General features: G+C 35.7%; 2 protein-coding genes across 4 annotated transcripts in view; one reads left to right on the top strand and one right to left on the bottom strand.

Moving 5' to 3' along the window:
* Positions 1–71,614: 71,614 nt before the first annotated feature.
* On the bottom strand, positions 71,615–120,279 carry LOC121315762 (myomesin-2-like). 2 transcript variants are annotated; one of them, XM_041250143.1, is made up of 37 exons: positions 120,180–120,279; positions 110,451–110,587; positions 109,114–109,257; positions 107,602–107,737; positions 106,716–106,873; positions 106,322–106,414; positions 104,813–104,901; positions 104,652–104,702; positions 104,215–104,379; positions 98,681–98,842; positions 98,162–98,303; positions 97,594–97,793; positions 97,104–97,157; positions 96,606–96,733; positions 95,680–95,863; positions 92,172–92,346; positions 91,745–91,866; positions 88,549–88,736; positions 87,886–88,012; positions 87,181–87,359; positions 86,750–86,864; positions 83,516–83,672; positions 83,069–83,175; positions 82,546–82,590; positions 82,124–82,260; positions 81,345–81,489; positions 81,182–81,241; positions 78,966–79,033; positions 78,559–78,672; positions 78,354–78,441; positions 77,922–77,960; positions 76,854–76,959; positions 75,435–75,598; positions 75,066–75,102; positions 74,773–74,795; positions 74,596–74,651; positions 71,615–72,378 (listed from the first exon to the last, which is right to left on the bottom strand). In XM_041250143.1, exons 2-37 carry the CDS (start codon positions 110,561–110,563, stop codon positions 72,073–72,075), a joined length of 4,377 nt encoding a protein of 1,458 aa, XP_041106077.1. In that variant the 5' UTR covers positions 110,564–110,587; positions 120,180–120,279; the 3' UTR covers positions 71,615–72,072. The 2 variants fall into 2 exon arrangements, with proteins under 2 accessions (XP_041106077.1, XP_041106078.1); XM_041250144.1 differs by having other exon boundaries at positions 110,451–110,584; positions 120,180–120,278.
* An 8,964-nt stretch (positions 120,280–129,243) lies between these two features.
* LOC121315763 (ribonuclease T2-like) overlaps positions 129,244–136,366 on the top strand; it is an 8,079-nt gene continuing 956 nt past the window's right edge. The window contains exons 1-9 of one of the 2 annotated variants that reach the window (XM_041250145.1): positions 129,244–129,605; positions 131,523–131,623; positions 131,909–131,969; positions 132,559–132,620; positions 133,655–133,712; positions 134,140–134,204; positions 134,469–134,582; positions 134,922–134,967; positions 135,057–135,131. In XM_041250145.1, the coding sequence (XP_041106079.1) occupies positions 131,547–131,623; positions 131,909–131,969; positions 132,559–132,620; positions 133,655–133,712; positions 134,140–134,204; positions 134,469–134,582; positions 134,922–134,967; positions 135,057–135,131 (558 nt within the window). In that variant the 5' untranslated portion in view covers positions 129,244–129,605; positions 131,523–131,546. Of the gene's footprint in view, positions 129,606–131,126; positions 131,299–131,522; positions 131,624–131,908; positions 131,970–132,558; positions 132,621–133,654; positions 133,713–134,139; positions 134,205–134,468; positions 134,583–134,921; positions 134,968–135,056; positions 135,132–136,366 lie in introns of those variants that run through there. The other variant, XM_041250146.1, reaches the window with a different exon arrangement.

Raw genomic sequence — 136,366 nt, forward strand, 5'->3', positions numbered from 1 at the left:
CCAATGATCAAAGAGTACAACTGGGAAAATAATGTCAACAACTCCTGTGGGTTGCCTTATATTGCAATTTGCATTGCCTTATATTGCAATTTGCATTTCTTTATATTGCAATTTGAAATCAAAATATTACAATAACTTCTAAAAGCCAAAATAGGTTAAAATTGTTCAGACTTATTTGTTTTTATAGACCTTTCCAAGGGCTAAAAAACGTAGTTTCAAACAATTGCACTGTTATACAATACATGCAAACTGAACAGAATTAATGCTAGTGTATTTAAAATTCTTTTGATAGACCTGATTTAGTCTGTGCCAACCCACCTCTCATAGGTGTTATTTAAATATTGCTATTTAATCTTCTAGCGCCTGTTTTTATCATCCATTGTTTACGTAACCTCAATATCTTCTATTGTTTGCCATTTGCAACCTTTAATTTGCAAAGTGTGAAAATATACTGAGCAGATATAATACCCTCCGCCCTGGGAACCAGAAATGCTTCTATAGCAAACAACTGGAGAAGATTCCTCTCTCAGGGGCAGGGGTAATCTACTTCTTTCACCTCTAAGCTACATAACACTATTCTATTTTCCTTTATACTCCGGTGACTCTTTGGTTTCTTAGGTAGCAATTATATGTCTTAAAATAAGATTATCCAAGGAAGCAGTGGTGACAGAGCCGGTTATTGTATTGCAGGGATAAAGGCAAGTACTTCAGTTGCATTCTTAAAGATACATTTGCAATTTTCTCCTAGCAGAATTTATAATCCACACTGCTTTGCTGTCATCTCAGAATCCTTAATTGAGAGAAGGTTACAGAAAATATAATGCGGAATCTGAAGTTCACTTTTACTCTACCAGAGTTTTTTTAACGGCTGACTTGCCCAAGGACTGGCATTGGCCCATGTGATTAGAAAATGTAACACATAACTTTATATTTTGTAATTAACAAGGCCTGAAGATGGTCGCTGGAATTAATGCATACTATAAATCAGGTGGCTTCATTGTCCTTTGTGTTTCTTGATTTGTTGAAGCACCATCACATGATCCACGTTTCAATACAATCCTACTGTTTATAATTGTTTTAATTAAAATCCCAACTTCCATTTAAATGGAGACAAATTGTGAGGAGGCAGTTGATTTCAATATACAAGGTTTATCCAGTGCGTTAGATTATCTGACACCACATCTTCCCTGTGTGATTTACTGCGTAGAGTCTCGCCATGGAATAACAAAATCCACAACCCTAACCTTAACCCTTACCCAAATATTATACAAACACACCGTACCAAAGCGTATAGGTAGTTAGGTGCTGACACCGCTTTTTAATAAGTCAGGTCCGATAGAAAAGAGGATTTGATCGCAAGGTATCTACGTTCCCGCCAGCCGCTCGTCACAAGTGAAATGTTTTCCTGTGTCGCTCAATTATTTTCACCAAGTTCACCACCGTAGCGAAGGCTTTGAAAAGGTTTTTTGTGTAAGGCTACACCAGCATGATTACTTTGAACGTGTGCTGGTAGATGAATCAATATGGACTGTTTTGTATAATTTAATTTCACCCAATGAAAGCCATTTAGCTTGATTACATAACATATGCACCAACATTGTGTTTGTTGGGACAGAGGTTCTGATTAGAAACAAACTGTGGCGTGCCGTCTATGTATTCAACACATGCATTGCATTCACTATATAAATTATTATTATTATTATTATTATTATTATTATTATTATTATTATTATTATTATTATTATTACATATAATAATAATAAATATGCATTGGTTTGCAGGTAAGAAGAATCATATCGTCCGTGTCCGGCATGTCAACGCATGCAATGCCCCGAGTTGCATCTCGTTGCCCGGGCACTCTGGCCACCCATTGATAAATGCAGTGAAGGCATGCAATTGAAGAACCTGATGGACCAAAGCGAGCAATCCAACTCACAGCCGCCACCTTGTTGGGCTCAGGTCATGACAGAAACAGAAGATGGTATTTCAGTGAAGCGGTGTACAACTGCAAGTGGATCTGTGGATGTGGGGAGGTAAACAAGTTATTCTGCTGCCTGTGTCTACATTAACATATTCAAAAAGAAAGAAGTGTTGTTCGATGTGCTTCAAACCAAAATGTATGATATCAGGTTTTATATTCAACAGATTTGCAAGACATCTGACTGAATTCACCGAAAGCGACAAACATTTGATGAGTTTTGGAAAGTTGTGTCGGATCTGAGTGTACTAGAGCCAAGGCAAGAAATTTCAGGTGACCAAACAAGATATAAATGTATTTTCTTTTAGGTCATTGACAACATCAGTGAACAGCTGTCCTTAAGACTTGAAAGTGTAGAGAAACTTCAGTTTGTCCACTTGCTGAATCCAAAAAGATTCACGGAGTTCCAGGCACATTTTCCAGTCAATGCTATGCAATCTCTGGAAGCATCCTATCCAGATGTTTTTGACAGTAGTTGTTTCATGCTGAACTGTGTGCTGTGTGTAACTCAGATCAGCTGCAAGGGAAGTGTGTGTTTGACCTGTATAAAACTATGCATAAACTTACAAACTTGCTTTTCTGAGGTCAACAATTTGGCAGCATTAATTATAACTATTCTCTACTCTACAGCCACAGAGGAAAGATCTTTTTCAACTTTAAAGTAGATAAAGACATTCACACCGAACACTCAGCCTGGAAAATGCCTGTCCAACTTAGCCTCACTGACGGCTGTAAACGAGGTGCTTATGAGTCTGCACCACCTGCCGGATTTCTACAGTTTAGTCACTGAACAGTTCCTGAAAAAATACAAATGGAATTTCGATTTCATTAGAAAATTAAAGTAAGCATGTCTTTTATATTCCCAGTGCATGTCAGCAAATGTTTTTATGTCATGTAAAAAGTTGTTGCAAGCCTTGTTAAAGAAGTCACAGCATGCCATTGCGTGATATTCACAGTTTGACTCTCCATCTCTGCCCTGGTTGCAAGTTGTGTTGTCTTCTGTTGTGTAAGTCTACACATACAATACTGAAACTCTAAAAAATGCATGAATAAATAAACAATAATTATGTATGCATTAGTTTGATCTGGTGTTGTTTTAAAAACCTAACAGTGACCGTTAACATCTAAAGATATGTTGATTGAATCCAGACATTAGTTGAGAAAATCCTCTTCTTTTTCACTGCCCTTTCATGACAATCAACTTGAACTTAAATCTGCTGCCCGCCTAACACAAACTAAACTATGAAAGTGTGGTTTGGGCATCCCTACACTGACTGCCTGTTAAGCAGAGAATTTAGTTTAAAGTCCTACTTCTGACTTATAAGGCTTGTAGGGAACTCTGCCCTGATCTGTGAGCTGGTGTAGCTGTAAACATGATTGAATACCTACTGTGGATGTAAATGGTTATTTTAGCCAATGTAAATTCCTGGAATAAACAAAACAGAAAAATGTAAACCAAAGAGAACGTTAGGTTACTTACCATAACCTGGTTTCCTGAAAGAGAAGACAACCACCAACCATACTTATGGGATATGCCTGCCTATTGGTAGGTATTCACTGAGCTCTTTATATCAGAGCTGCCGATAGGCCCCTTCCTGGGGTGACGTCCTCGGTCCCGCCTACCGAGGGATCAAAATAGTCATTCCATGGAAGCCATTTCTCTTTTTGCATCGAACCTGTGGTGGTCGTCTTCTCATTCAGGGAATCAGAGTTGCAATAACTAACCTACACTTAAATTGTACCTTCTTTCCTTTATGTCTTCCACAACAAAATCCCTATGGTCATGGGCATATTCTTCTGGGGATTTTGTGTGTAGGCATTTTTTACATTTTGCCACAATTCATTTTTAAATCCTTCCTATCTTACTGTTATACAGCTTTAAATCCTGCAAAGTGGAGTCTCCAATAGAAATGTAGGAATGTGCTGTCACTCAGTAGTTGGGGCGGGTTTAAAGTATTCATAACGAATCAATGATAGATGCAAGTCAGGAAGGCAGGACATTGCTTAGCAGCACTGGGAAGTGTATTTATTATTATTTCTTTAGTTGGTTTTATTTTTTTAATAGAAAAAGGGTAAAGTCAAGATGAATTGACTAATCATTTCCACAGTGTTTTCTGGTGTTTATTGGCTATCCACCAATTTCATTTATTTTGTATCGGGGTGTTTTATTGGGTTTTACCGGTTAAAACTGAAAATCTAAAGCCATAATTATAATTTAGAATTGTTTATTTAAGTGTTTACTATTTTTAATTTGTATTTAAATTTGAGTAGTTTAGTAGGTATTTAAAAAAAAAATTCTCTATTCTTGGTTGCTTCCAAGGGGAGGAGTTACCTGAGTTCCGTTATAAAAAGGGGAGATTGGAGCAAAGAGGAGCACGTTTTTGTAGAGAGAGGCTAAGGAACTGTGTTCTTCTCCTGACTCAGCCGCCATGCTGGTTTTGTTTAAAGAAGACTTAAGTGATCCTGAGTTATCTTTTTCTTTTTAGCTGTACGTAGTTGTACTTATTTTCTTTTAATTTTATATTCATTTTGAGTTTTGTTCTGTTCTATTCTGTTTGCTAAAAAAGTAATAATAAAAGATATTAGGTTTGCAAATTTAACTTCTATTGTCAACCTGCTTTCCTTCATTGCACCCCTACAAGGCCTCTTGGCAAACTCTACAACGTACCTTTTTGATGTGTCTTATTCTTAATTGGTCAGTGGATTGTAATAACTCTGTTGTGAAATGTGCTATACAAAAAAAAAAAAAATGTATTGTATCTTTCTTAAAGGGTTTACTTTTGGCAGGTTAAAGTGAAAGATGATTGTGACTCGGGTAAGTCGTGACACGTGTCGTACAATAGCAACCCAATATCAATCTCTTTCTGGTTATTGTGGCAATATTTGTGGCAATATACAAATATAGCCCTACAGAAAATGATAGTACTATATAGAGTTTACTGTATTATGCCCATTTTCTCCCCTTAGTTTTGTCTTCCTCTTTCCTAGCTGTGCTAGCACAGCAGTAATACAAATAGTATTCCCTATAGCTTCCCACAGAAACAAAGTGATCCTTTGATAGTTAAAAGCTTTTTTTTTCTTTCACTTTAGGCAAGAATTTATTATAGATGTGCAATATAATTCTTTTTGATATTTATTTTGTGGGGATCAGAATGACCACACAAATTGATATTTGGATCAAACACTGAGATAGTTTTTTACTATGGAGTACCTGTGATTGAAACAAAATAAACTTTATAGGTACTTTTAAAAACAGGTGTGTGGACCTTTATGTCTCAATGTTACAATGTGTTTTTTGTTACAATACAAGCCACAGACTTTATCACTGCATGCCTGCTACGAGGACAAATGTGAAAAAATGTCATTGTGCATATCGGTTTGTTTCTTTTCACCCAATAGACACTGTGTGAAACTCAGTATATAAAGAGAATATTGGCCATGCAGATGGAGAAGTAATTATACACTATGACGAGATATATACAGTGCCCTCCGAAAGTATTGGGATAGTGAGGTCTAATCTGTTATTTTTGCTTTACAGTCAAGCAATTTGTATTTGTGATCATGAGATTAATATGAACAATAAGTGCAATAATATATGTTTTATTTTTGTGGTAATTCCATGCATACTAGAACAAAAACATAATTTGTGTTCAACCCACTTATTTCAAGTGACCATAAGTATTGGGACACATTCACCTCAAGTAACAGTCAGTATTTGGTTGCATATCCCTTTGAGGCAATAACTGCATGAAGTCTGTGACCCATTGAGCTCATCAAACTCTTTGTGTAATCATTTGAGATGCTTTGTCAAGCCTTTGCTGCAGCCATTTTGAGTCATTGTCTATTCTTGGGGTGTTCTGACTTCAATGTTTTCTTCAGCATGTAAAATGAATGATCAATTGAATTCAAATCTGGAGATTGACTTGGCCAGTCTAAGATTTTCCACTTTTTTCTCCTGATGAACTCCTTGGTTGCGTTGGCCTTATGTTTTGGGTCATTGTCATGCTGCATGGTGAAGAGTCAGCCAATAAGTAGGGAAGCATTTTCTTCTACATAAGCAGACAAAGTGTTTCTGTAAACTTCAGAATTCATTCTGCTGCTGCCATCATTAGTTACATCATCAAACAAGATGAGTGAGCCAGTTCCAGAGGAGGCTATGCATGCCAGGCCATGACATTACCTCCACCATGCTTTACAGATGAGGTGGTGTTCTTTGGAACATCTGACGTTCCTTTTTTTCTCCACACTTTAACCTTTCCATCACTTTGATAAAGGATTATCTTGGACTTATCTATCCATAAAACTATGTTCCAAAACTGTTCTGGCTCACCTTTGTACTTCTGAGCAAATTCAAATCTGGCTTTTCTGTTCTTGGTGCTGATGAGAGGTTTACATCTTGCGATGTAGCCTTTGTACTTCTGTTGTCTCAATCTTCTGCGAACTGTGGATTTTGATACCTTCCCCCCTGCGCTCTGGAGGTTGTTGGTGATTTCACTGATAGTTGTTTTAGGGTTTTCCTTGACAGATCTGATCATTTTTCTGTCATCACCTGCTGATGTTGTTCTTGGCTGACACGGTCTTGAATAATTGGTAATTATACCTGTGGTTTCTTTCTTCTTCAGTACATTCCAAATTGTTGATTTTGGTATGACCAATTTCTGTGCTATGGTTCTGATTGAGTTTTTATTTTCTTTCAGCTTCAAAATTGCCTGCTTTTCTTTAACAGAAAGTTCTTTGGTTTTCATATTGATTTTTCGACTACGGACTGCAAACACTGATGTCAAAGTGAGACAGGTTGATCGGATGTTCACAGTTCTTTTTTGAGTGCCTAATTACCCAACAACAAATACCTGACCAACAAGAGGCACCTGTCAGCCAATTGTCCCAATACTTTTGCTCCTTCAAAATAAAGAGGTTCAGCAATGTCAATTTGTTTAATTGACCCAAGAGGGTAGAACTGAATTGACTTTATTAAAAATAAAATACTTAGGTTGTACTTATCAGTCATATTTTTTTTTCAAGAGAAATGATTATCAGAGTCAGAGTTCATAGTGAAAATCCCAGTTTAGACTTCACTGTCCCAATACTTGTGGTAGGCACTCTATGTCATACTATGAACAGGCTTTGAAAACTGATTATGAAAATTAGGTCAAAGGCAGTTAAACAAACAGGGGAAAGGGTGTCATTGGCTTGATTAAGTTCTCAAACAATGAAGAACTAATTTAAATGTTTGCATTCAGCTTTAAGCAAGAATTCAGATGTTTGCGATAACTGCTGAATTGCTTTTTTATTTTCAAATTTTCTTTTAAAATATGTTTCATAAAGCTATCAATCACTGTTATATAACATTGTTTCTGCTAATATTCTGCCAATATACAGTACTAATGCAAAAAAAAAAAAAGCTGTAACCCTATGGGCACATAAGGTACAATGATTCATTTTATAAATTTGTAATGGCAAAACTATCAAATATTGAATTGATTGCAGCATCCTAATGACTAAATGATTGAGTGATGGTAATCAAACATTCTGTAACAAAAACTAAAAGTGAATCGTGATACCATGAAAACATGAGTAAATTTATTTTTAAAATGCCGCGTAGCGTTATACTTGTCATATTCAGAGTGCATGTATCATATCCAATAATTATTCACACATTTCTGTAAATTGCATACTGTCTATTCTGTCTTGATATTACTTTTTGTACTACAACAGGAAAATACTATGCAGATCAATTTGTGAACTAGGGTTTCTTTTATTAAAACGTTGGCATGTCTGGCCTTTTATGTGTTAAATGATGTAATGGATTATTGTTTTACTGTACTGTATGTTTATTGCAATCAAAAAAGATTTGGAGGTTGTTAAATGTTTCTATTTTCATTGTTGCTAAACTTCCACCAAAATTTCAAAAACTGTCCAATCCCTCACTCTCCTTGAAAAAAAAAAAAAAAACTTGGAGGACTGATGCCTGACAATTGACTTGAGGAGGGGTGACGACTGACTCGAGGAGCAGTGAGGATTGACTCAAAGAGGGATAAGGATTGACTTGAGGAGGGGTGATGACTGACTCGAGGAGGGATGAGGATTGACTCGAGGAGGAGTGACAGCTGACTCGAGGAGGGGTGAGGATTGACTCGAGGAGAGGTGACGACTGAGGATGTCCTAAAATGAACACCGTACAGCAGGATTGTTTATTTAGTTTTAAAGTATTAAAAAAAAATGAATAGAATTGTATTTTTTTGTTTGAAATCCCATAAAACTACCAACTTAGCTACCATTATTTAATATTAATGCATGGAATAAGTACTTTCTAGCTGCAAGGCACACAGCTTAGTTTATAGGAAAATTGTGAGCTCTAATGGGCTGAATAGCTTACTCCCATCATATAATGTCTTCTGATCTTGTAGCTTTGAAGTATTTATTTTTTTTTTTTGTATTTTTTTTTTTTTTTTTTTTTATCTTTTTTGGTAACAGAAGCTAGGGAAATGGGGTTCGAGGTGTATTACATTTTGATTTTGCTATCAGTAACACTGTCAAAGAAAACTCATTTTAAAACATTCTTCTGTCTTTGTAATATATTGTATTGCATACATCTACAGTAAACACTAATCTGGTTTACATTACCAGTGTCTGTATTTTATCATGCATTCTAGGTCACATGCAATGAAACCTCATTTATCAGTGGATTTCATACATCCGTGGACCTATGTCTCCCCAAGCGTGCGGATAAACGGAGTTCCCCTGTAATTGAGAATACATTGTGACTGGTTCAATTAGCAGATAGTACAGTGGATCTATCCTGTCTTTGGATTGACTCAGAAGCTACGCCTGTGTCAGTTATAATTAAAAAATTGACTTAGCGTTAGAGTTTATTATACAGTAATTTCCTCTTTGTAGAATCCATGGGCAGGGGTTCTCAACACCTGCTGGTGGAGGCACTTTCTGTATTTTATCATGCATGTATTTTATCACCCCACCACTTTTCATGTATGACTATTTCTTTTAAGCAAAATAAATAAGCAGCAAACATTATTAATACCATAACATTAACAACAGCCTCAAATGTTAGGGGGACCATCAATACAGAAATTAAATTGATTGCTAAAATGTAATAGTACTAAAACAGTGGTGACAGCCACATTGAATGATCTAGGTCCTACATTACTGATTACAGCATCATGTAATTGTCAGATGTCACTATCTACACAAATATTCATAAATCATTATAAAAATCCTGTGTATGCATTTAAACTTCATTACGCAACCCTTAGTTTGCATGGAGATACAGAATATATCACTGGCATGAGAAATAAAGCCATATAAGTAGGGCTCTACCCATTTCACGTAAGTGAAAAACATGACACGGACTGTGAAATTCATTCTGCACCGTGAAATCTGGTCTGCTTTGTGTACTTTTACCCTGTACTAAAATTCAATTAAGTTATATGTACCATTACATGTTCCTTATGGTGAACTGGACAGGATTTACTGATTGACAATTGACACAGCCAATAACTGGGCTCTACTCACTGATTGGTAGACACAGACATCCAGGGCGTGTTTAATATGACCTATGAATCTCAACTTGTAGTACCGTCAGGAGAGTCAAATAAAACCTACATTTTCAAATGAGTGTCCAAAATAAATCACAAAGTGCTACAATCATTTGGAAGCCAAATATATACCAAGTAGTAGTATGAGCTGAAAAATACATTAAAAGCAGGCCAAATATGCCAGTAATTTCAGACTTCACGTTATATATTTTGTAGCCTCTGGATATATTGTCCAGCTACAGACCCGTCCCTAGCTCGACGCTATCTGTCAATTCCAACAAACTCTGGATGCAGAGAGCTGTGTCTAAATACGGACAGGTATTTACATCGCAGAGACGGAATGAAGAAAAACAGCATTTCAGAATATTTTTCAAGTTTCCTTTGCATACAATGATGATTAAAACCACAGCAGTTTTTTTTTTTTTTTTTTTTTTTTTAATAATAATAATATCAGAAACACAACAATCGTAGAACAACCCTCTGGATTTCAGTTTCAGTTTCTTTTAGCGTTTCTACTCACCCGATACACATGCCAGCATCAGTGACACACTGCCGATGGACTACTTTCTTAGTCACATGCTTTTGTACCTTCAGGGCTATAAATGTTTGTATTTTGCCATTTTGAACATGTTGATACTGTGTTACACCACTGTGAAATTTAAGATTTAAATAGCTCAAACCGTGATTTTTTAAATTGTTTTATAACCTAGTAGTTGAAATATGTGTTTTTTAAATCAATGGTCCGTGATTTTATTTTTTACTTGATCAATTTTTTAAATGGATCTTTTAACAGGGCAAGGACACAATTGTTTTATGTTTAGAAATAGATTTTTAAAATGTTATGACCCTGAAATTTATGATAATGTACCGTGAATTTGGTAGGGCCTTACATTTGGTATAAGACACCAAATGCAATTGTTTAAAAAATAAATAAATAAATAAAAAGACATGCAGATGTGCTTATTCAAGCATAAATGTACATAAAGGCTTTCTGCCATTTTGAGATGCTTCCATATCTTTCTCTTGATCTAGCTAACTAAAACTTGACATCAGACATTTAAGGAGTGCAATAATAAGGAAGGTTTGTCTGAAAACTGAAAATGTGGATGTTATGAGTCAAAAAGACTATTGTTGTTCCCTTAGCCACCAAAGATCTAAAGATCCAACAATTTAAAAACTGACGTTCATAGTTTATTTTGTTATAAATACTTGAGTCTACAGTGAACTTTTAATGTCTTGCTGTTTAGTTACTTGAAATTCAAAGTGTTCAGTTAAAAACAGGTTGAGGTCATTCTCTAATGTCTGTGAAATCGATCCCATAAAGTCTTGATTAGACTGATATACTGTTATGTATAGTAAAGAGATTAGGCAGACCAAGAGACATGTCACTGCTGTACTCTACAAACAGTTTCCTGACCTAACTCAAGGGATACATAGGGGCATTGTTATTTTGGAAGTACATTTACCCCATAATAATTTATATATATATATATATATATATATATATATATATATATATATATATATATATATCTATATATATAATATATATAATATTATTTTTTTAAATAATATTATACTAGTATTGAATAATGTTTTTTTAAATCAATGGTCCTGAGTGATTTATTTTTTACTTGATCAATTTTTAAATGTATCTTTGTAACAGGGCAAGGAGCCCTATACAATTGTTTATGTTTAGAACAGGGTGTCCTCCTCGGCCCGTGTTATTTTGTGTTCGTTTATTTACTATTTATGTATATAACTGACGGTGAAAGCTCCAAAGGGGTGCGGCCCCGGGTTGCGGGACAATATCTATTAGATCAGTGCACCCGGTGGCTGCGGCCAGAAAACATACACCCCAAGAACTGGTGCAGAAAATATTTATAGAACAGTTTGCGTTTTGTTTATTATGATTTATTTATTGTTATGTGTAAAAATGACGGTGAGAGTCGTGTTATTGTTTTGACGGTGTAGCCGTATGTTTTGTTTTTGTATTTATGTTGCAGCATGGATGGGAAGCCCATCCACATTAATAATTTAAAAAACCTGTGCAGAAGGTGGCCCTCTCCCAAATTAATGAGGTGATTAATTTGTTGCTAATCGGGAGATGGTCACCTGTATATAAACCTGCAGCTCTACACTCGGGGTGGGTGTTCAGGGGAGGAACGGGAGAGCAAGAGGAGTGACAAAAGGGGAACTAAAAATATAAAGGATCAGTGAAAGCAATTTGCCTAGCCTGACCTGTATTATTGAGTTCTGTGAGCAGTGTTTTTTTTAAACTCTTTTATTTTATTTTTGTTATTTAAAAATAAACAGCGCAAGCGCCTTTGCACCAAATCTCTGCAGTGTTTGTTTTTGTTCCTGCTTCTGGCCTGATGTCATCACACAATGCCACCCTGTCACAATCTTACATTCCTTCAAATCCAGCAACAGAATGACTGTTCCAAACTGCAGAACTTGAATTCAGCTTATTTGCGATATGTTGTACTGGATATTGAAACAACAAGTACAATGTGCAGTATGTTTGTTATTCAGCCATCTTCATTCAAGGAATAACTAAATACTCCATGAAGGTTCTACCTCATACTCCACTTTTCAAGATGAGATAATGTACAGAATATATTTGATTGTTTGTAAAGCAACATTTTAAACGAAACATCACTAAGAGCCTTACTAATTAACAACATCAATACAACGAGCATATTAACATGCTTGGTAATCTATCAGAAAAGTGTAATGTGATATTAATGTTTACAGCACTACATCCACAAACTTTCATTGCCTCTAATTGCACATCACAGCCAAGAGGAGATAACAGGATTAGGTGGGTTGTAATGAATCACTGTTTCTAATTTATAGTGTTGCAACCCCTTTTAATATTGATCAACCAATCTGAAGAATAGCATATTTGCCCTCAGACAACAGTGAGTTTATGAGGGCCACAAAATTAGAAACATAATGGAAAATATCAGTAGATTCTATTCTGCATGTAACTGATGACAAATCCAAATTATGTTTAGAGAAAAGTAAAGGAAACTGGTTTTAGGCTAGTTGATCTTGTTGGCTTAATTACTGAACTGTTGTTTTAATGACATTTATACCAAGTTATTAAACACCCAATGAAACAAACAGATGGCTTCCTACACGAATGCTCATTGCCTATTTGGTTACACATAAATAATGTAATCAATGAAACCATATTGAACAACTGTCATCTACAGTATGATGGAGAATAACAAATGCATTTTGCATTCTAGAATTATTTGTGTGATTTTTTTATTCCAAATACAATTATAATAAATGTTAAGTCCTGTGTATTTGTCTATTCCAAATACAATTACAATAAATGTTAAATCCTGTGTATTTGTCATGAATCCTTATAAGGGATTATGAACACGTCATGAATCCTTATAAGGGATTATGAACTACATGCAAGATATGATATGTAACAAGATATGTAGGGATATATCATCTAGAACATCTGGACTTTGGGGACTTCACTGCTTCATTGTTAAGTTTCACAAGGTTATGTCTTAAATTCTGAAATTATATACATCAAAAAGCCCTGGAAACTTTATAAACATATTGAAGGTTCATGTAGTATAACTAGGTTTGAAATTTAAAAACAAACATTATATTGAACTTAACCTTCAAAAGTATTTTGTATGCTGCTATTACTATCTTCAACAAGAAGCTGGATTTTAATGTTTTCCATGAAGGTAAAGATGAAAAGGGAGGGAAGAATGGTGGTTTTAGACCAGTGCCCAGCTATATCTGAATTACAGCACATGTTATTTTTCATAAGGTGTGAGGAGAGTTGAATGTATTCTTCCTGTACAGAGTGATTGGTTTTTCCTAGGGAAAAGAAATACTGAATTGGATAGGTAGATTATTGCATTATTAGATAGTGGCTGCTGAACCTGTACTTCAGTTCCAGAAAATGTTCCAGGAATATTAGGATGTTTTTAAAAGAAAAGCTAGATGAAAAGCATAATATACAAGTTATATTACACCGTAGTAAAATAATTAAACAATCAATTTTATTTTGAAAATCTAAATCACAATTTATTACAGTAATCTGTTGCTTATCTGCCAGCCACATATCCACCCTAGCCATTTATCCACCATGATCAAGTTCTTCAGCAACTTGAACAGAGAAGATTATTGAACAGAGAAGATTAGTTCAGAGATTCTAGAGTCTAGCCAAAGTTTTCGTACACTGTGTTGTATATGCTCCGTGCACAAACCATTGCTGGTAGTGTCATGTGATCTGTTCAGTGTGTTGCTATGTAAATAAATTCTGTTTACCTGCAGGAGTATCAACTTCGACGTCCGTATCGATCTCCTGCTTGTAACTCAGCAGCGAATGCACGCACCCACGCAGCAGATGGCTACTCTGTCACATTAATACCCTGTATCTTTCTAAACAAGTGATTTAGGGGAACTCCCTAATACAAGCTCAAAACAATAACTGTGTGAATATAGTAATTGTTACAGCTGTGTATAATGGTATTTAAAACAGGATTCATTAATCCACCTTTATACATATCCGCCCTTACTCTGGTCCCACCGTAGTCAGATATGCGATGGATTACTGTACTTTTTTAAATATAAAGATAATATTGAGCTACGATGCAGAAGCAACAGTGACCTCAGTAAGCAACTTGATTTTATTGGTTAAATTAAGCACCTGAATAAGCTTTTGTTTGTAATTGGCTAAATCATTCTTGACATCAGTTGTCTTATTTTAGTTATAGCAGGCTCCTCAGTGCTCCTGTGATGCTGCAGGTCATACTGTATTTCAACATTTTCTCAACTCTGAGTCAATCACATAAGGAAAAATAGGTGAGCCAGTACAATCAAGCTGTTCATTGAGGTGCTAGGAGTAAAATTGGTTCTGAATATTAAAACATAAAATGTTACCTTGGATACAACAGTTTCTTGCCAAGTTATTAAACGTCTTTCTTTCTTATTAACAAAACAATTTATAAATAAAATTGTTTAACCTACAGTGCTACAGAATAACTATCCATACTATCCGGGTTATTTTCTTTGAAATTCAGTGTTGTCTAAATAGTTAGGGATAAAAGAGAAGCAGTGTATGCCAGGATTTAGTCAACACCAAACTGCAGTAGAGCATTTTAGCATACAATGATAATTTACATTAAAGAAAATTCACTTGGAGTGCTTATCTTCACTAAATAAACATCTCAGCATTCACGGATCTCTGTTGCTATGCACATAGCACAGGTTTACAAACATATTCCTTCTACTGATTTGCAGCACAGTCCCACATGTCTTGATGATGTTCTGCATGATCTGCATCCAAATCCTGTCAGAACAGATGTGGTCCTTGTAGGGTCTAATTTATTGAGGACAGTTCTACCACAGTCAGCCCTTATTGGTGGTCTTTAGTTAAACCCTCTTGGCCTGCAACAACATTTAATTACAGTATGTCAGTTTCTGTTAACATCTTGAGCAACCTCCTATGAACTGCGTTCATGGGTGATGAGGATGGTTGACAGTCAGTTTTATGATTTATTTGTGTCCTGCTTGAACAGTTAGGTTGCTAGTCTACAGAAGCTGATAAATAAGCTTGATTTCTAAAATATTTGCTTTGTTCTCTATTTTGTAGGATTAAATAGTGTTTTGTGTTTGACAAGGTAAACATTGCCCTACCCTCCTTGCTGAAATATGTATGCATTTTATATTAGTAATAATTAGTAAAATTTGGTGCACATTCATAAACAGAACACATTATTGTTCAGGTTTATTGAGTTCACATTAATTGCTGCTGGTTACAATCTATGGCACTCACAACAGTTATCACAAATGGCTGCTGTGTGCCTAGACAGAACCCACCATGAGGCTCTTCTCCAGCATAACTATTAGTATGGGACTCGTGTCTTAATGCAGACCTCCTTTTCAGTCAGAATATATATTTCTGCTTTAGTTTGACATTCTGCCAGACCTAAAATTGAAGGTGCTTCATTTCAGGTAAAATAGAATTCTAGAAACACACACACACACACACACACACACACACACACACACACACACACATATCACAGATCCTCTCCCCACAGGCAAAATGCTATTAAAAATAGAGAATTGGACATCTAATAAACCTACTGCAGTTCTACAATCATTTTCTTTGAGACTTTTCTGTAAACTAGAATCTGAATTTGATATTTTACACCAATAAGTTATCAAGCATGTTTTAAAGATGTGACCCCAATTCATGTTTTGTTTTATGTGCAATGGTTATTTATAAACATCTTTTAAAGTTCAAACATAAGCAATCCCAAACTTGAACTGGTGCTTGACCCCCAAAAGTAGGTTGGCTTTTATATTAAATGAGATAGCAGCCCTAAATTTAGTCTTGTCTGCCTGGGTTTCAAAAATGGATTCCAGAATTAAAATGATGAAGCATGATTTTAGTTTCCTACATAAACTAATTAATGAGCATGGGGAAGACTTAGCAACAGATGTAACCACGTCACAAGCACTAGAAAAAAACAAAGAACTGCATATGATTGCCGGAAAGATGGCAACATTGATGATCTGGAGAACAGATTGTATAGAAATAATCCGAGAATCACTGTGTCTCACAGGGAGGAATGGGTAGTGTGAAATCAATGGAAAAAAAGTAATAAAATAACTTTTAGATTAACCAAGAGGAGCAGGTGGAATTGAAATTGAAATTGATCCAGTACACTGGGCTATGCATCTAAAATCAGGAGAGGATAAAAAACAAAGCAATCATACAGCGTTCCTGAAATTCCCAGGACCAAACTGATTGCTACACATTTCAGAGGAGTTAAATACTGTCCGACTTGGAGAGGATTTAAAAATGTTAATACTGTGTGTGACGGGTGCCCACCCCTTTATTATGTATATATTATTTTGTTGTTATTGTTATGATTTATTTCCATTATATATATATATATATATATATATATATATATATATATATATATATATATAGATATATATATATATATATATATATTTTTCCTATTTTGTTTGTTTTGGATTGGCAGGGGCTTAAATGTTAAATTCTTCCCTGCCAGAAATACATGTGAGAATGAGGCTTGAGCCTTAATTTGGTAATTGTTAATTATTGATTAATTGGGCTCCAGCCACATACTGTAAAAGCAAGAAGAAATCCTTTGTGTGAGTGGAGAGAGTACAGGAGACTGAAAGAGAAGAGAAGAGAAGAGAAACTGGTATATGTTTTGAAAGGTGCTTGTTTGTTTATTGTGTTAATTTTTTTTTTTGGTTTATTTTGGTGATTGTGTTTTTTTTTTGTATCATTTCATTAACTAAATACAACTGCTGTTTTGCCCTACACTACTTTTGTTTTTGAATACTTTGTCCTGGTCTGGTGTCAACACATGAGCCAACCTGTCACACTGTGATAAAATACAATTTAGATGCAGTACATAAGAGAGATGGTAGTATTTCCAACTTATTGTTGGAGAACAGTTTACTATAAAGTGTGGGGCATTGTCTAAGCTAAAATAGCTGCCATGGCATTAGTTTTACAAACCCAGAAAGCTCCAGTACTTAAATCATACTTTTAAAAAGTGCATTGACTGCCTTCAGACGTATGTTGGAATCTCTGGAACCTGACTCTCCTGGATGTCCTCTTGTCTATCTGGATACATGCAGTCTGTTTTCTATGTTGGGCGCAGTGGTGTCCCCCAAGGATCTGTTCTTGGGGCCCCTTCACTTCAATATCTACATGCTTCCCTTGGATTACCTCATCCGCCAGCACAACCTCATGTTTCACTCCTATGCTGACAACAACCAGCTCTGCTTAATATGATCCTGGTAGCCTCGCTGCCATGGTCCAGCTCTTGGCTTGCATTCAAGACATTGAGGCCTGGATGTCTGCCAATTTTCTTCAGCTGAACACTAGCAAATTTGAACTCCTAGTAGAATCTAAAACTCAATTTAAGGATCTCAATATAGCTGCCCAGAACCTCGGAAACTGACTGCTGTTGACTTCCACCACAGTACGAAGTTTTGGTGTACTTCTTGACAGCAACCGCTCCTTTGATGCCCACATCTTCTCCATGGTATCCCCAACCATAAGTGCACCACACTTCGAGAATGCTCATTTAGCTTCATATCTCCAACTCTTTGGAACTCTCACCCTGGCTTGCTTTAAATCACCTCTCAAGACCCACCTGTTCTCTTTTGTTTACCATGCTCTTTAAACCTGATATCTGCTGCGTTGCTGCTACTATTTAATGTACTATGTTACTATCATGTATTCTGCACTTTATACTGTATTTAATGTATTATGTTTTTTTTTTTTACTGTATATCATGCATTATGCATTTCTCTGTTATTCTTTTATGGATTTTCTTTTTGTTACTGCATCTTGTAAAGCGCTTTGTGATGGTGGTCTGTTATGAATAAAGATTGATTGATTGCCATTGCTTGTGCAGGTCTCAAATTCCAACGTTTGAAAGCAGCACACATCATGCAAACAGGTACTTTGATTTAAAAAATAAATAAATCAAATATTATTAATTTGTCAAATACTGTCTCTTGGGAACTTTTTCACAATTTCAATATGTCATTTTATAATAATATCTGTGAAGAGGGGCTGCATTTGCTTGGTTAATAAGAGACTTAACATTCCAAGGGCCGATTAGGGAATCAGTGCTGGCTCATACTTCCTTGAGTCGAGGGTCTCCGACCTTGTGTGACAGGTTAGAATTACGTCGTCCAAAAAAGACGCAGAGTTTGGAAAGTTGTACAGCCTTTTCTCATGCATCTGCACACTGAAATCTCATGGGGTCGGACGATATTGAAAAATGTCAGCATTTGCTACATAGTTGTAAGTAACTATCATGGAGCAAGACTAGAAGGAACTTTTAATAAAAGAAGTTTGTAAACATTCACATTTATATAAACCTTTACTTAAATAATATAGGACATGCCCAAATAATAGAAACATAATTAGTGTGTATTATTAGAAAAGAACTGGTGAGAATGTAAAGCCTGCTCTGCCACTGCTTATGTAGCTCTCACACTACCATTTGAAAGAACATGTTGTCCATTATGACAATGATTTTTTTAAATGTTAAAACAAGATATTTAGAAGCACCACGGGTACAGCTGTTTTATACCACTACTTGTGCATCAGGTATAAAAGGGTCCCGATTATACACTTCAGGGCTGCTGCAAGGCAATAAAGTGTAGTGGAGTAGTGCATGCCGTATTCACAGCACATTTTGTTTGTAGTTTTTATTATGTGTTTTATTGTGCCTTTTGCACATTTTAATGTATGTCCTCCGTGAGCTACCATCACTGGTAATGTCACATGAGTTTGCCTGTGAGTGTGCTTGTAAATACTCAAATAAAACCTGCTCACCTGTATGATGTGTCAATCCCAAACCTCCACCTCGGTATCCTGTCAATCAGCAAATACCACACCCCCTCTAACTTCTACTGTTACAGGCACCATATAAAATGATCTCTTACTTCCTTCAGCTTAAACTTCCATTGAGCAAAGTAAACAAATACACTGTCAATATGATTTACTTTCTGAAAAGTGTGCAAATATGGCTGTGACTTAATTATTATGTTTATTGGCGTGGCTGGCAGTCAAGCATATTCTGCGGCAGGATTGAGCTTAAAATGCTTAATAACAGCTTGCACAACCAAAATAAAAAAGAACTACAGCAATCAAGTTACATGTCCTGTTCTCACCTTTCCAATGTAACCATTTTTAATTCAAACTAAACAGATATTATAATACAATACAATACAATTTGCTTTTATATAGCACTCTTCATGCAGAGCATCCCAGGACGCTTTACAGTAAAAACTCTGTAATTATATATATATAATATATATATATATTATAATAATATATAAGCATATTTTTTAAACTAATTTAAAATTAATTAACCTTAAAAAAATTTTAAATAAAAATAAGTAATTGGCCAATCAATCCAGTTAAATAATAAACTGATGAAAGCAAATATGTTTTTAAAACTGATTTAAAAGGTTCAATTGTCCCAGCATTTCTGACAGAGTTCCAGAGGCATGGTGCATAGCAATTAAAAGTCCTGGCCCCTCCTGATTTTAAGCCACTTCTGGGAACCACCAATTGTTCAGCATTTACTGAGCTCAAGAGATGTAGCTTTCTGCTGGGCAAGGTTGCCCCAGTGGTCTCTTGAAACGTGGCTTGTGTTTTTGATTTTGCCGAATTAAATGGCTAGGCAGTTTTGATAACTTGGCATTTTTTCACATTTATAATGTGTTTTTCTTTAAGATTATATTTCCAAGGGAGGGTTATTTTAAGGTCAATAGTCACTAAGATTTATAATAGAAAAAATGACACCTGTCATAAAAATAATCTTCCACATGGCTGTTTTTTTTTTTTTTTTTTGTGGATTTCCATATAAATTTGACAACTGAAAAACATCAAGTTGTATACAAAGCTCAAACACCTGCCTTGACAAGGCAGGAGTAGCTATTATTATTAGTCTCTTCTATCAGGGTCTTCCTTTTCAGGAAATTATTCTTGCTGTTTACAAGATGTCACTTTGTTGTTAAATACAAGTTTATCTCATGGGCACTGGCCTTTAATTTTACCGGGAAAAAAAAGAAAGTTGAACTGATTGTACAGTAAATTGTAAACTAGACTACAACACTTGAGCTATGACCCTAATCTTTAGTGTAACATTTTTCATAATGTGTTATTATATTTCTTATGTTGCTTTTATTCTTGTACTTTAGATGGAATACTTGGTGACTTTGTCCCATGCCTGGCTTTTAGCAGAAATAGAGTAACTTTGCATTTAATGTTTATGATCTCTGAAAGCTAAAGAACATTCTCTTACTCTGACACGTCTATTGCCTGATGACCCCAAAATGGCCCAATAGTGAGTATCTTAAAATAAACAAGGGCCAGGGGATTTGCTGGAAAAAAATGGCAGGGCCTATTGAATTGCAAAGTACCTTAGAAATGACTTCTCATTGTGTGCAGTGTCTACTGTAATTGAAATAGGATTAGGGTGACAGTTGAAATGGTTCAGTTTAAAATAGACAGTTGAAAAACATTAAGTTGTAGGCATGTCACAATGAGGAACTATTTTTCTCTCATGTATAATACACATCTTCTATATTAAAAAGAAACATTATCATTGAAATATCAATCAGTGAATGTATTTATTTTAGCTATTTAGTTTACAGTTTAACAAAGGAAAACGTGTGCATTCTTGATTTTTCTTGTTAGGACTAGGTTGGACATTTATTTCCACTAGTCAGCAGTGAGATGAGGTTCAGCCTGCTTGTTGACTTACATGTTGTACTGTGGATGAGATTCATTCATTCACAGTCCAAACAGGTTCACTTGCTATATCTTAGTGCCTGCAGCATCTTGCCAACAAACCTGAGAAATGTGACCAGTAGACCATATTTGATTAACATTATAAATCATGTAAAATAAATCAAGCATGACCTTACTGCATAACCTTAATAAGTGAATGCTTAGAATACTAGCCTATACCTTGAACATACAAAACCCTGTATTGTAAAAAAGCAGAAAACGTACACCTGTATAAGGATTATATGCGCAATAAGCATACGAATATGGACAAAATATGTGCATTACCTACAGTATGTATAGTATTGTAGCATGTATGGTTTGGTGGTGATGTCAGACCAGTAAATAGATAGACACAATACTGCGGATCCACACATAACCAGCGGTACTAATGTGCCCACGGAGGACAACGGTGTAACAACACTGGCAGCAGAAAGGCTGACAGAAGTGCGACACACTCCAGCAGGGGCAATCCTGGCAGTGACAGTGCTGGCAGTGGCAATGCAGACAGTCGCAATGCTGACAGCGACAAGGCTGTCTCTTCCACCACTAAACGACCCCTGGATGGTAATGAACAGGCATCCCCAGGCATTGCAGGCTGCATCCCCTAGCATTACAGGCTTGGCATTCCCTGGCAATGGTAGGCGCTGACCCTCAGGAGGTGACAGCAGGTGCTGACTCCCGGGAGGCGACGACAGCAGACACTGACCCTCGGGAGGTGATGGCAGGAGCTGAACCTCAGGAGGTAGCACCAGCCCCTCTGGTGGTGGAGGTGGGAGCAACAGGTGGTCTCCCTATGGAGGTGGAAGCAGTGGGTAGTCTCCCTCTAGCTGTAGGTAGTCTCCCTCTGGTGGAAGTGGAGGTGACAGCTGGTAGTAGCCTCAGTGTAGGGCACTCTGGCCGCTGTTTCTCCCCTCCTCCTGGAGGAGACAGTTTACTGGAAAGTGCCCACACTCCCCACTGTGGTTCATCCTCTATTCCTAGGAGGGGGTAGTTGGTCGGGAAGTGCCCCTACTCCCCAAAGGTAGGGCAACCACTTGAGATCTCAAGTACATGGAGGTATCCTTCTCCAGCAGCTGTCTTGCCGTGTAGTTGGCAGGGATGCGGGGTATTCCAGCCATTGCAACCGTGGCACTGGACGCTCGATCTTTCCCCTCGTGGGCACTGGATGCTCAGGCTCACCCCTCATGGGTGCTGGATGCTTTGGCACACCCAGATTCGATAAAGGGGCCTTCAGAACAGAAAATAGGTGGCACTTTTTTTACACAGAGAATTTTGATGGTCTGGAACCAACTCCCCAGTAATGTTGTTGAAGATGACACCCTGGAATCCTTCAAGAAGCTGCTTGATGAGATCTTGGGATGAATAAGCCACGAACAACCAAACATGCAAGATGGATGGAATGGCCTCCTCTCATTTGTAAACTTTCTTATGTGTCCACCTCCATTCTCCACACACACACACACACACACACACACACACACACACACACACACACACACACACACACACACACACACACACACAAAATTTAAATTGGACTCACAGTACCTCTCCTGGCCTGCACCGTGGAGGCGTTGTATCCCATGGCTTGGTGGTAACATCAGACCAGGAAATAGACAAGAACAGTACTGCAGGATTAAGCACAGCACAGTGGCCAAAACAGACAGACAATAAACAAAACAAACATTGAACAAACAAGTATCGTGCCGGTCCAAACCCATGAGTAGCAATTGTTTATTTCTTTAATAAAATACTAATAACACAATCAATACAAAATACGCACTGGGGTGGTGGTACCCCACCAGAGGTATACATTTTGGGCATGCTGAGAAATTAGCACAAATGAGTATCTGTGACAATTAAAGTGCTACTGAACAGACAGTAGGCTTTAAAACACAACTCATTACTTTCCTTAGTTTCCTGCTTTGTTGTACATACTCCAGCAATATCTTTTTCACATAATTGTGATTATAGTGAAATCAGTTTTGACCAGTATCTTCGTCTTACATCGCTGTAACATGTGCTTTACATGTACTTTACAGACCACTTTCCGATTAGAGTGAAGATGCAAGATGTACAGGGGACTTACCCTAACCCTTACCTCTAACCATATTAACATTTATATTTCTACTCAAAATGTGCATAAGACATTGTCACACAGAACACTTTATAATCTAAGCAGTGAAATCTGCTGTCTGTCTAAACGTTGTTGTTTTGCTAAGCTTGAGAGTTCTCGCTTTAGGTTTTATTGCTGGTTCATATTCCACTCTAACCCACCAAAATAATTGATGTATTAAACAGCGATTGTCATGGATATTCATAAACCTGTTCCTGCTTCACTGAACCAATTAAATGTTTTTGATTGAATATGATGTTGTGAATGCAGGAGACATTATGAAGGGAAGACCGGATAAATAACCATTGTGAAACAAAAATAACTCGTCAAAACTGGATTTATAACCAGGGTCATGTTAATACAAATATTAAAAACAATCATGATTATGTTTAAACAAATATTGCAGGAATACATACTACAAAGCAGGAAACTAAGGAAAGTAATGTTTAAGTTAAGGATGTTGGATAACGTCCTAAATTCTATTCAGGTTTTTGAAAGATTCAATCTTCCTAAAGTTTGATTTACGAAAAAAGGATTCAACAATGTTTATAAAGTATAGATTGTTAAAAAGCATATTTATATATATATATATATTATATATATATATATAGATATATAAAAATTGTATTTAAAATATATTTTATATAATATATATATATATATAATATATATATATATATATATCTATATATATATAATATATAGATATATATATATTATAAGATATATATATGGATATTTCAAGGTTTAGTTTTAAGCTTTTTCAAGGCTAGTCCTTTCAGTCCATGTGAATAACCGTGCAACAAATTTTATTTTATTTACATTTTTCAGCGAGCATATGTATTTGCTTAATGTGTTTTTTTGTTGGTATTTCAGTTGTCTTTTTTGTTTTGAGGAACCTTGTGCCATATTGTATTACTGTTGTCTTTATATCAGCTTGGGATATACAGCAGCTATTATGTGTGTGCTGTTCAAATGTGGTTTACACATTTACAAGAAAGCCTTATTAGTTAACCTTGGAATGCAGAGAACAATGGGTTTGGTTCCAGAAATTAAGATAATAAGTATTCCTTAAAAAAAAGATAACTGTTTGAATAGTTAATTAACTTTAAATTGGTTCTACTGATAATATGGTATGTACAATTTACAATAATGGTGTAATGTTCAAATTTACTTTTAAGTGAATCCAGTTGACCTTAAGTCTGAAAAGAAGCACCCCATCATAAATGCTTCATCTCAGCCATAAACTGTAAACAGTCCTTTAACCTGGCGTGCTTTGAAATGGTTTCCACATCAACAATCAACAGCATATATTACTGTGCAGTCAAGGTATAGCAAATGGATTGCAACCTTTAAAGCTCTTTTAGTTACTTTAAGACCATTTCCCATTTTCCATTTCAGCAATAACAAGAGCAATCAACTGTATTTAGGCCCAGGTGTAACCTAACTTCTCACAGACACAAAAGAGCATGAGAAGATTTCACAGCTTACAGCAAGATTATTATGCTCTCCCTTACATAATGTGACCCTGTTTATTGTAGAATCTGTGCAAAATCAATTTCAGATCCTTCTGTCATTTTGTCACGTGTAGCTTGTCAAGGAAGATGGTTGATGTTATTCCCAGAGCAAAAAGACAATGGCATGTTTGATCATTGTTTTCATTGCGATCTTTGTCAGGATTTCTATAAGGGGTTTCAAAGTGGGGGTTGACTATTGTTTTACAAGATTAAAACAATATATATATATATATATATATATATATATATATATATATATATATATATATATATATATATATATATATATATATATATTTATTAGTTACAGTAACACTGAAATCAAATTTCAATTACAGTACAGTGAAAAGTATTTTAAATGTACTCTGCATTTCATTTTAAAAATGTTATTAGTTGTAAGTTAACTTTTCAAAAGCATACATTGCAAACAAACTGCACTTGAAACCTACCTGTCCAAGCTGCTGTTCAAATTTCCCAGATACAGTCACATTCTAATCACAGGCATTATTTAACCTCAAAAAACAAGGCATCCTCAACATCAGGGTATTAATCACATAGGAAGTAATGTACAATAAGTTAAATTTGGCTGGGACCATGCAGAAAATTCTTAGTATTATTAAATTCTTAGTAATTCTTTTTTTTTCAATCTTCCTGAAGTATCATTATGATTTAAAATTCAAGAACAAAAATTGTAGAGCAGGGAAGACATCAATATTATCCTCAAATGAACAAGAAGCATAAATCAAGAGTGCCACCATAAAACGTACTTACCATCTGTGCTCTGCATATTACTGATCTAAGAAATACACTCTTTAGTCATTCTATTAGACCAAGTAACAAAATAAAGTGGCTAACAAACTCAGACATCCCTATTGCCTCAGAATGACTAATCATGAAAGATTGAATGGGCCTGGAACACTTCAAAATCAACTTTTTTTTTTTTTTTTTTTTTTTTTTCATTTACATTTACATTTCAAGCTATTTTCTCTGAGGATGTTATTATTGCAGGGGTATTTGACAGACCTATTCCTGACACCAGTTCATGAAACTTGCCAAAAGGCACATTCAAATAAAATACTGCAGGTCCCATGGCCGTTGTCACAGACCTGAAATGACTGCACTCTTTTCTAAATCACATCAGTGACTCAGCAGCAATGCCTGTCAGCCCAGATATTTACTTCATCCCCTGTCAAATAGCATTTGAATGTAGAAAGCATACAAAAGGACTGTATTCAGAATTTTATGAAATGTGGAGTGCAAGGTATGGAGACATGAAAGGTGTAAAGATAAAACAGGGCAGTTCATTTGCAACTTTTGATGTACAGGTAGTGGACAAATAACTGAAACACCTGGGTAAATGAAACCAAGTATACTGAAAGCAAGGGCTTCCACACAAGTGTGGCTCATGCGTTAATTAAGCAAACAACATCCCAGCATGTTTAGGGCCAGGTATAAAAATGCTGGACAGGCCTGTTTGCCTATAATTATGGCTAGCATGGCTGCAAGAGGAGACCTCAGTGACTTTGAATGAGAGGTGATTGTTGGGGTGCGCTTGGCAGGAGCTTCAGTGACCAAGACAGCTCAACTTGTTCATGTTTCACAAGCAACGGGGTCTAAGGTGATGTCGGTAAAACCATCATCAGCAAAGGGCAACCGTGGACGGAAGCGCATACTCCAGGATCGTGATATCCGTGCTTTAATTCGAAGAGCAAGGTAAAACAGGCGAGCAACTGCAGATCAATTGACTGCAAATTTCAACCTGGGGCGCGAGCAGTTTCATCAAAAACGGTCCGCCGAGAACTCCACAGAACGGGATACCATAGTCGGGTTTCAGTGCAGAAACCGCTCATCACACCTGGCAATGCACGTTTGCAAGTCCAGTGGTGCAGAGCACAGGCAATGGACTACCGAGCAGTGGGGAAATGTGATAGTCAGATTAATCATCCCTCACCATGTCGACAAATGGACTAGTGCATGTGTGGCGCCAACCTAAAGAACTCTACAGCACTGAGTGCTTGGTTCCAACAGTGAAAGGTTCTGGTGGTTCCGTAATGTTGTTTTCCTGGCATGGTTTGGGTGCACTCATTCCCTTAGAAGGCATGGTCAATGCCAATCGCTTCGTAATGGTACTGAGAGATCATCTTCACCCCATTATGCAGCATTCCACAGAGGACATGTGATCGCCCAATGGTTTGATGAGCATGACACTGATGTTATCCATATGTCATGGCCTTCTCAGTCACCAGATCTGAAACCAATCGAGCATTTATGGAATATTCTCGAACGATGTGCCTCAGACAGCGTATTCCATCAGCCAGGCGTGAGTTGATTGCCTTTCTTGTGGAAGAATGGTGCTATATCCCTCCTGCAGAATTCCAGAGGCAGGTAGATGGCTGCCACGGAGCATACAGGCCATACTGGCCACACGTGGCTTTATTTTGGTGTTTCCATTTTGTTGTCCACTACCTGTATCTTAAACTTTAGCACTTTCACCCATTCAGTGTCAGGTATGTACTTTTTATTTTAATATTTATTATTAGTTGTTCTTTATATTCATAATTATGTTGTAAGATGTCTATCTGTCAGGCGCTGAATAAAACAACAATATCTATCACATCTGATTTCTTCAGCAAACAAATAAAGTGTACTACATTTTATGTACCATATCACTGTTAATTATAGTTTTACATTTGAGGATTTAAAACAATAAGAGACAAGTTGTAACCCATTTTTTTATTGTCTCACCTGTACAGTATATCCTAAGACAGTATTTCAAAAGTCAAGTCTTTACATTTTTAAAAAGTGGTCAATTTAAACTTTGGATAGCTTTTTACTGTAACAGTAAGTCAGCATCAATTACAATTAATAGGTGCAAAAATAAGAACTTGACCACCCACACCAGAGTAATAGCTGTAAGGCATCCTATAAAGATTATAATGCAATTAATTGAAAATCAATAGCTTTTATGTCAATATGTAGAGAGGCAAGCAATGCTAAACATACCAAAATAATTATTAGTGTTCTGGGTTTGGTGCAGTAACACCTCCAGATCTTCAGAATGTTTTGCAGGCTGTTATCAGCTACAACTTTCCACAGATGGATGCCTTGATGAGAATCATGGGATGACATTGAACATATGGGCCCATATGCATAAACTTACCATCTTCTTTATCATGCCAATAGTGTGCCACAACATGACAGTATTTCCTCTGTGATTCATAAAAGACATTTATCGTAAAAAATAAAACAAAAAAAAAAAAAACACCACTAATTGCACCGTTAGAATAACGTGCCCTTGGAGACCAATTTTCTCATTACATATTATTTGTCTGATTCATAAAGTTGTGTGGTGTTGTTAATTGACCCTAACCGGAATCATAATTACCACGTGCCTCAGACCTAACATAATTTGTTTACAGATTAGTAATAGTAATAAAAAAGTCTATGGTTAATTATCCAATAGTTATGTCATTTAAGTATGTGTAATGCATATATTAAATTGCATTGTTAACTTTCCTGAACAGGACAGGCTACTTACTGATTATAAAACATATAAGTCACTTTTATCACCTAGTCATTGCACTAAGTGGAAAGACAGCAAGCTTGTGTGAGCTTTACATCAAGAGGAGGATATATATTAGAAGATGATGCTCCTAGAAGAGTGAGAGGACCCTGCAGTTTTGTTTTGTGTGTTTTTTTTTTCTTTTTTTTTTTTTTTTTTTACAGTCTGGCGTTCATCTTGCCAGCACATACCTGACACAACTTAATGTCCTCCAATAATAACCAATCTAATGTGACACTAGGAACTGTATGATCCAAAGAGACCCACTGAAAAAAATATCTATTATACTGACTTTAAAATAAATCCAAGGACAGATAGAAGTAGCTACTAAAATCGACAAAAATTAAGAACATGATTAAAAATGAGGGCATGTAAACTCATACTCTACAGAGTTTAAACTAACTCTGATCAATCGTTGGAAAAGGGCAAGCAGCTTTCATAAATACTGATTGATTCCAGTGGTTTGAAACGCAAGATGTGAACTACGTTATTCTGAAGTGTAAGTCCTTAATTGCTTTTTGCATAACAACAGAAGACAAAAGTAGCAAATATATCTTTGCTTGTAGTCACATGTACACTGCATAGCTTTCTATGTACATTTATGCATTATTTATTTCTGTAAAGTGTGTGCAGTAAGTGTAAGTTACTGTATAGTATCAAAACATGTTAATCCAGCACAATGACCTAATTTGTGTTAATTGTGTACTTGGTAGACTGTGGTAAAAGAAAATATGCTAAAATTGTTTAGATTCAATTTAACATCATGTTTTACTGTTTCAGCAGCAGCATGATTTAGGCTACAGTAAAAATAAAGTAGGCTAGGTATTCATTTGATTTTACTACTGTGCTCTTTATGACTACTGTGCAGATTTATATGTTTACATAATGTAATGTGTACAGAGAATAGATAAATGTTATTCCATCACAATGATTTATACATTTAAAATAAACTGAGCACTATAAATGTGTGTGTGTGTATATATATATATATATATATATATATATATATATATATATATATATATATATATATATATATATATATATATATTCAAAACCAAATAACACTTTTGCTTCTATGTGTTTGTTCAAAACCAAATAGTAAAACAGTCCTGTAACAGGGGAGATCTGTGCTGACTATCTGGTGTATGCATGTTCCAGCAGGTAGGGGGCAGCGGCCTTGTAAGACCCGCCTATCAGTCACGGCATTGACACTGAGAGGTGGGGAAGAGGGTGTGTGGGCTTTCCCTCTCTCTGAATGGCTGAAGGGTGGGCTTTGGGGGATTGCTGCACCTATAAAATAACTCTCTGTGGTTCCCACAGGTCTGCCTGGAAAGACAAAACTACGAGCTAGCGGGAGCTCAGCTCCAAGACTGAGAACGGTCAGAAAAAACAAAGAGAAGAAAATAAAAGAATAATTCTAGCGGAGAAACCTTGGGCAGACCCCAGATACGTATAGGAAGCAGGCTGAGGGAGTGACCGTAGGACAGAGACCCGAGCCGTACGGGTAGCGATGGTCGGGGTAACGCTGCTGAGTGCAGCACCTTTATTTTGTAGTTTTATTACTGTGTGTTATTTTCACTGTTTCTTTCAATTTTTGTTTTGATTATTCTTTTGAGCACCTGCGAGTGGTCTCGTGGCAGTGTTGTTTCAGGAGGTCCGGGGAAGTGAGCACCCAGTCCTGTATATAAGCACAAAGCGCCTTCCCCGTGAGAAAAACTATAGTACCATCGAGGAGGAGTGTCTCGCAGTAAAATGGGCAGTCGACTCACTCTGGTACCTCCTGGGGCGACACTTCATCCTGGTTACAGATCATGCCCCCTTAGGATGGCTTCACCAGATGAAGGATAACAATGCCAGAATCACGAGGTGGTACTTGGCCCTGCAGCCTTATGCCTTCCGGGTAGTCCACTAGGCAGGGAAACTGCATCAAAATACAGATTTTTTTTTTTTTCACTCTGGAAGGCATGAGGGTGTAGGATTTTCAAATGGACCGGTGGTGTCATTCTAAGGGGGGGGGGGGGGGGGGGGATATTTGCTGTGCTGACTATCTGGTGTATGCATGATCCAAAATAATAAAACGGCACTACTGCCTGGTTACAGAAAACCCAACTAGATACCTTCCCGCTTGTGATACCTTCTTCTCTTTCACTTTTAGAATATCTCACAGCAACCCAGTTGCGACCTTGCTCCATGCTGCTACACCCCCGATTGTACACTCCGGGGGCCCTTTTTATCATCCATTTCCCTTGTTACCGGGTCACCTGATCTCTTACTGCGCTCAGGCTTTGGGGAATTGGAGTTTTGTTGTTTTGGTTCTTTTATATGAGGGAAAAATACCAGTTTTCCCAAGTCCCTGTTAGTCCCTCCTCTTATTGTAGCTTGACCATTCATATATATATATATATATATATATATATATATATACAAAAATTCAAATATATATATATATAAAATATATATATATATATATATATATATATATATATATATATATATATATATATATAGATAGATAGATATATATATATATAGATATAGATATATATATAGATATAGATAGATAGATAGACATCTCAGACATCTCAATGTTTCAGACAACCAGTGTGTCTCCAGACATTCCCCATTCCAGAGTAATTTCATACCCACTGGTTTGATAAAATCTCTCAGTAATAATCTGTAATGGTAAATCCCATCTAAAACCATTACTGGCAAAATAACTAGTTAGTAGTTTTATAAAATGTGTGTTAAATACCACCCAGTAATTGTTTTTAATGGCTAGAAATTACCACTACCTTTTATAACCATCATGTCATTCCACTCACTCCTATCCACCAACAGATGTTTTCTTGAACATTATGCTACCTACTTATACCTAATTGTATGGCTTTTTGTCCAGGTTTGGTAATTATATTTATTATTTGAACATTAGACAAACACCATTATATAAATAAATTAAATCATTATTGGTCTCAACCATATCACTAAATTCAGCAGAAAACAGAAAACTAAATATTTTGGTAGTGTGGTACTCTGCTTTTGTACATCTGTGCTGCACTACATTTGAATGCTTGTTTTCTGAAGGAAGCTCCACAACATTTTGGGCACTCCTTCAGCATCTAGAGATTTATACTCATGAAAGTTTTCAGTATGTCAGTGTCTCAGGTTAGGATTAGGGGTCTACTTAAATCACCGATAATTTACATATTTTTCCCAGGTAGGTTATGGAATAAAATTAGGATTTTGCAGACATTTCGCAGACCTGTTTAAACATTAAGTAAACCTAAATAGATAATAAAAATAGTGGTACTATAAATTGTTAATGGCAATTATTAAAATTGGTAGAAACAATTGCCGAAAACACTCTATTCTGATTGGCTGAGACATTCTCCCTAGCCATTAGATATCTTGTGATAACACAAAGGTGCGGAACTTCTTTTTCCAAAGCGTCCTCATCACAGTAAGCAACATCAATATGCCAACTGTAACTGTACATCTGAGTAAACAAAACCACTTGAGTCAGTCAACATGACAGCAGTCCCTGAAATTAACTACAAAAGCATGAAAACATTTGGCGTAAAATGTTATTTGTTTAAGGACGTTTTTTTGTTTCGTTGTATTTTGTTTGTTTTTTTTGTTTTTTGATTCTTTGCCTAAGTGCAATGCATACAGGACGACGAAGGAATTAAAAAAAAGCCTATCTACAGAATGAAAATACATAGTTTGCATCGCTTGCGGTGTGCAGTAGTTCATTTAAATTAGTTTTTTTTTTTTTTTTCCCCTTACTGGTCCGGTATGCATTGGTCCCTATGAAAGGTGAATTTCATGGTGAACCCCCCCCAATTTACCGATTTCCGCAAAATTGCTAATTAGGTAGACTCCTGTGGCAGGAAATGGCGTTGCGGAGACGTCAGACCAGAAGGACGAACAAAGGTAACTGCAGTTCAAAGGAGCGGAGTGCGTCGTTTATTAAATAACACAAAAATAAATAAAATATTTAAACAAAAATAAACACTGCTCACAGAGCGAAATAAAAAGTTTTAAATAACATAAATCACAAACACAAAATACAAATATAGGTCAGGCTGGGCAATCGCCTTCACTGTTCCTATATCTTGCTGTTTTAAATTAATCATTAAGCTCTCGCGCTCCCCACTTCCGAACACCCACTCGGAGTGCAGGGAGCTGCAGTTATTTATACAGGTGGCCATCTCCCGATTAGCAACAAATTAATAACTCAATTTAAATCTAAAACTAAACAATTAAATGTACAGGGCTGCTCGCCCTGTTACAACCCCATTATAATTAATAAACATAAAGACAATTAAAAATGTATTTATTATTTATAAGTCCTAGACCTTAATACATTACCACTGATCTCTAATCAACAATTCATATTGCATGGAAAGTAATTACATGTTTTACTAGGTTAAATAAATGTTCAGGATTGTGTCAGTAAAATTGATTTTCAATGCCAAATGAGATTCTGTTTTACCTGTTTCCACCTATTAGAATCTTTTTTCTAAATATCTGCAAAGTTTAACATGCTCTCTAATACAATGACATCAAGCATGGGACAGGGCAGGAAATTAACGGCTTCACAGCCAAATGCAAAAAAACATGCACATAGAAAAGTAATACAAAATATAGCTCAGGTCTGCGCAATGATTTTCATTTTCCATTTGCAGAATGTCACTCAAGGCCAATGCTGATTGGACAGCTCAGATAATGTGATCTGTTGTTTTCTTGTTAATCCATAATTTTTCCTGTTTTTTTTTTTTCATTTATTTGAAATTCCCTTAAAATACCTTATTACATCACCAAGGTCATCTTCCTTTGGCCCCCTACCCATGACTAGCAACTCAGTACGAACATTGCCCACTGCATTCCATACCCTACTGTTTTTAATAGATGAACCATTGGGTGTGGTATCTTCTTATGTGTTGTTACAGAACATTAAATCAACATATAATTTCTTTTTTTGCATCACAGAACATGAAGACCCAGCATGTTAAATGTTTCAGAAGTGGACATCATGCTTCAATATAGTTCCAAAGTCAACGGAAATTTGTATTCTGGTACCTTGTTAATTTCTGTTCATTAGTTATATGACTGCATCAAGTTCATAGAATAATTAGTGATTCATTTCTCTCTCTCTGCTGCCACCCTTTTTATATTTCAAACTCTAATTATTAAATAGGCACACGAACATAATAAACTGGAACTCTTTAATAGAAATTGAACCCTACCTGTTATAGGTACACTGGCAGTTCATTAGGTTTTACAATTTATGTTTTTTTTTTTTTTTTTTTTTTTTTTATCTTATTAAATCTGCTGAAGCTGAACTTATTGTGATGTGTGTTTAACCTGGATGGAATACACTGACTTTGCTATCTTGGTATTAAAACTGAAATTATGAAACTGATTTAAACAGCATATATTAGCCAGGAAGTAATTAGGTAAGAGCTTAATGGGAAGGATGTGCCATAAAATGCTTTGTTGAGGTAGCCAGTGAGGCACATTAATGGTTGGAGTGATGAAATTACTCATTTTCTTTAAGAATAGGTTTCCCATTTTCTGTAAAGGATGTGTCAGCTAAAAAAATGTGAAAGTTCCAGCCACTTCGTAAAGTGGATACAGAGGATAATGTTGTAGAATGGTTTAAGAGGGACACTGTCTGCTAACTGGTTCTTTGTTTTCCTTTTTTATTTTATTCATCATTAGTTAGTATTTTTCATAGTTACCTTACAACATTCAATTGTTCCCTGTTGTTACAAAACATATAGGTTTTAGAGTCTTCAGGTTTGAATATTCAGTTTTTATTACATTTTTAACAACACTGCTTTGAAATGTCATCCATTTCCTACCCATGTTCAGAGGGCAATTTTGCATAATTTTGCAATTGATACACACCAAGCAGCTGCACTGCAAATGCTCAATTCAACAGTACTTTGAACTGTTTCCAAATTAGCCCAAAAGATGTAATTATTTGCACATTATACCCTTAATGTGCAATATAATGCACTTTTATCTTTTCCAAATGATATTGCTAAACTATTCTAAATGATTATTGGTAAAATAAAAGATACATCAAGGGATTGCTTGCATGCAACCATTCTGTCAAATGTGATATAGACCCCATTCACATTTGCAATTTAAATCGGCCCAGGGCTATCTCAGGGCCGCCTTTTTTCATAAGTGAACGTTCCAAAAAAGAAAAGGCAGACCAGGGCTGGTCTAGATTTAGACCACCGTTTTGATGTGGTCCAGGGCCTGCAATCCAGGACCAGGGCTGGCCTTTACGTATATATGAACACAAAGCAGACTTAGGGCGGCCTTTTCATATCACATGACCAATCTGGTTACATTGCTCAGTACTCCCATGCGCGTGAAAGGTAAATAGAAAGGTGAGTGCTCTGCCAGCTACGACAGCAGTGGATTAGTATTAAATGGTAATTATTTCTACATCATACAACTTTAATTATAAAAATATTAAATATGAAAAAATCTAGCAGGTTAACGTTCAGGTTGTTTCTTTCACATAATATGAGCTGCAGTGCATTCATAATTAAGCTTAATTTGTCACAATTACCTTTTCTTCCTGCTATTTAGTAACTAAGCAATAAATATAAAAATTGCAAGATTGTGGATCTCAATAATGATCAATAATGCTGGTGAATTGGCATATTCAGCCGCCATTGTTTATTTTGCATAAAACGATACACACAGTTACAGAAGTGTACGTCTTTACATTAAAATGCCAATCATTTCTTTTAGCTGCTTGCTTTTGCACACACATAAAATACTCTTCTCATACACAAATATTAAGATCACTGATGCACCGTAACATTAAGTCAAAATAGTCTAATTATATATATAGTAATTTATATATATATATATATATATATATATATATATAATATATATATAATATATATAGACACCATCAAATTGCTACTGTGCTGATTTGAAAAAAAAAAAAAAAAAAAATCATAAGAAACATCTGCTATAAATCAAGGATTACTGCATGTCCTGGTAGCTTTTCCTTTCTGAGTGCAGGCTATCGTTCCATAAAAAAGAAAAACAAGCAATTCGCCACATTTTAGGCCTGCTTTTCCGACTGCGCAATGGTGAACAGGGTTGCAGACCTAAATATGTGGTGGCCCTGAGGCGGACCTGGGCCAGTACAGCAGTGTGAACTGGGTCATACTGTACATGTGTTTAAAAGGTGCACTGTATTAAATTGTTTACTTTGGCATGTACTCTATGCTGCAGGAAATTCTAAAACAAATATCCATATTACAGTAGTTTGCTAGAATAAAATATTAAGATACATTGATATTGTGTTCTGTATTTAGCTTGTACATGTAGACATGAAAACCGAGGTACAAAATTGTGTGCTAATACTGGTTTTCAGAGACTAGATGAGGATGCTTATTAAGCATGGAATCATAAATGAGTGATTTGGGACAAAGCTTTTATTTACACTCATAATAGTCATGTCTTAATATGTATGTCTTCTATTGATCATAAAACTAGGAAACATTAATAATTCCCTATGTAACATTCACCTTTGTATATGTATCAAGTCAAAGGATTGATTCTGGACAACAAGTTCCTGCAGTGCCCAGAGAAGCAATCCAAAAGAAAATAGTCAGCAGATGCTTGAGGGGGGAAATCTGTACCCTGTCCAAAACATCCATCTGTCTCCTGTTGAAGAAAATATGCTAATTTCCACAAAAGGTCTCTCAGAGTGTAAAATGTTTAGTTTATAGAAAACAGCTTTCACGGTAGGGTTTTCATGTAAATATAAACATTGCTGTGTGATTTTTTCATTTTTCTTAATGGTTGAATGGTCAATTGTCTCAAGTTGCCCAATCCTAATAAAGAAAAAAGAAAAAAAAAACATCTTTATAGCTTATTAAAAGTGTAAAAAGTACCATATATCAGTTTGGTGAAAGTGTGTGTTGTTGCTCTCTCGAATGACACATATGTTTTGTAACTAGAAACTTGCATCTGTAAAAAAACGATTGGATTAAGTACATGAATGCCAGTGTGAGGTATGTGTAATAAAATTAATGCAAAAACAAAATACCGCTGTATCTGAAGTTTCTTTATATTTATTATTACCAAAAATCCTCCCATAAGGAACTATAATATTGATTGATTTTAATTGTTTTACAAATGCTAAGGCTGTTAGAGACTTGTTCGTACTATGCAGTACTATTCTGCATGGCCTCCCAATAGTTAAAGCTTGTAAGCAATTTGATCATTGTATTCACAAAGTAAATATTTTACTTACTTTCCAAATCATTAACCAACTTGATCTTCTTTTTGCTGCTGATTGTTATTTGTTTTGTTACAGTGACATACCATTGCACCACTGGTTATATTACAGTACAATTATTTAATTAAACAACTTTAATACAGATGAAATAGCTGAATGTGGCTGTATACATATGATCCTTATTAAAACAGAATGAGTTATTTATAGAATAAGTGTTTTACTGGGTCGTCTTCTCCAAAATAGAATTTCCTGTAAGTGAGTTTTCATTAATTCATTAGTTGTGGTCACAAAAGGTAATCATTTCTGTGCAGATTAATATAAATGACTACAGCCAGAGAATCATATTGTTATATTGTTATAAACCACCTGCTATTACTGTGAAATAAAATGGATGCAAAATAGGGAGGAAAATGTGTGCTACAAGTTAACGATTGGGAGTGAATTTCTCAAAATCCCTTATTATATTTTATGTAGGCTTTGTAACAGGGGCAGGAGGAGCCCAACCAGTACAGGAGTGTGCACGGCCCCAGCGGGGGCAACTACTCTCAGCCTAAACCACCACCGTACCATACAGTAATCCGACTACGCCACCTCTATAAAGAAAGAGCAACTAAATTGGAATGTTTGTCAATTTTGCCCTAGTTTAACACAGGTTCTTTTATTGGGAAATAGCAATGCATGAATCACAAGAAAAGCAGAGAGCAAGCAAAGATGGAGTTCAATTTTTTTATTAAGATAACATATGATTTTGCATTTACAAAAATAGAATATATCAAATGGGTCCTTTTTTCCAGGGCTTCGTAAAAACAGAGGCATGTTAGTTATCAGCTACATAAATTAGACACCATTGTTCACAAGTCAGCATCACAATTTGTAAAGCACTGAAAGGCACCTAAACAAAATAAAACCATCCAGTTAGTTACATTGGTGAATTGGAGATGTGGTTGAGGACTCAGTCAACAAAGTATATTCAAATCAAAATAACTCGATGGTCCAGCTAAACAAAACAAAACCTAGCGAGTCCTCACTCTCACCTCCAATGGAGTTCAGATACCGAGCATCGGGCACGTACTCCATTGACTAAATAATCCCAGTATCATGGCTATCAAAGAAAGGAAATGGATTTTCATTTTGCAGTCTAAATAATCACATAGGAGCTGCTCTAGATCTCCCCCTACCTCTCTCACTACAGGCAGAGCCGATGCTAGCTAAGAATGTAGCAGCAGTGGCAACACATGAACTTCTTCAATTCCTATATGTGGATACACACCACGGCCAGTATACACTGCAGTTCATAAACTTCACACACAAAAGTAGCAGTTTCTCAAAAACCCTATCACCACTCCTACTTCCCAGCCTGACATCCACACACAAACTCAACATCCTCCCAACTCTTTCTTCAACTTAATGAAGTTTTGTAAGTATTCAGCTAAAAACAATTGGACAAATTAATCAATTACAATGCGATTTCCTAACACACATTCACATATGCTTTAAAAAACATATCAATGTAAAATAACACCATAGAGTATAATCGTAAATCTCGAAAAACTACTCACTTCTAAATCTTTTGTAGTCATTTTTGTATTACTTTAGTATAAATATATGTTAATTTAGATTCATATGTTGTTGTTTTCTGACTTTATGTGAACGAAAAGACACACATTTGCCCGTTTTCCCATTGGAAATAGTGATATTTTGAAATATCACTGTCTGGTCACAAAAGCAAAGTTTGTGGGGAATAACAGCCATTTTCTATACTTTTGAGGCATAAGCAATTAGGAAATAACACTTACTACCCAGGAACAAAAATTGTGTTACATAGTGTAATACAAGTGCAGTAGAAAAATGGCACATCTATAAATTATAAATGCAAAATAGAGTGCAAAAAAAAAAAAAACGTAACCCTGTTACAGGCCTTCCCATTTATCACTATTGCAAAGAATATATATTTAGGGAAAAATTCCCCAATTCAAGGTCATTTTGCTGTATCTATGTGTTATATTGTTTCACAGAAAGCTAGCTATGGATAGTATTCCTCCAAAGAATACAAATGAAACGCCTTATTGATACCCTGATGGCAATCGAGGACTGTGAGTAATGAGTATGGTCTGAGCTACTGTCTTACGCTTACATAGGATGTACCCAAGACACAGTGTATTTCTGAGGAAATAAATGGATGTTTAGCCCTTATTCCTCTTGTATTTATTTTTGACATAAACAGTTCACTCATCTGCAATTGATATTAAAATGAAAAAAAGGGAAAAGGTTGTCGATAGAAAGGTTTTGTAAATTTGTATAGCTTGCTATAAGTAATGCAATGTATACGCAGAAACATTTCTTCACAACCTATTGTACATCAAGGGTTAGCTGGGACATAATACAGGTGGCTAGTATATTTCCAAAATTCCAGCTCAATGAATTTGTGTTTTTTCCAGATTTTCTATTCAAGCCCTTCATATATGTATGCATTGATTCTGAACTTTTATTGTAAAATGTATTATGGCAGATCTGCAGCTGCAAAGAAACCAATACCAGGACTTACAGAAAAGCCTTGTCATCAATTTATGCCATGTTTTTTGTTCGGTTTTTAGAAAAAAAAGGAGGAAAAATTGCTTTCTACAAAATACACCAAAATTCAGCTCAAAATATTTTCCACAGATTTTTAATGCAAATGTAAATGAACATTGTTGCCACTATGCTCCATTTTAAAGAAGTTTATTAGCAACCTGTGCTGTTTCTATGGAAACCCAAAAGTTTGTTTTAACTCTTAAATCAGAAGCCCTATTTTCAACAACATTCTGTGAAGGTTATTAAGCATAGCAGGACACTGTGGTTTCACTTTAGCTAATCCCTTATAAAAATTACCACAGTAAATTTGCAGGGCCATTTGTAATGCATTTACTATAAATTTACAACGGTTTGTCATAATAATTTGCTTTATCATATTTCTTTGGGCTTTGTAATGCTCAACCATGTGGTCACTACTGTATTCTTTATTACCCTTTGCTATGCTTTTACTATGATAAACTATTATAATAGATCACCTATTTTGTAAACAAATTTACCCAATATTTTTTTAAACAGAAAATAATGACATTATTGAGCAATCTCATCAGAAAGTTCTTGAGGTACAAGTTACAGGAAAAGTATAATCAGTGTCAGGCCATGGCTGTGCTACCTTGTAGTGGGTTGAATAATGGAGGCCAACACAGTAAACTGGAATAAGAACTTGATACAATGTATCTTTCTGCTTGTGATTGTTACAGAATATGTTTCCTATAATACAGGAACAAAGAAAATAAACTATCTGAACTGCAGTATAGTCTAGTGACTGCTGTTTGATTAAACTGTACAATTGCAACAACAAAATAAAAAATATGTTTCATCCTCTCTTTCAATCTGCTTAAGGAAACAAAAAAAAACGTGAAAAAAATCAATATTAATTATTTTATGCATCATAAAGATGTAATTGGTTGTTATATGTGTAGGAAGGGAGTTTCCCTTGAAAGACAACAGTTAATACATGTCAACTCAGAGGCACTGTACTGGCTTAGCCCTACTGCAGCTACATAAGACAACTGCAACAGGACAAAAACTATTAAAAACAATTTTGACAAAATAAATAACTAAATAAATAAATAAATATATTGTAATGTGGAAAATAAACTAGCATACATATTCAAATGAATCCTGTAATGTTCAAATTGGTGCTATGTCAAACAATACTGTGGTTCTGGCCATTGAAGACCACGAAACGTAACAATGCATTTTTCAAACTGAAGTATACAGCAAGATTGCTTGCAATATTCTTTAAGTACAGGTTTTATGCACAGGTTTTCCAGTTTTCAATTTAGAAAATAATTCCAGTGTAGGTAAATACTACACAGATTCACCTCATTTTCATTCAGATTGCCCTAGTGCAAGAGAAAGAAACAAGCACTTACATCCCATCATTATAAAAAAAAATAAAATAAAAAAAATAAAAACATGCCACACACAAGTTGCATTTCACTTAAAATGATAAATGGGATTGTGATGAACGAGCTCGCCACCCATAAAATACCCCTTTCAAAACTTTCATAAAGACTTTGTAAAGACTGCTTTCAATTCAAAACTGGACTCCGAAACATTTCATTTAAATTGCTGTGTAAATGTTTGTTTACATATCTATAAAACCATATACTTGCTGACAAAGATTCTAAGCTGAATAATCAAGGTATAAAAAAAAAAAGTTAAAATAACTCAATGTGCTTACCGGAGTGTGGGAGCTGGGAGACATCCTGGTGTATAGGAAAACATACCAAAAAGAAAAGTTATTACTTTGGTATTAAAATAAGAAAGGTAAGAAAATATTATCGTTTTAGGCCTATTTTTAAAAATAGGGAAAGATGATGAGTTTAGCTAGGTAAATCGTATTTAGTAAAAATGTATTTATTTACCTATAAAGGGGGGTGAGCTGGGGTGCGGTCAGGAGTCCCAGGTTGTAAAGAGGTGGGAAAATGTGGTTTTTAACTTTGCTGTAGGAATAAACAACGTATGGATATGTTTGTTTGTAAAATGTATTATACAAAGAAAGTAAAATGAAAACTATCTGCTTATTCTAAAATATTATATTTATTAGTTTAGATTTGTTCCAGGGGTGGAGGAGTCTAGCTGGGTAGCCTGCTATAAATACCTCCTGGGATTTCATTTGAGAGAGAGACTGTTATTAGCTCAGAGCTAAGAGAGGGGTGTTCATCTATTGCACCACATTACTGGTAACCTGTTCATGTTCGCCTTTTTTTTTTTTTTGCTGTATATAGTTTTGTTTTGTTTTCTCCATGTTGGCACCTCACTAATAATTTGCTATTCACTGCAGCCATTTCACCTCTAGTTATATTGCTGCCCTTTGCAGGGATTATTTTTATAAAGCATGCTAGATGCTACAAATATATTGCGTTTTGCCACTTAGATAATTGGTCAGTGCTGTAATCCCAAAGGCAAATATTCACAGGAACCCCATGGTTTTTATCAGCTGCAATAAACAATTCAGACACCTGTCTTAACAATTTTAAATGCTGGTACAGTGTTGGATCTCTCCACAGCTCTTTAGCGTACAGGATTTGTTTTATGTCATCATAAGAATAAATATGTGATTGTAAAGCATGCAAATTCTTTGCAAGAGTGAATTAGAAAACTAGCGACATTGCGTTGTAATGCCCTTTCACTAACAAATACAAGTAGAATATATGTATTACTAACAGACAGTGTAGAGTGTATCTCAGTGGACTTTAGATGGCTATGAAAAAAATATTGTTTGGGACTATATCAGGCTGATTTTAAAGCCTAGCAATTAAGTTTTGTATTTAGAAATCAAATGCTTAATTCAATAAGACACTTTAATGCAGTTTGAGCACACAGGATCAGTGTTTTGCTGTGCACCTGCATACACAGATATTTACTTTTAGTTCATTTTGAAGGCAGAAGAATATTCAACTACAGGAACAATCTCCATGCATTCCAACACTGCCATCTTATGATTATAGACAGCAAGTCAACTAAACTTTAGTAGGTACAGAAGAGATATGTGATAAATATGTAATGTTTCATCTTTTAAAAAAAATAAATAACTAAAACACACACACCTTACATATTCAGTTGTAGCAACACATGGGAACATGTAACACAATAAAATAGAAAAATAAATCCTATGTACCCTTTAAGGAAAAAAAAAAACATTCAACTAATAAACTTATTTTAAAAGGACATGCTTGTTATAAATCTACAGTCATTTTGTTAATATCTATTATTTGTTTTAAAACAGTCCATCAATTAATAAAGGGTATCGTATCTTATAGGATCAGATCAAAGCTAAAAACTCCCTTTTGAACAACAGTATATCAATTCACTTAGGCAATGCTCTGCAAATACATTGAATGTCTGTAGGGTGAGAATATACTGTATGGCTGATTGAATAAAACCACCTTAAATGAAAAGGAGAAAGTTCATTGATTATAACCTCTTGAAAGTAATCCAACATACATGAACCCTGTGTTCCCTGAGTTTTGTATGCATAAAAGAAAAAAGAACAGTTTCTGTTTCCATGGCTCATAGAAGTTGATGACTGCTGGTACAGGTGGGGGGTGGGGGGGGACTTCAAAAGACAGTTGACTGAAACCGAAAGTTTAATAAGTAAGGGATTTCCAGATGGATAATCCTAATGATACATCTTAAAATTGATTCAACTTTGAATTTCATTGGAGAGATAAAAAAGGGAGATATATAATTAATTTAAAGAAGAATTTAACAATCTAAAACATTGCCTCACTATCCCTTTGATAATGTAGTATTAGGAGAAACAGAAATATGCAGAAGGTAAATGTCTCATATTTGAATAAAAATATGCAAAATAGATAATAATTGCATCAGAACGTTTGAAAGTTAAAGAGCAAAAAAAAAAATGTGTGGCAGGGCAAAGGCCCTGCACAAGTACATTTGTATATTGTGTACGTGTGGTTGATTTAGGAGAAGCTGAGAAATATGGAAAAACTATGCAACAAAGTGGAGATATAAATTAATCTCAAAAAGGATACCGAAGCACTACAGATGCCCAATGAGAGGATTTCATACTCTCATATATAGTATATACCCCCCTTGGATATTGGCTCTCCACATTTTATTGTGTTACAACATGGAATCAAAATGGATTTAATTAGGAGTTTTTGCCACTGATCAACACAAAAAAGAGTTCATAATGTCAAAGGGAAAAATAAAATCTACAAATTGTTCTAAATTAATTACAAATATAAAACAGAAAATAATTGATTGCATAAGTATTCTCCCCCTTTGCTATGATACACCTAAATAAGCTCTGGTGCTTCCAATTGTCTTTAGAAGTCACATAATTAGTTGAATGAAGTCCACTTGTGTGCAATTAAGGTGTTTCACATTATTTCAGGTTAAATACACCTGTCTCTGGGAGGTCCCACAGTTAGTTAGTACATTTCCTAACAAAAATTACATCATGAAGACGAAGGAACATTCAAAGCAAATCCGGAATAAGGGTCTTCAAATGCACCAATCAGGGATAGGATATAAGAACATTTCCAAGGCAGTGAATATCCCCCGGAGCACAGTAAAGTCCATTATTAAGAAATGGAGAGAATATGGCACAATTGTGAATCTGTCTGGAACAGGCCATCCTCAAAAACTGAGTAGGAAACTCGAGTAGGCGAGAAGGAAATTAGTCAGGAAGGCCAACAAGAGACCTATGGCAACTTTAAAGGAGTTACAGTCTTCCACAGCTGAGCTGGGAGACATTGTGCATACAGCAACAATAGATGGGTGCTTCACAAAACTGGCCTTTAGGGGAGTGGCAAAAAGAAAGCTATTGTTGAAAAAATACTCACATCAAATCTCGCCTAGAGTTTGCCAGAAGGTATGTGGGAGACTCTGAGACCAAGTGGAGGAAGATTCTATGGTCTGATGAGACCAAAATAGAGCTTTTTGGCCTCAACACGAAGCACTATGTTTGGCACAAGCCTAGCAATGCATATCATCCTGAGAACACCATCCCGCCCCTGAAGCATGGTGGTGGCAGCATCATGCTATGGGGATGCTTCTCTGTGTTAGGGCCTGGAATGCTTGTGAAGATAGAGGGCAAAATGGATGCAGAAAAGTACAGAGAAATTCTGGAGGAAAACCTGCTGAAGTCTGCAAGAGACCTGGGACTTGGGAGGAGATTCATCTTCCAGAAGGACAATGACCCCAAACATACACCCAAAGCCACACTAGAATGGCTTAAAAACAAAAAGGTCAATGTCCTGGAGTGGCCCAGTCAAAGCCCGGACCTCAATCCAATTGAGAATATGTGGAAAGAGTTGAAAATTGCAAAGAAGAATGGGCAAAAATTGTAGTGTCCAGATGTGCAAAGCTGGTAGAGACTCATGGCTGTAATTGCTGCCAAAGGTGGCTCTATAAAATATTGACTCAAGGGGGTGAATACTTATGCAATCAATTATTTTTTGTTTGTATTTGTAATTAATTTAGAAGGGGGGGTGAATACTTTTGAGAGCCACACTATATATATATATATATATATATATATATATATATATATATATATATATATATATATATATATATATATATATATATATATCAGTTTTCTAGAGTACTTTATTGCTTTGTAGGAATACTTTGAATTGTCTGAATACTAATCTACAAATTAGCAAATAAAATAACAGCCTGTCATTTTTAACAAAATGCACAACTAACCTGATTTCACCTGACAGCCTGGATGCACCCTGTACTCTGTTTTCATGGGTAAAAAATGAGGAGCGTTTTTGTTTATTAACAGAGGCTTTGAAATGATCTATAAAGAGAAAATAATCCTGTGTAGTGCAAATGCATGGAATACAGAACTGAGCTGTGGAATGGCACACAAAGAAGATCATCTCAGCTCCAAACAAAATGTTTTTTTTTTTTTTTTGTTGTTTTTTTTTTTTTTTTTTTTTTTTTTAGAGGCTGTGTCTATATTCAGAAGATTAGGGTTGGATTTATGAAGAGAATCTATGTTGGATCCAAACTCTCACAGCTGTGTTGTAGGTGATATTTTCTTCCTGATTATTCAATTGTTTTTTGAACATGTATTTCCATTAACAATTCTGCTACTACACTCCTCATTTGTATGACAGGGGTTTGCACAAAAGGTACATTAGTTGCAAACAGTAGTTCAAGGCATAAAATAGTTCTTTCTTTATGCCAAATCTCATTTAAAAAAAATGCCTGACAGCTATACTGACCCAGCTGTTTTACTGTAAATGCTATTTCATCAACATGTCCCAAGTTAATTCACTTGAGTACTTGCAATGTAGGAACTGTGCAATCACAATGCAAAATTCATAAAAGGAAAGGATGGCTAAGGTCTGATTTCTAATGGGAGTAATAATATTGAAGTTACATTAAGCAAAAAATAAACAAGCTTGTCTCGTTACCTTTTTTTCTGTTATACGCTTATATTGTGTTTATTTCAATTTTATTTATTGATTTATTAAATTTTAAAGCCAAAGTACATTTGTATTTTCAGTCAGGACCATACTCGGTCACATCAGAAACACTGACAACTGGGCTTACTGCAGTCCCTAAAAACAGGTGTTGCCAACTTTTCAAATCTGAAAGTCGCCAGGTCAGCCTCAAAAAGTTCCTATTTTAAAGCAAAAGTTGGAAAACATAGAACATAGTATGCATAATTACATTTTGCCTATGCCTATTGTAGAAAAAAAAGTACTCCATGGTACTATATTTGGGTTTAAAACATTAAAAAAAGCCTGAAACAGATATATCAATGTAAAATGTAACTGACTACGTGATGCATTTTGAAATACAGAATTATCACAATCAAACAACTGCGCTGCCAAACCCCAAAGACTGTGGGAACGTTTGTCACATCTGTAACTACAAAAACGAAACTTCAAAATAAAGCAACCGCACATTCAATATTTCTGCTAAAAATGTCTTTATTTTGGAGTCACAATAAAAACTCCCAACAGCAGAAACATGGATAAGTTAATGCAATATCATAACTACGTCAAACATTGAAGCATATATTTATAGTCTCAACATGAAAGACAACAACAACAAACAATATTTTCTGCCTTCTTAAAGTAGTAATTCCACGGCTCTCATGTGTACAAAAAAAGCTAACAAAAATAAAAACAGTCGCCCGATATTTACAGAAAATAAAAGAGTAATGGAAGTACCATCTTTAAAATACAGTCAACCTCGGTTGATTTGACATCTTCACTTAATTTGACAGACAGTCTTGGTCCCGGATTTTCTCCATATAAAATATATGCTTCCTACTTCTTTTAATTGTTTTATTGGACACCATGCTTTACTGGTAATTCGACACTTATTACTGGTACCGAAGGGATAGAAACTTAAAACGTGACTGAACTCTGACTGGGAACAGATCATTCATTCATTAATTTATTTGCAACTACCAAGTGCAGCTGGTATCAGTTCACAGTGAGTGAGAAGCGAAAAATAACTTTGCATTCAATTGGCATAAAGCTCAGGTTATTCAGGATATTCATTTTACAGAAAACAAGATTACAGTTAGTGCTGCTGCTAGCAAATTTGGGGTGCCAAGAACCACTGTGATTTTGTGGCTAAATCAGAAGGAAACAATTGTTGGTGCAGTCTCAAAAGCAAGCTTCAGTGTCAGCCAAAAAAGAATGAGGGCTTTGACACAATATGAATGAATTTTGTAGTGGATGTGAAATGCTCGTGCTAAAAATATGCCAATTAGTCAATTTTATTAACAAGAGCAGATCAGTTTGCACGTGATCTGGGAATTGAAAATTTCAAGTGCTGCAAAGCATAGATTGACTGCTTTAAATCAAGGCATGACATCTCAACAAAATGGATCTGTGGTGAAAGCAATGCTGCTCCATTAGATGCAATAAAGCAGTGGAAAGCAACAACGCTGGTTACTCTTTTGCAGGAATATTCAACTTGTAGCATTTATAATGAGACTGGCTTATTTTGGACTCATAAAACGCTGGCTTTCAAAAGAGAAAAATGCACAAACGAGGAAACAAAGCAAGGACTGACTTACTGTACTGGTCACTGCAAACATGGATGGCTCAGACAAGAGGAAACTGCTGGTGATTGGGAAGTCTCTCAATCCACAATGCTTCAAAGGGTTGAAACACCTACTTGTAAAGTACACTGAAAACAAATATGCATGTTACTGTCATGGCTCATGTGCACCTGTGGTTAACTCGACACCTTGGATAAGTCAACACTAATGTCATCCCCGTGGGATGTCGAGTTAACTGAGGTTGACTCTATTACATTGCAAGATTTTCACAAATAATGTATAGGATTTATAGTTAAAGGAAAGGTTAACCACTCAGCTTCACATTTAAAGTTGGATTGAAATGTCTAGGTGATATGGTTGTGAATATTGTTCTATTGTTCTATTGAAAGATATAAATTAAAGTAGAGATTCAGCTTTAGAATAAAACAACAAATTATTACAAGTAACATGCAAAAACTAATTTTATACTTTGACAAAAGTATTTGGGCAGTTAATATATTTCACATGAAACCCATTTGTTGCTAATTATTGACAATTATCATGATTGAAAACCAACACCTGATGATAATTATAGAATAAATAAATTAAAATTCAAATATAGTCTAGTGCTATTTGCAAAAACTCACTCTAAACCTAAACATTCAGAAAGACATTGTCTTTTTCATGCACACGTGTTTTTTTTTTTTTTTTAAGTAGTGTTGTAGATTTTGTTCTTTAGTGATTTTATGAAATATGTAAGTTTATTTAGCACAATATTACTGTATTCAATACTGAAGCAGTCAGTTGTGTTGGGGGCTGCATTTGAAACCTTCTCCTAGAGATTTTTATTTAAAAAGATCAACTTATTCACTTGTTTAGGTTTCAGTCTGTTTCTTTTTTTTGCTAATCAGTTCCCCAGACTTCAAAAAAAGCCTTTTAGATGGCACAGATGTAGCCATAATGCTCATGTACTGCTGTGCAACTGTTGACAACATAGGGCATGTCTTTATTTTCACACCAGTATTGGAGTGTATCTTTATTTTTAGGAATGTTGGTCTCGTCGAGATAATGGTGAACATCAGTAGTTGCAGCTACAGTAACATTCCTAGTTGCCGATTGCTGTGCTACTCTACTGTCAAATGCACTCTGTAGTTTGCTGTGGTCTGAGCATTCTTCTGTTGTAGTGGTGGATGTAGATGCATGGTTAACAGTATTCGGGTGTGTTCTTGAGAACACATTTGCACACTCACTCACCAGCCGTCGCACAGCTTCTGAAGCTGAGGTACTATTTCTGAACACAACATTTTTAAATCTTGGATCTAACAATGTAGAAGTCGCAAGTACTCTCACAATTTCAACTAAGCCAAAACTTTTTTGTAACAAACTGTTAAGTCTTTTGGCAGATTGTACTTCATTGAGTTTGCTTCAGCCCTTTCGGTTGCAGCTTTGTGCAGGCTATGCACCGTGTTTAGTTGTAGTAGCCATGCGATAGGTATTATTTTTGATGCAGTTGCATGGAATTCTGCTGACATTTCTGTTGTTGCCTGTTCAAATACAAACAGATATTCAACAGCTGAAGATATGGCCTCCCATTCTTCTTGAGTAGACAGTTGAATTTTTGCCCCTAAGCTAATAAGTGTTGCTGTAACAGATTCTCTTTGTTCAAGCAGCTGTTCAAACATTAAGAATGTGCTATTCCATCAGGTATTCACTCCTTGTACAAGTTTGTGAACAGGCTTTTGCTAACTCTTCGGCATGACTTCAAGCTCTTCATGTGCAACACAACTGGATTTAAAATGACCGATAGTCTTTTATGATTTATCATGGTATGCAGTTAGTATCACTGAAGACTCCAGTGCATCATTCATTGCTAAATTAAGTGTGTGCGCAAAGCAGAGCAGGTGTCGCATTTGACACTGGTGCACAGCTGCAACAATATTAGCTCTGTTATCTGTGATAGCCACAATGTTATCACTCAGGATCCACTCCTTTAACACACAATCTAGTGCAGAAGCAATATTTACAGCAGTATGTGCTTTCTGACATCTAACAGTCTCCAAAAGAACAGTCTGCAGCTTAAACATTGTGTCAACAAAGAGGCAGGTAACCATCATATAAGTATCCATGTTCACAGAAGTCCACATGTCAGTTGTTAAACTAACAGCGACATGTTCATTTTCTCATATCTTGTGCCAATCATGCTATCTAGTTGTTTTCTCCGGGGAATTGGATGACATGGATCAAGTTTTTCAACACGTCCTTAAATCTTTTATTTTCAACTGCACTTAGAGATTGCAAGTCTTGGGCTACAAAATTCACTATAGCCAAGTGTGATATGGTGAGACAGTAACTGCGGTTTTAAGCGCTGGGGCGCACATTTATTAAACAAAATTAAACTAAAACACTGCTACAAATTTAAAAGGGTAAATGAAAACAAGTCGTGAACACAAATACATCTGCAAAAAAAATCCCTTTCCCAAGTCTTTCACAATCACGGTGAGTTTTATTTAAACATAGTGGTGTGTGTGTGTTTGTTTGTTTCTCTCTCTGTCTCTCTGTCTCTCCCATGTGGCAGCAAAACTTCTCTCCTAATGGAGTTTCTAGCTCCCTTTTTATATAATGTGGCTCTTTCCAATTAGCACCAATTATAAAACTTGGTAACAGCCCCATCCCTGCCAACTAGCACCACCACCAATACACAAACCAAACACAAATTAAAAGTAGGGCTCTGCCCAGCCTTGCTCCCCCCTCCCTCCACCCCCCCACCCTGTGCGCAGTACACGTGGCCCTAAAACACAAACACCCTTCCCCAAGTCCCCAACGACAAGGGACCTAGGTGCAGTGGATGAGGCGGCTGCATCATAGGCAGAGGTGTGAGCCCAGGTGACCAAGACTGTGCCTGGTGGTGCTACGACCTTGGAGTGAGACCCAGCGACCATAGGCAGACATGAAGGTTGGGTGTCTAGGAGCTTAGGTCGAGGGATCCAATCCCCAGGCAACGAGCTGTAGCACAGGGGTGGAAGTGGAGACTGTCGTGGAGGTGGTCTCCTCACTCCGCCCCCCTTTATCTGTAGCCAGCAGCTCCCTCCTCTTGGGCTCCCTCCAAAGAATTTCCAGCAACGAAACTGCCGCTTGTAGAAATAACAAATCCCCAGGTGGTGTAGTGCAGGCATCCCCGGGCAGTGATGTGACAGCTTCCCTGCGTGACGGTGACCTGGCATCCACAGGCGATGGCATAATGGCACCACCGGGCGATGGCGAACTGGATCCCCGGGCGATGACGATGCGGAACAGTATTGGAGCAGGTGCAGACCCTCAGGAGGTGACAGCAGCAGCAGACCCTCAGGAGGTAGCTCTAGTTCCTCTAGTGATGGAGGAAGAAGGAGCAGGCAATTTTCCTCTGGCAGTGGAGGGGGGAGCAGCAGGTAGTCTCCTTCTCTGGAGTCTCTCCCTCGGGTACTGCTGAGTTATGGGTGGTACGCCATTTCCTGACTTTTGAAGCTTTAAACTGCACCATTGAAGTTAATTTAATTGTCTTTTTTTGTAAGGAATTTCCTGATTTTTGTGGCTTCAAGCCTAAACCATAAATATTTTTAAAGTAAAATATGTTTTTTGTAATGCATTTGATTCTATAAAAGACACACAACTAGACACAGACATGAAACACAATTAGAATAGGTAGAGATGCATTGATGAAGTCCACTTTAGATGTTAAGGTGTCAAGGTTAACATGTAATTACAATGATAGGTACGTTTCGTGAGTGACAAAAGTATGCTACCCAGCTGGGGTGGTGGGGCGTTAAGGGGTACTTTGTGTGTTGAGCAGCATGAATAAAGTGCTTCAGGCTTATAAAATATACAGTAAGTTATGCCTCCTAGTATTGCATTTTAAACATGTTACTGTAAATCCCTTCAATGAAAGCTTTTTATGATTAAAGGTTTCTAAAGATGTTGCAACTTTGAAGAACAAAAAGGGAGGGGGGGATCAATCTACATCACTGTTATATTGGTTAGTAAAACATTTTGAAACTTTCATGGTTTCCATTTACAGCTTTTAATAAAGTAAAATGTATTTGCAAAAAGCACATTTCAAAGAAATTAACATATGGAAAGTTTTTGTGTCAAACTGCGTATGGTCGACTGTATATATATATATATATATATATATATATATATATATATATATATGATATATATATATACCAATTTTGGTTTAAAACAAAATACGCCGACAAACTTGGTACGTGAACCACTCACTGTCCAATTTTGGAGGGAAAAGACCTGTAAGAGGTGTAATCTTCATACTTCTACTGGTATAAGAAGTGATGAAGATAAAGAAAGAAAATTCTTCAAAAAGGCCTATTTCTTTCTTTTTGACTTTTTCCGGATTAAAAAAAAAATATATATATATATATATATATATATATATATTATATATATATATATATATATATATATATGTATGTTACATACTGTTTCCAAACAGGCCTGAGAAGTAGCCACTCTTAACAAGTTACAGGACTATTCCCTCCTAATGACCACAAGACAAAAACAATCCTGTGTGTCTAAAAGTCAATGTTACAATAAAATTAAAACTACGATTTTAAGTCAAACACTCTGATGCAGTGAAGTGCAAATCCCATGCATGCCAAGTTGACAATCGTGGCTGAGGAACCACAGGCAGCACTGCATTCACACAGGGTTAGGGAGGAAAGTCAGCTGGCATTAGTTTGAGTCATGATTCTTCATGCCTTGCCAGACCGGACTCTTGCTCATAGGGTTTAGTAGCTTGGTAACATTATTTTATGATATTCTGGGGAAAGACTTGTGAAATGCAGGTCTTTTATAGGTATTATAGCACCGTTGTAAACATAATTATATGAAATGGAATACAACAGTATTAAAAACAATTTCACTTGACCTGAATATAAACCAGCTTTTTGTTAGAACCTCTCCTTTTCTGTATATTCTCCACATTAAAAGTATGTTTCCCCAAGTGGGGCCAGCAGAGTTGAAAGGTCATATAATTGTATAATGCTATGCTTTGTGTAGTTTTTTTTTTTTTTTTTTTTTTTGAATCTGGAAGTATTTAAAAGGATTTGCCAACCTGTATTTTACTGGCTCAGATAATGCTAGATGGATTCCTATACAGAGAAAAAGATTATAGATATCATGTAAACATAGTTGTCTATCTTTTGACTCCCTAAAAGAAAGACAGCCTCGTACACTTGAAATAAGCATGACATCAGCATTATCACAATACAAGTGCTCCTTCTAGAGCTCACATGTTTAAGGTGAAGGTTTAGTTATGAAATGCATAACAAAAAAAAAAAAAAAAACCTGAAACAAAAGTTTGAATGTTCTTTAATATTGACAAGGCTGTTTGTCTAAAAGATCAATTAGCATCTGGCAATATGACATCTAGGCCCAGCAATGGAATTACCTACCACATTACAAGCCAATAATCCATTTACACAAACAGACTTTAAGTAATATTATGTTATGATCAGTTCAAAAAAATTGAAAATAATAATAATCCAAAATGTTTAACTATGTCTACAGTACAGGAAAGATTAACATGAGGACAGGACACTGGCTACATTTACGATGAAACTAGAAAATCCCTTGACCCTGTCCTTTTTATTTTGACAAGGGTTTACATCAAACTTTGAATTGTTGCACCAGCAGGTCTCATTTTATGGTAATTAAGGACGGCCTGATTGCATTAAAACAGGTGGCATTACAGAAACGTTTTAATTTTACTTTCCTAATTGTGGCCATCCAGGTTTATAGCAGAGGTAAGCGCTCTACTGGTCATCATCTGCTTTTTTTCATATCTACAGTGATGGTTAAATGTAGTTATTTGCTAAATGTTTCTATTACGATTCCCTCATAACACAAAATTGATTCCTTAATGTACTGTGCTAAAGTTGTGCTAACCATTACGACAAATTCATTTTTTTAAATTTTAAACTACATAAGTTAATATGTGATTATTATTTTTTTAGGTTATTCAGCATCTCTACATTGTAACATGTGTCTGGTAAAAGATGTACGATTCTTAACTTAAAATCAATACATTGTTAAAGAAATGGTGTAACTACTAAAATTATTATAAGAAGTATTTTGTATTAAAATATTTTTCACCAGTGGGATTCAATGGTATAATCCTAAGAGCTGTAAGCTAAGGGTTTATTGCTTGAGCTAAACACAGAGTTCAGTTCGTTATCAGTAATTTATCAGCCACAGTCTGGAGGTATGTATATCAGCTTGTCAACTGGATTTATAATTTGCATGTATAAACAATGTACAGTATAGACAGATTAACCTGTTTTGATATTATTCAGAGATATTCAATTCTGAGAATGTACATTTTACATTTGTGGGGAAGCACTGATGTAGCTCTGTGTTCTGTCTCTGGCTGGCTTTTTTTTTTTTTAAATATTATATTGAGTTTCATTGGCCCTTGCGTTATTTGTTCAGAAGTTATGCGATATGCGTTTCTTAACACATGTGGCAAAGTGGTTTGTAGTGCTCCGGTGTATAGGTGAGTTGAGGTGCTCCAACAAAGGACAAACACGAAGTCTACCGGTCAGGTTTCTTTTAATGCGATTTTTAAAATGGGTTTCAAATAATAAAGCTGGCTCTACCCAGCAATGGGTATTGCCAGTGAAAACTGGACCCAAAATAATAAAGCTGGTTCTACCCAGCAATGGGTATTACCAGCTACAAAACAAAGGGGTTGCAGTCCCGAAACAATAAACACAAAAACACGTCTCCAAACTGGGTGCTCTGGTGCAGGTGCGGTGCTCTGAGTGCTGGTGCTCGTGCGCGTTCAGGTCCGGGCTTCTTGCTGCAGCTCCAGCTTCGTATCAGCCGTCTGGTAAAACAAACACAATACTCCTCAATGAACCCACACTTCATTCAAGATTCCGTCCTTGTCTCCTCCCATTAACCACAACAAAGGAGCCGATTACGGCGTCACGTCCCCCTAAAGTACCCTAAGCCCCGCCCCCTCCGATAGCTAGTTCAATCATGTCTCCTCCAATTCATGACTGAAACTTCGCTCACCGTACTAGGGCGATGACTCCAGGTACCGTAACGCCGCCCTCTTCCTGAATGGCCGGCTCCCGACTGTCCCCAGGTTAAACTGCCCAACCATTCAGTAGGAAGCCCGCAGCTCCTGTTGTACAGTGCCCTCACTGGTCGAGAGGGAGATTTTTGATTCGGATTCATTTGCTCTCCGTCACACACACTATTTACAAAGGGATTACAGGAGATAAAGAAGTATATTTCTGTCTCAGTAAGATGAAGATTGTGCAATTTGTCCCTTAAATTTGACACATGGAATGATGTTAATCATACCAAAGTGACACTGGCCTACCCACCTCCAGGCATTCCATGTATAGTACTACGACAGTATGATGAAATTGTGATTCTAGGAAAATATCATTCCATTCTGGGTTCCAAAAGTCATAAACATAGCCATTGTGGCATTGCTTTCAATAGGAACGTTCAAAACTCTGCCCTAGATATTCGCAATCTCCTGTTATACAAAGTGTTGTCAAAGTTAGTCTCCACTCAACAGGTCCAGTGTTGGAGGATAAATGGTATTGTTTTCAACTCTTAGTTTTTTGTCCATCTTAGTGGCTTCCAGCCTTGGTGTTTGTTTTAAGCCCTAAACTCCTTCATACAGTAGCTGTAAACCTTTATTTTCACAAAAGAGAACTGTACATTATGTTTGTATTTGTTTTGCTTGAATTAGACAAGTAGAAAACAAAAGTGTGTATTGAAATAAAATACAATTTAATGGAACTTTAAACAGACACATTACCATTTAACATTTTGAAGAAAGGTGAGTGCTGGATGAACAAGTATATCCATATATGGTGAATAACATGTTTTGCAAACTAGTTTGCCTTTGACAATGCCAAGGCTGATTAGCAACCCTGAGTGTCCTGTGTAAAACTCCTAAATTTGACACTGGGCTGTGGAAGAAACCCTCACTGAACAGTCTGCAGTGTGCAGTGTGCTACCTTGGTAATGCCAGGCAAAACTGCATAAAACCGTTTTTCAATTTAGTATTTTCTAATGACACATATACATGTTTATCTTGATCATATACTGTAAGGGATGGCTCAAACCACATTTGTTATTGACTATATCCCGCTCAGTGAGGTCACCTGGAAGAATAGAATCTGTTTCCAAACATTGATGATACTAAGTACACATGGTTCTTCACTCATGAGGAAATGAACAACTGGTAATAGATTTCTTTTGGTCTACCAGTCATGTGTTATGATATCAAAGATCTTCTATATACACAAGAAGGTTAACTGATTTAACATTGGAACTTCTTTCCGTGCCTAAGCGTTGCATCATGGGAATCCAAAGAGTTCCGGTAGTGACTTTTCTCCTATCTATATAATGTAGTCTGCCTCATTTTCTATTCCAAGCTTTCTCTTTTGAAAACAATTGCATTTTTAAACATGAGTCACCTAGATTTATTTAGAGACACCCCTCCTTAACACAATTTTCTGCGGGATGATCTTTTGTAAGTTTTTACAACTCCTGAATTCTGCTTTTTATTTATGTACAGTATATGCTGCTGGTTGCCACCAAAAATGTGTCATTATCTGGAAGTTGTCAATAAGCAAAAAACCAAATGATAGGATTTGTTCCTGTAAAAATGTTAAGAACCAAAAGTTGTCTTTATCAGAGTTGCTAATAAGCGGCACCTAGGACTGAACTCAATGTATTTCGTATCTTGCGCTTAATTGTACTGTAATTCTTGATATGTATTTTTTGTATTCAACTGTAATTCACCCTGGGTAAGGGCATCTGCTAAGGAATAAATAAATAATATATCTGTTTTTAATGTTTATCTGTACGAATTGACATAATGTCTGATGATTTGAATTGTGATAAATTTAAATTGTTTCGGACAAAAAGCCTGTACATTTATCGTTATGTAATTTTACTTTTAATTTGTAATTAGTATTTCAACGTTCAAACAGTAATCTATTTTGTCTGTAACAGATTAAGTAACAGACATAGATAATTTATTATCGTATCCTTTACGAATTAAATATTCATACATAAGGAAATTCTTCGTTCATATCCACTTTAGACAAAGTATTTGAATTGTTTAGTAAACATAACAAATGTGTAAAATTTTGTCAGAATTAAATTTTCATGTACATAATAACTTTATCACAAAATAATGTTTTATTACATAATAGTAGTATATTTATTTCGTTGACGAAGTAAATTTTTCTAAATGTAGAGAGAAAAAGATTTACATAGTCTTTTTTAAAAAAATCAGCTTGTTTTTATATTCTTCTAACAATAAGACCTGTTAAAAAGACTCCGTAGGGATATTTCGTCGTGGTTGACATATAACTTTTCTCAAAAGAGCATACTAAAGTGTCACTTTTCTGTCATCATTAGCGAACTGTCCGTCTTAAAATTAAAAAATTTCCAAAAAAATCAAATGTCTTCGACAAAAACATACTGTACCATTTTCTCCCAGATATCTGAAATTTTTTCTATGACACAACAATAAACATTGAGTTATGAAGAAAAATCTGTAATAATAATAACTATTAAATACTTGTTACGTCCATAAACTTATATAATTTATGAACAATTGTATTTGAATACTGTGGGGTCAGTATAACAAATTAAAACAACCCCTTTCCGGTACTTGGCAGTGAAATGTAATAAAAAGTCATACTGTAATAAAATTTGCCTTCAAATTATCGCCCATGAAACTTGATAGGCACAGGGAAAGTTTTAAACATATATATTGAGAAAAATAACCTGAGCTTGATGATGCTCCATTACCTTTCTATACTCTACCATGCTCTGGAATGGAAACTTGTTTTCACAGGATCCTTTTTCTCAACCAAAAGTAAAATATTATGAACTCTGACAAGAGCCTCTAGTGGCTGTAGTCCCCCCCCCCCTATTAAGTTAGTCCCCCCCCCCCCCCCCCCCCCCCCCCCCCCCCCAAATGTATACTCTGTACACGTTTATATCAAAAGGGTGATCATCTTGGGCAGCTCTTTAAGCCAGAAGTTACTGAAAACTGTTTTACCAGGATTCAATCCAAACTCATTTCCAAGTTACTCAGATCACTACATAGAAAATATTACTGATTACAAACACATTTTTAAACAATTGAAGTTCTGTGTTGACAGTTTTAAGACATTATAGTTGTGTTTGCTTAAATACTGTATGTTAAAACTAGGTATTTTTAAAAGTTTATTTGACTCATTAAAGCCCCTGAGTGTTTAATTGAAATAGCATTTTTAATTGAAATAGCGGTAATAGCATGGATTATATCTAGTGTGACATAAATGAGAGGCCTCCGCAAAATGCAATAAAAAAATGCAAAATATGTCTATGAATAATTGAACAGAAAGAAAAAAAAAATTGCAAGACTGATATAGGATTTTACATTAATAATACCATACTACATATTAACTGAAATGTGATTGCCCAACAATTGGCCGCTAATTAGCACTGTAAGTATTGTTAAATTGTAATTGTAATGTATCATAGTAAAAAAAAAGCAATTTTTTCATTAATTGTGTTAATTAACCTTTAAGATGGAAGTCAGATTACACCTTTACTGCTTAATTCAGCAGATTTTCAGTTAAAATTAAAGGAAGCAGGTTTTTCTTCATAGTTCACTTTATTAAGATAGCATGTAATACATATACCCTCTTTCTAATAAAAACAATACTATATTATGGGAATATCTTCACAGGATAACTATTTTCTTAAACCAACTATAATCACTTTTAGAAGTCTCTCACACAGCCACCAGTCTCTTGGAATGTGGCACAGAAAAATAAACCAATTAAATATAGCAGAAACAAATAATAAATCACTATAAAATATGACGTACCATTTCTATGCTTATGCTTTGCTTTGGACCCCATCCTCACCAACAGTATTTAATGGTAAATCTGACATATTTATAACACAGGGCAAATCATTTTTAGTTTGTTACCTTTGTGTCAGAGTGACACTGACCTACTCTAAAACTGTCTGGAAAGTAAACAAAAGGTTGGCAATCAGGGTAAGATTTAAAGAAAGTGTATCAGGTGCCTATACTACTTAGTGGTGAGGCTTTTCACATTCTTAAAGTCTCCCTGAAGCCAAGAACAATGATTGGAACCACTCTGGGAAGCCCATCTAACAGGCTTTCTGCCAGGGAAGACATCGAGTTAACATTCTACAGCTGCACTGTGTTCAAAAGCACGTGAGGGAGATGTTAAGAGTATGCCTTTGGGGTTCAGTGACATTTAGTGAGTTTATCTCAGGAGGCCAAGATCCACTGTTATTTTTAGCAGGTTCTCACATGACATTAGGGGTGAGTGTGCTGTTTGGTTAAGCACAGTCCAGGCCACATACATAGTTTAATTAGAGCAATTAGGGCCTACCAAGCACAGCACGAATCGATGTTGAGTGATTCAATCTATTACCAAGAGCTGCATTATTCTCACACTGACGGCGACATCAAACTATTGATTGCGGTCTCGATCGTGGTAGAAAAATTTTAATATCCTGTATGATCTGTCCTAGTTTTATTTAGATATGGGAATAACAGACAGAATCAAAGGATGCTACTACCCTTATAGAAGTTTACTTTAGTACAACCATCGGAAAACAAAAACAGTTCATAATGCTGGAAGCTCATCCCTGATGAAGAGGTGCTTGATTTAGCACCTGTAAAATTGTGGGTCATGAGATGACAAGGACGGCCCTCTGGAACATAGAAGCAGTGATTTATGTTCCTGTCTAAAGAAGAACAGGCATTTTATTTTGTCAGACAGGATACACTCCACTCCTGTTTACAGACACTTGTTGAGAATTTACTATTTTTGCCTGCAAGCTGAATAAATGCCACCTAAAATGATTTAAATTGCTTCTATTGTTGTGGACATTGGCTTGTTTTTGATGCACACACCTGTTGTTATCAGTGGTAGTGCTAATGTTTTCCTTCTCAGAAATAAAATGAAATATAATCTAGTGCCATGTATTTTATTTAAACCATATACTTATGAAGGTGACACAGAGAAGCGATGGCTAAAAAACAAAACAAAATAAAAAAAGCCCATTCATTAGTCAGTTACATGTTCGACGTTCATATAAAGATAATACATTTATTGGAAAATTGCTAAATTGTAAAATTTAACTCTCAAACTGCTATGCCATTCTGGGCACTTTTTTATATTTGAAGCTAGGCCAGCAGTGGTCTGCCAACCTTTTCACCAAAAGCTCAACACAGCCATGGCAAGGAGACATTTCCTTGTCATGCTTGTATCTTGAACTTTCTTCAAACATCAGCACAGACTGTCCAAAATTTCAATGCCCCCCTAGATTTAGCACTGACGGCAAGCTATACAATTTCTGTCAGGGAGTTGAATTTATTTGAGAATTCGTTTTTAATACACACATATGTTATACAAAGTAATGGTATTATTAAAATATAGAAAATGAAACTTATTCTAACAAGGGTTCAAAATAGGTGGGTAAAGCATGACATAAAGTACGGGATGCCTTTGACCCGTCACCTCACGGAGAGAATTTCCTTGTGATGAATCTGGCAGTGTTGTTGTGAGACTTTCACAGTTTTCCCTATACTGAGTGCAACATCGACCGCGTTAATTAAGGCCTTGAAGTTTAATTACGGCAGTAATTTGATACGTCTGAAAAGCAGGTCTTGTTTTTGACGTATTTTGTTCAATGGTGTAATTTATATGTCAAAGGTTTACACAATGACTGAAAGACAATTAAGTTTGGGCTTTTTTTACACAAAGAAAGCCAAAGCACCACCTACATCAGAAACAGAAGCGGATCCTTCCACACTTCAGAGTGATTTAAACAACAGCAGATGCAGCTTTAGAACACAATGAAGAAGACCATAACAGCTAGTGATTGATTTTCCAGCCAGTGTTCATGGAAGAAAAAAATAATAATTTTAGGGAAGAATGGTATAATGACTATAAATGGCTTGAATATTTGTAATGATAAAGCTTTCTGCTTGTATTGCCAAGCGTTTGGCAATGGGCCAAACAGTGATCCGGCTTTTTGAAGAGCTGGTTTTAGAACATGGAAGAAGGCAAATGAAAAATGTTACGAACATTCAAAGTGTGAATCCCTTCTAGAAGCTGTTGCTAAATGGATGGGGTGGCTACAGTCAAGTAAAGCAGGAATTGTTGCATCCCAACTTGACAGTCATAAAAAAGGTCAGTCAAGGACAACTGGGTATATTAAAAAGCTGTGATGGAGAGTATTTTATTTTGCGTTCGCCAGGGTATACCATTGCAGGGACACAACAAGGGAATAGATTCTACAAACCAAGGCAACTTGTGGGAATTAATGATACTGTGTAGTAATGACAATTAATTAATTCGCTGATTTATAATTAACCTGGAAAAATAATTAACGTGGAAAAACACCTATCTACACAGCTCGTGCCAAAATATAATAATCGAGATTATGGCTTCACAAGTGCTGGATTCAATTGTGAGTGGAGTCAAAGAGGCTGGAATGTTTTCCATCATTGCATACGAAAGATGAACAGTGATGAAGAGTACATTATCAGCCTTAGAATTTGATATTTAAGCTCTGAGAGGTCAGTGCTATGATGGGGCTACCAGCATGAGAGGACCTTATAAGACATGACCATGCTGATACGTTGTGAAAATCCTCTCACTCACTATGTGCACTGTTATGCTCATATATTAAATCTTTGCGTAGCTGCTATGGTTTCTAGCGTTCCAGTTGTCCGAAATGTTTTCGGAATTCTCCAGACTCTATGAACGTTCATTGAAGGAAGCTCAAAGAGACATACTATCTTTGAAAAAATGGGTGGGCAAATTGTCGAGTGAAGTCTATCAGAGCTGTTTTGGAAAATGCTGATTAAATGGTTGAAGCTCTGAATGAAATTGCAAATGGGGATTTAAAAGGTGATAGTGAAGCTTATGCACGACTCAGAAATATGCAAGACTTTTACTTTCTGTACTGCATTTTTTTCACATTGAGAAGGCTAATTCAAACAAATGACCTGTCCAAACTTCTTCAAAGAATTGACATATCATACAGCAATGGTGATGGCAAAATCCACAGTGTCTGTGCTAAAGGAAATGGGATGTGAGCACATCTACAAACTATGCCTGAAAATACAATTATCCTGGCCCTTGTGTGCCTCCCAAAGGGATAATTCCCACAACATTATGAGGAGGAGAAAAGTCTGTGTTTGAAAAACCGGAAGACTATTATAGGTGTGAAATTGTGTACAGCACTTTGAAGACTGCTTCTCCGAGAATGAACTGTCAATTTTTGCATCACTTGCAGATGTTCTCTCTTCGGAGTGTGCATCAGAGGAAAGTGTAGATGCAATTTCCACCACTTACATTATCAATCTGAGGATCAGATTTTTTCTCGGCGGTTCAAAGATGGTAGTGCTGGCAAGATTAGGAATGAATAGGAGCTCGCTCAGCTTGTGACTTTAATTCTTTCATGAAATGGCACTGTGTGGTACTCTTCCAAATCTGTCCAAACTCTTTGTGCTATATTTGACTATTCCAGTGATGTAATGTCTGTTGATTTAAATTGGGATAAATATAAATTGTTTTAGACAAAATAGAGCAATACATAAAGTAAAAATGAATATTGATACTAAAGTTGCAAGTATGCCTTATTACACTATGTAACACAATTACATTGCTGGTTTTAGAAATGTCAGTGTTTTTATATTCTATACCAATAACTCATTATGGTTCTTCTAGGGGTTTCCAAAACTAAACAATACAAAAATCTCCTCTCCTCTCCTCTCCTCTCCTCTCCTCTCCTCTCCTCTCCTTTCATCAACAACAAACAAATGATTTTGCTTCCTGTTTATACATGTGGCCACTCCCCAGTTTGCATCAATTACCTAGTTCTTCTAGGGGTTTCCAAAACTAAACAATACAAAAATCTCCTCTCCTCTCCTCTCCTCTGGCCACATCTACTCTCCTTGTTCCTGGATAGTAAGTGTTATTTCCTAATTGCTTATGCCTCAAAAGTATAGAAAATGGCTATTATTCCCCACAAACTTTGTTTTTGTGACCAGGACAGTGATATTTCAAAATATCACTATTTCCAATGGGAAAACAGGCAAATGTGTCTTTTCATTCACATAAAGTCAGAAAAAAACATATGAATCCAAATGAACATGTATTTATACTAAAGTAATACAAAAATGACTACAAAAGATTTAGAAGTGAGTAGTTTTTCGAGATTTACGATTACACTGTAAATCATTATTTACACATTATTAATAGTGTCTGTTATTACAAACACTGTGTATATTTATGTTGTATTAATTAAAGCAACTGGTTTCATTGGCTGAGAGAAGCTTCTCTCCCTTGCAGCAACTGAAAACGTATCTGAGACTACAATGATAGACACTCGTGTTTCTGCCTTGGCGATACTGCAAATTGAAAAAGACCAAGCTCTAAACATAGGCAATGTCATCACAAGGTTCACAAGCAAAAAAGATAGACACCTACAATTTTTTTGACAAGGTAAGGTAATTATTATTATTATTATTATTTTTTAAATGTACATTTCGTATTTATCATTGTGAAACATTTTACGTATGTGTCACAAATATTAGTCTCCTGGCTACAAAGCATGTGGCAGTAAAAAAAAAATAAGTAAAAAAAAAAAAAAAAAAGAAAAAATGGTGATGGATATATTAGGGAAAGTTGGTTATTTAAGATATTTTTAAATGCATGTATGGATTATGTGACCATCTCTTGTTTAGTTCTACACATGTTTAGTTCTCTTTTAAAACAATTCATATCTGCTACTACAAGATACTGTGGAATGACATAAACATCAACTTTAGCAGTCAAAAACACTAGGGCTCTGGGTCATCCCTCTATAAAGCTCACAGAAGCCCTAGCTGTGCCCCAACCCCCCCCCCCAACACACACTTTCAACGCTCACACGTCACCTCTGGTTCTCATTGTCATGTGATAATCTATAAAATAAAAATGAGACAGTAGGCAAGATTTAGGTTTTACTGCACATGCTTTTACCACTGTTGTCAAGATCTTCTGAATTTATTCTGCTATACCAGTGATGCTGAATTTCCCCTTAGGCTATTCATATATCAAAAATCTGGGAAAAGACATTTCAGGTCACTCAAACTGTTACTGTCTTTCAGACTTCAGCCCAGCGGAAACAAAAAAAATGTAATATTGGTTGCCAGTCTATGTTTCTGTGGGATGTGAGGACCAGGATAACATTTAGAAAATTATTTAGAAAACATACTAAAATGACCAGAGCCAGTATAAGGTGCTTAACCAGGGCAATTCAGCCCCCACTAGGCTTAGTTAGGTCATATCTACAAAGTAGTTAAAAACTAATTTTTAAACATTAATTATTGCTTTTATATGTCCACACTTTGCAATATTATTAAGATAAATTGAAATTGAAATATTTATTTATGATAGTTTTAGAACATGTCCGTAACATCTAACCAGGGACCCCTCATTTGCCAACTTCAAACAATGTATAACAGATCAGGGGGCAATAAGTATGTAACTTTGTGTACTGCTTACACCATTCTAAATTCAGTTATTTACTACTCCAATATATAATTTGAAAGGATGAACTTTCACATTATCACTAATTTTTAGATGTCAATTATACATTTCCAATACAGTTCAAAGTGAAAGTATAGACAGAATTATTTAAACCGGCTTATTATATTAATGCTACTCTGAAAAATTCTGACAAACAAAAACATATTCTTTAAATAATATAAAGTCCATGCTTCATACCTTTGCAAGATAATGTATTTCAGTTCATGTATTTTTTATCTTGTGTGGGGTTTGAAATAACACACATTCTGAAATACCCCACAAAGCAAATAATTATGTGCATATTGAAATGTAAAACATTACTTCCATTAATTATGAAGTATGATATCTATTTGTATGCATATTTCATATAATTCTATATTTTTCAGATTAGCTCTAATGTTAACAAAGACACGTTCCACATCACAATTGACACAGCTGTATTATTTATTGTTCATTTAAAATATTGTATTATTTGGTACTCACATACCAGAATGCCCAGGGATGACAAGTCAGAAGCTGTCAAATGCATTGACAAATGTTTCTGTCTTTAATTATTGACAAACATGTTCATATGGCTTTTAGATTTCAGCAAAGACAGATTAATTGACAGACTTGGACCTGCTAAAAGTTGTTTTTATTAAACCTTATCGTCAACTAGAACAGGGGTTTCCAAACTTTATTGGCTCAAGGTCCCCCATGACATTAGGCATTCTGACTGAGGACCCCCACCCAAAAATTGGATTTTGATACCTTTAGTGAGAGAGGTTGTTTGTTTGTACTGGTAGAAATACAACTGCTTTCAATTATGTCTGACTGTAAATGCAACATACACTTGCCTGTGAAGGTAATTGGAAGCGGTATGGTTAATTCATTTATGTAGGGAGAAGAAGATATATCAAGAACTTCTACTGAAAAAAAAAAAAAAATTGTAATTAAACAAAATATATGTTATAATATAAAGTGCATTAATATAATTGCATGTTTTGTTCTACTTTAAATCACCCCCTTTTGTTGTATAACAGTACAGACATGAGCTGGCATTAGTGTCACATTCGAAATAACCAGCTGCATTTGTGTAAAATAATTGATTCCCCCGGTTTGGGCAACATTTGCATGTGCTTTGTCAGGGTCTGTGGCAGGGTAGAAGCTCTGCTGCTGTAAATAGTGTGTGTGTGTGTGTGTGTGTGTGTGTGGGGGGGTGGGGGTGGGGGTGGGGGGGGGGGGTGGGGTTGGCAGGGATTGGGTTAAATCCGACACTGCCAGCAATCACAGGTGTGGCCATTCCCCAACTATGATGAGAGGAGAGGAGAGGAGATTTTTGATTGTTTAGTGTGGAAACCCCTAGAAGAACCATAATGAGTTATTGGTATAGAATATAAAAACACTGACATTTCTAAAACCAGCAACACTGTGATTTCCACAGCGGCTTTTTTACTTGTCAATCAAACAGCTCAGACTGCTGTTGTCTTCCATACTTGTATTACAAACTAGTTCAAATAATTAGAAAAAAAATTCATGTTTATCATTTATGTAGAGAAATTTGATCTGTCAGCTACGCTAACTAACATAGGTGGTTGATAAATTGGTAAAAAATTACTTTTTATATATACTGTATACCAACCAGAGCCCCCCAATACAGGTGCTGTTCACTTCTGAACAGTCACAAACCCAGCAGTGCGCTTCACGTGAACAGTTCCGTGAGTGTCCTACTAGCACCGCCCTGCAGGTCCAGTGTCCCTAACAACAGAACATTAACAAAACATAAACAACCAATCACAGAACACTCACACACACACACACACACACACACGCACAGTCTACTGGCCATGCATGCCTGTCGCGCCACAGTTCTCACTGAGAGCTCTCGTGAGCAGCAACACAACACAGACGCTCACATTAAAATATCTTGTCTTTATCCCAGGATTTGCATATCACAGGAGAGTAGAAATGAGTAAACTCTGTATGCCTTATATGGAAGTGGGTAAATGCTATATTGCCCAAATATGGGTAAACGCTGTTTACCTGTGTATACCCTCGACTGCACCACTGCTGTATATCCTTGTGCACGCAAGAAATTAAAAATAGCAATTCAAGATTTAACTTAGCAACTCACTTTGTTCTTTCAAGGTGCTTAGCAACATATTATTAAGCTTTGCTTTCCTTTGTGGCAAAACAGATCTCAACAGGTCTATCTGTAACGACAACCCGCATAAAAAAAAAAAAATAAAAAAAAAGTGTAATAATAATTAGTGCCTCTCTATGATGTTTTTATACATGTATTGCTATGTATAGCTATGTATTGTAAAAATGATCAGGTAAACACAGCTGACCATGTTAAAGGCATACTGTGTTGTTCAGCAGCGGTTTTTATTTTCATGTTGAGCTCAGCTGTTTTCTCTTCAAGCAGCACACAAAACAAAATTAAAAGCATCAAGCTGAAAAGCCAAATGAAAAAAAAAAAGAAATACTTATGCCAAACAGATAAGCCAAGCTCACACATTTCTTGCCAATTATAATACCAAGTTACAAGACATAAGAATTACTCTACTGAAATAGGGATCATTAAATGGACAAGAATAGCATAATAAAACATTTTTAAAAATCTGAGCAATTACAAGAGAGCTTTGTGAAGTGGATTTGACTCAACAAATGTACATGATAGTGAAAATAAATACTGTCCGTCTTCTACTGTAAGATACTTTTGGGTTCCTATGGGATATCTTTGGATGATGATAAATAAGTCTATGTGTAGTATCTCATATGTTTTTTTTATGTACAAATATACTATTTCAAATTGGCCAATGATAACTTTGAACCAAATTCAAACCAAAACCAGTCCCATTATTTCCACACAAACTCTCAAACACCTTTGTGATCCTTATCCCTCTATGATTTGTATCATTTTTACATACTGAAGAAGAACCTTACCTTAAACACTGGTTTAAAATATCCATTCTTTTGATTATAACCTTAAATAACTATAACTTGTAGTACGGTATTTGTATTATCTGTACTTACAAAACAGTTAATCCAATAACAATGTTCTGGTATGTTTTCTATAAACTGTGTTTACATGACTTTTGAAGTTTCTTGTATACATGTAACCATACTGTAGTGTCTGTTTTCTGAAAAAATAAACACTAGTCTACGTTATGGAATTGTGTAATACAAATACATTAATTAATTTTAGTTTTGGAGTAATAAAACCAAATGAAGATACAAGGTATTGTAAAGTATTGTTATCTTAGTGTACAACACTGTAAGACCTTCAATATACACAAAATCTTGTATGTAATGTGTGAGTAATATTTTCCATGGACTATAGAGGCTTAAAGTGACACTACTGAAAGAAAAAAAAGCCTTCATATGCCACTTTGGTTATTCTCAAAATAAACTGACAACGTTGAAAACAAAGATCAAACCTCAAATTGTTTTTCCTGTGCTAAAGAGAATCCTATGTGTTTGTATTTAGCATTGTGTATGTACTAAAAAAAATGTCTTTGCTATGATCAAAGAGAAACACACGTAGCCTTGTTCCACAAAGATGAAAATAATTAACATTTAGTGTTGCTTTAGTTTGCTACGCAGCGTATTCCTTGTAGGTACTTGCCCTGCAGGTTTAAAGTGCTTTTTAACATTTCAGATTTGATATTACTCAATTTGCATCAGTTGTGTGAAAGATTATTCAGATTTTTAAAGGATCTGTCGGTTTTAGTCCTTTGCTGCTCTGCTAACTAATTGTTCTGCTCTTTTGTAGATGTGTCCTAGTACCCTTGCAGTGGTCTATTTACATAAACATGAATAGTACATGTTCCTAAAACTTTGCTTACTTGAACATTCTAGTAAAGTTATACAATATTACTAACCAAGCTTTTATAAGCATTGAGTCCTATTTTCTGTTTCTTCAAATAGTCGTCATGCTCATGATTCAACTCCTGGTTTAAAGCCCTGTTTACACAATACAATACCAAGCAGAGAGACATTTTTCCCAGAGTTAAAAAACTGTAAAAACAAAACATAAGTCCACAAAACCGGGAACAGAGCAGTATAAATGCATTATAGATGATGAAGGAAGGGTATATAGCCGGTTTATTATTATTTCATAGTATATTCCAGGTACCATTTGTAGGCAACTATATATTTTTTTATCATCTTTTACTACCATATGCCAAACCTCAGTTGTCAAATGGCAAAGTCGGAAGATTAGTAATTTTGCTTGAATTGTGCATTGGTGTGTTAAGGGTTTATAACACTATATTAGTAAAGTATAATAATGTCTTCAAATTTACAGAAAGTCTTCTGCGCCTAACATGTAAGAATCTTATGCCAGAATATTGCCACAAGGAAAGGTCAGGACACTAACACATTTTTTGCACATCCACTCAACTCCACATCGAAAGTTCAGAATCCTATCTTCTGATATTAAATACGATAAAATCAAAATAATAAGCACTGACTAATGGGGGGGGGGTTAAGCAAAATTACAATAATTTGATTAAAGATGTATTTTCTCATCACGAAATGTGCCATGTGATCAGCTAGACCTCAAACACTGTGTTGAACCGTTCAGCAACAATGGGAAAGCAGAAGGATCTCCGTGACTTCACAAAGGACCTTGGAGTGAATGTGCATGCAACCATTTTGTCATTCAATGCAGTGACTGCATTGACCACATGCCCATCAAGACAGTGTCCAGGGTGATCTTGTATTGCAGTGTTTCCATAAAATCACCACCTAAAAGCACAATACTTTGCACAGATGTATTGTGACAACTTATTGTGGCCCAAATTACACATATATTTCTACCTTAAAGGTACTGACAATTTTCGACCATAAAAAGAAACAAGGACCAGGAGTCACAAATGGAAATTAGTTAAGGGGGCATTCAGGACAGAAAATAGGAGGCACTTTTTTACACAGATAATTGTGGTAGTCTAGAACCAACTCTCCAGTAATATTGTTGAAGCTGACACCCTGGGATCCTTCAAGAAGTTGCTTGATGAGATTCTGGGATCAATAAGCTACCAACAACCAAACGAGCAAGATGGGCTGAATGGCCTCCTCTCATTTGTACACTTTCTTATGTGCTTATGTTTTTATCTGGAAAATGCACAAGGAGCATTGCAGAGGTGAAGTCACCTACTATATGAAGAGGAAGTATAACTTCTTGGAAATACTGTATGACATGTTACTGTTCAATAGATTAGTCTGGAAGTCACCATGAGTCCAACAGACACACTTGAAAAAATGCTCTGAATAGATTCCAAATGCTGTGTCATGCCAATGCTTAGTGTACTTTGGAAGTAATTTCCAAACATGCTGTAGCCTTGGAGGTACTGTTGCAGATCTCAAACACCATCACCGTCACTAATCAACTTAGCCAGACTAGCACTGTATTGCCTAACAAACGTACATACCAATAGTTATCTACAATATAATATAGGAGAAGCTTCAATACTTGTATAATAAAATATTCAGAATTTCTAATTCACAATGTTCTATTCTTATATATGTAGAAAAACAACATATCTTCAAAGGCAGATCAACCCCCTCCTGCATTATCACAAGGAATGTTAAATTTGCAATTTTTGCAACTGAATTGCACTCAGATATGACAATTGTCTGGCTATCTGCTTCAAAGCCATCTCAGATCCTTTTTTTTTTTTACTCCCAGTTTATAGTATTCAAAATCTAATTTTGATAACAGCAAAATAAGAAAAAAGAATAGGGGTCATCTTTTAGTATTTAATCATATTTATAATGTGTGTGTGTGTGTGTGTGTGTGTGTGTGTGTGTGTGTGTGTGTGTGTGTGTGTGTGTGTGTGTGTTGTTCAGCCTTTCAATTTATGTAACATACATCACCTTCAATAAGCTTATGTAAAAGAAAACTTTGTCCGTGTTTCAAAGTTTTTCCAAATTTGAAACCAGTGGTCACCCATTAATGTTCGTAATAACTAATATTTATTAAATTTTAAAAAAAGTTTTTTTTTTTGAATTTCAAATACTAAAAAAAACAGTGTTATGCATTTTTGTTGTTATTTACTGTGAAATTTTAAATTAAATTAAAAAAAAAATTTTTAAGTAAAGTTCATATATAATCAATTATAGTTATCTATATTCATATATATATATATATATAATTATATATAATATCTTATCATATATATTAATATATATATATATATAGAACGCATCTTAATAAATATATCATAACTTAATTATAATAAATTATGCAAAATGAAAGCATGTTATGTCTCATTGCTATGTTTCATAATTTTAAATTGGGGTTATATTACATATGATGATAATAAATGGAGATTTTCCATAGCAAAGCAGTATGGTCTGCATTACAAAAGCATTGCTTTTATCAATAGTACTTACACGTAAATCAGACATGTTTACCGGCTTGTGTACCTTTTTACTGATGCAACAGTGACACCTAGTGGTAACCTAGTTTTTTTTCCAAACGTCCCTAACTTTAGCATACAAACACCTTGACCTTGTCAGCCACTTATAAAAGTTTACCACAGTATTTTTACATGATATTTTAGCACTTTCCCCATGGTTATACTATGTATTTACCACAGTGTACCCTGGTTTGCCATGTACTTTTAGATGCTTTATCATACCACTCTGCTTTATAATGCTTACCTGTGCTTTAACTGTGCTTTATTACACTTTGCTATGATTTTACTATGAGAAACGTTCATAAGGGGTCCCACTGCACCAGTTTAAACTTACAGTCATAAAAATTGCACTACTACGACTATATCTGCCTCATTCTAATACCACCTAGACCAAACCGTCCAAAGAGACTACTGTAAAAGGAAGCTGTGTAGTCCAGTGGTTGGAGAAAGCTGTCAAAACCTCTTTTACCGAGGAGTGGTCCTCTAGGGTCCAAGTTTTAGGATCGAGTAAACAACTGAGTGCACACTGGGGACTCATTTAATGAATTAGAGGAACACGAGACAGAAAAAGTCACAGTGTGGGGTCAGATAATCAAAGGTAGCTCATTTCCGTTGACTCACTGGTTTGTTATTTTTCCCTATGAGTAAATTACTTAATCTCCTTGTGCTCCCAGGAACAGTCGGAATAAGCTTTGCATAGTTCACACACCCTAGTCTCTATAAGTTTCCATAAATAAAGGCATCTGCTAAATAACCAAACAATAAAAAGGTTGATAAAAACATGTCTATTATTAAGCTGGAAAAAAAAAAAAACCCTGGAGGGTCCTTATTAAGCCTTTCATTAACATAATTAGCTAGTGCATTCTGGGGAGTTTATCAACATGTTAGTAGAGCAGGTCGCCTACATTTTTAACCCCTGGGCTTTTACAGGATTAGATTGTTGTATGATGTTTCAGCTAGATCAATACATTTATTTCCTAGAGAAAATGAACTCATTAGGCACATCATGTTCTAAAGCTGTCAGATGAGATTGGTATTAGGTCTCTTTAGTCTCAGAATAATTGCATTCCACAGGTGCAAGGCAATGGGGCAGCCTATTAATGTATTTTGAATTACCAAATGATACTTAACTTTCTGTTAAAGTTGTTGACAGGTGGTCTTTAACCTGGCAGGAAAACCATGATGCAGATGTGTTTCTTTCAAGGACTGTCAGGACTGAAGTGCACATTAATGAAAGTGTTAACTGGGGAATACTGGAAGTGTAAATTCAACTGTTCAATTCAGTAAGGTAAAGGGATCGGATAAAAAGTAGAAACAGCTGCAAGATGTACAGTACTGTAAATCATGTTTTACTAATTACTGATATACAAGTGGTTACTCTTTTAGCCTTTTTTTTGTGAACAGTTCACCAAAGGTTTGTACCCCAAGCTAGAATCAGTGCCATCTTCGCTTCCTAAAATGTCAACATTGGAATAACTAGTGTACTTTTTTTGTCCATCCCATTTATTAATATATAGTGACAAAAAAAAAAAAAAAAAAACATTGAGTTTTAAATACTGTGGGTAGGAGTGGCCCCAGTGGTAATTGTTTTAAAAAGTGCACAGACAACACAAAAGTGACTTCTAATCTTTATTAACACAAAGCAAAAGAAACATAATAGAGCAACTCTGCAACATCTGTGTATTAGTTAGGTAACTTTACTTTAGACAACTGTGTGCTGCTGTGGATAATACATATTCAGTATCTCTTAATCCACAAATACATTTCAGAAGTGTTTTTACCAATGAAGGTGCAGCTTTCAAACTTAAATAAACTAAACATTAAAGCAAGAGTCATTTTTCACCAAACAGCCACAATAGTCAGGAAGCCAAGGTCATTGAAGCTCCTCGGCTTCTAAACAGCAGTGATGTTTATTTTTATCACTGCCCTTTTATCACAACAGGTAACACTATTGAAGCACTAAAAATCCCTTGCCTCTTGTCAAAAAATGATAGTTAAATAGCTTCAATTGTTTCTAAACCCATGCTATAAACTCAGCATTGTATTGCCACTTTTTTTGCAGCATACATTTTCTTATTTACTTCCTATGAGGAGGTTGCTCTGCTGGTTTAGGCATTTTTCCAGGTTTGGATGCTGGAATATCGTCTCCATATTTGTACACACTCACAGTGACATCAACAGTCTCCCCACCACATTTGTTCCTGACATTGATGCTATATTTTCCTGAATCCTCTGTTGTGACTTCTTTAATGGTGAGGCTGGCGTATTTCCCATGTTCCAGGGTCACTGAGAAGTGATCATCCAGTTCAATTTTCTTTTCATTCTTGTACCAGACTACCTCAGGAGTTGGATCGCCAAACACAGTACAGGTCAGACTAAGGGTCTAAATAGGATAATAGGGAGGATTCGTAGCAAAGACACAACAGCAAGGTAATTCATGCAACTACAATATTCTGAAAACTGACCACATGGCCTTCTTTGTTATGTCAGACCTTATTAGTATAACAGGAAACCCTTTTCACATGGATACAGTTAGAATATAGTTAATAAGAATTCAGTATTTAGATTTATTAAGTTAACATCCATAATAATATGGCAGAGTGGGATTTGTTCGTTCTGCACAGGAATTGTTCTTTTCAAAACCCATAGGATAAATGTAGTTAATTCCTAGCGCTATACACCTGATATAACAAACAAACCAACCATTATCACTTCAGCTCACTAAAAAAAAAAGAAAGGACATCTATGGTAGCATTACATCCCTTAGATTCTGGTGCTCCTTTTAAATGAAATATAATAAGTGAGAACTATATGCCATGTTCTATATATTTTACATTGACACGTGGCCATTTTGCATATTTTATAACATTAATTTGCCGGAAAAACTATATATATTAAAAATGAGACAGTCACACTATGTCTCTTAATGTCTCAAATTGTTATTGTATTTATTTATTTTTTTTAATAAATTTAGTAGTCGCCAATTGATTTTTACCCTATTTTTCTCCCAATTTGAAATAGTCAATTGTATTATTTTAAGCTCAGCTCACCACTGCCATCCCTGTGCTGGCACGGGAATGGTGAAGACGAACACACGCTGTCCTCCGAAACATGTGCCATCAGCCGACCGCTTTTTTTCATTCTACAGGTCCGCCATACAGCCACCTCAGAGCTACAGCGTCGGAGGACAGCACAGCTCCAAGCAGCTTACAGGCAAGCTCGCAGGTGCCCGGCCAGTCAACAGGGGTCACTGGTGTGCGGTGAAGTGAGGACACCCTGGCCGACCTAGGCCCTCCCCACCTGGGCAACGCTAGGGCAATTGTGCGGCGCCCCTTGGGAGCTCTCGTCCACGGTCGGCACTGAAATAGCCTGGACTTGAACCGTCGACCTCCAGCCTATAGGGCACCACTCTGGATCCCCCTGTTATTGTATTTTCTGCTGGTCCAGAGTGAATATAGCAGTATTTCTTCCTCTACGTGGAATTTCTCACAAGTGGGAGATACAATATGTATGATCCTGTTGAGCTTGCTTTTCGTACAATGGGACCTATTTAATAGTTTATGTTGTATGAATTGGGAATTAGAATTTGATATAATGTTATTATAATCCACCTACAGCCCTTCCCACTCATGATGTAATATGTATATCTAAATACATAGCCCAGGTTTCCCTCGTGTTCAGATTAACATTAACTTCTCTGTCATTTATAAAAGATAAATAATCCCTGTTTGGCAAAGACAGGAACCAATCCTCATGTGCTTCTCTATATGTTTCTTGGTACTTTAAAGTATTACAAAGGATCAAATGTACCCACAATGAATGGGGAGAATCATTTTTACTGTATATGTGTTGAACATAGAATGTGTTCTTATGTATGACAGAGGGAAATTTAACACTTAATAAAATATGGGAGTCTTAAATCTCATTTGTTACTGCAATGATTAATATTGGGGGGGAGGGGGAGGGGCTTCTTTATGAATGGGCACTCAAGCTTTTACTCCTGTTATGCTACTTACCCATACTCAACCATTCCTATAATTTAGGCACTTACACTAAATGTATTGCCCTGACCATCAGAGCCCCACTAAATTAATTCCTGCCTCCTAAGTGATTTGATCTGTCAGAAAAATAACACTTCAAAGCAAAAGGAGTCGAATCTGTCGAAATCATTTCTTAGAGGGGGACAATGTTGCATGTACAAAACAAATAAGATGGCAGCTGCTTTTTCATTACTACTCTTCATTGTCAGTTTTAGTTTTATCGAACTAAGCTTGATTTAATCAATATATATATATATATAGATATATATATAGTTATATATATATATATATGCCCCCCTGTATAATATATATATAATATATTAAAGTGACTGATAAAAGCATTGTATTAAAAACTACATTAACCAAAGAAAATAAATGAGAATGTCAGGTGATTGGTTTGAGATCCTTTGAGATCTTAATAATGTATGGTTAAATAAGAATAATTAATATAAAACCATATAATACAAACTATATGATACAAAGAAATCCCAGTATCACATCAGTATCAGGGTCAAATAAAACAAATAAACACATTTCGAATATACAGTATAAATATTTACCTTGTTTTCCATGATGGTTACCACATCAGGCAGACCACCAATAACTTTGCCACGATCTACGAATTAGAGTATTAGGTTGTTAAATACTGCTTCTGCTTTTAGTAACATGATCAGAGTTTTTAAAGGAATACATTTTAAATACATTACTTCAAGTGTGTTATTTAATGTAGTACTTACTACTTTCAGCAAAAGCTGCTTCCCTAAAAGAGAAAAACAATATTATGACAATATTATTGAAAAACAGAAGAGATATTCTTTATATACCACAGTCAGTGAGATATTGTGTTTCAGTTTTAATCTAATTTCGATATGCATTGGTAATGAGAATTTTAAATATACATTCAATATTTATTAAATATATTCATATCAGTGGAATCAGTGTGATTATTATTTTTTTTCTTTATGTGAACTGTGATGAGCAATAACTGACTGTAAAGCACTTTACAAATATGAATCTTTTGCTTTCTTACTTGAGTTTCTGGAACTCTGCATATGCGTCTTCATAAGCTGAAATATAAATTGAGTAAAACAGAGTTTTAATAAAGGTAAAAAAAAGCATACAAACAATGCACTCACACTGGTTAGGCACAGTTTAACTAATAATACAGTAATTACTTGCATTTTATTGTACTATTGCAAAACAGTATGCATATGCATACTGTAGTTGCTAAAAATAAAATAAAACAAAGGGTTAATTATCTGAATTATTAAATTGATTAGAATTGTGAGTATATACCTCCTTGCAGACTACATTTAAAAACAATCACCTGATTGCAGATGGGTAAGTGATCTAAAGGTTTGTGTTACAAACAGGATGTTCTGCATGGCTGGTACTTTACCTTGACCAGAGAGATCAATGGACCGGTGGTATGACTGCTTGGCATCCAGAATCTCGAAAGTGTATTTGCCTTTATCCTTTTCAGTAGGTCCACAGATCTGCATCCAGGCCTGTTCAGAAGTACCACCAATTCTCATCTTCTCAGATGAGGAAATCTTTGTACCTCTGAAACACACAAACACATAAATGAATCATATTAGACACATAACAAAACATGTGAGCAACATACATATCCCCTGCAAAGGATGATAAAAACATCACATTACAGGTGTCAGTATCAATGATCTGAGTATTTACATAACAGAATGTCAACAAGAGCTAATCTGTAGCATAGGAATGTGTGTACAAGCTCCCTCCACTATACCTCTGATGCCTGGGATATGCTTATAATAACCGCTATCACCATGGTTTTAAAAGGCTTATTCAGTGCCACAACTTCATCTTTATTTATTTATGAATTTATTCATCCTAGATTATTTACTAATATTTCCATATCCAAATATGTGGATTGACAAAACATGCAGATGTTGTTAATCCTACAGTCCAGATTAGGGAAAAAAAATACATAAATAATGCATTATTTAGATCAAAATTCATAAAACATTATAGCGAATGCAGTGACTAGCACAGTGAATCATATAGTGCATGGTAGCCTTGAGAGCAGCACTGCTGCAATTACTAATATGAAGATATATTATATTCAGTCAGTCTCTTGTGTAATGGTTTCATTTATATGTATTCTTATTCATTGCTGTTTTTATTACAACTTTACACAGTAAGAGATTGTCAATGATTGCAATAGATATATCATTTACGCTTCTCTGGTTTACTTCCAGTTATCTGAATCTGAACAGAGTAACCCATTTCACAAACCCAAATCAAAATATCAGCCGCTGTGCAAACACTTACTACTGCATATACCAGCTGAGAATTACAATTTCTTTCCAACGTGCCAGTCTTTGCACATTTATAAATATATTGCAGTAGTCTTTTTTTTTTTAAGGTTAAATCAGATTTCTAATTTAGAGACAGGTGACTGGATGTTATTGGAATATGATGGAATGTGAGAAGAGCAAAAAGCAAAGGTGAGAGCAAGATGTGTACAGCTGTATAACCGTCATTGTGAAGACTCAGAAATGTTTTTACCCAAGCTATAGTACACAAGTTACATCCTGATAGGGTTTGCCTTTTTAATTTTGTTTAACCTAAAAGTGCACAATGTATTTTCAGTATAAAAGTAGTTGTTGTTAGTGTTTAGTTTAGACTTAAGTTTTCTGATTATTGTGATTCTTAATGGGGTTAAGGAAATACTTCACAAGCTGTGGTCTGTGCGCATTTACTGATGCTAGAATAAACAAATAATGCCTGGGTACTGCAATAATAATATCAACAAAATGATTGTTTTAGAAAAGCTGCATACTTGTGAGACCACACTGTTCTCATTTCTTCTGTGTAGTACTTCAAGTAGCACTGAAGCCTAATTCCTTCTGGGGTGCACTGAATCTTCAGGTCAGAGGCGGAGGATCCTAAAACAAAACAAAAAGCATTTTAAAAACAGTTACCTTTGAGTCATTTTCTGAATCTGTGCATGTTTTATTCATGGTTTATCTACAGTTCCATACTGGCCAAATAGGAAATATGCAGGTTTATTGCAGATGTATTGTTATGATGCCAGATAAAACAATACATCTTAGACCATCTTTAAGGGATGTGTCACTATGCCCTTTTTAGAGTTTGCACATACAGTAGAGCTATGACCAAAAGTCCAGTGGTTACAGAAAAGGGCTTATAACCAGGAGGTCCCAGGTTCAAATCCCAACTCATTCACTGACTCACTGTGTGACCCTGAGTAAGTCACTTAACCTCCTTGTGCTCTGTCTTTAGGGTGAGACCTGGTTGTAAGAGACTCTGCAGCTGAGACACAGTTCACACACCCTAATCTCTGTAAGTCACCTTGGAATAAAGGTGCCTGTTAAATAAACTAATAATAAATACTAATTTTAGGATATAGATCTTTTTTTGTTTGTTTTTTAACATCATGTAATCAAAGAAACTACAAAACTATATTGCCAAAAGTCTTCTGGAAGCCATAATAGTACAATACATTAAAAATTACATTTAAAAATGCGAGATTTTTCAATTTGTGTCAGTTTTCCATTAAGTACTGTATATGGAAAACTACAGAGCTTTACATAATTCCATATGTTTACGTAATAATATTCAGCAGCTTTTATTCTACTTTATGAAGCAAATCTAGTTCATTTTATAGGGCGATGCAAAACCTTTGGCCATAGCTGTCGTACTCATCAGGGTTACTATACAACAGTAAATCGTAGGCAATCTTCCCACTCTTGTTAATGTATTACTAGGACAATTAAACAAATGAAAGTTAAGAAAATTACTTTTGAGTCCTATACACCACTCTAGGTGTAGTATATTAAAGAAACATCAAGAAAAAAAAAAAAAAAAAAAAACATTGAGTACTTACCAGCCATTCTGCTAATGCCATTTATGATATCGTCAAACACTAAAACAAAACACAAATAATGTTGTAGACAATAATACACTTATTTCCGCTTAGTTTTGAGGATGCTTAAAAAGGCAGCCTATTGGTGGACCTTAGAGGGGAAGCATGGGAGGCAAAATAATTTGGAAATGTCCAAGACTCTGCATGTTTCCACAGAGTTTCAAATGTAGATTAATTGTTGATAATTAAAAAATAAATAAATAAATAAATCATACCACATTTTAAATTATTCAGAACTATAGTAAAAAGTAACATCTAATGAGAGATCTCAGCAGTCTTTACAAGTTTTGTTAAGGATCAATCAGGTAAATAGAGTTCTAAATACTCGACTGTATACTGTAATTTATTTCTGTAAAAGACAGTGAATGCAGGGTATATGCAGGGTTTCATTACCTTCGCCAGCTATAGCAAATGCGGACACATCCTGCCCTCTGTCATCGGTTAGTGTTGCTTTAAAAACACCCTGGTCTTTCTTAGAGAACTGGAAGTACAGAAATTATTGTGCACTGTTAATGGTTGTTCAGTATTGATTCTGAACTATGTTTAATATAACTACATGGAATATTCTTTGTGTATAGTGTTTTTGTGAAATGATTACATGAGGGATTGGCAACTTGCATATTCCAGACATTGCATTAGCTGGTTTTTCAGGTATAATCTCGACTTCATCCTTGTACCAGTGGAACACAGTTTCTTTCTTGACGTTGGCCACCTGTTCCAATCAACAAGACATGTCAACTCATGGCAGATGCACACCAAATTAAGGTTGCATTATGAATAGAAAAGCCATGTTTATCATGATTTTATAATGACATTTTACTATGTCATGGGCCTAAATTCAGTTTATATATTCTGTTTTGTTTTTATACTGTATTTTATACTGTATACAAGTATTGTTTTTGCCTTTGTGGAGCGCTTTGTGGCGACTTGTTGCAAAAGGCGCTATATAAAAATAAAATGGAATTGAATTGAATTGAAAATAACATTTTATACAGATAGAATTACCTTGCAGATCAGCATAACAGTGCAATCCTCTTCTACATGCCAATAAAGATATTCCAGGAAATGGGGACCTAGTATTAAAAAATAGGATGTAGTGCATGTAATATAGTTGACATGAAGAAAGAAGACTGGACAGACTATCCACTCAGCTGTGGTGTGTTCCTTTGAAAACACAGAATTAGTTTGAGCAATTACTTATAATCTTATAATTGAAATGTCGACCTCACCTCTGCAACTAATTTATCGTATTGATGAGTGAAGACTGCCAGGCGCCCATGTTCTGCCGTTTGGCCGATCATCTCTTTTCATACCTATGGATGTTCTCTAGCTACTGAACCCTTGAGGTGAGGGCAGCATAGAAAAATGGCCTCATGACTTTTTCATTTTTTTTTTTATTTTGAGTTTGTGGACATAACTATGCTAACATGGTAAGCAGAATATATTTGACTTTGTTACAGTAAGTGTTTAATTGTCTTTTTACAATACTTCTTAAAGTACATGTACAACAGCAACAGGCCATGTATATGGCATGGCATTTTTTATGTTCTGCATCTGTCAATTCAACAATGTGGTTTGCTGACCTGGCCACAAGTGTTAACAACTTTATTAATTGACTGTAAATCAGATTCCCTGTTGAATGTGCATTTATAAAAAAATAAATAAAAATAAAACATAAAGCACAATATTAGTCAACATATTGTTTTAATCACATATTGTTTAATCCCTGTTAAGCATGGTTGCACATTTCAGGATTTTTTTCCATAAAAAAATGTATATTTCACTGACCAGCTTTTGTATCAGTGTGTTCGCTGCACAAAGGATTCCACTAATTCAAACGTGGGCTTTCCGTGCTCTTTTTAAACAATCCTGTGATTATGACCTGCCTGTTCTGTAGTTGTTTAGCCTGAACTTCAAGTTTGATTTTCTTGTTTTTGTGTACTGCGCTGTCAGGATGCTTGTCAATAGTATCTTTTCTTAGATGATCCAAAGACACATCACAAGTCTAGCAAAAGAGAATCCCACCATCTACATGCAATGTCTCCTTTTTGTAGCTCTGAACGCGATCTTCTACGTACGGATGCAAAATTAATTTGGCTTTTTTTTATTTTGTCAACTGTCTGCATTTTTAATGTTAATCATACACTGCAGGCTAATAAATCAAAAATATATAAACAACCATTTTAAACTTCCCGCCTCTGACTCGAATGTTACGTCATTGTACATTATCAGGAATTCACCAATCGTGAAGCATGTATTTGTTTGACCCTATTGCCGTAGTAACCAAATGCACTGCATTGACGCAAGACCATATACATCTACTGTAGAGCTGCTTCTACTTGATAAAAGTATGAAATGAACAGGGAGGTGAATAGTAATGAAAAATGCTGTAAGAAAAGTAAAATGCATATTTTTCACAGTAGGCAGTCAAATACACGATTTCTGTGAAATTTGAAATATTGTGAATTTTCTGGGGCCCTACATATAAGGCTAGTATGATCTGTGCTCAGTCTGTATCTAGTTATTACCTCCTCCTCACACAGCTCTAGTAACGTCTGTCTGGTCCGAAATACTCTCTCCCTGACTCTTCTTCTCACTCTCCTGTGCAGCTGTTTTGCTGGTTCTGTGCTTATCACACGTTGAGACACCTAGCAAAGTTAGCACCCTTAAGTGAATGTGGTTTGCATATGAAATACCTCCCTAGTGGGATTTTGTGACATTAACATTATTCATTACATTTAAATGACTCGGACACAGTACTTTTTCCACATTCTTTTTTCCATGCGCTAGGCGGCCTGCCACTGTTTACAAAGCAGGCAGTAAAGGGGCTTACTGCATGCAAAACACGTACCCGCTGTTTACTGAATGAGGACCAAAATGTTTATTGACAAATTTTAAAATGGATGAATGATTTAATCTCTGGATTCTTGTGAGTTTTGGTTTCCTGAATTTCATCTGTCTATAATTATCTGCACACACTACTGGAAGTAGAATGGTCTATTTTTCTAGCTTTAGTATTGATTGACTGCACAGCTATAGCTGTTGTATAAAACCCTCTGTGATTCTAATACATATTTAACATACTGTGTAAAAAAAGGCCATATTTTACATAACTTACTGATAATTTGTATTGTGCCTGATGCAATGTATAGACTCCAAATCACTCTTAGGAGATAATATTGATTTACTATCTCTTACCACTTCTCAGGTCAATGAAATACCTTGCTTCCTGAGATACTCCTTCCTCTGGAACTCAGCCTCTTTTAGGGCAGCCTTGAAAACTAAACATAACAGAGAGTGACAATATTATAAGACACCATAAATATACTTAATTATTACTGCTGCTCTACATGTTAATAAGACAACATATGCAGTTGGTCTTACCATCTCCAATAAGAACTAGCGAGGACTGGTTTTTAGCCTTTCCATCTTGAATTTGAACGGTGTAGGTACCTTCACTGTGCGCTGTGAACTTATCCATCACCATCTCAATAATGCCAGTGGAGGAGGCACATGTAATCTTATGTGTCTGAGGATATACAACACATTCAATCATTTCACTACAGTAAAATGTAAGACTGTAGTCTTAGCATTTGTATGATTCTGGCTATTTACAGTTACGTCTTTGCCTTTTTATCTGTTTTTCCACAAATGTAAAGAAGGGTCTCCTTCTTACACCTCTTCATATGCAAACAGTATCATACCACCACAGTAGGGTGTCATTCCTTAAGGATATTGTAGCAATTAACTAGTTTCTGGCAGTTCACAGATCTATTGCAGAGGGTGCTTGATGGATCACAATCGTAGGGACTCTTGTTATAATCTGTTCTGTGATTGAGTTGTTTCAGTGTCACTGTGGGACTGTTTGAGCGATGCAGGCTGCAGAACATATGACAGTCAATGACACTGAGTTAGTGCTGATTGAGTGAACTGCAATGTGACCAGCTGGGGAAGACTAGGAAACCAAGTGTATTTTGCTGTGTTCTGTTATAAAAGTACTCAGTGTAAGAACCTTCGTGGATGAACCGGGACATCCTAGGCTGGACATTAGGGTCAAGGTAGGGTCACTAACAATCTTGATATATATTTCCCTGTATCTCGTGTTGGGGCTGCAATTGATTTACTTTCAAAAATCAAAGAAAATTATAAAAAAAAAAAAATACCTCACTATTTGTGACTTCTTTCTCATTAATAATAAATCTGTAATTGACCGCAGAGGACAGTTTTTCGGCTTGTATCCAGAAACGAACTTGTCCTCTCTCAAAGATCTCATAGGACAGTTCAGACTTCAGAGGGATCACTGAAAAGGCAAGGAAAAAAGAATGCTTCAGGGGGAATGTTGTTTTAGATACCACACTTTGCACTGTTACACTGATTAACATACAGTACTTATTACTACTGTAGATTTAGAAAAATACTTTTTTAACAGTTGTTTGTACTGATGGGGAGATTGAACTCTAAGTATTGCTGCCTGTTGGTTATTCAAAATTAGTTATTCAAAGTTGAGTTAGATTAGATGAGTTTGGATAATACAATTGTTACTATCAAGTCAGGTTTACAAGGTTTTATACTATTTTGTACTTACTTGGGTTCTTTATTTCACGACTGAGGGCCATCAGTTTTTTGAGTTCTGAAGCATAATAATAAAAAAAATAACAATTCATACACAAAATTACAAATGAAATGTATATGAAGTTAAAATCACATTAATGGTTATTCATTAAGTGGCACTGTGTGAATACTGGAACTCTGCTTCATTGATCAAAAAGAGTACTCTTTCAATTTGGATTTAGGCCAATCAGACTTAGTTTCAAGCTTATGTGTGGGACTTTAAGTACTATTAGTACTTGACGTTAACACAAAATACTTCACAGGTCATTTTGACCTCACCCCAGTAATTAAAGGGATACTTTATATCAACCTTTTTGTTATTGAATTTCTTACCTGTATAATATCCTGTTATGTGTTTTTTCAACCAGAGGGGCTGTGTTTTAAAAGACTGGACTGAGTGTATTTATTTCAGAGCCTGTGTATGTAATGGACTTTACAGGTAACTTAAATAATGAGAATAGTGTGCAAATGTTTCTAATGAGTCACAGGCAACCTGCCTTTCTCTTCCAGCACGTAGCTTGCAGAGACACCTTCGGTGTTAGTGACAGACACAGAATATGTTCCCAGATCTTCTTTATCAAGGTTCTTGAAGACAATTTTAGAGCTGAAAGACATTTTTTTGTTAATTGACAAAATTATCAAAAAGGGGCATAGCAATTAAAATCGCCATTACAATTTCAGTTTGATTACAGCTCCAAAGCAGAACATATTTATTGGTAGATGTCAAAGGTGTCTAAGACCTAACAGAACCTGTTACGAAAAGACAGCACAAAGATCCTATGTGCGTGTAATCATCCCAGTTGCAAGTTCTTTCCTTATATAATTTTTATGCTTGTTATGGTGTAACCGTCACCCTGCAAGCTTTCAAATGTTTATCTTTAGACAACACAGATCTATTTTAATTGTGGGCATTTCAAGCCATGCTTAAAACATGTGCTACTCACTGCTGTCCTTCTGTTTCAATGTTGACCCTGGAGAACTCAGTAATTTCTCCATAGGATTTGCACCAAACAAACTGAGAAATGTCTGTCATTTCATTGCATTCATACTTCAGATAAACGTTGCCTTCTTCATCCACACCAGAAGCAATTTCCAATGTTCCTAAAATATAATTTGTTAATGATTTTTACGTACTCAACAGACCGCCAACAACCTTGTTATCTCATTTATACACCTACGACCCAATAGTTTCAATGGGATAAAAAGGTTCAAACTGGAATAAGATACTATAGTTTGATTTGTATCCATTACATTTGCATTTAAAGGTGGCCAATAGGCATTGCAACCATACAGACAGGCTGTGCAAATATTGCCATTATTTCTACAGGAACATAGGTACAATTTATGTATTAGACTTATTACAATATTACTCAAAATAAGCTTTAGACAAACAACATCTTTGATCATTTATTTTGTTTTAACACTGACAGGTTATGGATGAACTATTTACAGTACGACAAGCTCTACTCTTATGATTATGCATTTCATTATCTGGTCTTTGGTATAGCTGAAATCAAGAGTGAAATTCAAGGTTAAATTAATTTTAATATAAGCATTTCTCAGATATTTAATTCTGTTGTCTGTATTGACATGCTGTGGGGATTGGTTTGTTAACACCGATTCCAGAACTTCAAAGGTTGTTGATAAGGCACAGGCCACAAACTGTGTTAACTCTTTAAAGCTCGCCTTCCAAAATGCTATCTGATCATCTGACCTCCTAAGGTGTCATAAAACTTATCAAGGCAAGCCATAGCTACAGTGCAGTTTTAGCATTATTGTGTTAAAAGTTAGTTAAAATGGTTTAGGAATCATTTTTAATTACATAACTTGTGGACACAAGTTTAATAGTTATTTTAAGTAAGTTTCCCAATAAATTTGAAGTGTTTATTGTGTTTTAAATGAATATTATAAACTAATAACTATTTTTAAAAATTATCCTTTGATTGTATTATGATGTGTTTTTTATGCTTGTAATTATAATTTTGTATAGAGAATTAAACTGAAAGTATTATGCTTCTCCAATAAATGTAACTAAAGTTACATTGAACAGGAGGTTTAAATGATGAACAAAATAGGCGGATACATTCCATTTCTAACACACCCTATTTGTGTGACACGCAACTGTCTATCAAATACTGTGAACCAATGGAAAGAAAGACAAAGACTTGTTTACAGCACAAGGGAACACCTATACATCGTGTTATTTAAACTCAAAACAAGGATTATCACTTTGCTTCTTCTCTTTGGACTCTCTGGACTCTCGCCAGAATTGCTCTTTCTTCAAAACATCTCATCGCTCTCAACTCAAAAGAAGACGCAATGATGTAATTTTCAAAGCTCTCCTTCCGGAATGACAAAAGCTTTTGCCTACAGTACAGACTTCACAGAGATACTACACTGTGCTGCTGCACAACAAATTTCTCCAGAGAGAACGACCGTGTTAAGAAGACTTTATTTTAAACATCGCACCAACAGAATAATTATCAAACTTATATTGTTTACAAGTAACTGAACTGAAGCCATGATATTGATATCATCACAATACATAATGCACGTCTATTCAACTAGATGCTTTACATTGTACCTGCATACTTAGCCAAGTGGAAGCTGGCGCATGATATGTAATGCGTCACTCATGCACATGATGAACTATTAAGACTCATCAAGGATTCATTATGAACATTTAACAATGCATTACTTTTCCTTGAATGTTTTAATTTGTTTCTTCTTTATACATATATTTTTAACTATAAAGCCTAACCTTTATTCTTCTTCCTTTGAGAATATGAATAAATGTAACAATAATTTTGATTGTTAGTTTTGTTTTTGTCTTATAACAAATACACATTTATGATTGATTTGAAATACTTAAACATACATAATATTAATTGTTAATCTCTTTTCATCATGAATCTAGGGATAATTAAGCCAGAATCGCTACCTTTTTTAGGTTTTGTGTTTATTATGGTTAATAATTACATTATGAGCTATAATGGGTATTTTCTTTAATGATAATTGGTTGAGGACACAGTTGTGACATAAACCCTAGATATACAACGTAAATATGCATGACAAGAGGCAGATGCATTTGAAAAAATAAACTAAACTGTACATATCAGTTTGCACCCTGCTTAAACCTACTTCCTATTGGTTTATTTTGTACTATTCCACTTGATAGTTCAACTGACACTGGCCACAAAAGCATGTCTTTAAAATTCAATTAAGGTGTCTTAAATAATTACTTTTGAACCCAAAAATCTGATCCAGATGGGAACAAATGACCTGTGCCTAAGAATAAATAAATACTTTTGGGATACAAGGAATACTGTAGTTTACCAGTGTATAGTAAGGAGGTGTTTAAGTGGAAATGAACTCAGTGTGCATTTCCCGTCATTAATTGTTTTGCCACAAGGCAAAAATGTCCAGTTCAATTTAGACTATTTTGTCAGAGATTACTGAAATGCTTTCAAACATAATAACTGCAATACCTCCAGGGAATTATCTGCAATATTGTCACTGCCTTTTCAATTAGTTTCATAATTTAGATGGAGGATGAGCCTCTAGTACCTTTGGGGATCCCAGCCTCTTGGTTTCACAAATTGTACTAAATGAATGCAAATTTGTATAAATCTAATGAGAATACTGCATTTCTTATTATACCCTACCCCACTTCCTCGCTCTTTCTCTTAATATGTCATTCATGGTAAGGGAGACCTGCAGTACTGCATTCTGTCTCAAGATCTACGCTAAAACATGTGCTTCGATACCAAGCAGTATATCTGATACACCGTAGCATTTACTCCTAGGCACACACACATCGATCTTATCCACATGGCTGTCAAGGACCGAACTTAGCATGAAACCCCAGAGCATCTCAATCTAAAGACGTGCTATCAATAAACTATTGAAATTTAAGGCATTATTATTATTATTATTATTATTATTATTATTATTATTATTATTATTATTATTATTATTTACAGCATTCTTTATTTTGTTTTAGTGAACTGTCTTCAGAGATTTATACACTGAGAAATAACAGCAAGAGGCACATTTGTTCGTAAGATCACAGGACTTAGATTCAAGATCAGCTGTCAATACATGCCTTAAACATATGTTATTTGCAATAGTTTTTTTTCAGTTTTTGCTGTATCTTTTTTCATGGTATTGTACTCTACCTTGTCTAGCCTGGACAAACACAGGTTCAGAAGTATCAGATGGCTTGCCCACACCAGCTGCATTGGCTGCACGAACTCTGAAAACATATGACTTGGCTTCTTCCAGATCGGAAACCTGAAAGTTTGTAAATTATATTTATTACACAGAAGCAATATTTGCATAAACACACATGAAGTCATTTTTTTTTTTTTTTAAATGCATGGCGCATGGCACATAAATGGATGTGTCTCTAAAAGGCCAACCACAGGTGTCATTCTAAACAAATATGTCTTGCACACAGTTTTACAGCCAAATAGTCAAATTAAGTTATCCAAAACTTTTGTGAATATTGGTTTTCCAAGAATGCAAATAAAAAAATAAATTGTAATTATTGTGTTTGTTTGTTTTTTCATGTTTAAAATTTTTTTGTATTATTATTATTGTGTCGTACCTTCAGGTAACGATGATTTACTGCCTTCTCATTCACAGTTTTCCACTCTTCTGAACCCACTTCACAAATATCCACATGGTATCCTGTTACTGCGCTTGCCCCAGTGTATACAGGAGCTTTCCACTGAATCACCAGGGAAGTATTTCGGATCTCACAGAATGACAGATCATAGGATGGTCCTAAATATTTTAAAATAGACTTTACAGCAGTACAAACACATCTTTTTTACAAGTTACATCCCCACCCCCAAAAAATATATATATATTTGGGAGAATTCATCTTGTTCAAAGATTCTCACACTCATTGCTCATGTGTCACTTAAATGTGTGTTTGCAGTGTGTTGTGGATTACTAAAGCTGACCACTAAAGTTGAAGTTCAAGACTGTCATTTAAGTCAAATTGTTACCTGAGTGTACTTGCTAATATAAAGCCACTGACATATATCTATTAACAGCAACTAGAACAGAAGAACAGCTTCTGAACTTGTTTTTTATTAAAAAGTAAGGACATGAAAAGAGAAGCTGCATTGCTTCAAAGAAGATTCTCAGGCCTCAGGCCTTTGAAGAGAATATATGAATACTGAAAAAAAAAAAAAAAAATTCAATTAAAAGTTACCAATATGGGATAGGAAACTGTAGAATTAGAACAAAAATGTGCCTTCCAAGTTATCTACTGAAAAATAAATGCTGAAATACCATACTGTACCTGGTTCTGGCATAACCCACGTCTCACACTTAAAGTAGTCACTTGCATCAGAGGGAAGCCCCACACCAGCTTGGTTGGCAGCTTGAATTCTGAACTCATAAAATGAGCCCTCCTTTAGGTTTTCAGCCTAAATTAAGAAAATAAAACATGGTCAGTTAAACATTTAATGTTTAAGAGACTTGTATTTGTTTCTTTGAAAAATAATGAGTGCTCAAATAAGTACATTTCCTGTTCTAATAAGTTCAATATGTCTATATACTGCAAATAAGGCATAAGTACAGTACACATTGTACGAGGAGATAACAGTCGAGGATTGTAAAACTGGGAGGGAGATGATTGTCTACGACACCAGCTGCATTCTCTAGATATAGCTATTACTGACAAGTTTTTAAGTCTCAATAAGAAGCCTTTGTGACGTCCCTTATATAAAAAGTGGACGGTATCATGAAATCCAGTTGTGGAATCCTAGCTAAAGTTAATTACAGAGCGAGTTCCACTTGCCATATAATAAAACAAATATACACTGTGAAATCATAAATTGTGGATGTTGTGTACAATATACAGTAGTTTTTTGGATAATATACACATTACATTAATAAAAAACACAAATACATAAAAAAAAAAAAAAAAAAAAAAAACTTATTACTGATTACTGGTAACCACCTTGTAAATTCTTTCTTTGATGGGGAACTCATTAGTCCCCTTCCAGTGTAGGTCAGCCACATCATGCTGATCTATGTAGTAAGCAGTGACTTTAGAACCACCAGAATATCGTGGGTACTTCCAGCCTAGGGTCATGGAGTGACCATCACAGGCAAGGAGAGTGATGCCATAAGGAGGAGAAGGGCTTGCTGCAATGTAATACAACACAGTTACTACAGGAAAAATGCATAGACTGCTTTCTGCATTAACAATATTATCGAATGCTCACCAGAGCACTTTTCCTGGAATAATTTGTTTAATGTGCTCAATAATTAAGTGACAAGGCTCATTGAGGGTACAAAGAGAAAATAGTCACCCTAGTCACCCAAGGATTTTATACTACTAAGGGATACTGCTGTCTCCTCATTCACTCAATGAGGAAAATAATTAAACCAGGAAAAGTGTTTCTTTCATTCGTTCTTTGTCGAACTAATGATATTATCGAATGCATACAGGAGTACTTTTACTTGTCTAATTAGTTCACTGTGTCCAAATAATTATGCAATAATTACAGAGCTCACTAAGGATGCAAAGAGATACAAGTATGCATAGTCATTGAACTATCAGGACAGAGAAATAAAATATCTTCAACAGATGAAAAGGGAAGCCAGTGATTATATTGGCTGCCCACATAAGACAATACATGTGTGTCTTTCTTTTAGACTAGTTACAATGTGCCTGGTGCAAAATGGTGTGGTGTCCTGTCCACTGGGGGGCACACCATAACAGTGAACATGCTGTAAGAGTTTCACATTATCTCTGGTAGTTCAATATATACACCACTACATACCATTGTGTTTGACATAACTTATATTGACAGTAAACAATAACAAGACATATTTTTACGTTTATCATGATATGTGTGTGTGTGTGTGTGTGTGTGTGTTATAAATCATTCTAGCCATTTTACATATATTTAACATAAATTGTTTTTGTAATGCAGCACAACCCTGGAAGGGAGTTAGCAATGACATTTGAAACTGCAAAAGTTCCATTAATACATCTAGATACTGACTAATAGTATAACGCAATCTAAACAGTAGTTCATGTCGCATATCCAAGCCAAAAGCATAATTTATGTGCATTAACTTATACTTTTACTTTACTGTGTGAATGGGTAATATGTGATACAATGCTTGGAAGTCATTGTATGTGAGCAGCCTTAATAAAGTTCTAAAGCACCTAAAAAACTCATGACTCCTATTCTCAATTGTGATTGCATACCAACGTTTTACAGTGTGAAAAACAGTGAATACATTATCTTGTTAATCAATTGAAGGCAGATTTACTAAGCTTTTTTTTCCATTGCAAAAGCACCATTTTTTGTCAATAAGAAATAAACAAATTAAGCAATGTTGTAGATTGTATTACAGTACATTCCGGTGGCTCTTTCATTGTGCAGGCCATTGTTTCATTAAAAAAAGCAATTTCCACATTTTAGGCCTGCTTTTCAGTCACATACGTGAACATGCAAAGATGCTTTAAACTGCAAATGTAAAAACGATATATATATATATATATATATATATATATATATATATATATATATATATATATATATATATATATATATATACACACACACACACATACATACATACATACATACATACACACACACACACACACAGCTGCCTTGGGCCACCCCAGTAGTGTGAACGGGGTCTTTGTCATTGTAAACCAGTGGTATAGCCACGGGTGGGCCTGGGTGGGCTGTAGTTTGCACACATACCCACCCAAATCTGTGCCTATGTGAAAGCCAAGTTTAAGTACGTTTATAAAAAAGATAATAATAATAAATGTCAACTGTGCGCCCAGAAGGTGGGTGTTTAAGTTTAAATAGGCTTTTTTTTTTTTTTTTTAATGCTGCAGATTTAGCCAATGAAAGCAAATTAGTCATTGTGATCCAATATTTGGGTGGGATCTTCTTCTCACACAATGAATCATGTGCAGGCCACGTTTGATTGACAGCTTGGGAGGCATTTGAAAGTCTATTGTCCCATACATTTATTTTAATGTGCATTTTTAAAGTAAGTTAGTAGTAGTGCAGCAGTCAACATGGTAAAGCAAATATGCACACTTAAGATTTTAGTTTAGAAGAAAGGGTTGAGTGACTAGGATTAAGACAACTGGTCGAACGCTGACAAATAGATTAAAATTGCTGTCTTTTTCCATCTTAAAAATATTTTTAAGATGGTGTTTGAGTCATACTACAATGACCTAACGAGTCAGTGGCATGTATGATGTTACAATTTATTAATAATTTGAAGGTATCTGTGGTTTTAAAACTTCATAGTTAGTCCAATGTAGTAATAGAAATGTAAAGAAATACAAAATCTTTGTTTTTGTCATTAAGGTTTGCCTTTAACTTAAAAAACTTGAAAATGTTGCTGAATTTGTCACTCAAGATTTTTTTTTAAAAAAATCTGTTTTTGTCTGCTTGTTACGGTTTTTGTAGCCAAACAATATCTTTGTTTAGCTATACCTGAGAAAAATGCAGTGAAAACGAAAGTACCCATATTTAGCTGGAAACGAGGTATTCTCAGCACAGAGAAGACGTTAGTTTTGGTTTGAAGGCAGCAGAACATTAGACTGATTTTTAATTTTTGCTTGACAGACGCCCTTATGCAGGGCAAGTTACAGAGGCAACAATTTGTTACAACATAGATAAGAGATTGCAATACAGCTAAGAAAAAAAGCAATACAGCTTTTTTGTTTAGGGATATTTTTTAGTTTTTTTTGGTCAAATGAAATGGTTTTTGCAATTATTGTGCACAGTGTGTTTGTTTCTGTAGGTTGTATGCATATGTGCTTTGTATTTGTACTGTTACATGCAATTACTGTTATAAACTGCAAAAAATGTTCACCTTGCTTCACTCAGCACCATACATTTTCAGTCTTGGCAACTTTGCTCTGCTCAAACCCCGGGGAGTTATTTGATGTTTTCAGAGTTTTAATTGATTTAAATTATGTTTGTAATGTAAACTATTTCATGTGATGTCAGATCTTTGGTACTTGCCCGTCCACTCGAAGTTGGGTCCCACCCAAATTTCCATTCCTAGCTAAGCCCCTGCTGTAAACTAAACTTGCTTTCTCTACCTGCATCAGAACAAGATTTGAGTGTCAACTACAATCTTCTTTCCAGTACAGTACTTACTAAGAGCAGCTTGCACATTGATGGGGGATGATTCCTGGGATTCCTCACTGAAGCCCACATCGTTTACAGCCTTCACACGGAAGATGAAATTCTGTCCACTGGTCAGGCCATGAACCACAAACCTAAAGAAAAGATTATTATTTTACATGTATCTTTATCTAAATATAATAAGTATTACTGTATTTGATTACAGTCAATTAATACATTTAAAGCAGTTACTCTAGGTACATTAACCACACTGTAGCTACACTGTTTCTACATACATGTACAGTACAGCAACATTTTAAGAATAGGGAAATTAAGTAATATACAGTACGTTCTCAATGTATGGTGTTCATCCTCACAACATGTGTTAAGTAGAAAAGAATAGTAAATGCAGTTTTTGTACCTGTAGTTTTCAAGAGTTTCTGGTTATTAAATAACTTACCTGGTGTGTTTTACTGGTTTGTGGTTGCATGCTTCCCAGTGTTTTGATCCTACTATGCTGGAGTCAATGTAATAGCCAATAAGTCCTTCAGCTTGTTTTGGGGGATCCCACTGCACAACAACAGATGTTTTGGTATTTCTTGTAGCCAGAATGCAACCAGGAGCAGAAGGTGCACCTGTATCAAATACATTTAATTGTTAAATAGGCACACATATTTTATATACAGACACATTATATATGTTTTTCGGATGAACTGAAGAAAGAATAATAAACAAAAATGAAGAGAGAAAAAGGAAAAATAAACACAAGTTTATTATTTTTTTCGCTGCATTAATTTGTGTTAATTATTCTTTCTTTTGTTCCCTTCTATCTCATCTGTTTCTTTGAGCCTGCATGTTCACTGCAAGGACATTTCGTCACTTGATAGCTCTCGATGCTGTCCACTGGCGCATGCGTATTTCGATCACCTCGAGTGAAAGCAGGATATGCATTTGAAAGTAAATTTCATATATTTCTAAGTTTCGTGGAGACAATGGCATTGAGTAAATCTTCCATGAGTAATAAACAAAAGTGTGAGGCTTTAAGCTAGAATGGCAGTCTGTAGGCAAACAACATCAAACATCATTATGAAATAAAACACAACAAATTTTCATCTGAATATCTTCCTGGATCAGACTTAAGCATGCCTCAGTAGTCAGCAGATGCTTCTTTCAGCAAGGCATGTATGGAATGGAAAATCGCTCATGCCAAACGTCCTTATTCAGATGAATGAATCTTTTTATAAAATTGGCATGTTGGTGCGAGACTAAATAATGCATGTTTAAATGTTATATTGTAGGTCTAAAATGAATATCATGCTTACATATCTCAAGTGTCATCATGAGCAGGTACTTTAATCCCTTTCAAAATAAATACAGTGTATTTGTCATCCAGGAAAGCTCTCAAAAGTATTTAATACACGCTGCAGTGTTTTTTTTTTTTTTGTTTGTGTGTTTTATTTTTTAAAACCCAGCACTCAGATGTTCAGGGATACAAAAAGAATCCTTACAAAAATGTATATTTATGTGGTGTTTTTGGTGAAATCAGGGCAATTATCATATTTTGCATCATAATAACTGAATATATTTCATTTAAAGTGTGTAATACATACAGTATAAACAGAAATAATGGAATGCAAATTCAAATGACACATAAACTGTAAGGCTCTGCAATGTTCTCCCTTGTTATTGGGTATTTTGCTGCCATCAAGAGATAACAACTACTGCACAGAGTAAGTGCAAGATTCTGTTATAATATTCAAGAGAATTAAAAAAAAAAATGAACAGTGCTAGTATTCTAAATGTCTTGCTCACGGACATTTCATGTTTTACAGATGTGTCTTGCGGCTCTCGCCATTTTGGAAAATTTTGGTATGTGGCTTGTAGGGTCAGGAAGTTTTACCACCCCTGAATATATATATATATATATATATATATATATATATATATATATATATATATATATATATATATATATATATATATATATATATGTATGCAATAAGGCCTGACAGGGCATCCATATACGTTGAATATATGGATGCCTCAGGGTGTTGTGAGGCACGAGACAAAGTCAAGTGCTTCTAACCCCCAAAAAGTCTGTATGTTCAACGTGTACGGACGCCCTGAAAGGGCTTACTGCATTTGTAATCCAGATAAAACAGTGGATTTAAAAAAGAAAAAAAAAGCGTAAATCATGTTTAGGGGGAAAACATATTTGTTTTCTTTATTAAATATCCTTACGCCAATAAAGTAATCCCATGTATAACTTTGAACTACACACTTAAACTGAGTACATTAATTTCATTAAAATATGTGAAAGAAATTGCCTTTGAAAAGGTATATCAGGGGGCAGAGTTGAGATGTCACTGAGTTATTTAATTTCTTCCTTTCACTCAGTGCAGACATACAGTTTGAACAGAACAGACAGGAGGAATAAAAACACATTCAACGACGTCTCGGATTTCTGTAATTATTCAAGGTCTGTGTCAGAAAGGGGTGGATAATGTGCGTAAGTGTCTTTTTGTGTTTTTCTTTAGCCTTTACAAACTGTTAAAAATATATTATTTTGAAGTGACAAAGGTTGGGGTGAGTGAGTATTTATTTCTGTTTTTCTCTCTTTCAGTTCATTTAATTGTTCTTCATCTAAATCAGCATGTCTACTTACTGCTTTGTGATTTTTTGTAGGTAATTGGTCACTCAGTTTCATAGTTACAGCTGTACATCTGTAACTGTAAGTGAGTAACAGGATGGCTACCAGTACTTTAAGTTCTATGAGGCAGCGTAGTGTTTTAGAATATGTAACAAGGCTCCAATTGTGATGTTCATCCAAAACACAGACAGATGGAACCTTGCTCGACCAATCACAATGTTTTACATTCCATTACCAGCCCTGGATTATAATTAAGCAATAAGGCACGGTGCCTACAACAAACCAAGAAGTGTCAATTCCAGCACATGCCCTCAAGTGCCTTATTGTATTTATAAAATGGATTCATAAACGTTTTATATATAAAAAAAAAGAGAAATCTATATTCTTTCTAAAGATGTATTAACATTTTGAGGTATAACTTTCCACAACAGAAAATAGTGCCTGTGAAATACTATCAAGCAGCTACTATCATGTATTATGCACTTTCCACTGTATTTAGTGTACTATTTCATGTATTATGCTACTATCATGTATTATGTATCTTCCACTGTATTTAATGTATTATGCATTGTTTTTTTTTTTTTTTTTTTTTTTTTATTATATATCATTTTTATGGATGGATTTTCTTGTTTTTACTGCATCTTGTAAACCCCTTTATGATGGTGGTCCACTATGAAAGGCGCTATATAAAATAAAGATTGATTGATATTCAAGTAAAGCATTTTTTAAATAAAGACTTTAAATAACTATAAAAACCTTGCTTAAATGTGTTTCAGTTCATTTTTAGATCTGTTATCTGAATAAAATGAACCAAAAGGATCTTATATAATTTGTTCTGTGGCTTATCGCACTGAAGTGGCGTAGTCGCTCTACATCTTGTGATATTTTAGAATTAGGCAGGAGTGTGCTGCTTGTGCAGTGTCTGTACACTCCCGTGACTGGGGAGGCGTTGCAGACATTTAGCTAAAACTAAACTTGTAAATACTGTAAAGGTGTTAGTTCTGTTACTTATATGCATGTTAATGCCATGGCTCATGCGCACCCGTAGTTAACTCAACACCTTGGATAAGTCAACACTAAAATGGTATCCCCATGGGGTGTGGAGTTAACCGAGGTTGTCTGTATTATATCTAATGAGCAACACTAGGTATTTCATATATGTGATTGCAGTATTGATTCTTTCCTGCAATTTATTCTATAGACAGCATGTTCAGGAAATGTACCATACTGGCATGCAACAGGATAGAAAAGGATACATTTACTGAAATCCAATAGGCTGCAGCACATTGAGCAAATAAAATATTAACATGAATATTACCATAGAGCTCCTGAAGTTGAATAGGTGCTGTAGGCTCGGACGCATTACTGATACCAAACTTATTAACAGCGAGCACACGGAAAAGGTATTGCTTTCCCTCTGCCAAGTCAAATACAGCATATCGAGGAGATCTCACAGGAATCTCAGAGTTAATTCTTTGCCAGTTTCCACTACCAACCATGGACTGAAAGAAACAATTGCAAGGTGATTCAGAGTTGCAATAACCCCTCCCTCCCTAGATGTAGACTAAAGACATAGTACAAATGAAGTGACGACCAGAAACGAGGCTGAATATCTGAGGTAACTTCATTAGTAGTTAATAGGGTTTAAGCAGGTTTTCTATGACACCTTTATGGCATTAAAATAATTTCCTAGAACTAGATAATGCCTGAGATATTGTTTTATTATTAGTGCAAATAGTAATTTTATGTTATAAAATAATGACCATGAGTTTTATAATTAGTTGCACGTTATGTATTGCTGTGTTTATTATTATTGTTTTTTTGTTTTTTTTTACAGTTTTTTTTAAATAAAACCTTTATAGATGCATTACTATGATTTTAAACAGATCATCAAACAATGCATTTGCCTTTGCTAAAACAGTGTCAGATTTATATGCATTTATAATATAGTTTCACATTTCAGATCCTCCAGATAATTAAATCAAATATGAATTAAAAACACTATTGTATACACTTCATTATATAAAATCGATTTGTACTGAGTGTTTCTTTTGTTTTTATAACAATGTATTATTTATTTTTTATACATGTCTTTCTTTCTTAACATAAACCCAGTTTGACATTGACAAATCTGTTTCTGCAGTGTTGAACAGTACATACATCCATAAAACCAAAATATAATCTACTTTTCAGCCAGCGTGTTGACGTGATTCATTGTGAAACTCAGAGGAAGGGGTTAAATACCTGCTCAATGTAGTACATCAATGATTCCCTGCCACGTGGAGCAGGTGGTTCCCAGCTGAGCACAACATATATTTTGCTTGTCTCTGAAGCATGTACATTGGTGACAGGCCCTGGGATCTTTGCATCACCTACAGGATTAATATATCACTGTGTTAATAGGAAGTTTAGTGTGGATTAGCAATTCCATGGCAGATAAATACTGATTTGTGTGTTTCAATACCACAGAACTGTTAGGGCACTAAGTTTTCTTGGGTACACTTCAAAGAACTGTAAGTACATGTTGTTATACTGTATTTACCGTTCATTAATATTTAAAACATGCACTTGGCACACAATTACAGTTTGTGATTGTGAGTATGTACTGTGTTGTGTATATATGTCATACTGTTGCATGTATTTACTTCTTAGTACTTAAATGTATTCAGCAAATGTTTATACATAATGTTGTTGATTCTGTTAAAATGCATATTATGGTAAACAATATGAAACACACATTACCTTCCAGTTCATCTTGACCCATCACAGTTTGTTTTCCTCTTTCCAGATGAATGACTGTTCAGATAAAAGCACAGCACATTGATAATATAAGCACAGAAAACAGCTGTGCAAATGTACTGTTGCATATGCACAGGCTATCAGGTAGTCGTGTTAGGTATCTGGATAGCAACCCAGCTACAATTTAGTAGCCATACCAAGATACAGAGACAGTAACCCATACCTGTGAGTGTCATATAAAAAACACAAATATACTTAAATGTTGATTGATGATGAAAACATGATTTATAAAGTGTATTAAACAATCCCATAGTCTCCAAAAAACAGGTGATCTGTGCACTTCACATTTCCAGACAGTTTTTTTTGTTTGTTTGTTTGTTGTTTTTTTTTTTAGAAATGCTAAAACAAATGTAATATATTCAATGATCGACTTTTAAACTTTTGTTGGGTGTTTTATAGCTATGATTGGAATATTCTCCCTGTGTATTCTTACCTTGCAGTCTAGCCAAGTCAGCAGGATCAAGGGCTGCTACAGCTTCAGAAACTCTGGAAGGCCTGCTGATGCCTTTATTGTTCACTGCCCTCACCCGGTAAATATATGAGCGCCCTTCAATTAAACCATGAACTGGGTATTTACAGATTTTAATGGGCGAGTCATTGCACTGAATCCAATTTTCAGTTCCAACTTCACATCTGCAAAACACAATTTTAAAAATACAAATAACTAGAAGAAAAACTGTATTTAGTTAATGTATAGCTGTTGTCTAATAATCAGTTCAGCTGTGACTCAATGTAAGTTATCTTGAACACTGAATTAATATATAGCTGATCTGAAAATGTTTCATGTTATGGGATTTTTTTTTTAAAAATATAATGATATTTTGTATTGTAAAAAAAAAAAAAGGTATTTAATTTGATGCTGATCATACTTTAAAGCTTACTGCATTGGAATGCATACATCATACAATGTTGTCAAAGGAATTGAAATAGGCTTTTGCATAAGAACGGATCAATGCAATATATATTTCATATTTAAAATGCAATTCTGTGAAAGAAATTACCTATCAAGAAAGTATCCAGTGACTGGGCTCTCACTAGTGATATTTGGTGGTTTCCAGGATACAATGGCATAATCTTTGTTAGCATCATGGATTTTAACACTCATAGGAGCTCCAGGGGCTCCAGCTACTGTTGATTCAGCATCTGTAATATATAAAACAAATACATGTTAAGTTACTGGGGTATTCCCAGCAGAACAGCCAACAGACCTGTCTGGATGATGGAAGGGATAGTGAGTGAGTATCAATTTGTAATGATATGAAGTTTCTAAAACTTCCAATATGAATTTCAGTAACCAGAATATTTACTTATGTCTACATAATACATATATTTATTAATGTATTTAGTTCTCGCATATTTTTTAAACAAATAACAACAACAATACTATTATTACTACTACTACGACTAATAATAATAATAATAATAATAATAATAAAATAATAATAATAATAATAATAATAATAATAATAATATCATTTAATTTGAAAAAAAAAGTACAATATTAAAAAAAGGTTTTATACCTCTTACAAATATGTAGGCGCTGTGCTGAGAATTTCCACCCTTGGTAACCATGCGCAATGTGTACAAGCCCTCATCATCCTTATTAAGATGAGTCAGAGTCAATCTAGCAACACCAGCTCCGAACTTCATTTCTGCCCATTTTGATTCCTTGATACGAACATCTGAAGAAAAAAAAAAACTCTTACTTTGTTGTACACCCAAACAAGTAGGATACCCAGTAAATATTACTGCTCTAGTTAACACAGCCTTTGCTAAGACAGAAATAATTGGATCATTACACAGTTTTTGTTCAAGTTCCCCACATCTGTTTGCAGCAGTGTGCATTTTACAAATTAAAATAAAAACTGGGCAGTCTAATGTTTTATTTTAAACAGTATAAGGTAGATTATTGCAGACAGATGTTGTGGATGTGGAACAATAAAACATGTTTACATTAGGTAGTATAATTAGTAAGATTAATGTTAGTCAAGGTCTATGAAACCTATTTGAAGCATATTTAAAAAGTGTTTACTCCATTTTTTTTTAAGGTGAAAAAGAACTCTTCATTAAAAATAAATAAATAAATAAATAGAATTTGTTTCAATGATTTGTGCAATTCATGGCTCTTGACAAGCTGGCCGATGTAAAGAAGGGATTAATATGGACTGAAGTTGCCAGAGGGACTACAAGGGAGTTTGCTTTACAGGATTTAATAAATGGAAGACCCAGGAGTATTATTGGACATGGAGTAAGAACATTAAATAAGCTGTAGAGCTATTAAAGTCAAGGGACTTGTGAGGCCTGTTTTTTGTATTCCTTACTTGAGAAAATGATCTTTCTTTTTATTTTTCTCTATCTGGCTTAAATGCTGACAGTGTGGGTCTAACTTATGAAGAGGTAATTGGGATACCCAACTAATTAGTAGGTATTTGTACCCTTCACTCACAGTTCCTGTCTGGCTTCAGTGATGGCATTCCAATTAACTGTGAGAGATGGCAACCCTAGAGCAATTATAAAGATGTGCTTATGTGAGAATGTGTCTGTTTCAGCAGGGAAAGAACAATTAAGGCAATAACAGAACAAAATTAGTTCCTGGCTGCGTGAAGGATGGTGGGAGGGAATTATCCCCAGGGAAAGGGCTGACGTTAGACGAAAAGGGAGGTAGACAGGTTCATGAATATGCATAAGCAGGGCCAATGTTTTTATATATATATATATATATATATATATATATATATATATATATATATATATATATATATATACAGTACTGTGCAAAAGTTTTAGGCAGGTGTGAAAAAATTCTGTAAAGTAAGAATGCTTTCAAAAATAGACATGTTAATAGTTTATATTTATCAATTAACAAAATGCAAAGTGAGTGAACAGAAGAAAAATCTACATCAAATCAATATTTGGTGTGACCACCCTTTGCCTTCAAAACAGCATCAATTCTAGGTACACTTGCACACAGTTTTTGAAGGAACTCGGCAGGTAGGTTGGCCCAAACATCTTGGAGAACTAACCACAGTTCTTCTGTGGATTTAGGCAGCCTCAGTTGCTTCTCTCTCTTCATGTAATCCCAGACAGACTCGATGATGTTGAGATCAGGGCTCTGTGGGGGCCATACCATCACTTCCAGGACTCCTTGTTCTTCTTTACGCTGAAGATAGATCTTAATGACTTTCGCTGTATGTTTGGGGTTGTTGTCATGCTGCAGAATAAATTTGGGGCCAATCAGATGCCTCCCTGATGGTATTGCATGATGGATAAGTATCTGCCTGTACTTCTCAGCATTGAGGAGACCATTAATTCTGACCAAATCCCCAACTCCATTTGCAGAAATGCAGCCCCAAACTTGCAAGGAACCTCCACCATGCTTCACTGTTGCCTGCAGACACTCATTCGTGTACCGCTCTCCAGCCCTTCGGTGAACAAACTGCCTTCTGCTACAGCCAAATATTTCAAATTTTGACTCATCAGTCCAGAGCACCTGCTGCCATTTTTCTGCACCCCAGTTCCTGTGTTTTCGTGCATAGTTGAGTCGCTTGGCCTTGTTTCCACGTCAGAGGTATGGCTTTTTGGCCGCAAGTCTTCCATGAAGGCCACTTCTGACCAGACTTCTCCGGACAGTAGATGGGTGTACCAGGGTCCCACTGTTTTCTGCCAATTCTGAGCTGATGGCACTGCTGGACATCTTCCGATTGCGAAGGGAAGTAAGCATGATGTGTCTTTCATCTGCTGCAGTAAGTTTCCTTGGCCGACCACTGCGTCTACGGTCCTCAACGTTGCCCGTTTCTTTGTGCTTCTTCAAAAGAGCTTGGACAGCACATCTGGAAACCCCTGTCTGCCTTGAAATTTCTGCCTGGGAGAGACCTTGCTGATGCAGTATAACTACCTTGTGTCTTGTTGCTGTGCTCAGTCTTGCCATGGTGTATGACTTTTGACAGTAAACTGTCTTCAGCAACCTCACCTTGTTAGCTGAGTTTGGCTGTTCCTCACCCAGTTTTATTCCTCCTACACAGCTGTTTCTGTTTCAGTTAATGATTGTGTTTCAACCTACATATTGAATTGATGATCATTAGCACCTGTTTGGTATAATTGTTTAATCATACACCTGACTATATGCCTACAAAATCCCTGACTTTGTGCAAGTGTACCTAGAAGAATTGATGCTGTTTTGAAGGCAAAGGGTGGTCACACCAAATATGGATTTGATTTAGATTTTTCTTCTGTTCACTCACTTTGCATTTTGTTAATTGATAAATATAATCTATTAACATGTCTATTTTTGAAAGCATTCTTACTTTATAGCATTTTTTCACACCTGCCTAAAACTTTTGCACAGTACTGTGTATATATATATAATATATATATATATATATATATATATATTATATATATATATATATATATATATATATATATATATATATATATATATATATATATATATATACTGATATATATCTACAATATCTAAACAGTATGATATGTGACAGTATGCATCAGAACAACATTTGTTTTACCAAGCCGTACTGCGTTGGAGGAGCAGGGACTAGGACCTGCGATCAAGTCACGTGCCAGTTTTATCAGTTGTGCTACGACGTATGGAGCACCATTTGTGCAGAACTATCTAGCCATTAATTTGTCAATTCGTTTGTCAATTAACTTGTCCAGTTGTCCACCAATTCATCCATAAATTAGTCAATTCATACAGTAATTCATTAACGTATTTGTTAATTCATCTAATTAATGAATTTGTCAATTTGTCAATTCATTAATACGAAAGGCGGTACATATTTCAGTTTGAAACGTTTGCCAGGCGCTTGACCTGCAAATTTTCAATCAACCAGACAAACTTCCCAACAAACAGACAAACTTCCAACCTTCAATCTTGTACTGTGCCGAAAACACTGCAACCTTTCTAGCCAATTGGAAGACACACTAATATTTTAACCAATGAAAATCCAGCCTCACTCAAAACTGCTTCAGCCGATAATATTGCAGTTTATTAGTAAGGGCATTTCAAAAGATATTCTATTTAACAACATACTCGACTCTGCTGGTTTTCAATGGAAACTTTCTTCTCATTGTATGAAAAGCATTGTGGTACATATAGAGAGTTTGGCAAAAAAAATTATATGGAGAGTCAATGGAGGTGTAAGAAATTTTGTTGTTTGTTGGGAAGTTTGCAGGGAAGTTTGTCTGGTTGATAGGAAATTTATAGGTCAAGCACTGAGCAAATGCTTCACACTAAAGTCTGTACAGCCTTTCTATTAATGAATTGACAAATTAATTAAGATTTCCATTACATGAGAGTAGATGTTAAAACTTCATGTTGATTTGAACTCGGCTCTCCCAAGTTCAAATCAGCACCAACCAAAATGGGTGGAGATCCATCTGCATATCCAACCATTTGTGTTTCTTTCCATCTGTTGATGTAGATATCCTTCTGCCTGGTGTTGATGGCTGAAGTGTAATGCTGGCTCCAGGGATCAGCCATACTTTGCCTTCCTAGCGCATCAGCACACATTAAGGCTGTGATGCTGGCTCTAGGTATCAACAACAGTGCAGTCTCCCCAGCGCATCAGCATGACAACTGTCTGGATTGTGTAGTAGGGTACATCTCTGGGGTCTTCAAGTGGGCACCTTCTATCCTTGGTGTTTCATCGACTAGCCCACGACACCTCTAGAGGGCTCAACAGTGTTTCTGGCGTCCCAGCATCACCCCCCTCCATCCCCCACTCAGCTCAGCCCAGCTTACTTACCTGTACATCAGCGTTGCTTTCTTTCTATTGTGCTTGAGATCTCCATCCAGAATCTTTCTGTCTCAACCACAATCATTTGCTGGTCCTTTCTGCTGCTTCAGATAAGTTCTTCACTGTGTGACGCAACACTTGGCCACTGAACCTGACATCTCTGAGAAACCAGTTTGTAGAGTGTGCCAAAAATCCTCGACAACCCACATCCACTGGCTAAACTTGGACTCTCTATCCTCGCTGTTCCGCTTCAGCAGCTTGTTGAGTATATCAAAGTTTCTTCCTTTCATACACCTCATCCACAGCATCTTCCCATGGCACTGTTAACTCTACCAGATGAACAAGGCTTGCTGATCCAGACAACAAGACAATGTCTGGTCGAAGGTTAGTGGTGGCAATCCCAGGTGGAAAAATAAGCCGTTGATCAACATCTGCCAGCATCTTCCAGTCCCTAGCAGCTTCCAGTTGTCCTGGGTGAGGCTTGGTTTTAACACCTTTTCTTGGTGGTTGCTCTCTTGGAGGAATATTGTATTTTGTGTGTAATGTTTTGATGGAACTGGTGGCAACTTATTGGTCAGGTTACGCTGGTCTTCCAATGCTAAAGCCAAACATCGCAACACCTGGTCATGCTGCCAAGTAAACCGTCCTTGACTAAGACCCACCTTACACCTTGTCAAAATGTGCCTTAATGTTGCAGGTGATGAACACAAAGGATATGAGAGATCCTCACCCACCCAGAGGTTTAGGTTCTGTGGTGATGGGAGAACATCATATGTTGATCTGATGAGAAACCTGATCCTGCTCTATTCCATTAAATAATTATTACACAAATTAACAAATAAGTTTATGAATTACTTTTTGAAAAGACGAATTTATGGACGAACTTCTGGACAAACAGACCAATTCATGAATTGACAAACAAACTGACAAATTAACGTCTGGATAATTTTGGCACAAATGGCGCTCCATAGCGACACAAACGTGACACAGATCAGAACTGTAAATGTCTGACAAAGCAGCACTTATGGAAATATAAGAGGGATGCTGCAAAGCAGAAGCAGAATATTCAAATTGGAGGCCCCCAGAATTATAACAACCCCAGGCTCCCATTAAACTTAATCTGGCCCTGTGCATAAAAAACATGTTTTCTCTTTCAAAAACTTGAAATTCTTATTTCCACCAGAGCTCAATCCTTACAAATCAAATGACATCCTAAAGCAAACTTGTACTCTGTAATTATTAACCCTTTTTTTTGAGAACTTTTAAATTATATTAATTTGAAAATGCTTCCTTACCATCTCTGTACCACTGAGCATCTGCCTGGAGATTGGTCAGTTCAGGTGCAATCACCATTTTGCAGACCAGAGTAAGAGTGTCTCCTTCAGTGCCGAAGGTCACATCAAACTTCTCCAGAAACACGATATCAATTTTAGAGTAAGTTATTTCAGGCAGCACAGGAACTTAAGGAGAAGGAATGATAATTTGTTAATTCACATGCCAAACAGTTAGCTTACTATTACTTAAAAAATAAAATTAAATAAAAGTAAAATGTTAGGTGGATAATCAAAAAGTTTTTTTTTTTTACTAAGAATGAAGTACCTGTATAACCTTGGATGTCTCCCTCTCATGTAATAAAATGAGAGGAAATCCAACCAACAACTGCATAGACATAGATTCAGTTCAATATGTCTCTGTTAAACTATGTGATTCTGATTTTATAGCAAACACTTACGCTGGACTGGCAGCATCACCGAGTGGTAAGGCTCTTCATCAACTCGGAGCCCTATAAAGCAGTAAGAGCTTTTTCATTAACAAGGAAGGTATCCATAAGTATAGAAAAAAGAATGATGCCAATAAATCATGTTTACTTTACAAATACCCAGAAATACCTACTTTTGACAATCACTGAAGCATTAGTAGATATCTGTCCATGGACATTAGTTGCAATTGCAGTGTACTGAGCAGTATCACGAACTTCACATCTGAGATTAAACAAATAAAACAATGTTTCCTAGTTTGCAATCAATTTTCAATAAGGAGCAATACAAAAAAGGAAAACAAGACTTGTCCTGTACTGTTTGTATGTAATGGGAAGGAGCCCAAAGGTGATTGCTAAAGTGATATGGATGCTAAATACAGCTATACAATTGTTACAAAAAAAGTGACCAAGGATGCTAAATAGCAACACAAAGCCTTGACATCTTATACAGTGTTATCAGTTTGCCTCAGTATTTTCTGGTAGAACTTCCCAGATTAAAGGACAATTTCCATGTCACTCAAACCTGGTGCTGCTGAAACTATACCAAAAATAGATACATTTTAAGTGATACATGACAACTTTTTTATTATTTTAATTTTAGAATGTCGTTGTTAACTTTAAAGTATTTAAATGCCTAAAACGGGTCTTCAAATAGTTCTGGATTAATTTCCCTTTTTTGAAGTTGTTTTGTGCTTCAAGTGGAACATGGTATTTTTACACACCTTGCAGCTGATTCCAGCTGATTCACAACTGACCTACTGACAAGGTGGCAGCCAAGATATTGCAAGCTGTTTTTGGAGGACATGGATCAGATGACTTGGTATGAGCAGCTGGAGACTCTTGAAGAGTAAGTCCATTCAGTGTATTTTTCTACAAAAGAAAACCTTAACCATAACCTTGGATTGGGAATTGAAAGTGGAATTTCCTTATATAGTCATATATATATATTATATATATATATATATATATATATATATATATATATATATATATATATACATTAGATATATATTATATATAAACATAAACAAGTCTTGGTATTTTTTTAAAATGTTGACAAACTTTATGAAAACAATATTTTTTAGGGGTTGCCTATGCAAAGCGGTCTTTTGGGCACACACAGTATTCCACAGGCTATATTTCTGGCCAGGAGTATTTGACTGTGTATGAAAGGTCATCGGTACCAGTTCTGGACTACATTTGAGTAAATTATACAGGTTAAGTCTGGGATCTGGGTTTGTAGAAGTAATGACAATTAGCAGTGTGATAAAGCAGGGATGACCCATCCCCAGGGAAGAGGGAGTCAAACTAAACTCTACATAGTTATGGAGCCGCTTAAATACAATTGCCACCTGGTTTAAAACAGAGCTCTCACTCTCTCTGTCTCTCTGTCTCTCTCTCTCTCTCTCTCTCTCTCTCTCTCTTATATATATCTCTCTATATATATATATATATATATATATATATATATATATATATATATATAGTATATATATACTGCATCAGTGTCTTATTTTACTTGCTACACTCATTTTGAGTATGTAAAGTACAGCATGTAGTATGTGGATATTAGGAGATACAGTGGCCAAGGTTTGAATTTGCAGGGTTTGGGTTAGGATCGCTCATGCATTTGAACAACCCACCTGTGAATTTCCAGGCTGTGCACTCCATATTTACTCTCAATTCTGTACTTTCCTGGTTCACTTGTTAGATCAATTATAACATTGTCTTTAAGCCTGCAAAATATTTGTAAAAGTAAAATGTAATCAAATTCTAGAGACTATTGACAGCAATGGTAAAACACAAAAAATGCAAACATTATAAGTGGATTTCAATATTCAGCTGTTCTAGGTCTATTCAATAGAGTTAATAAGTGGAGGAAAGGGCAATTGAAGAACTTCCATGCATTGGCCATTCTGTATAAATATGTCTAATTCTAAATTGAATTTCATAAGTTTCATGTGTTTATGCTCTATATCAACGCTGTAGTTTTACTGAAATTCTTCTTGAGAATAATTGCAAATAGATAAGGCTTACCATTTAACAATAGGTTTAGGGTATCCTTCAACAGTGCAGAATAGTTTCAGTGGTGCCTTCTCCCAAACAGTTTGGGTCCTCAGTCTTAAGAGGAATTCAGGGGCACGGATCATGCATTCCTCATAAACCTGCCTCTCTAAAGCCATCTTTTCTTCAACCTAATTGGTAGTGAAAAGGAAAAAAACAATCATATATCACGTTCTATCAAGTGAACACCCCTGGGCATAACTGATAGTTAAGTATGGCTGGTGTAATGGGAGTGCGTGAAAATAAATACATTACGGCATATTGCGGTATTTTGACATTATGGATATCCCCCATCACAGCAATTCTTCACACAGCTCAGGTGACCTAAAGTTTCAATGGGAATCCTCTGATCCCACGATCGCAGATTCTTCTCTTTCACCCAGGAACTCAAGAGTGGATGTCAGCAAGGTACCGACCTCTGGAGGACAAAGGTCAGTCCTGTAGGAATCCACTTTTGAGCTCACTGTGCACCTAGCTAGCAGGGTTTGCTGTAGCATGATGAGGAGAAACAGTCCCTGGCAGTTTTGCCTCCCTAACCCACGGCTGTACCAGAGCCAATATGATGCTCCCTTCAGAATCCCCAGCAAAGAACAGCGACTTTGCACAACCAGGAAGAGAACCATCAGTGTATGACCCTGCACTCAGGGACGCCAAAACTCTTACATTTTAGGGTTTTCCATATACAAAATGCTACATTTGCGGAATGTTTCCTAGTACACAAAGTCACCCCTCTAGTGAAAAGGTCAGCGAATAATACTATTTGGCTGAAAAATAATGCTAACTAAATAATAAAATATTAATTACATTTAACTTCCTGTTTACTAACTGATATTATCACCTATTTAAACTTGATAGTTACCACTCTTTGAATATCAAGTTTGTCCACTTGGTGTCTCGTGGCTTCCCAAGCCTCACGGACTTCATGCTCCAAAACTGACAACTCATTGCCAAAATGCACCACCTTACGTTGGTATTCCTCTTGTTCTGCTACAATTCTGTAAGCATAAACAAAGAGTGTGATCAGAGAGTTATCCCCTCGTATTTTCAATATGACTTCATGGATTAATGGTTTTAGGGTTTTATGCTATTTAACACTAATAATATTATCTCATTATTATAAATCAAGAATATTTTCTCCCTGGTTAAAAAGTAATGATATTTCCTTTTTAAGACGGAAGTATATTAATATGTAAAGCTGTATTTATGTATTTTCTTTGTTCATACCATTCAAAGAAATATCAAATGGTAGAGTTAATTTGAAAAATAATTATTTCTGCTTATTTATAGGATGTATCCTCTCAACAATACTGTATAGAGTATACATGCTTTGCTTTTCCAGTTCCAAAGCTTTAATATCAGCTATGAAAACCAGATCCAAAGGACCTGATCCATAACATCATTTACTAACTGCAGGGGCCATTTTTTCAAAATGTCTAATCTGGATAACAGTGATCCGGATTTTGTAATCCTATATTTTGTCATTGAAATTACTTTAAAATAAATAAATAAATAAATAAATAATTGCAATTATTTGTAATCTGGATGCATATAATCCAGCAGTGACATTTTCTGAAATGATCCTGATAAATGTAAAATCTCAATCAGAGATATAGGATTACAAAACCCGTATCTCTGTTATCACGATTCGAAGTTTTGAAAAACCAACCCCTGGTGATCCATAAAACAACACCTTGCTTTTTACACAGAAATTGAGAAGAAATCTAATTAAGATATTTAGTAAATAATCATAAAATGTGAAGCATTTACAAAGGTAATGCCTGGTTACAAACTTGTTAACCTGCAGGTGGTTTATCAGTCGTTGTGGTTACATGCTTAACATAACTTTAGGTCCTAAAATGTTATGAGTAGAATAAAAACATATAAATATAGAAAAAAAGGCTAATTAACAATGTTTAAAGCAAACAAATATGAGCTATTTCCTTTAAAAATGCAATACTTGTAGTAGTTATCTGAGAGAGGGTTAGAATTCCTCATCATCTTTCTTGTGGATGCATTGTTTAAAATAGTCCAGGATAGACCAATGGTAGGTATTGTTTAATTAGTCGAATTTCTGCAAAAGGTTTTCATTGCAGAGTTTGTATTTTTTTTCTTCAATTGACAGTCTTTATGTTTTCACTTAAATTAGGTTTGTTAACAGTTTGTGTTAGGGCTACTCTGCTTGAACATTATAAATCCTAATGTGATGTCACTCTGCCATCTCAAACAAACTATCTAGTAAAGTTTACATTATCTGACACAAAGAAATTTCAGATGGCTGTATCACATTGATATCAGAGTCTACTAAATATATTATATATTAACAACATGATAGGCATGTACACCTAGTAAGTATAGATTATGTAAACCAAACCTGTTAGGAAAAGGAGGCACAGTGCGTTCCACTGTTTCTTCATCAGGAGCAAAACAAAGACTCTTGGAATGGGGGCTAACCCTAAGAGATCTGGATCCCACTGCTTGAGCTGATTTCAATGTTCTGGATTTTGAAGAGGAAGCTCTACATTTGAAATAAAAGCAGTAAACCAGTAACTACCAGACAGTTAAAACTTAAAATAAATGCTGCTATATAAGTTACCAAGCTTTGAGAACAAATCCCTTTGAATGGAGCTTTTCAATTAAGATGGCAAAAGTTAAAATGAAAATGTGCTGTTTAATGATGACCTTGCATGTTTTCTCATGTGTGTTCAAAAAGCTTTATCACATAGGAGGCTGTCCTACGAATTGAGCTTCTGATATACAAGTGATTAAATTCGAGGCTCTTAGCGGGTTTTAATTGAAAAGACTACAAAGGCAATCTGCAATCCTTGGTAACAGCAAGTACAGCTATGGCCAAAAGTTTTGCATCGCCCTATAGAATTAACTAATTTTACTTTATAAAGTCAAATGAAATCTGCTGAATAATGTTACGTTAACATATTGAATTACATATTGCTTTGTAGTTTTTCCAGATACTTAACAAAAAATTAAAAAATATGACATTTCAAAATTTGAAAACGTTTCACTGTGCCTTAAAAGCAATGTCCAACAGGCAGTATTTAACAGGTGGATCAATCTCCACAATATACAGGTAACACGCCACATAACGGATCCGCACACCGAGGAAAAAAGCATGCCAACTCTAAATTCATTGAAAAATGACGATGGTCATTTGGCCGAAATGTCTGCACTTTGTACTTTTTGCACAGTATGCCCATTGTATTATAGCCTGTCATTAATAAATACAGCCTGCTGTTTTTCATTGAATTTAGCATTGGCATACATTTCAAAATCTAACATGAGTTACTTTACTACTATTATGGCTTCCAGTAGACTTTTGCTACATCATTTTGTAGTTTCTTTGGTTACATGATTTTTTTTTGTTTTTTTTTTTTTTTAAACAAAAAATGTTAAATAAACAAAATATCTAAATTATATATATATATATATATATATATATATATATATATATTATATATATATATATATATAGTTAGTTGTTTTTTTTAAAAATGATGTCCTAAAATTCTAGGTTATGTCAAACTTTTGACCATAGCTGTATAGTCAAAATGTTAATACATTAATGCAAAGAAGAAGAATAAGTATTACTGTGTGTAATAATGTGTGTGTGTGGGGGGGGTGTTATTATGTAATATATATCCAGTTAATAATGCTATTCACCCATTAAACGTGCCTCAGTTGCTTCAGCCTTACCTTGATGATGATGTAGAGTACTCTTGGACCAGATATCTTGTCTGAGTGCTACGGTAGTCTTGATCATAGTGTTTATGTTTCCGCTGATAAAATGGCACTGTCTTACTCGCCATAGCTGCCACACTTCAGCAAACCTGCTAAAAACACATAAATTAAACTTTCTAATCTCATGTTGTCTCTACATTTTATAGCCAAAAAACTTTTCAAATACATTTGTTATTAAATGGGTAACACATATTAACAGAATGGAATAATTATTTCTAAAATTTAGTAGGTTTTAGGTTCTCATAAAATATATTTGTCTTATGAAACACACGTTACAGTACTTTTCTTTAGTATGAGGCAAAAAAGCAGTGGGGCCCCATGACATGTTTCCAAGCATTCACCCAACCCACCTCTCTTTAACAGTAATTATTAAAACAGTAGAGTGCTTTCTTTTTTATTACCAAATTACTTGTCAACATGGACTAACAGTGAATTAACCACATTAGTGAATTACAGAATGGTGAAATACCGAACGAAAACATCAAGTACTGTAGCATCTTATTCATAATGACAGTTGCTGGAAAACACAATGTACTTTCTTGTTTTGTAATAAGGCTGCATTTTGTAATACTCATTTTATAATATCCGGCACAAACTGAAATAACTGTGGTACTGTACCAATATTTAAATAAATTAGGTGCACCAGTTTCTACAAAATTATAGTCGTATTACACATTGCAATGTGTATTACACCTTGTAATTGTTATTATACAGTACAATTCCATAAATTGTCTACATGCTTTAACTAAATAAATGCAATTTAAATGTGTGTTTCCATAAAAGTGTTCTATTTATATTTTACAAAATATCTATATTCATATTTACTTTCAATGCTTCATGAAGCTCACATTTTAATCAAAACATTTGTAAGCTTACAGCATATTTCTTTGTTAACCACCACTCCAAAAAGCTAACCTGAAATTCATCCGCAGTGAATAATTAGTTTGAATTGTTTATTCAACAACTGTGCCCTTGTCTATAATATAACCAGTGTTCTGCAGGCATCTTAATAATCCAGTATTCTGGCACAATGTTTTTTATAATGTGATTCCAAAGAAATATAAAGGATCTAAACTGAGACGATGGAAGACAGGGAGATCAATCCCATCCTTTTTTCAAGTCAAGCGATTAAGTTACACTGTAAATGTCCCTTTCACTGAGCATGTGTCCCTTGTTGCTAAGGACAGACACAGCAAGGGAATGATGCAGAGAGATAATTAATGCATGGTTATCACACTTCAAAGTAAGCAGCTTTCCAAGGTCGAGGAGATATGGGGTGAATTAATTACAACATACAATCTGTTTGCAAAACTAAATTGCACAAAGGTGGAAGGCTGATGCCATATACACTGTATTCACACCTCTTTAATCCCTCAGTAATGCTGTGTTATGAGTTCCAAGACTCAGTCATCATAAATGTCAGTCAATTAACATTCCTGTCCCTATTAGACAGCAATGCAGATATCTTAAGTGCCGCCAGACTGTCTCATGTAGACACAGGCATATGATCCTAAACTTTATTTAGGAATAATAGGAAATGCAGATTTTAATTCACTAACTTTGTTTTAACTGTTTATACATTGATTATAAGGCAATCCTTGCCTTACTTTAATGCTCACCACATTTGTATAGGATACCTGTCATGTTATTTATCTGCTGAAATGACCACGTGTAGCATTCTAATTCTAGTCCAGCATATGAGTGATGTAGGTGGGGTTATTAACAGCGGCAGAGGAAGACAGTTTTTTTTTTTTTTTTTTTTTTTTTTAATACTTACAACAAACTTAGAAAAAAACAACACAATTGTAAGACAAACAATTGAAAGACACACATTTTATGGAGCCTTAAAACCTACAACTGCAGACTACCAAAATAAAATACTAAAAAATTGAACTAACACTTTATTTTTCCCCCTCTATAGACCTACTAGGACTAATGCTTAAGTATTGCAATTCACCAGTACAGCTAACCTCACCTCTATAATAAATCGAGCAAATTCTCCAAAACTAAAAGAAGTTAACCATTTGATGACAATGAATAAATAAATATGCAAACATATTATGGCAGGGTGTGGGAATTCACCGGACACAGGACTCAGTTTTTCTGGGGTGCAGTGATTTATTTAATGCAGTAGAGGGCGATGTTATGTCATGGTCCCAAATACCGACAACGGTAAATGGGGTGGCATGCAGTGATTACCAGCAATGGTATGTTTCTTTTCACAGTCCCGATTTCACTCGCAGGTACTGAAAATATTAAACCACAGCAACCAAACTACAAATAAAAGGTGCTGCTTCTTGTAGCATCCCTCAGCCTCTGCTCTCCGGTATGGCTCGGGTTTCAGAGACACTTTGCTGGTCCCTCACTAACACACCCAGGGTTGCCAGACTTTCCTCAGCTACACTAATAATATGCCACTAGGGGAACATAAAAACAAAGACACTGTACAGCGGCTGTCTACTTCTGCAGAGTCCCTCTCTCTTTTTCCAGACACTGATGTTCTGTTATGATTTGTAATCTAGGTTTTTCAAAACAGAGCTCCCGCTGTTATTTCTCCTAGAAAAGGCAAGACCGAGGGAACATCAAAGCATTACTTTCATTGGTCGAGCACCCCACAATACCCGCCTCTCGATTACTCAGAGACAGAGAGAGAGAGAGAGAACACAACCTGTCTGTCATTGCCATGATTGACAGGTGGATCCCATGGGGCTCCCAACCTCCCCCTGTAGGATAATGCATGCATCCCAACCTCCCCCTGTAGGATAATGCATGCATCAAAGAGCCAGCACAGACCTCGCACATGCTATATATATATTATATATATATATATATATATATATATATATATATATATATATATATATATATATATATATATACACACACACACACACAGTACTGTGCAAAAGCTTTAGGCAGGTGTGAAAAAAATGCTGTAAAGTAAGAATGCTTTCAAAAATAGATATGTTAATAGTTTATATTTATCAATTAACAAAATGCAAAGTGAGACAACAGAAGAAAAATCTACATCAAATCAATATTTGGTGTGACCACCCTTTGCCTTCAAAACAGCATCAGTTCTTCTAGGTACACTTGCACACTGTTTTTGAAGGAACTCGGCAGGTAGGTTAGCCCAGATATCTTGGAGAATTAACCACAGTTCTTCTGTGGATTTAGGCAGCCTCAGTTGCTTCTCTCTCTTCATGTAATCCCAGACAGACTCGATGAGATCAAGACTCTGTGGGGGCCATACCATCACTTCCAGGACTCCTTGTTCTTCTTTACGCTGAAGATAGTTCTTAATGACAAATGCTGTATGTTTGGGGTCATTGTCATGCTGCAGAATAAATTTGGGGCCAAACAGATGCCTCCCTGATAGTATTGCATGATGGATAAGTATCTGCCTGTACTTCTCAGCATTGAGGAGACCATTAATTCTGACCAAAAACCCAACTCCATTTTCAGAAATGCAGCCCCAAACTTGCAAGGAACCTCCACAATGCTTCACTGTTGCCTGCAGACACTTATTTGTGTACTGCTCTCCAGCCCTTCGACGAACAAACTGCCTCCTGCTACAGCACCTGCTGCCATTTTTCTACACCCAGTTCCTGTGTTTACATGAATAGTTGAGTCGCTTGGAGCTCAGAGGTAGGGCTTTTTGGCCACAAGTCTTCCATGAAGACCAGTTCTGACCAGACTTCTCCAGACTGTAAATGGGTGTACCAGGGTCCCACTGTTTTCTGCCAATTCTGAGCTGATGGCACTGCTGGACATCTTCCGATTGCGAAGGGAGTAAGCATGATGTGTCTTTCATCTGCTGCAGTAAGTTTCCTTGGCAGACCATTGTGTCTACGGTCCTCAACGTTGCCCGTTTCTTTGGGCTTCTTCAAAAGAGCTTGGACAGCACATCTGGAAACCCCTGTCTGCCTTGAAATTTCTGCCTGGGAGAGACCTTGCTGATGCAGTATAACTACCTTGTGTCTTTTTGCTGTGCTCAGTCTTGCCATGGTGTATGACTTTTGACAGTAAACTGTCTTCTGCAACCTCACCTTGTGAGTTGAGTTTGGCTGTTCCTCACCCAGTTTTATTCCTCCTACACAGCTGTTTCTGTTTCAGTTAATGATTGTGTTTCAAACTACATATTGAATTGATGATCATTAGCACCTGTTTGGTATAATTGCTTAATCATACACCTACTATATGCCTACAAAATCCCTGACTTTGTGCAAGTGTACCTAGAAGTATTGATGCTGTTTTGAAGGCAAAGGGTGGTCTCACCAAATATGGATTTGATTTAGATTTTTCTTCTGTTCACTCACTTTGCATTTAGTTAATTGATAAATACAATCTATTTACATGTCTACTTTTGAAAGTATTCTAACTTTATAGCATTTTTTCACACCTGCCTAAAACTTTTGCACAGTACTGTGTGTGTGTGTGTGTGTGTGTGTGTATATATATATATATATATATTTATATGCATTAAAAAAAAAATATATAATAATGAGTAAAAATACGCATAGCAATTTGGCTGCACAGCTTGTCTGCCTCCCCTTCCACCTCCCCTAAAACTTCCACTAACAACTGCATCTCTGTGAATACAATGGTGGAGTTTCCATGCACATTTTGTTTTTAGCTCAAGACATTTGCTCGAGAAAAATGTCTCATGTAAAATTCTCTTTTGGGTTTCCATTCGATTTTTTACTCGAGAAAACACAGCTTTTTCACCCGATGTCATGCAAATGAAGGTTAAAGGTGGGGGTTGATATGTAAATTAGATATGCATAAAGTTATCTAGCTGCTTATGCAGATGACTCGTGAAAATGTTTCCACATAGAGAACTGGTACACAAGAGATGCTGGTTCAAAACACCTCATGCCTGGTTATTTAATAATATGTTTTACTGCTTTTGTCCAACTTGTTTTTCAAATGTCATTAGTGGGGTGTGGAGTCATTAGTAGTGAATACTGTTTCAACTAATTTACCTTACGACTCATTCATTAAAAAGAGAAGTTGTATATAATTCAATTTCACTCAGGCAATACAGCATATAGGGGATCAGGTGATGCTGTGTATTCTACCTTGGCTTATGAAACCCTACCCGTCCGGATGCTTGGGCAAATACTGGTTGTGGGCACTTGAAATGGAGGTGGCGGGTACTGATGAAATGGACTGAAGTGCAACATGAGTTAATTCCAAAAATTGCCACTGCCTGCTGTATCCTGCCTCTTGTCAACAACAAAATGAGGTGTTCAGGAATCAGTGGGTGTCTGTGAGACAGACAGGTGAAAGGTTACCTCAGCTGCCAGTTTCAATTGGACAGCAGTGATCTGAGGAGGCTCTTGCTGCCTCTCCTTTCTTTTAAGTTGTGTTGGATTTACTGTTGTGTTAAATATTAATGATGCAAACAAATAAAACACAATCAATATGTTAATTTGCAATTTTATTTGGTTAGTTCTGATAGGGCATCAACAACTTGTTGGTGTATATGGTTGTTGTGCTGTTTTGGGCGATCGAGCTGGCTCATGACATAGAGTTCACCAACACACGTTGTCTTCAGACATAGCTGGGATAAAAAAAAAAACACTTTTTTTTTTTTAATTGAGTTACAGACATTTAAGCAGCTTGCTTGCTCTTCATGCTAACTTTAGCATTGTAATTACAGCAAGGGTATTCTCAAACAACTGCTTTAATAGTATAAGAAGTGTACACTGCAGTTTATGGTATATTTGTAAGTGGTTTTATACAGAAATCTAAACCCTCTTGTGATATACAGCATGACAGGAGACATACAGCAAAAAAACAACAATAAAAAACCCACAGTAACAACTGACCTGTTTCCTTGCAATATTTTGAGGCGTGTCACATAAGGACAAACAAGATCATTTACATTTTCACGTGAAATGCGGGTGTACGTTTATCTTATAAACACGGAGACGAACACCAGGTTGTAATACAGCGAGGTAACTTTTATTGAACTCCTCCCTGACCCCCGGATATACATCATCTTTAAAGGCCATTAGACAGGAAGTATGTAGTTTCCCTGTAAATGAACCCTATACAGGACACCTCCCTCTTTTAGTAAAGAAACACATAACATCAACACTTTTAACTTTATTTGTTTCTGCATAGTGTTCATTTTCCCAAACTGAACTGGAATACACAAAACTGGAACCCAAGTAATTAAATTACCTGACCTCTCCCACCATCCCTGACCATATTTGACCAAACAGTCCTTTACAGGTCAAGTCTTTCTGGGGGTTTCGAAGATTGTCCAGACCTGGTAATGGACAGGTTTGCTTTGTTTGCACGGGTGGAATGTTTCTGGTGTAGCAGAGATGAAGCCTCGTCAACAGGTTTGACTGTTGGATGAAGGTGTATATCGTTGCGTCTGAACAGTCCCTTGTCAGTCTCCACCAGATAGGATCTGGGAGTCTCATTTGACGACTGATCCAGACACTTGCTCCATAGTTATTCAAACTTTCTGTCCTGATGACAGTGGAGGTAATGGGTGTGTACGGTGATGTACATTGTACTGTCCGTCCTGTCACCTTCTTCCCTGCTCATCCAGTTTTCTTAACTTTTTCAGATTTGCCCACTCCGGATTTAGGGAGGTGGGAATCTGCAGTACTGGAGTACGGAGGTGTCTCCCCATTAACAGCTGCACAGGGGAGAAACCTTGCTCCAAACCTTGCTCCATCTCTTCCAGAGGTTCTTGATCGTCCCGACAGCACGTTTTGCTTCGCCATCGGCTTGAGGGTAGAGGGAACTGCTGGTCACATGCGTGAACTGGAAGTCTTTAGCGAATGCTGCAAAAGTTTCTGACGTAAACTGTGGTCCGTTGTCTGAAATAACGATTTCTGGAACACCATGTCTCGCAAAACCGTGTTTGATGGCTGTGATGACGGCTTTGGATTCACTAGCAAGAGGTATTTGCCAGAAACCAGAACATGCATCTAGCTTTGTGAAGAGCTTGACATCTGAAGGTATTGCTAGCGTCTGGTCCACTGATGGCAGGATATGGCGTTCTCTCCTAACCCATGTGTTCAGGTGAGTGAGGTTGACAGATTCTGATCTCGCCATTGACTTTGGGTACCACCACTATACCAGCACACCATACTGTGGGCTCATTCACTTTAGATATGACACCCAAACTCTCTGTGATCAAGTTGGTCACAGACTTTGCTTTTCAAGTGGATCGGCACGCGGCATGGGGAGGACAGAGCTTCCCCTGTCCATTGAACATTGATGGGTTTGTGGTAAGAACATTCTCCTGAAGCTCCATCACTTCATAAATTCTGTGCACTAAGTTAGTGCTTCAATTACTGGCAGGCCAAGCAGCAGTTTTGATAGTCCGGAAACCACATAGATGTCTTGGGCAGTGCTGTTCCCTTTGTTCCCTTAGTGCCTCTAAAGCACCTTTGAACATCCAAGACATTGTTACCTGACCCATACAGGACTTTGTTTGGTTTCGTCAGCTTGCCATCTTGCTCCTGTTTAAACTTTTCCGCAAGGATCTTGGTCACAGCAGCTCCTGTGTCAAGCTTAAACTCCAGCGTGTCTCCATTCTGTTGCTGCAGTTGTTGCCACTTCGCTAAGGAATGCAAAATCCTTGTCATTCAATTCAGGTTCAGTTGTGTGACGGTGTCTATAAGACGAGCAGAACGGCATGCTACTGCAAAGTGTCCCTTCTTGTGGCATTTACAACATTCAGCCTCCCTGGTTGTACAGTCTTTCCATGAGTGTTTTCTTTAGCTGCCAGAGCACCCACACTCTTTTACTGTCTGTGTAGGGCATGTACAACTGTGATAAATGTCTTCGTATTTTCACCTTGTTTTTTGACGTCTCATATTAAACTTAGCTCTTTCATAAATAACATTGTGTTTCCCCATGCAGAGCTATTGAAAGGCTGTTCAAAATATCATCTGCATCATCCCCCAATGTAGTAAAGAGTTCACCTGGCAATCTTTTGGCTTTTCATCAAGCCTAGGTGCTAGGCGGAAGCACTCAAACTGCCTGATCCAATTTGGCCAGTTACCGTTGGAGAAGTCAAAAGTTTCTGGAGATGAACTTTGTACTGCTGTAGATGCCATTGCCTTTTTTTTTTTACAGCTAACGTGTTACTTTTCTGGCAGGGAGTCAACTTCTCCTTTTGAGGTTGGGTAGCAACCCTGGTGAAGGCTTTCTCTTCTCCAGCTACTCTATACAGAATCAGTGCAAACACTGGCCTGGCAAACTTTCATGCATGCACACGAGACTTTTACTTTTCATTCGTATTTCTTGACTTTGATTGTCTTTGTTTAAAGGCACAAATCAAGCATGAGGACTGTTCTTCTCAGAATCGGAATTTATATTTTTCTGACTTTTTTTTTTTTTCATCTGACACCATGTACGTTTATCTTAGAAACATGGAGATGGACACCAGGTTGCAATAGAGCGAGGTAACTTTTATTGAACTCCCCCCTGACCCCTGCATATACATTCTTTCTAAAGGCTATTAGACAGGTATGTAGTTTCCCTGTGAATTTCCCCTTTACAAGACAGCGGGTTTCCATGTGAAAATGGGCGTAGTTTTCCCATTAAATGAGATTATGTAATGAGTAAATGAGTAATTATCCCTATCCCTCTCTTTGTTTTTGTTTTTTAGGCCAAAAACCTGATTCACACAAGTAATTTTCCCAAACGTGCAGGTGCATCGCCACCACGTGTAAATAGCCCTGCATATAAACTGGCCCAATAGCTTCAGTTACTAGGAAACTACATAAGAAAACCCAACAAACATTATCCAATCTCTGGCTAGCCCAGTTGTCTTTGGCGCCAATCACAGTAAGAAATAAGAAAAATTCAAAGATGCACAGGTTGAAGTGTAAACATTCCAGTCCAGCTACATCCAACTGGAACTATCATCACAGGCAACCGTTAAAAAAGGTGCCTATAATATTAAACAAACTGTTTTAGAATTTATAAATGCATTTCCTTACTTTTGTTTATCTGTATGGCTTTATATTAAAGTTTTAACATGTTCACTGCATTTATAAGTAAGAAATATAAATAATGTAATTAATTAGCAGTCAGTCTGATACTGTATCTTGAAAAAAATGTGCTGAGCCGATAAAGAACCTTGAACACACTGGTGGTTGTACAGAAGTTCAAAGTAACATTGCTAACATTGCTTTTTATTTATTTTTTAATGCCTACCCTATTACTACTAAATATTGTACAGTAGTTAATCGAGATTACTCATGAATTCAAGGTAATGTTGCATTTTAATCTGAGTTAAAATTAAAGGGAAGTTACTCCCAGACCCCAAATCTGGAGTGCTGTATATGTGTGTGTGTATGTATGTGTATGTGTATGTGTGTGTGTGTGTGTGTGTATATATATATATAATATATATATATATATATATATATATATATATATATATATATATATATATATAATGAATTTGTGTATATTTAGAATAAGTGCATGAAAAATATATTGCGTTCATTTTATAACTTATAAATACTAGATATCAGAAGAGTCATCAGACAGACTTGCTACACTGTGATTTTTCTTTCAATTCAACAAATAATGTCAATTTCTGTAGAAAGAAAACAATTGATAATAGTGGATGACGATCCCCTCACCTGGTGAAAGTAGTTTAACACAGAGTGTATTTAAGAAAGTGAAAACACTTACCTTTTAAGAATTAAAGATTGCAAAGCAGAGAGGAAACTCAGCCTTATCCCGTTGGGAACCACTTGCTGATGAAAACAAAAATATTATCCCACAGTGGAGGAATGCTGCTCCCCAGCCAACCCATTTATGGATAGGCATTGTACTATATATAGAATTTACATCAATGTTCTCCCTGTTTTTGTATTTTAAAATACATTGGTGCAACATAAGTCATATCTTAATAAATGCTTTCATTCAAGAAAGTATTTCTCCAAATTTACAGTATTTATATAATTAGCTTGCAAGTGACTAATAGCAGGTACTTTGAAATTAGAAACTTAGCAAATTTCAATTAGACGTCTACAATTTTCACATTCATATAAATTGCACAGTAAAATTATCTTTCTTTGAATGTCATTTATGTGGTATGCAACAATTGTTTGTATTAAACATTTTGCTGCTAAAATGTATAAACGTAAGGCTATTCCTTTCCTGAGACCTTTTTAGGCTTCTTAAGACAGCAGAGTTAATGCCAAATTCTATTTTTAACGTAGAGATTAGGATTTCAGATTCCATCTTCAGATTCCATGAATGTGGCAAGGTGTGGTTCTTGATTTCATTGATACTTGAAACTTCTGTTACATTGAATGTTTTGTTAAAAGGATAGGTCTCTTGATTTTTTAAATTCTTTTCACAATGTTGGCATTAGGTGTGTAATTGGTCATTTTTCTGTAAATCTGCTGACTTGACTACATTATATACAGCAACGTTAACATGCACTGTATATCATGTTACATAGGCTAAATTTCTGGGTAGTTTGCCAAGTAACCCTGGAGAACATGAAAAAAATAAAACTTGGCAGCATTACATGCAGTAGACTAGACTACTGCTATTTGTAATTAAGTAAGTTTCAGATAACTAACTAAATAAACTATTTGATATGTATGTATCAGACCAGAAATAATATGAAGAATGTAAAAACAAATATTATATACATTTTAAATATCAGGTCAAAAGATCTCCTAAACATTTTGGCAGGAGGAATTGCAATTTTATTTTTGGTAACTGATAATGCTAGGCTATCTTTGCCGGAACATTTTGTAAGATACCCGGTTGATTCTCTTAAGTACAGTACATTACTTCAAGGGTGTTAAAGGTACAAACCTTATTCTAGATGCTTTAATTAAGTGGTAGCCCTTCCAAACCTGTTCTAAATTGTTTAACTAAACCTCCTTCCAAAACCATTTTACCAGTTAAACCTGAAGTGGAATGGCCCTCCCAGACTGTGATTGGACACCCCTGTTTTAATAAACATGTAATTCCTGTTTTTCTCTCCATTCAATCATCACACTCCTCTGTATCCACCAACTTGCAATTTCATTCCCCAGTAGTTTCGACTGCACATATAGACCACATGTTTTCTAGGACTTTTCTTGCTCCTGAACAACAAGGCGACAGAGACTGGTTCTTTTTTTGGACACCCACTATCATGCCCATTGTAACTTTTGCAGTCAACTAGTCCATTAAATAATGGAATGTAGTTAAAAATGTATTTGTTTTATTTCACTTACTTTGTGTACCCCTGTGCAGTCTGAAAAATATTCAGTTGTATTTTTGTTGCTTTCTATAATTTAGTTAGATAACAAAAAAGGATAAGCACTACTACATTTACTCTTATCTCAAATAGGCCATGATTTCCCCCAACAACAGTGTTTAAGACAGATAAGTCTTCAGAAGTCACATAATTAAATCAAAATACTTTGTTAAATACCTTGGTCCATATCATTTATAACCAGTACAGTAGTGAGTATAACTGCTGAAAGTGCACCTTAGTTTGCAGATGTATTTTGTTGTCTCAGTTCTATTACTTAGATCAGATTAGTGCATTACAATTATTACTTAACATTACAACCCTCTTCTATGGGAAACGGTGGCTAAAAAACGAGGCCAGTGACAGCGAGTGGAAGCGACAGCGAGTGGGAGAAGTACCAGCGTGGAAAAGTACAGAGCAGTTTAGAAGCAGTAAAGAGAAATTGCATCTTAATTGCTTTAATCAGAAAACATAGGACACTGGGGAAACACAGCAGCAGCTCAAAGTCAAACAGCCGCGTGCGTTTTTCTGATAACAAACAAGCTGAAACTCAGAGCAGCTGATTCAAATACAGCGCCGTTCTGAGACACGGGCGAGGGGAGGAGCTAACAGCACAGCAGAACAATGCAGTTAAACGAGGCAGTCTTCCAAGTGACAGCGAGTGGAAGCGACAGCAAGTGGGAGAAGTACCAGCGTGGAAAAGTACAGAGCAGTTTAGAAGCAGTTTGAAAGCAGGTTGACAGATGCAGAAGAAACTTAACTTAAAAAAAAAACCCTCAACATGGTCTTCAAGCCAGTAATCTGTGACACCTGCATGATGTGGGAAATCCGAGAAAACCCAGCGGAGCTAAACCAAGTGTGCGTAAAGTGCCGCGCGATCCAGGATTTGCATAAACTAGTAAGTATGCTAGAAATGGAGCTGGAAGAAGTGCGACAGCAACAGGATCTTGAGGAACTGGCACACCCACAATTCATGGAAGTCTGCATCAACCCTAACAGACTGAAAGCCACCAGGGAGATAGATCAGAACAGCTGGGTTCAGGTAGGCAGAAGCAGGGAAAAAAAGAAACTTCGTCAAACACCACCACCAGAAATCAAAACAACCAACAAATTTGAGTCACTTCAGAATTCTGATGAACAGAACCAACAACAAGAGAATGAAAGGAACAACATCCAGGACCCTATTGACAGTGGTGACCAGACAGCAAAAAGAAGGGAGGTCATGGTTGTTGGGGACTCCATATTGAGAAACACAGCAAGTTCAATTCGCAGTTTGGACCCCCTTACTACAACAGTGTGCTGCCTTCCGGGAGCCTCGGTCAAGCACATCACTGAGAACGTGGACAGGCTCCTAGAACGAACAGGAGACGACCCGGTAGTAGTCGTCCACATCGGTACAAACAACATTGGAAGAGACAGACCAAGATCCCTGCAAAACAAATTCAGAGAGCTAGGAAGGAAATTAAAAGAGAAAACCAAAACTGTGGTATCTTCTGGTATACTACCGGCACCTTGCAAAGGACCATATGGACAGCTGGAAATAATTAATCTAAACACATGGCTGAAGATGTGGTGCACACGGGAAGGCATCACCTATCTTGATCATTGGACCACATTCTACAACGAGGACTATCTGTATAGACGGGACGGACTGCACTTAAATAACAAGGGAACCAGTCTACTTGGAGAAAAGATCCTCGAGCAGGTTCAGAAGCATTTAAACTAGAAAGGAAGGGGGGAGAAATCAACAAAAAAACAGAAGGGAGACCGCATCAAAACAAGAACAACAACTCAGGTAAGACAACCATTAAATGTATTTATCTAAATGCTAGAAGTATCAGAAACAAAATTCTAGAACTTGAAGCTACTGCACTAACAAGTAACTATGATGTGATAGGTGTTACAGAAACTTGGTTGTCTGAGAGTGATGGGGACGAATATAATATTTGTGGATGTACACTGTATAGGAAAGACAGGCAGGACAGAAGAGGAGGAGGGGTAGCGCTATACATAAGAAACAGTCTTGAAGCCCAGGTGTTAAACCGAATCAATATGGGTCAGAATAACAGACAAAAATTCAAAGGGCATAATAATAGGAGCATGCTATAGACCGCCAGATTCAGACGGTGAGCAAAATAATCTGTTATACAATGACATTAGAAATGCGTGTAGCAAAGGAGAAGCCATACTAATGGGGGATTTCAACTTCCCCCATATAAAATGGGAAAATGACAAATGACTGCTTCCTAACACAATTTGTCAAGGCACCGACTAGAGGGGAGGCATGCCTTGATTTAGTCTTTTCAAATAACGAAGACAGAATAACTAAAACAGAGGTCAGAGAACCACTGGCAAACTCAGACCACAACACGGTCTCATTTGAAGTGTTTTTTAAAACCCCAAAAGTAATGACTAAAGCTAAGGTTTACAATTTTAAAAAAAGCAAACTATGAAGGTATGAAACAGAGACTAACAGAAGTAGATTGGAGTAAAATAGAGAAAACACCCACAGAAGAAGGATGGTTGTTCTTCAAAAATGTAGTACTAGAGGCGCAAAACAATTACATCCCTAAAGTAGACAAATCTAAATGTAAAACTAAATTGCCAAAATGGTTTAATAGATCAATTTAAAAAAATATTCAGCCAAAAAAGGCACTTTACAGAGCATTAAAAAAGGACCAAAAAGAAAGTACGCAGAAAGAGTACACGGAACTGCAAACGCAAGTCAAAAAGGAAGTTAGAAAGGCCAAGAGAGAAATAGAAATGAACATTGCTAAGGGAGCTAAAACCAATTCCAAAATGTTTTTCCAATATTACAACAGCAAGAGAACATTCAAATGTTTAAATGTCTAAGAGATACAAATGGCAAAATCGTAGATGAAGAAAAAAAATAGCAAATATATTAAATGATTACTTTTCACAAGTTTTTACAAAGGAAGATACTGACAACATGCCCCACATGTCATCCAGTTCCTATCCAGTTTTAAATAACTTTAGCATAACTGAGGCAGAAGTGTTAAAGGGACTAGGAGCTCTTAAAATAAACAAATCCCCTGGGCTGGATGAGATCCTCCCAGTAGTACTCAAAGAAGTGAAAGAAGTAATTTACAAACCGCTAACCAAGATCATGCAGCAGTCTCTTGACACAGGGGTTGTACCGACAGACTGAAAAATTGCAAACGTAATACCAATCCACAAAAAGGGAAACAAAACTGAACCAGGTAACTACAGACCAGTAAGCCTGACTTCTATTATATGCAAACTTATGGAAACTATAATAAGATCCAAAATGGAAAATTACCTATATGGTAACAGGGTCCTGGGAGACAGTCAGCATGGTTTTAGGAAAGGGAGATCATGTCTAACTAACTTGCTTGATTTTTTTGAGGACGCAACATCGATAATGGATAATTGCAAAGCATATGACATGGTTTATTTAGATTTCCAGAAAGCTTTTGACAAAGTCCCGCACAAAAGATTAATTCTCAAACTGAATGCAGTTGGGATTCAAGGAAACACATGTACATGGATTAGGGAGTGGTTAACATGTAGAAAACAGAAAGTACTGATTAGAGGAAAAACCTCAGAATAGAGTGTGGTATATTAAACAATGCACTTACAAACATTTTCAGTAATCTTCTGCCATCTTAATATTCTTATGATCACACATCTTTAATCTCTAATAGTAACAATTTTACTAGAAGACGTATTTCTGAAAGACAAGATGCAATAGTGTTTCCTTTGTGAGTTCTAGCTTTTGGTGGTAACCATAGAAAATTAGCAGATTATTATAAAATAAACTGAATTAAAGCATGCAATGCAATTCTTCTCTAAAATCTAAATCTTCCTTTAAACAAACTGATTTTCCTTTACACCCCTGTGGCAAAATAGTTAACAGTGTGCAGGCAAAGGTAATGCAGCAGTGATTAATAAACAGACAGACAACAATAATCCAGGTGCAATGCTGTTTAATGATGTTTTAACTCCAATAGCCTGGTGGCAAAACAGTACATAATAACAATGGTAATGAAGCAATACAGTGGTGTATAATAAGTGTATTGCTTATTTTTAATCTGCGGGTTTGCCCCGAAATAATAACAGTCTCATTTCAGTTCACCCACATGTAACACATACACAAACACCAGTCCACAGTGCATGCTCCAGTGCTCATGGTGAATACAGGTCTTTAGTGCAAAGAAAGTGCAGTGCTGTTGATCCGGGTTTAGTGGTGGCCTTTGGCAACAGCTCCGGATCATGTTAGCCATCCAAATAATTACAAACAATATTATTAACGACAAACAAAAACACTCAAGTTGCACAACAGAGGTTATCCTTCTAGTCATTTAATTCAACCATTCACCATACGGGTCAATGTTTTAGTATGCCGTAGCTCTGTCCCTTTTCTAGCTGGCCGACTTCTACCTAACCCTGGGAATGAATTGTCAGGACATCCAATCCAGGGTACTCTGTTCCCTTTACACAGCACCCTCTCAGGTTGGGAGGGACATCTAACACTAAGAATCATTCAATCTCTGTTACAGCCCCACAATAACTTAAACATTGCATACCAGCCAAATAAAGCTTATATTAATTAAATAGGGAAAATGCCTTTCCTGTTTTTGGTTTTCTATTTTTCTTGTTTTCCTTTAAAAAAAGGGGGGGGGGGGGTTACTAGCAGTTGAAAGTCCTAATTATATTGAAGTGTGCAAGATATATTTGTATTTTGACTAGTTTAAATTTTAATAATTGAATACCTTGTTTTCAATTCAAATCATGTAGAACCCGACCCTTATCGAAATAATCAGACTAGATAGACCACATTTCTAGTGAATACAAAGTAACAGTTTTCTTAGAAATACAACTAAATAAAGGAAAAATTAAAAGGTGCAACTAAACTAAGAAAATACAGAAAGGGAGAATTAACTAAACTAAAACAGTACAGAAAATATGATTCAAACAAGAACACCCCCACTCCCGCTGGTTGATTAGCGATTCAACGCTATCTATGGGAGATTCCCTTAAGGTTACAACTGCATTCATGACAGACATTTAAGACAACGGTTAGTCTTAACAGGTGCATCGTTAACACAAATATTCACTTTTGTTAATATCTGGTAATCAATGCATCGTTAAATCAGTCTCATATATATATATATATATATATATATATATATATATATATATATATATATATATATATATATATATATATATATATAGTTTCGGCTCAGAAGGCAATTCTCACTCTTGCGAGGTAAATACGCTCTTTACGTCCAGACAGCCTATCAAGAATTACCGGTTATCAAGACAGCTAAATTTGGATTCTAGCTTCTAAACGCAGAATGATAACTGCCTTTTGAAACTCACATCAATTTGTATAAGTCACATACAAACAAATACTATACTGTTCATTAACTCAAAGCATTAATTGAAAGTAATGATATTTTTCTTAAATTCCACTTAAAACAAAACATGAATTTTACTTTAAGGTTTATTCTCGAGTTCATAAGAGGATTACAACACTACTCGTTGAATACTTAAGGGATTTGCACTGCTTCCTCCAGCTCTTCCATGTCTTCAACAATACAGGCGCTTGAAGCTTGCCCGCCGTCAAGGTCAGCTAGATTCTGGGGTCTGCCTTGCTTGCGTTTCGTCTCTACTTCAGGGTACGAAATAAATGTCTTTGAAAAGAACTGAGTCATTAACTGTTGAGTTATTCCACTGAAACAGCAGTTCCTCCACCAATATGTGCACTCTTCGTCCGGTTATGTCTGGGATATTCCACCGCAAACTCCGGCACTGCCAGCTCAGTAAATTGAATATACTTAAATTTATGTCAACTTCAAATGTGTATCCAACGCTTTCTCCAGTGATCAATCGGGGCTAAATTAGACAGGTACTTTAGGATTTTAGACGTCTCACACAGCGGACTCCAACACAAAGCAAATACTAGAATAGTTATTTCATATTAGAGTGTCCAAAAACGGTATCTCTGTCCCAGCTGGTCGCAGGCTGGATCTCCAGGTTATCACAGTTCACAGACTGGTTTGTGTACTGGAGCCATAATTGGATTTCGTGTCAGGAGCGTCATTTCAATGTCGCGCTCACACTTTTGTAGGTCTCTTTCTACCTGTGATTGGATAGTGGGGTTAATTTGGGCAGTGCCTGAGCCCACGTGAAGTGTTTTTTATTGGTTGTTCTCACACCGACGAGGCGCCTTGTTCTCCTTTGGTCCACTATTCTGCACTCTGTCGGCTGGATTTATGACATGGACATGTTCTTGTCTTAAGTGTGGACTGTTGGCTTCTGGCGCTAAATGAGTCATTCAGCGATCGTGAAGATAAGCCATGTGTCCAGTATTTAGTTTACGACTCTTTTTAAAAGCATTCTTTGTCAATGAGGGAGCTGGAGACCAGAAACCAGAGAATGGTTTAAGAATCCCCTTGTATATTCCAATTCTGTTACATTCATGCTCAGAATGTTATTACGACCCCCCCCCCCCCCCCCCCCCCCCTTGACACTACAATATGTTCTTTTTTTGAATGTGTATGCATGACAAATCAAATTTTGATTTGTCAAATTTTGACATTTGAGCAATAACATCTTCCTTTTTTTGTATCACACATTCATGTACTGCTGACTATCAAAATTATCTCACATGATTCTTACTAAATATATTGAAGTCAGCAATTAATTTTAATTGACTGAATAATAGCTGAAATGAAAACGAGTGCAAGAATAATCCAACTGAACTTGAACCCCCCCTTGAGCAAGTAACCTTTCCTTCTTACACACACATTTTCTAAGAAAGCTATGTACTGTTTGTTCTTAGCAAAATTCAGGAAGTTTCTGAACACACAGACAATAGATAATTTAACTATTTTACTGAAAAGCTGGAGACCCTTGAAACAGTATGGCAAGGTCAAAATGGAAACATGGACTTCAAAGGAATTAAGAGAAACTAAAAAAAAAAAGTACCAGCAGCATTTTTCTATGTGACCTATCTATCCGTCGTTTCTTTTACTAAGATTTAAATTCACTCAAATATTATAATATATAGTATATATATATATATATATATATATATATATATATATTATATATATATAATATATATCTATATATATATATATTTCTCATTAATGTCAATGGGACTACAGCAATGTACTATTATTGTCAGTAAAGTACCATTCCCTCCAATAGTCATTCTTTCACTCAGTGCTCTGTACATTATGCTTGAAATGACTGACTACCGCAGATATATCTGAATTACAGAATCCTACGCAGATGTTTTTGCACCGTACCCTACCCCTCTCGTTCAATTGATATAAGAGACTAGCTGTTTTGGGGTTTAATGGCTGGTAAAATCGGTGAAAGGGTATCTGGGTTAAAGTACCAGTAAGTCTTAAACAACGGTGTTTACTGTGCATTTGCCTCAGTGACGAGATTTGTCATGTGACCATATATAATTGTTTCCCTCACGTGACTCACAGACGCAGGGTACTCGTTTGGTAGTTTTTGTTTTTCTTTTTACAGTAAATACAATTCGCAAGAACAGTCAAGTGGTGTACATATAGAGTATGAAAACAAAGTGAAACTTTCAGGTGTCTACATAAGTCTTCGACAGCTGCACTATTAACTCACGAAGTACACGCGAGTCAGTTTTTCGTTTTGATAGCAGTAAAACAAATAACATTTAATTTAATTTTCTTTTTTTTTTTTTTTTTTTTTTTTTTCAAAACAAGATAAGGAGTACAAACACTGCTGGTACATGACTTCCACCACAACCAGATCGGGTGACAGCAAACTCACTAGACGAGCAATTGGTTGCTCCCGGTACAGTGACATTTAGTCAGGTGTAGTATTTAACTTTTATTATTCTTTTTAATTTTAAGTTTTTATACATGTTCAAGAGTCGTAGGTGAATATGTATGCTGCTTTTATAACTTAGGTGAGCCATAGTTCCTAGGCAACTAGTCCTACTTCTCAGCACCCACCTCCCCTTTTACAATTCTTATTTAATTTACAGTCCTTTTTCTGGTTTTTCTTTTTAAATTAGTTAAATGCCTATTTATTTAGCATCCTCTTTTACGAGGATGCTAATTGGAATTTTTTTGAGGTGACGTTTGCCTTTTAGGCATTTAAATAGACCTACTTCTCAGCACCCGGACCAAGATTTTCTTACAACCCAAACTGTACCGCCCCGGACCCTATATGGAAAGTATTTAACCGCATTACCATAGAGTTTGGTAGTCTTTCGAGTTCGAGTCGAAATAATTAGATATTAAATTGTGGTATTGTTCGGCGTTCATAAATAAAATACTAATGTTCTGTTCAACTCGGTTAAAATATGTGTAATATATGTTGTCATTCAAATAACTTTTGTAATAGTAAAACATATACTTGTTTAGAGTTTAGATCTGCAGTAACAGCATATGTAGTATACGTTTGAGCTTTTCATCTATTATGTGTGCAACGTTGTTTGAGCTAACGATGAAGTTGATTATACACTATTTATAGTTTTCTTCTGCACTATTTGTGTCTTTGTCAACCATTACTAACAACCAAACGAGCAAGATGGGCCGAATGGCCTCCTCTCGTTTTAAACTTTCTTATGTTTGCATTTTATTCATAGAAATGCCTGTATTCTGCATGGACATTCAGACGAAATGTATTCTTATGCCTTTATTTTCCATTTCATACTGTGCTGGAAGTTTTCAGGCTATGCTCTGCTTGTTTTTATGCACACATTATATTTTAATGTACTGTAAAGCTACACAATTTAACACGTCACAAACCAAGATGTATTACAATGATAAGTCTTTTTTTCTTTTTTTTTTGTGGTCTCTGAAAAACAAAATAACTTCCCCAAATATGTGTGTGTGTGGCAGGTTTATAGTGCTTGCTGGTTTAAAAAAAAAAAAAAAAAGTCTCCAGAAGGAAGGAAAGTCTGACAAAACCTACCTTGAGGACACAGGCCAAGCCCTTGTAGTGTTTAAACAGATATTAAAGAGTCATTATTGTTTGTTTTTTTTGTTTGTTTGTTTGTTTTAAACAAACTAAGTGCCCAAATATTTTGTTTCTTGCTGACTTTCACCCTGTGTGGAGTTTTGTTTGACTGGAGTCATAAACAAACGTCTCTCTCTCTCTCTCTCTCTCTCTCTCTCTCTCTCTCTCTCTCTCTCTATATATATATATATATATATATATATATATATATATATGTATCAGTAGCAGTAAATAACATGTGTCAATTTTACTATCATTTCATAAAAAATGAAGTTGTTTAAAGAGTGTTTTATTGTTTAATGGATTTTGTAATGTTTTGATGGTGGAAGATAGGAAATAAAATCCATTGTATTTTAAAGGTTAATGACTAAGCAAATAACCTGCAATTTAGCTGCAAAGTGTAACATGTCAGTGGTAAGTCTGTGAAACAGAACCATGGTAGGTTTGTGTTCTCTGAAAAACAAAATAACTTCCCCAAATATGTGTGACTTTTTGTTTATGTATAGCGGAAGAAGGACTTGTAGAATGAAACGTCCTGATGTAATTTATTTTTTTTACTCAATTATTCACATTTTTGTGTACCTACATTAGTGTCAATTTTATTATCATTTCATGAAAAATGAAGAAGTTAGAGTGTTATATTTTTATGAATTGTATAATGTTTTAATGATGGACGATAGGAAATAAAAATCCATTGTATTTTAAAGGTTAATGACGAAGCAGACAACCTGCAATTCAACTTTTTTTTTTTTTTGATTGTACAGGGGATCTGATCTATTTGGACAAAAATGGCATCCTTAAACTTGGTGACATTACTGTGTTTTGGCATTGTTATTGTGGTTAATTCTTACCCGTCGTTCAACAGGTAAGTTACTTTCTGTAATGTTTCACAGAATAGTTAAACAGCTTCTCTTGGCTCCCGAGATGTAACTAGAAAGGAAGAGCCATGGTTAGCAGCTTGCCATTTAGCTAGAACCATAAAAGCAGCCGTCATATTTTCTCCAATATTATTGTGCACTATAAAATGTATATAGTGTACACAGCATATTCAAACTTGTTTTGACTTACATGTACACTCTTCTTGCATTTCTTCTACTGTAAAAATTGCTTTCCAAGAATATACATAGACATATTTTTTTTTGTTCGGTAGATATGAAAATCATTGGACAAAGCTAATTTTGACCCACCACTGGCCTAAGACTGTGTGTACGGTAAGTGTGTTCTGAGCTATTCTGTAACTAATTACTGAAGAAACAACCAACCCACATTGACTGCAATTACAATGTGACTTCATAATATTGCTTTGCAGTTTACCAGCTGTAGCTTACCTACAATTAAGCAATTTTAAACATGACATTACATGTATAAATGTAAATAACTGATAACGTGTGAGAACATAAGTTTGAGTAATTACCAGTATATAATTACCAGACACTGATCCTGGTTATTTTTTATTATTAATTTTACATTGAAAGAGGAATTTGCTGCCATATTTGTAGCTTAGTCTAAAGCCTCTTCTCCAAAAAAAATTAAACAATTACTTATTATAAAATGGGTCTGAGATTTCCTTTAACTTGATTGGTCAATATGAGGTCAATAATCTCTGGTAAATGACCTTGAATGATATCTTTCAAACTGGTTTGGAACAGAGCCTAAATATAATCTGCTGGAAAATATGTAAATACAGTATTCATTTATATAATTGACCTTTTTTTCAGCTTTTTAGCACACGCCCTCTGAATGTTGTCTTTCAGTTTTATTCCTTGTGGCATTCTAATAAACTATTTAATTTTTTCCAAGATGGAAGAAGTTAGTTGCCAAACTGCAGATAAGTTTAACTACTGGACTGTGCATGGGCTCTGGTAAGAGTTTTTTTGTTAACATATAGTACAGTATTTATTGTAAAATTACAAGTTAACATGTTACAGAACACTTCGGACATTTTGATCACACAAACGGTAATATCAGCACTTCAGTAGGACCCTGGATAATAGTAACATCCCAATAAATATTTGTTTGAGAAAACCACTGTTTGTGTTGAGGTATATTTAAAGGGCCAGACCTATAGAAGTTCTTCATGGGCCTTGCACCCGCATCAGAATTGAACCTGGTGTGTATTTCATTACACTTTCACATTGGTTCACATTTCACGTTGATGCCTGTACTTTAAACTGATATACACAAGTCTTGGACATTTATCACTGCTAAACACTCTTTGTTGAAAACCCATAGAATACTCTCTAGTTTAAATAGTAATTTGAGTGTGTGTCTCATTTAATTACTGATGGTTTACTTTAAATCACTCCCTTACTTTCTCATAGTGTTATCTAAAAAAAAAAAAAAAACATTCCTTGCAATGATTTTAAGAACAGGCAGGAACTTGCAAGAAGCTATTTGTACTAGACATGCTTTAAGGGTTTTCTGTAATATTTATGAAGAACTGTTTAGGGTTTGTCTGAATCAAATTACATCACTGAGGCACAGCAATACATACCCAATTGATATTTTTATTTGTATGGTGTAACTGGGTGTTTTCATTTTAGCACTAAATGTTGAGTAAAAAATACATTTAAGTCTTTACACATGTATTTTATTTTATTTCAGGTTCTCTGTTACGATTCTATAACACATTTATATGTATTGCAAACTTGCAACTACTTCCAAAATGGTTACATGTATTTACTTTGCAATAGAATTTCAAAGCATTGTTATATAAACTGTTTATACTGTTGAACACAACACAACTTATGCTTCAAAAGGGTCAACATTGACTGTTTCCTAAAATTGTGCCATTTATAACATACAGCAATGCTAACTGCCAGCATCCCCTGTTGCTACATGTGTCAATGGTAACAGTTTTTAAAATTGTATTAAATGCTTTCCTATATTTTGACAGGCCTGATAAAGGACAAAATTGCAATATGTCCTGGCACTTCGATGTGAATGACATAAAGGTATCTGTCTGCTTCAAACACGGTCTGGTTTTTAACACTTGATAAAAATTAAGATTACTTCATTAGTATTACTGTATTTTCAAATGCTGAGTTTTGCTTTACAGATTTTCACTGACCTAATTGTTGTTCTATGACCTAGTAGATGATTTAAAAAACGGCCATAGTTACCAAGATGTATCCTTTTGCGTAAGGCACATACACATGTATACAGCAGGCACCAATATTTAGTGGTATATTGTAGGGTACTTTTTGGACTCGCTTCATGATGTTAACTGATATGTTATGAGATATGTTATCTCATATACTTTATACTTGTATTACGGAGTTGGGCAATATAGGTTTTAATGGTTTGGAATGCAAGTTGTTGTTTCTAATAGCTGTCTATTTCCTAACTTTCCTCAAACTATGTACACATGTTTTCTTACAGGATCTGTTACCTGAAATGGAAATCTGGTGGCCTGATGTGTTGCATCCAGGAACTAATGAGTTCTGGTACATCAGCTATAATTATATCTTATTTGGTTAGGCTTCCATTATTACCAATTGTTAAAGTGACATGCACATGTCTTGTGTCATGCTTCACACATTTATATTTTGTATTAATTTGTTTTAATGTACCTGTATTTCTGAAGTTTAAACATTCCCTTACTATGTAAATAAATTAAAAGTACAAATGAAAAAAGAGTTTAGCATTGCCACTTATCTCGATTTAGATAATAAAAAAAAAGGTTATATTGTCGCATTTTGTTCTTCCAGGAAGCATGAATGGGAAAAGCATGGGACCTGTGCAGCTGTCGCAGAATCATTAAACTCTGAGAATAAATACTTCGCTAAAGCACTGGACCTTTACAAAAAAGTAGACCTTGATAGGTAAGGAAATGCTGCTGTTACATTACATAGATACCGGAATAGAACAAAGATTGAGGCATTTCATTTAGATTCCTAACTGATCAGAGAAAAACCTGGAATGAACCATTATGCTACTGAATGCCTATCGTCTGCAACAGTCCTGAAAGTATAGATATGGTGCTTATACAAGAAAAGTGGCTAAAACAAGTCACTATAACTGACCATTAGCAATAAATTACATATGTTAACATGTTGGTATGCTAGTTATAAACAGTTGCATAACTAAAACAGGTGACCAGAAACAAAGGGGTTTCTAAAACTTTTTAGAAAATGGTTTGACTCTTGATTCTTTATTTTCAGTATTCTTAAGAAGTTTAACATTGTGCCATCTTCAAAATACTACAGTGTGAGTGATCTTTTAAGTTAAATGTTTCATGTATGTCTGCATACTTTACTATGTGTGTCAGAAGCTGACTCTTGTATTTTATATTTCAGCTGGACAATATCAGCAGTGTTATTACCAGTTTTTATAAAGTAAAACCAAAGATCCAGTGTGTTTCTCCTTCACAGGTAATTTGTTGTAGCATATATATATATATATATATATATATATATATATATATATATATATATATATATATATATATAATTAGGCTTCCAAGCCAAAGGCTGGGAAGCATATTGTTATTGCTTGTGTTTATTATTATTTTTCCACCAAAAGTTTGTCACAGACTCATAAAAACGCATACGTAAGTAGATGTATTTGTGTGAACAACCAGACTGGCGTCCGCCAGTGGAAATGTTCACAGTTTGGCCACTAGGCTACATCTCGTGAAAATATTGGACAATTTTCAAAACTCTTGTCGACAAAAACAACTTAAGATGGAGATCTGACAATGTCAGCATATAGCACATGAATGGCCTATAAAAAGAAAACGTTGAAAGAAAATCAGTTTGACGGTTGGTTTGCTCGCCACGTTGGATTTGCGCAAAATATTCAAAGATCTTCTTGTCTGAAACCGCAGTGTTGATCAGCACCAAAATTGTCATGTTTGCTCATGACAAGGTCCTTTCTAAGTTTTGTAAAATCGCCACTTTTTTATTAAAAAAAACATGGATGCAGTGAGCAAAATAACAATTTCATGAGTGCTATATTTACATATATTAAAATATAAATCCTTACTGCAATATACTAGAGACATGAAACTGAGTATGGTAGTAGAGGGTAATGTGAAGTACTGTTGGTTTCAAAATGGCATGTTTTGGTTTCATGGTTTGGCGGCTATATTGATAATTGAAAAACGACTTTTATGACCCATAACAAGAACAATGTTGCACATATGCTTTCCAATGTTGGCATAGTTGTGCGGCCCATAATAAAGTAATAACCACTAAAGTCAAAGTAGATTGGTCACATGGTTTGGCGGCCATATTGGAATTAACGTTTAAATTTTATCTCCTCGGGCATGCCGATGGTGTCATAGTTATAATGGAACACGTATAGGAAGACACATGTGCTCTATGAAAAATGTCATCACCCGCGACTTTTGACCTCTGCTAAGGTTCAAAACCCACAAATTGGCCTATAGCTCCTCAGCTGTATCTAACTCAGATCAGTCCACTTAAACTTCAGCGTAAGAATATGCTCTGTACACGATACAACTTAAGTAGCCCATTAACTAGTTATAGGAAACGTAGCGAGCTGTATTAGCGATTATTTGTGATGATTGAACCATGTTTTCTAGAAAGCCTTTATAGTTGCTAGCAACTCTAGTTATAAATGTCTTTGGTTCGCCATTTGTAAA

This window comes from Polyodon spathula, chromosome 5, assembly GCF_017654505.1.
Source record: "Polyodon spathula isolate WHYD16114869_AA chromosome 5, ASM1765450v1, whole genome shotgun sequence".
NCBI classification, from domain to species: Eukaryota; Metazoa; Chordata; class Actinopteri; order Acipenseriformes; family Polyodontidae; genus Polyodon; species Polyodon spathula.

Excerpts from the sequence above, each read along its gene's own strand:
- LOC121315762 (XM_041250143.1), bottom strand. The coding sequence starts at position 110,563 with ATGGCGAGTAAGACAGTGCCATTTTATCAGCGGAAACATAAACACTAT. Across the intron at positions 81,242-81,344 it reads GCTAGTTCTTATTGGAGATG|TTTTCAAGGCTGCCCTAAAA; the intron begins GTAAGACCAACT and ends TGTTATGTTTAG. Across the intron at positions 78,673-78,965 it reads CTGTTATGCTGATCTGCAAG|GTGGCCAACGTCAAGAAAGA; the intron begins GTAATTCTATCT and ends TGATTGGAACAG.